The sequence below is a fragment of the Lissotriton helveticus genome, chromosome 7, assembly GCF_964261635.1.
Source record: "Lissotriton helveticus chromosome 7, aLisHel1.1, whole genome shotgun sequence".
Lineage (NCBI taxonomy): Eukaryota > Metazoa > Chordata > Amphibia > Caudata > Salamandridae > Lissotriton > Lissotriton helveticus.
The window spans coordinates 1,503,887,255-1,504,031,433 of record NC_136068.1 but is presented as its reverse complement, the minus strand read 5'-3'; the positions used below and the strand labels follow the sequence as shown (position 1 = coordinate 1,504,031,433).

The window sequence follows — 144,179 nt, the reverse complement described above, 5'->3', positions numbered from 1 at the left end:
GAAGTTCCTCGGCCTCCCATCCCACCCATGTCGACTGATGAGGATAGTGGTGAGGAGGAAGGTGTGGACCAGAGGCGCCAGCTCATAGATCGCTACTTCCCTTGAATGTGAGTAACTTCCTCTAGTGGCGGTTGACAAGGCCTCATGTATGTTTGCTGGTGTTGTGTGGATGTGGGGTTCATCAGCTGGGTGTTGTTTGTGATGGTTGCATATGTGTGTCTTCATGTCTTTGGACATAGAAGTCTCCATGATGTGTGTGCTCTCATCCCATGCTTTTGTGATGGTTGTCGTTTGTGTAATGTTGCTGTGCATTGTGTTGTGATGTGTGTGAATCTGTTTCCTGACGTGTGTTTGCTGTCTCTGATTTTCTCTAGGTCACTCCCGCAGCGCCATGATCATGTACGACAATGATCCCTGAACCTGTTTACGTCTGTTTCTGAAGGCAATCATGTGAATAAACATGGAGGCAAAACATCATTGTGTGAGTAAGTGCAATTTATTTACAGGTTGTGCTTCTGTGCTGGTGAATATTTACAAGTAAGTGGGGTGGAGGGAGTTGGAGTTGAAGGTAATGGCAGATGAAATGTCCGTGCTGACACCACATTGGGGGGTGTCAGGGTAGTCCAGCAGACCAGTGGGAATGATTGTCTGTGGGACAGGATACTTAGCTGGGTGAATGTCTGGCACAGGCAGTGACATTGTCATGGTCGTCCCCTCTTGGAGCGTGTGGATGGCGCTCCAACACTGCTCTCAGCCACTTCCTGCCTCGGCCGGCCCCTCCGTCTCTGAGGTGGAACAGAGTCAGCTGGGAGGGCAGGTTGTTGATGGGCCACATCCGTCGCCAGGGGCACAGGTGGTGGCGGCGGCGGTGGAGGCGGAGGTGACGGTGGCGGGGGAGGCGGAGGTGACGGTGGCGGTGGCGCTACGACACTTGGTGGAGGGGGGGGTTGTTCCGGCCAACCCATTCCCTCCACATCGTTGCCTGCTGGCCCATGATCTGCAACATCTGGCCAAGGATGCCACAGATTTCGCGCTGGACGTTGGTGTTGTCCACTGAGTCCTGGTGTGCACGATCTGCGTTTGCCTGGGACAGGTTGTATGACGCCTGGCACCTGGCAAGGGCTTGTAGGGACTGTGCCACTGGATGGGGTAGCTGTCCTTCCTCTGCACGGCGGTGTGTGGCTCGCCTGATTGGCTGATGTCCCGTTGCCTGTGTTTGTGGCCCACTCACCCTGCCTGTGTGTGAGGCCGATGGACCAGCGTCGTGCGCTGGGTTATGCTGGGTGGCACCGGCAGGAGTCGTGGTGCTGGTGGTAGTGGTGGTAGTGGTGGTACTGGTGGTACTGGTGGTACTGGTGGTACTGGTGGTGGTGGGGACTGTGCAGATCACAGAGACAAGTGTCGCTGGAGTCACACATGCGACGTTGGTCGGTCCCGGGAGTCCCTGTGAGCCAGATGGCCCTGGCTGAGTGCTTGGTCCCGCTACATCCTCCGCACCGGAGCTGCCTGTGTCCTCGTCACCAGAGAGTCCTGTAGGTGTGGGAGGCGAGGCTGGCGGCCGGGTACTGGTTTCCCCAGTCAGTTGACGATCACCTGAGGGACAAGATAGTGCTGGTCAGTAATGTGGACATTACATGGTTATATAGATTTGTAGACATTTCTGTTTCCTGTCGCACACACCCCACCCTCCACCACCACCACCCTCCCCATGGACATGGGGGCCTGTTGGGAGTTGTAGTTTGGGCCTCTCACACACCCCACACACCCTCCACCACCACCACCACCACCCTCCCCGTGGACATGGGGGCCTGTTGGGAGTTGTAGTTTGGGCCTCTCACACACCCCACACACCCTCCACCACCACCACCACCACCCTCCCCGTGGACATGGGGGCCTGTTGGGAGTTGTAGTTTGGGCCTCTCACACACCCCACACACCCTCCACCACCACCACCACCACCCTCCCCGTGAACATGGGGGCCTGTTGGGAGTTGTAGTTTGGGCCTCTCACACACCCCACACACCCTCCACCACCACCACCACCACCCTCCCCGTGGACATGGGGGCCTGTTGGGAGTTGTAGTTTGGGCCTCTCACACACCCCACACACCCTCCACCACCACCACCACCACCCTCCCCGTGGACATGGGGGCCTGTTGGGAGTTGTAGTTTGGGCCTCTCACACACCCCACACACCCTCCACCACCACCACCACCACCCTCCCCGTGGACATGGGGGCCTGTTGGGAGTTGTAGTTTGGGCCTCTCACACACCCCACACACCCTCCACCACCACCACCACCACCCTCCCCGTGGACATGGGGGCCTGTTGGGAGTTGTAGTTTGGGCCTCTCACACACCCCACACACCCTCCACCACCACCACCACCACCCTCCCCGTGGACATGGGGGCCTGTTGGGAGTTGTAGTTTGGGCCTCTCACACACCCCACACACCCTCCACCACCACCACCACCACCCTCCCCGTGGACATGGGGGCCTGTTGGGAGTTGTAGTTTGGGCCTCTCACACACCCCACACACCCTCCACCACCACCACCACCACCCTCCCCGTGGACATGGGGGCCTGTTGGGAGTTGTAGTTTGGGCCTCTCACACACCCCACACACCCTCCACCACCACCACCCTCCCCGTGAACATGGGGGCCTGTTGGGAGTTGTAGTTTGGGCCTCTCACACACCCCACACACCCTCCACCACCACCACCACCACCCTCCCCATGGACATGGGGGCCTGTTGGGAGTTGTAGTTTGGGCCTCTCACACACCCCACACACCCTCCACCACCACCACCACCACCCTCCCCGTGGACATGGGGGCCTGTTGGGAGTTGTAGTTTGGGCCTCTCACACACCCCACACACCCTCCACCACCACCACCACCCTCCCCGTGGACATGGGGGCCTGTTGGGAGTTGTAGTTTGGGCCTCTCACACACCCCACACACCCTCCACCACCACCACCACCACCCTCCTCGTGGACATGGGGGCCTGTTGGGAGTTGTAGTTTGGGCCTCTCACACACCCCACACACCCTCCACCACCACCACCACCACCCTTCCCGTGAACATGGGGGCCTGTTGGGAGTTGTAGTTTGGGCCTCTCACACACCCCACACACCCTCCACCACCACCACCACCACCCTCCCCGTGGACATGGGGGCCTGTTGGGAGTTGTAGTTTGGGCCTCTCACACACCCCACACACCCTCCACCACAACCACCACCACCCTCCCCGTGGACATGGGGGCCTGTTGGGAGTTGTAGTTTGGGCCTCTCACACACCCCACACACCCTCCACCACCACCACCACCACCCTCCCCGTGGACATGGGGGCCTGTTGGGAGTTGTAGTTTGGGCCTCTCACACACCCCACACACCCTCCACCACCACCACCACCACCCTCCCCGTGAACATGGGGGCCTGTTGGGAGTTGTAGTTTGGGCCTCTCACACACCCCACACACCCTCCACCACCACCACCACCACCCTCCCCATGGACATGGGGGCCTGTTGGGAGTTGTAGTTTGGGCCTCTCACACACCCCACACACCCTCCTCCACCACCACCACCACCCTCCCCGTGGACATGGGGGCCTGTTGGGAGTTGTAGTTTGGGCCTCTCACACACCCCACACACCCTCCACCACCACCACCACCACCCTCCCCATGGACATGGGGGCCTGTTGGGAGCCATGGACATGTTAGTGAGTTGGTGTCCAACGTGCATGGGTTGGGGCGTAGGAGATGTTTCTTCTCAGTTGTGTGAGCCTGACCATGTCGTGCTGATCGTGGTGCTTGGTTTGTACTCACCAGTCTCTTCTCCTTCGTCAAGTCCGTCTAGGCTCTCTGGGTGTAGTATCACCAGCACCTTCTCCTCCCAATCGGTGTAGGGTATGGGCTCCGGGGGTGTGCCACCGCCAGTATGATTGGCTCTAGCAAAGTTTTTAGCTCGGATGCCCTTGACCCTGGTCTTCAGGTCATGCCACCGCCTCTGAATGTCATGCTTCGTCCTCGGCACAGTCCCCGACGCATTCACCCGAGTGACGATCCTGTCCCACATGTGGTTCTTTTGCGCCACGGACGTCTGCTGGACTTGGGCCCCGAAGATGTGGGGCTCAACACGGATTATTTCATCTACCATTACCCTCAACTCTGTCTCTGTGAATTTGGTTTTTTTTTTGGGTGCCATGGTGTGTGGTGCTCAGTGTGTGAGTTGAGTGAGTTGGGGGGTGCAGGTGTGTGGTGTGTGATGTGTAGGATTTGTGTGGTGGGTGTTTGTGTGGTGGGTGTGGTAGGGTGGTGGGTGGGTGTCTTCTATGTGAGTTGCAGTATCTCGAATTGGGCCTCTTGCTGGCAGCAATGCTGTGATGCAAAGGATTGTGGTAGCGTGTGGGTGTCATTTTATAGTCGTGTCTCAATGGTTGTTGGCTGTCAGGTGGTAGTGGGCGTGTTGACTAGTGTGCATTATTGGATAATTGGGACGTGTCATGGTGGCTTGTGCTTGGTGTTGGTGGGGGGGGCGTTGACAATGTTCGTATGTTTGCTTTGGACTTGCGGTACACTTTCTAACATTTGTTTGACGCTAGGGATGTTGTTCGTGTTGGCCTTCCGCAGTGATGCTGTGGTTATCGTAGCATTCTTTCCGCCGCGGACGTGGATGGCTGTGAGTTCCGTGGTACGGACGGATTTATCCTAATTGCGGCCACGGAGTATTCACAGGTATGGCGGTACATGTGTCATTTTCCGCGGTCATTTCCGTCCGCGGCAGTGGTTGTTCATTGGACTCCGTCCGCCGCGGACGGAGTTGGATGTGTTCCGTCCACCGCGGATGGTGTTGGTTATGATCCGTCCGCCGCGGTCGGAGTTTCGTGACATGATTATCCTAATCCCAACCGCGGAATCTCCGCGGCGCAGCCGGGAGTAAAATTTCCCCCACCATGGCGGACAGTACCCATTTCCGTCCGCCATCCTAATCGACCCCAATGTTTGTTAAAATACCCCTCACAAACCAAAAGGGCCCTTTTGAGAGTGACCATCATATTTATCAAAGAACACTAATTGTGTTAAGTCGATGTAAAGTTGTAAATATTCTTAACCTCTGAAGGTTAAAATAGGTAGGTGCATCAGCCAGTGGTACCAGCACACACATTGTCATGTTAAGACGAATGTTGGAATGCGTTTTCATAACCAGTCACTCTGGGCCCGATGTAGGTAAATCCCATTTACCGATTTTGAAATACCGAATTTTACCGATTCGGTATTTCAAAATCGGTAAATGGGATGTAGGTCCCAACATCTGGATTCGTTACCGAATCCTTAACAATTCTTTAATTACCGATTCGGTAAATACCGAATCGGTAATGCCCATTCATTCCTATGGGCTTTGAAGCCCATAGGAATGATTAGGCATTACCGATTCGGTATTTACCGAATCGGTAATTAAAGAATTCACAAGGGTGCAGGGGGTGTCACTTTGACACCCTCTAGCACCCCCAAAACGGGCATGTGTGCAATGTGGCACACAGACATGCCCTAAGGGCACGTCTGTCTGTCACATGGCACATGTGTACATGCACAGATGTGCATGTACACAGGAATCGTTTTTTTACCATGGATTTGTATTCCATGGTAAAATACCGATTCTGTAAGCCATGTGCTGATGGAACATAGGCTACCTACATTGCATTTTCGGTAATTTTACCGAATCGTTATCATTACCGAATCGGTAAATATTACCGAATCGGTAATGATAAAGATTCGGTAAAATTACCGAAAATGTGCCCCTACATCTCGATAGCCCTTTACCGATCGGAAACGGCCGAAAATCGGTATTTTCGGCCGATTCCGATCGGTAAAGGGCTACCTACATCGGGCCCCTAGTCTTTACAATCATCCTGCACATGCTAAAAAGATCAGTACAATACGTTGAAAGCATGAACAAGGCCAAGTTCACAAAGAGGACTGTCTTCTTATAATTGTGTGCAAAATGCAGAAATAAATGGTGACGCACTGGGCAGCTCTATTATCAAAAGGGTAATGCATTCAGTCCAGCAGCCAGTGCTGTATACTAAAAGTATCCAAAGCAAGTCTTAGCCTCACTCTCGGGGGTGACACTCAGAGGGAACAAGCCCTCTCATAGGATTTTCAGGGGGAGCAGACTAAACACGCACTTCCTGACAACATCATCATCTACTAAGATGTAAAACACAATCTCTACTTAGTATTCACGATAACCAGTATTGACATGATCCGTGATATGTAAACATAATTGACATTCTAGCATACATATACCTACTCATAGTTTACAAAGCACTAAAGCCATGCCAGTTTACACATAAGGGGGCATATGTTCAAGGAAGTGGTGAAGTGATGCGTTGGCCGTCATGGCTTAACGCCTGACTCCGCCGTTTCAGAAACCCAAGGCTGCACTATATTTACAACAAAATGGTGCAGCCTTTCATTTTCCTCTGCGCTGGCGCTACACTTAGCAGTGTAGCACCAACGCAGGCACACTTGCACCATAGTTAAGGGTGTCTGCGTACAGGGGAAAGATTGTTTATGTACAGGAAGAACCCCCTTCCTATACATAAACAATCTTTAAATGCCATTTTGTCATTTCTATGTGTGCTGCTTAATGCATGTACAGGAGGGGGGACCTTCCTGTACATAAACAATCCAAGGAATTTTGCTTTTTCCATGTGTGCTGCACAAGGCAGCACACATGGAAAAAGCAACAACAAGGAGAAATAATGCATTCTCCTTGTTACGTCAATTTAAGATTAGGTTGTCCCTGGTCTTAATTGCTGCCTCCTATTATGCTGCCCTTGTAAATAGGGGCAGCATCAAAGTCAATGGGTGTTGCGGTAGAACGCCCATCACAACACCCACTGGGGGGCTTATTTACAAGGCAGCGTTAAGCCACATTACGTGGCTTGACGCTGCAATTCCCCTATCGCCACCACATCGTAAAAAGTGGCATTGTGGTGGCGATAGAGGCTTGTACATATGCACCAAATTGCTTTATGCAGAGCACCACGTCCATTACAGTTCACATATCCTGAAGTATGGAAGGCACTCTTGCCATTTCAAGTTCTGTCATAGCCTGCCTAGTTTACATTTCAATGTTATGTCTTCTGTGGTTTCACCACAGGGTGATTGACCATTTTGTAGCATAGACTGCTGCCTGAGAGAACCATCTTCACCAATGGCCCTGGGACATGCTTACACCACCATACATTCTGCCAGTGAAGCATTGTGCTCCAGTCCTGTGCTGAATATAGTTACAAAGCTAAAGTCTAAAACTGGAAATCTTGTTGTAGAATAGATATGCACAACTGCCTATGCCTTTGGTGGACTCAAGATGTTCCATACTACTTTCTAAGTTACAGTGTGATGGAATAGATTAGCCTTGTGGGTCAGGCATGGCAGGGCTGCTAGCTAAGAAGGAGCACTTGCTTGGGTTGGAAATCATGGCTAAATTGACAGTCCACCCACCCTTGAAAAGAAAGCGTTTATTTACTGATGAATGCTCAAGTACCATGTGTTACAAGCCCAGCTTAAAAAGGTTTATGAGTTAAATTTGTTTTCTCTCGCCTTTTTCATAAATATTTAGGATATGCGACAATGGCAACTTATTCACCATTATTTTGAGGTTAATGCATTGAAACATGCTGAATACAATTTTACTATTTCCCGGTGGCTGCTGAGGCTTTGAAGTGGAAGTTGTGAGGGGCGTGGCTTGGACGGCAATGTGGACGGTTGTCTGAGTCCACTCGCTCCGCACCCCTGAGGCGAACTAAGGCCAAAACGACCAGCCAAACAAGTTTGTTCTGATCACTAGAACAAGTTTCTTGCATGGGAAGTATATGCCCACAAGTTGATCGAGGAAACGCGAGAAAAGGATCGGCGATACCGGAGAGTTTTTGACCCTGAAGACCCCTGAAGACCCCGCAGCACGAACAGACAAAATGGCGGCCAGGGAGTAAGACAAGAACACAGCTGCGAGCGGCGACAAGAAGAGAGAGGAGAAGGAAGCCACCGTTGTGCGCACCCCCCAACGAGCCCCACAAACACAAAACCTGCTAGCACAAGCGTGAGTACAGCGTGAGCAACGAGAGGAGCAGAGAGGCGAGAGCCCGTCTCGTAGCAGGGGAGAAGCAGAGGTCGGCGCACGAGCGGAGAACTAACCGAGGGGCTTTAGGTGCGCTTTGCGAAGGAAAAAGAGCTAAACGAGCCGCTGGTTTCAGATCCACGGGCACAACAAGCGAAGTCTGGCGAAAGCGAAACCAGCGCCGCCTGGGGGCAGCCATTTCCGGAAATAAGGCGAAGTAAACAAAGAGCACCGGAAGTGGTGAACGCCCAAGGAAGCGCAGAAGAAAAGCTCCCTTCACCACCGCCTCTGTGCCCATATGCCTGGATGAACAGCAACCCCAAGCCAGGCGAGAGAAGGGGGCAAGACGGCGCAGAGGTAAGCGGGTAGCGAAACCAACCCGGGCAAGGGCGGTGCCATAACAAGGAACGAGAGGGGAGGCAGAGGTATTGCTGCACGAGCACGCCGAAAACGGGCGCAAGACCGCACCACCTGTGCACCCACTCGGCAACAAAAAGCCAGGGTCAAAGAAGAAGAAGGTCAGAGCGAGGGAGGGTGCCGCACAGGCAAGCCAAGTAAGCCAGACCGGAAAGCGAAGGAAGAGGAAGAACGGGCTAGTGGAAGCACGAAGGAAAGTGCCCAAAAAGCCAAGACAAGTGAACTTTCTCTGTAAAATTGCACAAGGCGCTGCTCGCCTGCCAGAAAACTTCCTGAACAGGCGCCCGCAGGCACACACCGTCCCGACATAATAGCAACGGACACTGAGAGCAAGCGGTCAAGCAGCCAAGAACCGCAGTAGCCCACAGAGCTGCATGTAGTACCAGACTCAGCAAGAGCAGCCGAAACCGGCCGCAGACGAGACAAAGCACACACTGGCAGGACCTAAGGCTAAGACAAGAACAAGGCAAATAAGAGAACCGAGCAGATATAGAGCCCACACAGGAGACCACCCACCCAGGGCACCCCCAACGATCAACCCTACCTACGCTCAGAAAGAAGGACGCCTGGGCAGCATCTTGTCAAGGAGAGGGATCGGAGCAATGGCCAATAATGATGGGAAAACAGCGGGGGACCCCAAAAAAGCAAAGAAAGAGACTCCGGACTCTCCTCTGAAGATAAAAAGCGAAACAGCAACCCTGGAGACAATCCTCAGGAAAATTAATGAAGGCAACGCAGTGGCGAAGGAAACTAAACTTAAGATAGACAATATGCAGCTCGAACTGGCGGCAATAAGAGCCGACCTGCACAGCACCAACATGAGAATGGAAGCAGCGGAAGGCCGCATCAGCTCCGTGGAAGACACCAATGCAGAGAACTCCAAAGTAATAGCGGAATGTCAAAAAGCAACAAAAGCCATACAAAAACAACTTGCGGAGCAGGATGACAGGGCAAGAAGAGGAAATGTGAGAATCCTAGGAATGCCAGAAGGGATGGAGGATAAGACAGGGTCGTGCGCAATTATGCTTGAAGACATGTTCCCCAAGTTAACAGGCATCAGTTTCGACAGGAGGTTCGAGGTGCAGAAAGCGTACAGAGTGCCGGCAGGAAAGCCAACAACAGGGAGGGGCCCCAGACCGATAATATGCACCCCACTGCGAACATCCCACACCGAGGCCATTTTCACATTTGCCAGAAAGAATCAAAACCTGTCATGGGAAGGCAGCAATATAGTCCTGACCCAAGACTATTCAAAACAAACGGTCGAAACAAGGAAAGGCTTCCTAGCTCTCAGAGATGCACTGCGGAAAAAAGACATCAGTTTCAGTTTCGCTGGCCCGGCCCGCTTCAGGATCACAGACAAAATGAAAACAATGACATTTGAAAGCCCAGAGGACCTGAGGCGCTACATGCGAAAGCCGCCGACGGAGGAGATGGATACCAAACCCCCAGGAGCAGCCAAAAGGAGTGCTTCACCGGATGGAGCAGCCCTGTTGGAGTGAGACTACCGGGGAAATAAAAAAAAAAAGACGGAACTACCTCAAGACATGTTTACACGCCCGCCAGAATCTACCTCAACAGCGCAAAACCAAAGGGAAACTTTACCATGGACAACACACAAACTCTACCTCAGGGAGGACGCGGAGCAAAAGGAACTTTGTCGTCGCACTCCCACTCAGCAAGTAAGGGGGGGGGGGGGTGGGGTGGGGGGAACACGGGGGCAGGGAGGGGCTGGGAGCACACACATGGGGTTACTTTTCTTTTCTATCCCTACTACTCTACTTTTCACTCTTCCACACCTTCAACGAGGAGCAACAAACACAGACACAAACGAAACAACACAAAAGCTAGCCAAGGACCAAGGAAAGGGAGACACCGAGCCTTGCAGTGTCCAAGACCACACAGAATGCCAAACACAAGACATCATAGATGACACACAATGCGCACACCAACCTCTCTACTGATCTCAAGATAGTATCCTTAAACGTCAAGGGTCTCAACAGCCCAGTGAAAAGAAGGAAAGTACTAGAGCACCTCAGGAAACTCAAAGGCGATATTTACGTACTGCAAGAGACCAGACTAGAACCGGAGGATATTCCTCGCCTCAAGACTAGCTGGATAGGTGACATATGGGGGTCAGCTGCACAGAACAAAAAGAACGGGGTGGTCACCTTCACAAGTAAGAAATCAAAACTAACGCTAGTAAACACGCAGGCAGACACAGAAGGGAGAATCTTAGTAACAAGCCTAGGCAGAGCAGGAGAAACGATACATGTGGCCAACATATACGGCCCCAACACCGACGACAGAGACTTCTGGGACAGGGTGGAAACGCAGTTACACACCCTCCCGCTAGGAGAACTCCTGGTGGTTGCGGGAGATATGAACCAGGTCCTGGACCCAGCCATTGACAAACACCCACACAGACAAGGCCATAAGTCAAACAAGGGGAACATCCTGAAAAACCTCTGCGCCAAACTCAACCTCAGGGACCCATGGCGTCGCCAAAACCCAGATGCTAGAGAGTACACTTTCTATTCGCACCCCCATAACTCCTACAGCAGGATAGACCACATCCTCATATCCGACACGCACACCCACCTCATAGACCACACCGAAATTGGCCCGAGGAGTATCTCAGATCACTCTCACATAAGCACCACCCTTTCAGGGAAACATAACGAGAGGCCGACCCGCAGATGGCGCTTTGACGACAGTCTGCTGGGCGAGACCTCAACCAGGGCAGAGATCGAGACAGCGATCAAAGAATATCTGAGGATTAATGACACCCCCGAGACAGATAGAGACCTGCTATGGGATGCTTTAAAGGCCACCATCAGAGGGACAGTAATGAGCATAAAAGGGAGGATAAACAAAGACAGGAACAAAAAAAATTGCTGAACTGGAAACAGAAATTAAGAACCTAGAAAGGGGACACATAACCGACCTGGAAGATAAGAACACTCTCACAACCCTAACCAAACGCAAGTACGAACTAAACAGAATCCTAAGCGAAAGGGCAGGCACCTGGATTAATAAATACAAAGGCATCAACCTATGTACAGCCAACAAAGCGGGGAAGAACCTGGCATCATACCTCAAAGGGAAACAGAAACAGCATTCAATAGGGGCCATCAAAGACAAGAACAACAAATCCCAGCCTGCAAACAAAGAGATCCTGGAAGTGTTCAAAAACTTCTACGAGGAACTCTATACAAAAGACGACACCCTTCAGAGAGACGGGGGGGGAAAACTCCTAGCAAGCCTGGCCACACCAACGCTATCAGATAAAGAGAGGGACACCCTAGAAATGAACATAACAGAGGATGAGACAGGGAAAGCCACAGCGAGCCTCAAGGACAACAAGGCACCAGGCCCTGACGGCTTCACGGCCGGCTTCTACAAACACTACCTAGACGTCCTAAGACCGACAATGAAAGAGGTCTACACAAAATGTGTCCAGCAAGGACGCATGACTCCGACTATGGCAGAAGCCAATATAATAGTGATACCGAAAGAGGGCAAAGACACAACTGAGGCAAAGAATTTCAGACCAATATCTCTTATCAACGTCGACTGCAAAATATATGCCAAAATTCTAGCCACCAGGCTGAACGCATACCTACCCAAGCTCATACACTGCTCACAAGTAGGGTACCTCAGGAACAGAATGTCCCACGATAATACAAGACTGCTATGTCATATAATAAATCACTCCTCAAAGAGCACCAACGCAGCGGTCATGATAGCCCTTGACGCTGAGAAGGCGTTCGACAGAGTATCCTGGCCCTTCCTGAACCAGTGCATGATGAAATTCGGGTTTCGCCCGCAATACAGGAAGATGGTGATGGCACTCTACAATGCCCCCAAAGCACGAATTGTGCTAAACGGAGGGACCTCACAAATACTACACCTAGAAAGGGGGACCAGGCAAGGATGCCCACTGTCACCAGGCCTGTTCCTCTTGGCGATAGAACCCCTCCTAAGCATGATCAGGAACAACTCAGACATAAAGGGCATACCAGTAGAGGGGGAAACTTTCAAGCTAGAGGCATATGCAGACGATGTGCTAATAATCACAGAAGACCCAGAGAGATCAATAAAAGCACTGATGGAGACGATAGAAAAGTACGCCCAGGTCTCAGGATATAAACTAAACAGGGACAAATCGGAGTGCAAACCTCTGAACGTCCACACCACCAAGATGGTACTAGGCCAGTCCGGCTTAACCTGGCAACATAAACCCATTAAATACCTGGGACTCCTCTTCGAAAGGGACCTCAGAGCAACACTAGAACATAATGAGCAAGCCGTACTACACAAAATAAAGGGGAGGGTAGAGAGCTGGTCTCCCAAGTACACCACGTGGTGGGGTAGAGTAGAGACGATTAAAATGATGCTCACACCAATGGTGAACTACATGCTGAATATGCTACCATTGATAAACACAGAGGACTTCCATAAGAAACTAGACAAAATGCTGAACAGCTTTCTGTGGAGGGGGAAAAAGCCCCGAATGAGCCTAAACAAACTCAGACTGACAAAAGACCAGGGAGGCCTAAACGTAACTAACTTCAGAAGATTCCAGACAGCATGCATAGCAAGACAGGGATTATACTGGCTCACACCTCGCACAGAGTACACCCCGGCGTGGTTAACACTAGAAAGGGAACTACTGAAAGGAATGAATCCCATCGCCTTACTTACGGCCACCCGCCACCCGGCAATAAAAGAAAATCCCATCCTAAGCAGCACGAGGAAAGCGCTCCTGGGCATAGATAAGATAATGAGCACAAGCATAAAAAAAACACGGCTCGAATCCATATGGCACAACCCCACAATAAAATATAGAGACAAGACCTTAAACATGCACACATGGTATAAACACGGCATTACGATGACTAGCGACCTACTCAAACAAGGCACAAATGCAACTTTCGACATACTCAAAGCCGAGCACAATCTAGAAAGCATAGAGCTATACAACTTCCTGAAGATTAAGGTAGCCATCAGTAAGGCAAACCTGAACGGACTAACACCCTCCATCATACAATACGCCATTAACCTCAACAAATTAGGACACCAAGTTGCACACCTCTACAAAGCCCTAGGACCAAAACACACGAAACTGAACGACAAGGTGAACACCTACTGGGGCACACTAGTGGGCAGAGCACTGAACGAGAAGGAAAGGGCGGAGCTATGGAGGTCCACATCCAGGGGGAAGATCACCTCAACTCTGAACCAGACAAAATTCTGGCTCATACATAAGGCATACTGGACCCCCGCCCGCTTGTCAGCCATAGGAGTCCGCGATAGTGACAGGTGCTGGAACTGTAACAAAGATAAGGGGGACCTGGCACACCTACTCTTCCATTGCTCCAAAGTCAGAATCTTCTGGGACACAATAGAAACACTGATAAACGAGATCACGGGAGTCAACCTACAACTTGACTTCCACAGCCTGGCACTAGGGTTCACATCCCCCTCAATAGCAACCAAAGAAGACAGAGACCTTACAGATCTTCTGCTGACAGCAGCAGTCAAAACGGTTCTGTATAATTGGAAAGACACATGGAAAGCCACACCTAAGACATGGCTCAACTGGGTTACCTTCCTAAAGGGGGCGGACACCATCACAGCGAAACATTCACCAAAAACACACAGACAGTCAAGCATGTGGGAGTCCCTAGACAGGTACCTCTCATCACACAAACCGCCATAGGCAGCAAGGCCAACCACCCATCAACAGCAGCCAGGGAAGCAGACCTCCAAACACACACACACCGGAGAAGCGAAACACTACCACTCCTCCTCACCTATCTCCTCTACTCTATCTCCTCCGCTTGGGGGGCGGGGCAGAGAAGAACAATCAACGCAACCCCGAGAAGGGGGACCGAGGGACAAACAGCGCTCGCACGATGAGAACTGGACTAACGTCATAAGACTGGAAGCAGGAAATGAACAATTGGACAAACACCCTCCCCCCCCCCCCACCCCCCCCCCCCCACGGGCGCGTCTCGTCTCTCCTCCTTTCTTTCCTTCCTTTTCTCTCTCCTTTCTCTCTTCCACCCATGTATTTGTTATGCTCCATGTAAATATATTTTTTTTTCTACAATAAAAAATTACAGAAATAAAAGAAGTGGAAGTTGTGACTGGTGCACCATTATGAAAGAGTTTCATCACTGGTAGTATTAACTAAAATTTTGAAACAACTGATATGTTTTGTCAACAGCATGTGGTCTCTGGCCTGTGGGACACCCATCCTTTGAGAACATCCACAGAGCACTTCTACCAAACATTGTTAAGTTTAGCCCATCTAGTCAAGTGAAATTATCGAAGCAAATTCATGACCACCTAAAATATAATAACTTAACCCCTGACTGGCAATCTGGCTACAGACCTTCAAAAGAAATAAGGCCAAGAGCCTCGGGTAGGCAGTTTACCCCATGCAAGTACTTTCCCTCTGTAGCCCGGACCCCTCTTGAATATCTGCTAACTGTGACCTGGGCCTCCATCAAATACTGTACTGGGATTCCAGATATGGTTCTGGACTGGAACAAGACCGTCGTTTCTAAAACGTCAATACGTACACGGCTTAGTCCAATCCAGAATCACACTAGCCTCATGTGTGTTCCCATCAGGCTCACACCGGCCACAGTACTGTTCAATGTGTATGTGGAGCTGCTAATGCAGTTAATTGAATTCCACTGTAATGCATGGTTTCAGACCGTGGATGTATTTGTTTTATAGTGCTCAAGTCCAATTGAATCTTGCAATTATCATTTTCCTAAATGGCTATTACTCCAGGCAAAATCTCTTAAAAGCAGACCTGGCTTGCAGTTGGGGGGTGGGGGGAGTGGGGAAGGAAGGGTGGGGGGTCGTGTGTCAGTAAAATGGGAGGACCTGGTATGATATGCCTGTGGTGGCAAGCATGTGGGCTGAAGATTTTTCAACAGAACCACAATCTACTGTCCTCAATTGGTGGGTTTGTCTCTAACCTGCACAGGAGTGGGCTCTCATTGTGGCTCAGTGTGCCCATGTGCTATAGGGTTTATGGCATTCTTGTATACTAGTTTCCCGTTAGGAGGCAGAACACCATCCGTTTGAGTTTCATTAAATTGAAATTGTTACTCCTGATATAGTGCCATTCGCTCGAAGTTTATTTACAAGTCCATGTTGCAGCAGGATAAATCATAACTTCACATAACCATAATCCTCCTGTAAGCTGGCTAAATACACATTTTATTAGGAAATCATATTCTCTCAAGACCTTGTGGTGTACTAACTCTGGTGAAGTACTGTCCTCTTCGTAGGGCTGCCCCGTGGGAAGTGTACCCACTGGAAGTGATCTCTTTTTTCTGAAAAGTTTGAGCTTCTTCATACAATCATGCATCTGCAAAGAAACAGTTGTGGGTTTCTCTATACCATAGGATGTAGCTTTCAGAATGTTTATACAGAACATAGACTTCAGAGGAGTTCTGCAAGGGTCATTTGGCGCCTGCAAGCTGCCCTGGATGGTTGGTGTGACCTATGGAGAAAGAAGCATCTTATAGTTTGTGATCTTTGATGGCATCTTGCTTTATGAACACTGGTGACGAGCTGTCTGGAAGGAGACAGTCATTGCCATCAACCTTTCCTTTTAACTGGACCCATGCGCTGTACGCATATGTGAAGATGTCAACTTCTTCATTGTGCCACAAAGGAATGTTGTGTAACCGTGGCAGACTCAATTGGTAAACATTTGTGTGGATGGTGTAGTCACCGGGATTTAGCATAATGGGGAATGGCATTCTTATTGCACGGAAGCCTCTGTTTGTTGTAACGACACCTGTGTGAGCACGTGTGAGCCTCTCGACAGTGGTGTATGCAAGCCAGGCGCGCAACACCCATTGAACTCACCGGGCTTCAGCCCCCCCCGTCGTGTGTGGCAGCCCGGGATGAGACAGATCCCGGGCACACACACAGCCGCACCCGAACGTTTCACAGGTCGTTTAAAGACCTGTGAATGTTAATTAGGCATTGTTATTGTTTCAGCCCTTGTAAGAGCCCCTGCAGCTCGACTCTGCGCTCCACTCTGCCTACTGATTAAAGTTCAGCCCCCCCCGAAATTTTTTCTTAGCCCCCCCGAAATGTGGCTCTAGTTGCGCCTCTGATGCAAGCTCATGTCTCCCTAGTCTGTTTCCCCTGTCAGCGCATCCTCGTTAGAGTACGTCCTTGGTATCTGGCACGCTGTGCATTCGTGACACCATGACGTCATCACACACCATCACACCTCCATTTTGGATTGGGTTGATGATACAACTACGGAGAAAGGCGCCGATCCACACAATTTGTGTAACATGTGCATAAGCCTATTCCTGGAGCAACTCACATGTTTGAGGTAATTTTGGTATTTTACATAAAACCACAGCAGGGTAGCTTCCTTTCCCAGCCTCTTTTCCTGGCAGTCAGCGCTGGGATGTCCCTTTGCCGGGACAGCCCTGTGCTTTACAAATCATATAACATAACATAATATTTGTGAGGCGTGGTGACTGTTACAAAAACTGTTAGAACACTAACTTGTATAGCTTAACTATGGCAGCAAGCTGTATGTCTCAACCACAATCTTTTCTTTCATAGCAGCGAGAATCATTTTCTGATTTTGATCTATTGGCAATTGGTAGTGAAAGACAGCTAGAAAACAAGGAGTTCGACTACATAATCTAGGTGTGAAAGGAATTAACATTTATGATAGTCTAGAAACCCTGGCCATTGGTGATGCAGAACGAGGACCAAGTGATAACTATGAGATGTCCGTCAAGAAGTTGGCAAAGCATTTTGATACTAGATTGAATGTGGTTTTGGGGCGACATAAGTTTTTTGAAAGGACTCAAGGCAACATTCTGAATGTTGGAGATAACAATGCGTGTTTGCGAATGCTTGCACGCACATGTAATTTTGGTACTGTAACTGACTCAATGAACAGAGACCAGTTGGTATGTTGTACCAACAGCAGGCATGTAAAAAAAACTGTTAGCAAAAATCCCTGATTTAAGAGAAGTTGTTGACACTGTGGAAAGTATGGAGACTACCAACAGCAAGATACGGGAGGAGTGAGGGTGGTTTACATGACTGTTCAGTTGCCGAGGTTGTAGAGAGGAGAAATGAAAATGAGTTTTGTCGTGGTGAATACTGAGGGGAGAACATCCTTAGCTACAAAAGATAAGGACTATAAGGGTTTTAAATTGAAATGTTATCGTTGTGGTAACCAGGGCTATTCATCAAATAGCCCAAACTGTTATGCTAAAAAATAAACTTGCAGGCAGTGTGGAAAACAGGCCTCTATGCACGTCTAAAATGGTGAGAAGTTTCATGGTCTATAAGCAGTGTTTGAGGGTGTGAGCAGGATGGTGTTCAATGTTAAACCTAGGGCATGTGTAGTTGATGATGGACCCATTAAAATTCCTGAATGTTATATCAGATTGGATGATAAACATATAAAGGTTCTGGTGGACTCAGGTTCCTCGAGTACAGTGGTTGGAGATATGAATTGGTAGGAAGAATTTGGCAATAGTGTAATTTCCCTGTTGCCACCGGTTGTATGGCATTACAACGCAGGCTTTTACCACGCGTGCCATTGCAACGCTGTTTTTACAACGCAAGTCGTTACAATGACTTGCGCTGTAAGCGCTGGATAGTGGAATAGTTTAATTTTCTATTCCAACTCCAGCCCACGTTACAGTAAGGAAGGTGTTGGAATAGAAAATTAAACTATTCCCTATCCAACAGCGCCCTCCAGTGCAAGTCGTTGTAACGACGTGCGTTGTAATAGCAGCGTTGTAATGGTAGCGCGTGGTAATACCCGCATTGTAAAGGATGTTCCCCGTTGCCACCAGATATCAATCCACTGCATTATGGTGGTACCAAGATTGATGTTTTGGGATACAATGTTATGAGGATAGAGTTACAAGGGAAAGAAATGTTTGGAAAGGTTTACGTTGTCAAGTGTGCTGACAACTTATTGGGCTGGTGACATAAACTTGACATGAGTATCATGTTGAACCCGAATACAACTCACCAGGTCAAATTAGTGAGTAATGATTTTAAACATCATGATATCTATTAGGAATTTCATATGGTTTTCAACAACACTTTAGGTACTTTGCAGAATTTTGAACCCGTGAATGCCACCCCGTGTGTTCAGAAAATTAGGAAGGTTCCCAGTCTAATGCTGGGGCCCCTGAAAAGTGAGCTTCATAAGCTGATGGAGACAGGAGTAATAGAGAAAAATGTAATCCTCAGAATGGTTGGAACAGCTAGTACTAGCACCCAAGGATAGGGTGAACAGATTCGGATGTGTGTGGATCTCAGGGATTTAAACAAACATATTTACATGGATCGCCAACCATTACCTAACATTTTTTAGACTTTTTCAGGACTTGGTGGGTCAAGGTTTTTCAGTGTTATGGACCTTTCATCCGCCTATCACGTTATGTTGCATGAAGAGTCCAGGCATCTGACATCCTTTGTCATGCCATTGTGAGCCTTTCGCTTTTTATGAATGCCGATTGGGTTAGCATCAGTGGCAGCCTGTTTACAGAGAATGAAGAAGTTGTTAAACAGAATCTCACAAGTCCTCTTCTTTCAGGATGACATACTTGTTTTTGAAAGTGACAGGTCTGATGTTAGGATGAAGAAGGAAAAATGCAAGTTTAGAGCTACCATATTCTCTTACCTGGGGTATACCATTTCAGAAGGCATTAGACCCAAGTTAGTGTTGGTTAACTCTTTTGTCAGAGCACCAGAGCCACAGGACAGGGACCAAGCCAGATTGTTCCATGGGATGGCGCAATACTATTCAAAATTAATTGCCAATTTTCAAGTGTGGTGCAACCTCTTTGATTGTTACTCAAAAAAAGTATTAGTTTTGATTGGACATGTCAATGTGTGTCAGCTTTCTCCTCTGTTAAGAAGAGGATCAGTAGCATGCCCCACCTTGGTCATTTTGATGTCTCTTTAGGAAAACAGTGTTAAGAACGGATGCAAGTCTTAATGGGCAGGGGACAGTCTAATTGCAAGTTGTGGATAGTGAAGAGAAAGTAGTTGTATTTGCCTCATATTCCCTCAAAGTCACTGAGGAACATTATTCTGTCATTGAGAGAGGGGCTTTGGCATGGGCCATCAAACATTTTACATTTTACTTCTCAGTTATGCCTTCTGAGGCTAAGACTGATTATAGGCCTCTTGTCCATTTTTTTCCACCAGAAAGTGCAATGAAATTACTCCAAAAATTAAAAGGTGGTTGGAAGGTTCAACTGAATTCAATTTTAAGTAGAATACGTACCCGTAGATTTTTCGTCAAGCCTGCGTATTGAAGGAGGTGATGAGGTTTCTGACATCAATTTGATTAGTTGGGTGCATAAGAAGCCCATTTCTGGAGATGAGTGAAAATTAGCGAGGGAGGAAGACGGTGAAAGGGAAATTCTTGGAGATTTTGTTGTGAGAGGGTGGCCAGGGTACAAGAAACTCCTTGATTCTTTGAAGGGATTTTTGAATGTGAGAGACGAGTTGTGTCTGATTGGTGAAGTACTCTTTAGAGAAATTAGTGATACAACCTGAAAGTTTGAGAGATAAAGTAGTTAATTTATCACGAGGGTCACCTAGGCAGAAACCTCACAAAATCTAGAGTTAGGGAGATGTACTGGTAGCCTGGATTAGACCGAGATGTGGGGTGTGTTGTCAACGATTATGTTCTGTGTGTTTAGAATGATAAAGGCAAAGTAGTATCAAAGGCACCACTGTCACCTGTAGAGATTCCTGAAACACTTTGGAAGAAATTGTGGTTGGAGTTTATTGGAGCTTTCCAGCATTTACCTGCCAGCGAGAGCTATGTAATGTTTTTAGTGGATTACACTTTGAAGTGGATAGTAACTAAATGCGTAGGGCCACTGGATAACAATGTGGTGATTTAATTTCTTAAGGAAGAGTTTTCATGGTAAGGTATACCCAATCATCTTTTTACAGACAATGGGGTCCAACTTACTCTCCAGGAAACACAGGAGTTTTTGAAAGGGCATGCCATTGTTCATTTAAAAACTTCTATTTGACCCAAGCCAATGGCTTTGCTGAATGCATGAACAGAAAGGTCAAATCTTGTGTCCAAAGTGCGTTTGAGACAAAGAACCCTTTGACAAATATGCTAAGAGACAGGTGGTGGGCACATCGTAATACTCTGAATTGCATAACTTCGGTGTCCTCTTTTATGTGTTTGAGGAGCAGAATTGCTTCTACTAAGATGAATCTGGCATAGATGGATGTGTTGGTACAGAGAGAAGATCCTGGGAGGGACACAAAACACCATTCTTAGGTAAGGAAAGGTCACCAGGATACATATAGATTAAGATATGAAAAACAACAGCATTACAAATCCACAATGATCTGTGGGTAATGAGGTGCTGATAACAAAACCAGGCCTTGTAAGGAAAGGCTGGTCTGCATTTATGGGAATTTTGTGATTCTAATGGATAAGAAGAATGTGGTAGTGTGGTAGTTTTAGACAATGGTGATGTGTTGAGTATACTCAGAGTCTTGAGGTGGCATAATGTTACCAAATCTAACAACGCTAAGGGCATTGCTCCTGCACAAAATGACCAAGGGTTTGAATTACCTTCTGGTGATAACCTGAGATAGACAAATTGCAGACCAGTATGGTGGAAAGAATATGTACCTTAAGGGGCGCATAGTTCTTCTTTGTGGTCCTGCCGTTTATTTATTTTGTTGCAATCAACTTAGTTGCTTGGTGTATAATATTTCCTAATCTATTTTATCGGTATTGTTTACTTGCATAGTTGTTATAGTTTAGTCCATCATTGTTTAGCGAAGGGGATATATTGTGAATTGTTCAACACTGTAGATTGTAGCTTTCAGAATATGCATATTTAATGTAGAACATTGGATTCAGAGGAGTTTTGCAGTGGTCAGTTGAAGCCTGCAAGCTGTCCTGGATGGTTGGTGTGAACTATGGAAAATAAAGGCGTCTCGCTTTACAACAGGAACCAATAAATGCACAAGAGTCCCCATCCATCATTCTGGATATCATAACTGAATACATTATCCTACTAGTAAGTCATTTATTTTTGCTTAATAATATGTTAACATGTAACACGTTTAATCATTGCATCTATGTGTAAGCACATTATTTTACACTTCTGTTTAGCGATTGATCTGATCGTGTTGTTATTGCAGTTAGGATGTGCCTTTAAAGTTCCCAAGTGCGCCTACGTGCCTCATTTGTTTTTTAAATAAATATGTTTTTGCTTGTCGCTCTTGTTTTTTTCAGGCACAAGTGTCATTGTGTTCTTGTTTAGAAATGTTATTCTTGTAAGCTTTCATTTTGAAGGTCCTAGCATAGCCATTAATTTCTTTGGACGATGATTCCTAGCGCCAGCACGAACGAAGAAGAGGAGGTGAATACTCCTTTGTGAGATATCGTGAAAGTCGCAACAATGGGAGAAGATGGCATTGTGTTATCCGTGAGGAGGTCGATCCCAATTGCAGAAGGAACACTAGTTTTGTTTAGTCTTGTTCAGTGGGAGTCTGTGAGATTAGATGCATCTTCATGGTTTAACTGTGTGAAGCTTGTTAGCTAGCTAGGTCGCTTGGCCCTGTTCAACTTTGCAGGTGGATCACCTTTCTCCTCTCCTGAGAACAATGATCCGTACGTTTCTGCTCATAGCGATACTTTCAAGAGCAAATACATTTCTTCTACATCTAATTGGATCTTGTATCTGGTTCTTCTTTCTATCCTGTGGATTGCAAAATCATAAAGATTTTTTAAAAGCAGGTGTGGCCAGCACAGGTAACAGCGGCGGGGCGGGCTTGAGAAGTGGACAGACAAGGGGATAGGGAAAGTAAAATGAAAAAATAAAAAAAGCTACTTACATTGCGCTCTTGCATCGCCGAGTCGGCGATGCGACGAGTGCAAGATAAGTGGTTTTTCAATTCTTTATGGTTTTGCAATCCACTCCTCTCAGTTGTTACTGTGGGGTAAAATCAGCTTCACTCTCAATACAATGTAATGAATTTGTGATTTCAGCCTCAGTTCGAGACAAAGATAGTAAAATTCCCAGTTTGCACCAAGTTAGCATGGTGCAAATACCATCCTTATCTTATCTGCTATCAATACCTTCCTGAAAAAGAAATCTTATTAGTCATCTTTCAAGGCCTCCAGCATGTGACCCGTCAGGAGCTACAAAACCTGCACCTGCTGCAGTCTAGGCACTCCATGAACATACTCACACACAAACTTACACGAAACGTTGGCCTTACAATTGGAATTATCACTGCTTTGAGGAGGCCTGATCTTCCCTGAGATCAGGGAAGCATGCCAACAAGATATTTCAGTAGACTATCATACCTACCAAACAGCACTGAGAAGCCTTGCAGGCCTCTGGTCTCAGACATGGGAAAGAGAAACCACAATCACTTTTGACATGAGAAGATCCCAGGAGATACATACAGAGAAGAGAATACTGCAGAAAAAAATCAACGTCCACCATTTTGTTTGTTGTTGAAATTTTTTTTTTTAATTTTTGACATTTTTTTGTGTTGTTTTTTGAAAGAATACATTATTTATTTCTCATTAAACCTTACTAAAACGCATAGGCTTTAATTCCTGCAGTGCACATCTTCGCCTCCAATACACTTATTCTAGGCTTTTATTTATTGCAAAATGTACAAAAATGCAAACAACGAGTATTTTTTTCTTCTTTTTAAGTTATCAAGGACTCTTAAATGCCACGGGAGAGCAGTCAAAAAGTAGGCAAATTGTTGAACTTTTTTTTTTTAAGCAGTGATAAGAAAAAGCATCTTTTTTTCATGACCTTGTGAGATTTTTACTCCCTACCTAATCTTTCTCTTTTTTAGACCTTTTTTCGTTAATGCCCCAACATTCTTGTTTTGTCTTGTTTATTTACATGCCTCATGGCACCAACTCCTTTGTTTCGTTGCATTCGAGTAGTTCAGTTCAACATTTATAATGAGAAAAGGTGTCCTATACTACACACAATTATTATGGGACAGCTTGGTATCTCAGTATAAGCTACCTTTTCAATTCAAATCTAGTTACTATTTCTGAGGCTGTTTTCTCCCAGGCAGTTTCTGCTTCTTTACTTTCATCATCCCTCTCTAGTTTCACAACAGTTTTGGCTTTAGCCAGCACATTGCCTCAATCCATGCACTTGAGTCCTGGCCATTCCATGAGTTGTCCCTGTTTATTTATAATGATGCAGCCAGCAAGGCCAACCAATAAGTGTCCAAAAGGCCCTTCAAGAATTTTCTGACCCATGCCCTGCAAAAACCTCTCACAGGCCAACATTTACCTGCACAGAGATCTTTAACACCCTATATATGGATATTGTAATTGCAAAAGGATATCCAATACCATATTTGTCCATAGGGGGATAGTGTTAGATGGCTGCATCAACCATTCAAGCATTAAAGTGGATTTATATGGCACGGCTAATCACCTAGGAGGGTACCCAGGCACTTGAGAGTCATGATGGTTCAGGTGTCTCAGAAGAACAGCCAGGTCTTGAGTGCTCTCCGGAAATCCAGTAGAGAGATGCCACACATTCAATAACAATGTCACTCCTGCTGTGTGTGTTAATCCATTCTCTTGGTTTGCGCAGTGCAGGATATGACCCTAGCACTGCTTTCTCAAGAATGAGATTCATTCGCGCATGCATGCCAAAACTGCTTCAATTTAGAAAGATTAGGCCCAAGGAAGCCATATCTATTAGGCTTTTTAGTTTTTAGACTTTCCATAACCTGGAAGGCTTTGTCACTACAATTTGGGACCTAATGTGAAATTTCACTTTTGGTTCAGTCTAGCTAACTTAGATTAACCATATTTTCCTTGCACCCGCCATACACAGATTCAACCCAATAAAACCAACCCTTCTTCTCCCCAAAAGTTTACTGAAAAAAAGATGCTTTTTGTTACTTTCACCTTCAAAGTCCATTTCATCACCTCCAACCGTTGTTCTATCAGACACACAATGACAGTTCGATATATAGCATACCCTGCAGTTTACCTTATTGCTCTGTGTAAAGGAAACATCTCTCTCACAAGGTTGTGAAAATAAATATATATATTTATATCTATTCATATATATTTTCCGCTCTTTTTTTAAATATATTTTGATTGTGCTAAAAATAACCACATTTTGGCAACTTTAGAAAACGTGCTTTTGTTGGGGAGGGGTTTACATGCGTCTGGGTACCCCAAGTCCGTCGGTACAGGTTGAGCATGAAGCTTCACATCTCTCTTCGCATAAGCCCACTTCAGTCTTCCGCTTGTAGTTCTGGTTCTCAGCAGCACAATGGGACCACGTATTCCAGAATAAACCAGTTTGACTTTACCACTACTTAACGCTGCTGTGGAACAACACTGCCCCCACCCCATAGTTCTGGATACAAAAGGAGATATAAAAGTGTCCGTGCTAAAAGTTGTACGTGACAGACTGGCCTCGATTATGAGTACTTCATTATTACACTGTCATCTATCGCATCTGAGGAATAACAATACCATTGGTGTGGTTATGTATCAGATAAAACAAATCATGGCAATTACAAGTTTTGCCCTCCAAAACGTGGCACAGCATATGGAATTTGGTGCTCACTACAACCAACATTTGCATATCTTGTTATTGACTAGGTTTTTTTTCACCTGGTATATTCCAAAAGGTTTCTGCTGCTGAAATGTATCGAATGAAAAATCTGCCTGTCGAATTTCCCCGATAAATTCATAGCTCGGTGCAAACCATGGCTTGTCTGGGTGTTGTGAATTTAACAAGGCACTCATTATGGAGACCACTGTGTTTCTGTTAAAAGAGTTCTCATAAACAGTGTGAGTGCGCATATGTACTTGTGTTTGAAACCTCAAGAGAGTGGATGATTGAGATCACTGTGTCCTAGATCCCTCCACAGCACTGTAAGCTTCCTAGCACCCAACAGTGAGTGTGGAGTACAGACTCTACGTTCATCTAATCACTGGACTCTCCCTAGAGGCTGCTATTAAAGGTGTTTAAACAAGGCCTACATTGAGGATAGTTTAAATGGAGTCGACTTACTGTGAAGCAAAGGTTACACCCGGACGCCATGTTACCAGTACTATGCTTTCATTTGACACCCTTAAGCATTCTGGGAGTTGTAGTCTTGGTTCATGTCAATTAAACCAACTGGGCCCAAGTGCCAGAATACAGTGGCTTGTACAAAGGAAACCTAAGGCTGGAAACATGGTGTTACCAGTGACAGAAGCCACTGGGTAACTTTGTACCTAGAAATAAACTGAATACTCATTTGTCTGACCTCCAATAAGGAAAGCTGGAGAGGGGAATGAATTCCTAGGAATCTGTGCTGGTTCAAAGTAGTGGAAAAGAGATCAGTTGTGCAATTTTCTCTCTGCTAGATAATGAAACCTTTTTATTACAAAATCTGAAAATGTGGTGCTCCGAAATTACTCCATGTCTGGTGTAGTAGTTAATCAATTTTTTCTCTTTACATTCTGGTACTTGTCGTTTGTTTGTCTCACTTTGTTAATGCAGTAATATTAGCAGGGGAATGCAGTTAAAAAGATGAACTACGTGTGCTTGACAACTGATAACTCAAAATCTCAGGGTTATTTGGGGGGAGTGAACCACAATTTATTATATAAACTACTAAAGCATGAGATATTCTCTAAGGGAAAACACACCTCTCAAGTTACTTTGGACCACTACCAAGGTCACCCAGAATAAGTAGCAGCAATTGGCACCCCATTTGCTCCTCAGGCAATACTTTTGGCTAACTATCCTTCCACCTGTTATGGGTGAAGAAGCTAGGTCGAACCAGAATGAAGTAAAGACAAGATACAAAATGTCGTGGTGGAAACCCAGGCAGATAAAGTGCAGTATTCTTTGGGTGATTGTAAGCAAAAGAGTCAGTGGAGATAAGCAGTCCCATGTGGGTGACCTTCAACCCTGAAGGTATAATGTACGTCCACGCCTGCTCATCTAAACACATCCTTGACCACTTTACTCTGAGGCTTTTTATTTTATGTGTCTGTACACAGACCTTTAAGAAAGCTGCCGGAATCTAGATTGAAGCCGCATCCTTCCCAAGATGATGCTTTTGCTTAACCTGAGCTGTGTAGGAGCCACTCTTATGAAAATACTTCTCTATCCCAGACTATCAAAAACATTGTTCCCAAAAAATAAGTAGACTTTTCTTCCATATATAAATATACAATTTTTATAAGGTTCCTAAAGGTATGGTTACCCTACTAGACTAGGATATGATAGTACGAGTGCAGCCAAGGCAGCCACATCAGCCCTCATACGTATACTAAGCACGGTGGGCCATCCCTATCCACTCTTTGCCATGCCATTTTTGTTGGGCCTCCTTTTCCCCGTGGAAAATGGTATAATAAAGTAACATGTTTTTTTTTTATTAGTGTCCCTACTAAACTGCATACTTTTTTCACCACAGTGCTGTTTCTGAAGTTCAGAAGAAGCCAGTGACACATGGGTGTTTTGCATACGCCCTTAGTGCCATATTGTTGCCACTAGCTAACAAGTGTATTACATGTTCATGGAGGATAAATAGGTCTTTGGCAGATAAGGGGATATCTGAAAGTGTGCTCCTGCTAGTGACTGTTTTCAGAGAACAACTTATAAATGTCTCTTGGGTCCTGTTGTTAAAAACACTGACAATGCTTGCCCCACATGTGGGCACACTGGTTCAACTGGGATATAGTATTACTTAAAGAGGGTAGTCTTTTTCTAATGAGCGACATTGCAAATAACCACTGGGGATACAGCTTTGCCTCTTGTTTTCACATTAGAATGCTTCAACACACAGTGGGCTTACAAGGGCCCAACAACACTGCAAAGTCTCTTTAGTAGAGGACTGAAACAAGAGGTACTCCTTTAAGAGCGCCGGGCGTGCCTGAACCGCACCTAAGGCTTGGAAACAAACATTTACTGGGGACCGATCCAGCAAGCTAAGTTCAGATGAGGACAGTCCAACCCTCCACCCACACCGTAGGTGAATGTATCCCATACACGCCAACTCCTCGTTGCCATGTCTGGGTTGCAAAGTAGAAGATCCTGTCCATCATTGGAGATCTCACTCACAGATACCTGCCACTGTCGCTCATCTCAAGGGACAGGCACATTATTGTTAGCATGCTTCATTAGGTCCCTTGAGACCAGCGACCTATGTTTTCCATTGGGACTAATTCCAATAGTGATCACTGTTAATTATGGTGCTTGCGCTCACTCTAACTTCATAGAACAGAGTCTAGTAGGGATGCCAAAATGAAATTGAAGACTTACTCTTTCTAATTGAGTACTTAACACACTGCATTTCAGTATCCCTTTGGGTTTTCAGGATTACAAATGGATGCACCAATCATGCCAGGTAATATCTTCAAATTTTAGATATTTACTTCTCGTATCTCTGTTAAGGAAACTAGATTGAATTTGGATTTTTGGTAACCTGTATGTGCTCACCACTTTTTCTTCCTTATCAGGGAATGCTACCCACTCAATGCTATTGAGTACAGGAGAGACATCTCTTCAGTGGGATGCCGATAACTTAAGGGGTGGGGTTCTGGCTGCTGCCCCAGCTAGGGACATTGGCAGGCTTGATGGTCCTGTTTTCTTTTTTATTGTTATATCTACGTAACTTTTAGGTGATGTTATTCATGGCCAATCATTGTGCCAGGGAAAGGTCTACCAAACCTGGACAACTCTTTTCCAGATCCCTTTGTGGGTGAAGTTGCCCCGTTCAGCACCCTTTCACACAAATTCACCATTTTGCTTTCATCATCTTTAAAGCCCTCATTGCTATGCCTTGCTTTCGAAGACTGGTTAAAATTGCCTTGCCATGAAAATACATGTCTGCATTAGTCTCTATCATATCCTTGGTCTGTAGGGTATGTATCTATTTTCGCCACATACTTTTCAATGCTTTGGGTACAGATAAAATTGGGCCTCATCTGATTTCTGCTACTATGTCCAACCCAATCCGATCAAGGATTAACACAAACAATGCTGTTTGGTGCCATCTTGTCTTAGCACTCACACTTGTCTCTGTAACGTAGATTTTCCTGAGCATCCATTGTGCCATAACCTCCTTCACAACCCACAATTTAATGCCACCCACACCACAGCCACTACGTATGAGCATGAACCAAAATTAGAGAACAGGATGGAATATTATTCCTGCTGCTTCCCTGTGGTTTGTTACAAATTTCTTGGCTGAGGTCTGTTAAATTGCCAGCACTTTTTTTCGCACATGCTACACAGCCTTTTCAAAGAGGAACCCAGTCCATGTCACTTGGGATTGTATTACACACCCTCTAAATAGTCCTGGGATTCTTCAGAACCTTAGTGTGAGAATGTGCAGCCTCGGTGCTTGGTTGATGAATACTGAGTGAGGCCTTATGTACTCCATGACTTGCTGTCTGCGTGGCAGAACCCAGCGTGAGTGTGAGGATGGGTGTGTGAACGTTCATGTACATTTCCAAAATATATTGACATGCCATAAGTGGCAAGTGCAGTAAAAAAAGCATCTCTCCCTCTGTCATTAAATTCGCACCAACTTAACAAATCTAGGACAGACCCCAGAGATTGTGGCTGTTATTTTCTCACTCGCGCACAGAATATAAAAAGCACTGCACAAATGCAAGAGACCAGGAGGGATAAAGCTAATCCTCCCTTGAGCACCTGTTATCCCTGAAGATTAAGGAATCATCTATCCGCTACGCTCCTTGGAGTCTGAAAGCACAGAGGTTCAGCTCTTGCTTCATTGACAGGAGCCTGCCAAAAACATAGGTATCATCTAAGTCAAATAGACATGTCCCATCTTTTAGAATGGGCTTGCCTACCATCTGATGGACTGGCATTTCCCAAGATCAAAAATAGAATTTGCCTCTCGGTAGATGGGCTGGAATCTTCAGGAAAACAAACATGAGATCTCATCAGTTGGCAGGAGGTTTGCACAGAGATGATTTGCTCACTCTCAGATTTCCTATGCAGTTAGAAAACTAGGCAATGAGAATATTGAGGGTGGGAGGAGGGTCATGTGCCCAAGACGCTATTGTACTCTGACTTACTTGACGTGCATGTTGGCAATCGTCAATTCTGTGCTTATTGACGAAAAAGTGCTTACCCTCCCTCCCCGTCCAAAATGTTGCCACCGCTGCGGCTTTAAGTCTGTTTAACTGGAATGCAACTCAGTGTCCACCAGCACACACACACCAAGCAACGCCTTCGGTCACAGTCCTCACAGAAGGCAGCGTGAAGCCCATGGCCAAATCCCTGATCTGCAGGAGTCCATCTGAGACTAAAATCCACCGTGCTCCTGTGCATTTCGACTGCCATTTTATGATTCCTGTGCCGATGCACTCCTGGGATTATGCACGCCTCGTCGCCATTCAACCGCATCCTTGGAGAAGAGGTGGGAGAAAGGGGAGATCTCTATTGTGTTTATTCGTGCACACCCACGTAGGGGGGGAGCCAGGAGGGAAGATACAAAAAAGAGAAAGGTCTTATCCTTGTTTTTCTTTGCTCGGTTCCACGCGTGTCCAAAGTTTACAAGGTTCCATGCTGGGATTCGTACTTGGAAAGGATGTTTCGATAGCGCGAGAGTTCCTGGCGAATGTTGGCCACTTCCTGCCTCAGCACGGCGTTCTCCTTCTCGAGGAAGGCGGCCCTCACCGTGATCTGGTTCTCCTTCAGGCGGCGGGCATCCCGGGAGCGCTTGGCGGCCTCATTGTTTTTGTACCGCCGGTTCCAGTATTTTTCATCCTGGCAAAAGAAAGAGATGTTAGAAAGTAAAGGGACATCTACTGATCATGAGGGCTATCATCTAGGTTCAATATTTAATCCCAAATTGAGCACTCATTTCAATCATGTTGGACTCAAATCTAGTTGAGGCAACTGGAAAAATCAGTCAACTAAGATGCTGAATGAGCGACCCTCAAGACACAAGCTGAAGAATATGATATATCTTCTGCAACATTTACTCATCACTTTGCTCATTCTCATTATTGTGTTTTTCATTCCTTCCCAAAATATTTGCCTCCTGCTCTGTTCCTTAATTGTTTTTCCTTCATACAGAAGTCATAACATTGGAGATCTGTGTGTTTGTAGGTTTTTATTGAATTCGTTTTTTTTTATCCCTTCTCCATATCTTACACAATCCTTTCTCTTCTGCTCAGTTGTTTATGTCCCCTTAATATGGCACTCTAACATTTGGGGAGTGTGTGCGTTTGCAACATTAGGCAAGTTTTCTTTTGTGGGCAAGATCATTTTAATAATTTAATTATATAATGCAATTAATATTAATCGTCTTTAACAGCCTCGCACTTATTTTAGTGGAGAAACACAAAAAAATGTTTTCACTGGCCAAATGAAGAAAACCTTTCAAATTTGTTCCACCTTACTCACTTGACAAGATTTTTTCAACAAACAAAAGACGTCCTAAAGACAATGTTATTTAGCTTTGGTAACAATCTTTCGGGTGGGTACTTCACCTACCTGCAGATTCCTAATTTTTAAATATCCCAGGCACTAGATTGAATCCTGAAACTTTTGTTATAGCTCTCCTCTGTCGGTAGGCGGCACTGTCCCCATCTCAGTACCAACAGAGATACAGATGTGACGTCAAAGTAGCCATATAATGCACCATTGTAATTTCATTGCCCATTTTTTCCTGAGCCCTTTTGGCAGAGTGTTCGATAGCATCAGATCAACAGTGGATGTGCAGTGCCATAAACTAACGCCGAACCTTATTAATAGCAGCGTCTTAAGACCATACTTCACAATGGCGAGGTGAGTGGGATCAGTGAGGAACATGCTTGTAGTTAATCCACCAGAAAGCTCATTCATATTTCTACCTGCAGTTTCCTCACCTCTTGAAAAGATGCCATAGAAGTCCCTATCCCAGGTGTTGGGTCAGACAGCATGGTCAAAATGCTGCAGCATGGAATGACCAAAATGGCCACTGGTTATCACTTTGGAGACCAAGCAATAGTATTTTGCAAAAGTGTGAAAGGAACCCCATGTCCCTATCCAACATATCTCTGCTCTGGAGACAAATGCTGAAATTGAAAGCCTTCACTCTAGTGAAATGAGTATAGATTCCCTCCGAAAGTTCTTCTTGGCATAACACACTTGAAACCACAGGACAATCCAACGTGGTAATGTATTTTTCTGGACCGACCAGCCCTTTTTGCTGTCTACATATCCAACAAACAGTTGGTCTTCATACCTAATCTGCTCCTTTCCATCAATGTAACTGGCAAGATGGGATAGAGGGACAATGTATAAAGAGTAATGGATTACCGGATATGGAAAGGGGTTACCACGTTGGGTAGGAAAGTCACTTTAATTCACAAGACCAGTTTGTCTGGCTAAAAGTAGGTGTACTGGCTCATGCACTTCACCAAAGTGATGGTTACAAGAAAGACTGTTTCAAAAAGTAAACAACCTCATTTAACAACTTTGTAGGAGTTCCAATCAGCCCCATCAAAAAGGGGCAAAACTAGGTTAAGATCCCATGAGGCATCGCAAAGGGTGTAGGGAGGATAGATGTTCTCAGCAGGTCCACATCTTCTTCTGTACACCATGATACAAGGCAATTTCACTTTCTTGGCAAGACAGATTTTGTGGAGGGGTGATGAGCTGACAGTATGATGTCAACGACCTCTGTTAGCAAATAAAAGGAGGTTAGGTGTCCCGCTCAATCTCCACGTATGAAGGTGGAGGCTCTGGAGGTGGGGGGTGCAGCACCTGCCTCTCCAACTGGGAATGGTGTCTGCTCAAAGATATAGACAGAGCAGTAAACACAAGGAGAGCCACAGGAGGTCTGTATACCACAACCTTATTGGCCAGTCTGGGGTGATCAGTACACCTTGGGCCTGGTTCTGGCAAAGCTTGAGGAATTAAGGGTATGGGGGAAATGCAACGAGAAGCGAAAAATCCCCATCAACTGAAGCACATTCGCCTCAGCGATCTACATGGTAACACCCAGGGCAGAGTAATATACTCATTGCCGTGAGTAGAAAAGAAGTTCACCAAAGTAGCACACTATAGGGCAAGATGTTTAAAACCACCTGCAGGTGGTGGTGCCACTTGTGGGTGGCAAGGTGATGCCAACTAAGGCTACAAACTCTGGTGGTTAGAGAGCCCTGTAAATGTTTGGCAACCAGCCAGATTTCATGCACCGGAGCTTAGGCACAGAGTCTCAGAGCTTCCCGACAGAGAAAGAGAGGCTGCACACCACCCTGCTTGTTGACATAACACATCATGATCAGGTTCTCAGTAAAGGTCTGGACAGATCATCTGTGAAAGGAGGGCAGGGAATCCTTAAGGCCAGATGAAGTGCCCGCAGCTTGAGAATTTTGATGTGAAACAAACTGCTCCTCTAATAGATCAGAGGCCTCTAATCTCCAGGTCCAACAGATGCACACCCCACCCAAGGTGGATATGTCTGTCACTACTCTGGCCACTGCTGGTGAAGGTCGCGGCACAAGGTTCTCCTCTACCCACCACCAGTTTAAGACTGTTGCAGCATGCATCAAGTGGGACAAGAGATTCTGATGGTAACACACCACTGGAGAGCCCTCATGTGGTAGCAGGTGTGTAACAGGTAGAATGCAGGAAGCTACCAGACCCAGAAGGTGAAAAATCGCCAAGACTGAAACTTGAGCCTTCTACAGGGACATTGGAATCATAATCCTCAATGTCCAGGATCTTCTAAGGATTAGAGAAGGTTCTTAAATGTATGTTTACTACTGCCCCTATGAACAGGAGATGCTGTAAGAGGTCTAGATTACACAGAGGCAGATTGATGGAATTCGGACAGCAGGCATGCTGTTGACTATAGATAGTAAAACACCAGCTGTGGCGCGATGGCCTTGAACGGCCAATCCTCGAGCTATAGGAAAATAGGCATCCTAAACTGCGCAGATGTGATGCAACCAACCCACGCACTGATAAGTCAGACCAGCCCTTCTGGCACTGTCAGACTGACCTTTAGGTCTGTCGAACCCTGCCTCGTGCTGCAGGATCTATAGGTGATCCTCTGACTGAAGGCAATAGGGGGTATGATCTGGGGAGGCATCTGCTGAATGAAAGGGCACTCCCCATTTCTATGATTTGCAGGAGCTTGAACTGCATAAAGGAAGACACCTTCCCTCCTATTGGTGCACATGCTGATGCAAGAGGAAGCTAAAGTGCCTTCCCAGATAGTGGAGGGAGGACAAAGAGGAGGGGTTCTGGGTCTGCCTGCATTTTCCTTTGCCGCTGCCCCTGTACTCCTGCAAAAGCTGATTCGGCTGCTGGGTGGACTGGATAATGCTGCTGGTGAAAGCCATAAAACTTGAGAGACTCCCAGTAATCTCAGACAGGTGACTGAAGCTCAAAGATTAAACAGTAGCTCTCCCTACCATAAATCTACCCAAGGCTGAGTTAGTTGTATTGCCGAACAGGTGCACCCATTTGAAAAACATCTGTTTGAGCATCACCTGTACATCACTAGAAAAACCAGTAGAGAGCAGTCATGCTTCTCTCCTCGGGCTACGGGAGAACCCATGGCCCTAGCCGCAGAGTCCAGTCTATCAAGGCCTGCCCTTATAATGTGATGAGGGATGGCCAGAGATGCCCTGGCCGTCCCTCAGCACTTCAGCAAAGTGGTGTTTTAAGTGGTCTGATGTTTGGCTCCACCATGTCCCACAAGGTGGGGATAAACCTGGTAGGCAGATATGTGGCTTTCAAGGACCTCAGGGCTAAAGTGGAGTAACGGCCAGAACTGCCGACTTTAGAAGTGGGACCCAGGTTCGAGTCTCGGTTCTGCATCCTGTGATTATGGGCAAATCACTTAATCTCCCCATCATTAATATAACAAAATGTAAAGTTCTGGTTGAGTTCACACTATGTAAAACTGCAAAAGTGTCAGCCAAGTACATCTTCTTCCTTACCTCTTCAAATGTTTCTAATTCTTAAAGAAGTTATTGGATAAGGTGCAGGGTTCTGTTTTGTGCAGGACGAGGGTTGCACCACCAAGCTTTTTGGTGAGGGATAGTTAAATAAAAAGTTGGGATACTCAGAGGCTGGCTAAATCACCTGGCAACCAACTGGTTCCCGACTGGGGCAGAGTTTGGCTTCTTCCAAGTTGCCCAAATATGGTAGAGTAGGGTCTCATTAAATGTGAGCAGATGTTCTGTTGCAGCCAAAGCTGGTTGTAGTACCGCCATAAGCATACTGGATCTGGCCTTCACTGTTAATAGTGGCAGTTGTCTGCCTGACCACAGCATGAAAAGAGCTGGCCCTACAGGGCACTCAATTTCCACTCGGGGGATGTGTCCAGCCCACTGGCATTCTGTAAAGAGAGGTAGTCAGAAGAAACAGGAGGTAGTACATTGGCTGCTTCACATCTATGCGGGACTATCTTATGCATTTGGAAGTCACGTAAGTCAGAACCAAAGATATCCTCTGTAGTTTGGTTGTAGCTTGCCTCTTTAGCTAGCCTTTGAGTCGCCCTCCTAGATCGCATTAGGATGCATTTCATTTTCGACAGCTGTTTCTGTGTAGGAACTGACACTGGAGGCGGTGCCGGAGTTGGCGTTGTCAAAACATGTGGTGCACAGGTATCAGCATCAAAGAAGGGGCCATTGGCAAGGGGCTTATCACCAGAATGGCTGCACCAGCATCAGAGGTGTGCCATGAATGAGTCTTGTGGGGTTGAATGGGCCCGAGGGTGAATCCACCGGCACTAATCAAAGCAGAACACAAAGTGGTCCCATGAGGCTTGGGGACACACCAGGGGAGACTGCTGCTTTCCTGAAAAATGCTATCATGGAATAGAGGAACTGTTCCAGGAGCCGGGAACCTCCGGCATACCTGCAATTGGTGAGACTGGCACATGGGTTGGTACTCACCCTTCGGTTGGAGGCGGAGCAAGTGGCAGGCCAGCAAAAGACACTCATACAAGTGCCAGAATTTGTGGCACACCTGCAGGATGCTCCTTGGATCAGATTGATATTGACAAGCTCTGACTCAGTGGACTCAGATCACGGAGATGGCATACCAAGCAACATAAAGAAAAGTTGGTGTCCCTAGTCCTGTGCTTCCTCTGTTTCTCCCTGGAAGACTCAACAAGTGGAGATGAATGCGATTTTAAGGCTGACCGCAACTGGCATTGGGCCTGCCACTTATGTGATTCAAGTAGAGTTTGGCCTCCTGCTCTTTAATGGCCTTGGTGTGCACGACTCAATAGATCGCATGTCTACGATTTATCCTTTGGGCAGATCTGCCGAGCGTCAGATATAGACTGTCCATTTCAGAAGCGGCAAGTATTGAACCCTGATTTCTTAGGAGGAGACAACCCTAAGCATTGCACAATTTACTGAAGAAAAATATTTTAAAATGTGAAAAATCATTGAGACCAGGTCTATATCTGTCTCAAAGAGCATGGAAAAAAGTAACATGTTTTGATGCACTGGGATGGCCTTATTTGGCTCTAGTGACATCACACCTATGCTGCTTCCGGTGCCGAGATGGAGTCAGCACCATCAACAAGAAGAGGAGAGCTATGACAAAAGTTTCTGGCTCCAGTCAGCCACTGCATTATTTCAAAAGATGAGGAATCTGCAGGTAGAATAATTTATTAAAATTAGCAGGTTTCTTTTCTAGTGCAATAAACAGGATTATTACATTTAGAAAATAAGCCTTTAAAAAAGAACAACAATTTAAAGTTATGTAGAAGTTTGAAAATGTTGCCAGTGTTAATTTAAAAAGAATATGATTTAAAATGTCAGCATGAAGTAAGATTGAAACACAAGCTAATTTTCATCACCATCATGAAAATAGTTGGATTTCATTCTGATTATTGTACAATTTCTCTACTGCAAATGTATGTAGTAATCAACTTCATGACAGTTTGTCTTCGACTTCGTGGGAGTTGAAAAGAAAGAATTTTCAAATGTCTGCATTTTTGTGTCTTCTGAACCCCTTCGACGCTGATGACGAGCTGGGCTCGTCATGAGGTAGCCTCCTGCTACGCTGATGACGAGCCCAGCTCGTCACGTAACATGCAAATGAGTAAATCTCAGCGTACGGGCGGAATTCCGCCCGCACGCATGCAGTTAAACACTGCTGTGCCCTGTCAGATGATACTTGTGGCACCTGGTGGGTGGGCTGTGGGCATCACCTAAAAAAGAGGTTTTAAGCCTTTTGACTTATGTGGACACCCACTGAGTCATTAGTGGAATCCTGGACCCCATGCTAAGTCATTATTGGAAGATGTAGACCCCCTGCCTAAGCAGTTTCTATGATCTGAACTTTATAACAATATACAAAAATAAAAAACACACACCAACAAATGCTCAAATAATGAAATATTTTGTTTAATTCACAATCAACTATGGACAAAGTTTTCACAATTTCAATGTTGCTATCTTATTATATAGTCAGCTGTCCGGCTGTCGGAGGAAGTACTCAGACTGAATGCAGACGAAGACCAGGCTTCAGCCCTTCTGCTGCTTGACCTAAGTGCTATCCCACAAAATCCTAATTCATAGGCTCCAGGAATGTGGAATAGTAGGTAAAGCGCTTAAATGGTTTAAATCCTTTCTCCAGGATCAAACCTTTCAAGTCACTCAAAAGCCATGTATGACAGAAATATTTGTCTCACCTCAAGGAGTTCCTCAAGACTTAATTCTAAGTCCTACATTGTTTAATATCTACATAAGACCACTAGCAGATATCATTAATCAGGTGGTGTCGTATGCTGATGACACCCAACTTAATGTGAGTCTATCGGAACCTAATGCCATCTCGGCAGAGCGCTTTAAATCTTGCCTGGCTGAAGTCGCCACTTTGATGACGAATAGCTGTTTAATATTGAAGGTGAATGAAACAGAACTCATGTTAGTAGGAAAGCCTCCTTCGATCTAGACTTCCGTCTGGTGGCCTGTATCCTTGGGCCAGCCGCCGGAACTCAAACACAGAGTGAAAAATGTAGGAGTTTGGTTTGACTCCAAACTCTACTTCGAAGATCATATTAGTAAGGTTGCGGGTAAGTGCTTTGCCACTCTCAAAACCCTAAGAAATTGTTTAGACCTAATACCTACCAAATCCCACAAAACCATTGTACGCGCTCTCAATACCCCCCAATTGGATTATGGTAATATTCTGTGTCTTGGAACCACAAAGGGTAGTATCAAGTCGCTGCAGCTAGTTCAAAATGCCACAGCGAGACTTGTGCTATATCTCTCCAAAAGATCCTCAGCATCAGCCACTCCCAATCAGTTACAGTGGCTCCCGGTGTCCCTAAGAATTAAATTTAAAGCCTTTTGCTTTTGCTGCTGCATACTTCACAAGCAAGGCCCTGGTTACCTGCATTCGATGATACAAGCTAACATCCCAGGACGTGATCTTAGATCATTTGTGCCTAAGCTTGCGGGAACTCCGATGACAATTAAAGCCAGACTGAGAGCTCAATCTTTCTCCTTTCTGCTTGCGAAAATGTGGAAGTCTCTTCCTTATACTCTGAGAGCTTTTCCTTCTGAGAAACAGTTCAGAAGAGAACTGAAAACATGGCTGTTCCGCAACCCATTCTAACCCCCTCAGGCCGCTCGATTCCTATGTTTCTCTTCTTCTGGATCTAGGTCTTAGCACGGGGACACACCCTCTGTGGTGTAACCAGGCGCTCTACAAATCGTATTATTATTTCTGTATATACTTTAATCATTTTAGTATTCTAATCTGAATAATATTTAATTTTATACAATTCGGGGACCCACTGAGTAGGCCTCAAGGACCACCATGGGTCCTTGGACCACACGTTAAGAAACACTGACCTAAGGAACGTAGAAAGAACTGAAGCCATAAAGGAAGAAATCAAACTGAATAAGAGCGGTATTAGACAGTTTTTGGAGCTCAAAGAAAATGACTGTACTCTACAAATTACTACTTGGCCTACAACTGCCACTTCACAGGAGCAGTGCCACAGTAACTACCATGCCCCTCTGTGATTTGCATGAGTACAAACAACAACACATTGCTTGCAGTAATATCTCATCCAATTGCCTGGTGCAGGCTTCAGTCGCAATCTGTACGCTAACTGCAGAGCCTGATATTGCATGGATCTCTCCAGCAAGTAAGATAGATACTCATTGTTGTATCATTGCTCTCCTGAGAGGTCCTTTACTATTTTCACTTTTGCTTTTATGTGCTCGCAAGTGTATGCAGATAACCCTTTTGTATGGCAAAACGACACATCGTTGTATGTTTTAGATATTTACAGAGCAAGAGAGCGCTGTTTATTACTGTGTTACAAGACTGTGTACATGAAAGGGAACGTCACACATTTTGGATTAAACAGGTACATTTTACATGTTTGTAGTTTCTAGCCAAATGGAGATGTTGCCAGAATCTCAAAATTTTCATTTAAATACGAGTCCGGTATTTAAACCCAGATGCTCCGTTTCCAAGTCAGCAAAAAAGCAGCTAGACTCCATCTCCCCTCAATACTTTAATCACATGCCTGGCATAATGGATGTGAACGTTTTCAAACGGCACAGTTGACCTTCCTTTTGCTTCCTGAAACTTGAAAGCAGAGGAGTAGTACACAATGGCGCCTGCTTCTAATTCTCCCTTGCTATCTCTTTACAAACCGCAAACTTGGGTTGGCCAAATAGTCCACAGGGATGTTACACTGCCAGGTCTGATGTTCAGCCTTAATGTAAATGTGTAAATGTAAATGTAAATGTAAATGTAAATGTGTTTCGATTTATATAGCGCACTAATCACCCAGGGGTCTCAAGGCGCTTGCTTAGGGAACCCGTCCTGGTATTCCCCTGTGAGATACCCCGGCAGGGTATTCACAAGGTGAAAGCCAGGCATCCCGCCGCGAGGGGCCGTAGTGGAGATTAAGCAAGCTATTGCCCAGAGTCGCAGAGTGTGACCCCGTGAGTCGAGTAGGCACCGGAGCGAGAATTGTCGAGTCCGTGGAATTTTTGAGCCCGAGACCCGCCGAGGCTATCTATGCACGCAAAAAAAACGGTTTCATGAAAAATATACTAACAGTACAAGCGGAGATTAGCATCTCCGTACTTTTAGAAGTGTACTTTTAGAAGTTTTTTCTATTCCCAAAATATTCCCAGAAATGGAGCACCATGTATAAATGCACACATTTTTTCTCTACGATAAACATTTTTCACAGTGCAGAAAGCCATTTTCCTAAATCACCATCTGGTTAGGGTGTAATTTGTTCCCCTTGGTATCCTGGAAGAGGTTTCTTGGGGTGTACTTGACTAGAGTAAATCTTTGACTATTTCCAGGTTGAAAACATATGTTTGTGGCATTCCCAAGCTTCCAAGGCAAGCCATGCCGTGGCACATCCACTTTTCAACGCTTGAGTGGGATATAAGGTATTTGGACAAAATATCAGAAACACAAATGTGTCAAAAAACATCGAGAATATTGTGTAAGTCATTTTCTATGGGGTAAGTAAAGTTTTACTCTATATAATTCCACATATATTTACCTTGACGATATATATATATATATCTTCAAGGTATGTAGATCTGGAGTTAAGAATAGTACATTTATACTTATCTATTTGCACTTACCTACTCAATATTTTTGACACGATATTCCGTCCAGATGACATTTCTTTTCTGTTAATATGTCACTGATCCGGATATACTACAGTGAATATTTCCACACTCATGTAGTTGAAATCTGCACTAGTAAATACATCTCTACATCGGCCAGGAATCCCTTTGTGGATTCTTAGCAGGCAAAAGAGTAGTTTTGGTTGTAAACTTACATTCACGGCCGAAATTATCTTTGTGAACAGATCCTATGTGATTAATTTGTAGAGGAATTTCAATGCCCTCTGCGGGGAAGGTGGAAATAATGGTGGGAAGATGTGATACCAAATGCCACAGCACTTTCCAGTCTCAGAAAGAGCCTTTTGGACAAAAACCATAGGATTGGGGAAATGAAAATGGTCCTTTGTTTGTCTGCCTGCCTTTATAATTGAAGTGTATCAAAGCTACAGCTCCTAGAATAGATGATAGAATAGCTTTGTCTGCTTAGAGAAAAGCTAGGAGTAAAAAACTGGTGGGCTAGAGGCATGGAACTTCCATCATTCCAGGATCTCCCTCCCATCATGCCTTTGCCTGGCTACAATAGGTCCCTCACCTTCTGCTCATCAGGCACCTGGATCTTCCTGGCTTTCTTCATGATGGGCTGAGGTTTTAGATCTTCTTCTGAAAACCTATGCTTCCTGGGGTCAAAGGTATCGTGCCCCGGCACGCTTGAAAGAGCCAAGTCTGTTGGGTCGGGGTCAAAGTTCATCATCACTTCCACGTCATCCGTGTCCCCACAGGGACTAGGGCTTCCTCTAGATGCAGGTGTCACTTGATCTTGAAGGAAACAAAGAAAACATTTATTTAGTAAAAATTAGATCATACACAGTTAAGTACTTTTATGTAAGCACACAGGTTACAGTGCACATATGTGGTGTGGTCATAACAAAACAAGCTTACATATGTACACTATTTGAAGCCCAATGTTTCATAACTTTGTTGTGGTGAAAAAGCAATAGGACTTCTGTGCTGGGCATGCCACAAATCTATTAAAAAACTGAACGATGGCCAAGGTCTGAAAAAATATGTTCTCGTTGATCCAGTGAGGTGTCCACGGACAGGGATTGTCCCAGCCAACGATGGACTGGAGGATACACAAACAGTGCGATGCTTATGGAGGACATATATTTTTCCCAAGAATAAAATATTTTGTTCTTCAATACTTGTCTACCTTTTGTTGGGTTTTGAAAAAAACCTTCTATTTATATTTTTCATATTTGTTTACATATTTAAGCTTTGACGTTACCAAGTCAGAGTTTTTCCAGCTCCTAAAATAGGAAATACCGCAGGGGATGACAGAAAGCATGTCAAGTGATTCATTAGACTACAAAAGGTGCAGTGCAAAAGGTTGTATTTTCTTTAACTTTCTACCAATATTTTTTAAAGCCACTTTTTCTCCATGCAGTTCTACGAAGACCAATGTGCACTGTGATGCAATTCTTTTGGAACAGACACAGCACTGTGGCAACTGTATCACTGTAACTCTCCTGTATCGTTAGATCAGATAAAGTACAGAACTTATGTCAATAACTATATAGCAGCCTTTGCCACGCCCAAGATATTTCCCAGTGGGTTTTAGGTTTAGGCCTGACTGCGAACAAATACCAGCTTGGAAGAGATTTGTCCTGGCCAACCAAGAGCTATATGTGTTTCTATAATGATTAGATACTTATTATACCCGTCACTACAACACTTAACGACAGCCTTTACAGAAGGGTGAGGGCAGAAAAACTCAGGTATGATTTAAAGGGATCATCCAGTTAATGACATCACAAGAGAACTCAACACCGCAACTGATATCATCAAACGAACATTCTGGAATACCTATCATTTGCAATTGTTTGAGATACAGAAGTGTGCAAAGAGAACTGTCTTTTTTGCTGCACTATACATCGTGTTACAGCAAACAAATGATGGACGGAATGCTGACATTCAAACAGTCTCCCTCAGTCAAAAGATCTTGGTTAAATCCATGGTTCTTTTGCCCACTACGCCACCCCAGTCTGGACCCAGACATATGCAAATCAGTCTTGACCCTGTGCCTCATGGGAACAGTCCAGACCGAACTGCCAGGCCAGGTCCTCCCTGGACAGGAAATAAGCATCCTGGGACCGGTTTAAGGGTATGTCACCCTTCTTCAGCCAGGCTAGCTTGAATCTAGTGGCACAGTGAGCAAGGGACCCATGTCTGGGCATACCCATCCCACTTAGGGCGAAAAGCGTTACAACAAACAAATGATGGACGGAATGCTAACAATGCAAACATTCTACCCCAGTCAAAAGACTATAGCAACATACATCGAGCACAATCACTTTCACTTTCTGAATTTCTGTGTAACGTTACTACATTTATTAAGACAATTAAGCACTGCATCAGCCCTCCCTGCTGGACCAATCTATTCCTCACTTCACAGAGAAGGGCAAATGCCATCAAACACTTCTTCAGCAAAAATATGCAAACGATCCGACAGCACATCGACAACACCAAACCTGCTTCATCTCTTATGCCCAGCCCTTCCCAAAAAATCCCTCAATGGTGATCCTTCAAAGCTCTATCTGTTGTAGAGCTCATGATCGACTCTTCTCCCTCAAGGCCTCTTCCTATGAAGATGATGTTCTACCCCCACCATTCTTTAAAGTTCTCTTTTGGAATACTCTGTCATCCCTACTTATCATTGTCAATGCCTCATTTTCAAGGATCTTCCCAAAAGCTCCCATGAGAGGCCAGACCCTCTCTCTCCTAAAGATACATAAACCAGAAGCATTTCACCAATCACCTACCATTCATTGGCAAGATCATTAAAAAAGGCAGTCTATGTTCATTTCCAAAATCACATTAATACTAGCCATCACGTGCACGGCTAGCAGCCTGGCTTCAGATCACTCTGCAGCACACAGACTGCCAACTTACACATGCATACTGCTAACTTACACATTATAGATGATTACCTCCTGATTACCTCCTGCAAGGGGCAGCACGTTTCATCCATGATCTATAAAAATATGATCACATCACCCCACTGAGATTGAAACACATTGGCTCCCTTGCTGGTTCCTACGATCTTCAAAAGCAACTGTATCATTTACAAAGCAATCACACCAACCCCTCCACCCCCAACTTATCTTGCAGAAAGGATCACCATCGCTAATGGTTCTCAGCACACTCGCAGCCAGGACACTATCAGACTGCAGACTAAGAAGTGTAAATAAGTAAAACAAGGCAGTAGGCCTTTTCCATCTATACATCCAGGATCTGGAACAACATCCCTGTATCCATCAAGAATGGCCCAACGCTGTTCCAAATTAGAAAAGAGTTGAAGACACAGCTCTTTCAAAACACTACAGCACAAAGAAGTAACATTTCACATCCAGCTAACTCTCCTACCACTCGTTGACTTTATGCTTGTCTTTGACCCTGTACAGGACACTGCTGCCTTTTGGCTAGGTTTATGCTACTGGAATACCACATAGCTACATACAAACCAAGGTTACTTAAAGTGTGTTCTTTTCTGTAAATTAATAAAGAGTGTATTTTTGTTTCAAACAGAGATTCTCTTTATTTTTATGTAATGATTTATACATACATTATAACATTTCTGATATGTTCACTGGCTTAAAATAAACATATTTGTTTTCGTTTCCACTCAAACAAAACAATTTTACACTATTTGGGGCAAGTGATTTAGCTACAACTCCTCTGCTAGAAACTTTTAGAAGATGGACTCTTCGCTTACCGCAGAAAATACTAATTTGCACTGATCTAGGCAATCTGAGTTCAAGGTACGCCTATTCAATAACCAACAACCAAAGGACACTGCCCACTGTGGTGACCTCCCCCACAGAGCCTGGTACGCAAAGGTCTAGGAATACCATGCGTCACTGCTGGTGCCCATGGTCACCCTTTGTGGTAGGAGTTAAGACACTCATTGCTGCAGGTTCTGCTGCCTTCTAGCAAAGCCCATGAGACCCTCCCATTTATTAAAGCAAAGGGAGCTCAAAATAAATCCTACCACTGGTAGGGCAAAAACTGGCTAGGATCTTCAGTACCAAGGAGAGAGTGTACACTTGCTACAAACTGGCCTACCCTTTGGGATCATTGTGCGACTGACTTAACTTTATACTGACCTCCACTAAATGGCATTGTTCAACATGAATGCAACTGTAACAGTGGGCTCTAATTTGGTCAATAAGTCCCATGCGGTTCCTTGTGTTTATTTAATTGTGAGAGAGTGGTACAATAACTATAGTTAGGTCTTTTTAATGTCTTTACTTGTATCAGTCGCTGATGATAGAGTAGAACAATAACTATCAGTAATTAGTATGTAAATATCTTAAATAATCTGTCCACCTCATTCATTACCACATGTTATCATCGTCAGTGAGAACTTTCAAGGCTACGGTGCATCTAATAATCGCTCCACTTATCTGTATTTGGATTAGCCGTACCTTTTAGGTACATACATGCACTGATGGCCCAGCTGCATTACAATGTTAATAATGTAAAGAGGTTCCTGAATAAAATTTAATTTTGGAACCACTATGATTTCCTTATACTTTTTCTACAGTATATAGTTGGCCAAAACACATCTGCTTAGTTGTCAATTTTAAAAATAGTCTGTACCTCTGAAGCTTTAGGAATCTCATACAGGAGTCTCCTGCAATTTCATTGGCCGCTATGGATCGCAGACAGACATGATGCAAGCTGAATGGTGGCCCACATGGCTGCGACTGCCACGTGCCCCTCATTTCATGATTCTGATGAACCAATATGTTTTTCAGTGCAGGAGGCTTGTGTATCAAGGAGATGTACCTGCTTTGGATGTAGCTCACCAACAGAAACTAGACTTTGCAGGGCAATAGAAGTGGTACTCAGTTTATGGGTGATTACTGTACCAATGACCATGACAAGACACTACTAATGGTCGTGCCAGCCGATATACAGTCTTGGGGTACAGGCTTCTTTAACTGAACTATGGCACATGGAGATTGCCTAATGGGTATCTGTGTAGTCTATGATGGCTGGGCCCTTAATTTCCCCAGAGCATAGGATGCTTGTGTAAGGTTTTGTTGTATATAAGTGGTATGGGGTGTACTACAGTCTTTGGGGTGCCCCAGTATGTAAGAAGCTCCAAAGGTTGTAGGGTGCTTCCTAGTTTGAGAATTAGAAAGATGTCTACCGGTTTCCGCTCTTTGTATGTTCCTCTGTGCTGCACTTTCTATGCTTTACTCTGGATTGCAACGACTAAAAGACAAGTGAATGCTTCAAGGTTTGATTCACATCACATGCAATGGAACATAAAGGTTAATTTGTGTTTACTTTCCCCATATCAAGCCAATTGATGCAGGTCAGCTTGCAGCCTGAGCGATGAGACAACTGAACTAAACTGTGGTCAAGAACATGACCACTGCATCATAGCTATGTAAACGAATATGGGCTGAGTGCCCATTCCTGGCATCCTGTTTCCTATTCTGCCATAAAACAAGAGCCCAGCAACAGCCCCATATATGCTGTTATGTTCTACTATACACCACGGTGGTCATCATGAAATGCCTGCCATCCCCAAAGAAAAAATAGCGACAGTGCGACTTGTGGTAACTAGTTATCATGCAGGTGTAAAACATCAACTGGAAGATGCACTTTACAATGTCCAATTCCATCCAAATGTGTGAGGCCAACTTGAAAGCGGCATGGTGAACTAAGCTCGACTCTTTCCAATTAAAGGAAGGCCCTGTAAGCCAGGTCAGTTTATTGTTTTACTTAAAGAAGCTTCTGCATCTGCACAGCTACAGGTTGGGAAAAGAGACAGAACGCTGGCTAAACAGACATACTCCTAGGAAAATACTTGCTGCTGCTCTGACTTGAAAGGAGGAGGTAGACTTCATAGTCTGCTGAAACTTGACTTAATTCCCGTGTGGTGTTCCTTTGTTTGCAACCTGGCTGGTGGTGCCCCAAATCACTTACTCTTGTTTAGGCCCTGGTTGCAGTAAACACACTATTGCCCTATTGCTGCATATCCGCATTAACTCTGTCATGCTGGTGCTGCCGCAATCCTGATCTGCGCTTCTGCAACCACAGCTGTTACAAAACCCACATCTGCACCCAGTACTCAAGTACCCTGTTGCGCTGTGCCTCTCACATCCACTGAATGAGTAGAGGGGGTCTCAGAATTCTGCAGCGGTTGCTGCAGCAGCAAAAGCCACTTTGCTTCTGCTCCCCATACTCACTCCTTTTTTAGGCTGCACTGAACTGTAGCTGTCCGCCACATTTGCATGCAACGGAATAAAAAGAGGCTGTCGAGCGAAAGCCTTCTCTCAAACCACTCACTGAGTTTAGGCCACTCCCTTCCACAGCCCAGCTTCGCCATGTCCATTCCATTCCACACCTACCTTACAAAAAGAAACCTTTTTTTATAAGCTCCTCCTCTGACTTTGAACTTGACCTGAGTATAATGCTACTTGAATACAAATAAATAATACTGTCTGCAAACTATAACTAGTGTATGTTGTACATATGCCAGCTGAATTCGTTGTTCTCCCACACAAAGGTAAACCCTTAGTTGTCAGTCGACACTGCCCTGAGGTCAAAGCCACGCATACAGAGTTACTTGACAATTCTAACTGCATCCAGTGACCCCCAGATGAACACGGTCCAACTTCAAATGAGGTCCATACTTCCTACTTCAGAAGAACCTCCCCCCCCTAGGGTTCACTAACTGGGCCCAGGTGATGAACGTCCTTACGGTTGTAATACTTTAATGTCCCGTTTTATGGTGCACCTGAGTATTTGCTTCACAAAGATACAAAACACTACGGCAACATTCCTTCTGTATCTGTGGCCACGAGACGTCATCAGCCCAGCTCTACTCATTCTACAGTGGTTTCGAGCTGCAAGAATAGTCTCACTCAAGGCGCTCTGCATAGCAGAGGAGTGACTTAAATCAAATGGGACCCTTCATCCTCCTGAAGAAAATTTGCATAAGTCTCTCCCAGCTGTTGTCTCCACTCTGAATCCCAACATATAAAAAAAACCACAAAAAGAATACTCATAGGAACAAACTGGACTCTTCGTTTATACATAGATAAGCCTCATATACTTTCTCACTGACTTAGCCTGGCTTACCACACACTCTCACCAGTGGAACACATCTTTGAACATCACACACTTTGCGTATGTCCACATATATCTCATTTCCACTCCTGAATAACTGGGTGGTACCAATAGCTGTGAAATGTTATCTATTCATACGTCCAGGCAGAATTGAAGATGTCTTGTGGTTCCATGGAGAGCGAATGTGAAGACACTATGAAATGGCTGGTTTGTATGTTGCTCCCAGAATCAACCTATTGTACTATTTATTCGTATTTTTTACTTTGCTGGGCATTTTTAAGCATATATACTTTACAATCTCCTGTAAATGCTTTCTAGGACATGGGAACATAGGGAATGCACTTGGTAAAACTTGGTTTTTGGAAATGTGGTGTCAAGTGAGACATTTCAATACGATTACAGAGATTGCATCAAATATTGTACATTCAGGTCCAGGTCTCTCGGTGATCATGGCGCAGACATTTGCATCACAGATTGGGTTTTAGAATCCCTTCCAGTTAACTAAGGTGTTGCTTGAAGACTAATTTAAAGGTGCTCATGGAGGGGAGATTCTAAAACTTTGGTGGGGACAGGAAAAGTGATCTGACCAGCATTTGTAAAAAGGGACAGGAGAGTTCACAGGAGATGACAAGGATGAGTGACTAGTGATCAAACGGGACCATCAGGAGGTAAGTGGGAGGTGAAGCAAAGGACAGACTTTCAGGAACCGCACAAGAACCTTTACAGGGACATGTGACAAATTCTGAGCAGCATGCTGGAGAACTTTAGGGGGTAGGGGTCCAACTGTGCTGTTGGCAAGGGGCTGGACAGAACGAATGGCAGGATAGATGATCTGGATGCTGCAGGCAGATCAGCTTGATAACAGCTAGCTACTGTGGGGATGTTTATGCAAATGTTGATGACTGTGGAGGGTCTTAAATCGCTGACAAAACAATGAAATCCCAGGATGTGGGCAAACACATTTGCAAGGAAAAGAGAAGGAGAAGACATATTTTGGGTACAATCTCAGAGGGCACAATCATTTTTGTAGGTTTTACCTGCACATCACTTGCGCTGTGCTTGTGGTATGTACTGTATTTAATATAGTATTAAAAGGGGCTTACATCCTGCTATTGCTTTTCATAGGTTCTTGTGCTTGCCACTTACCTTCTCACAGTTTCTTATTCTGTAGCATACTATTTCCTGTTGTTCCTCTGTGTGTTTCTCTTATTAGTCTCCCCAGGCCCAAATATTGCGTTCATCTGCTTTGTGGGACTTTTTCTTTAAGCTTTTGCCTGCACAGCACTTGCGCTGTGCTTTTTAAACAAAGATGCCATCTGGCCACGATAATCAGCGTACTAGCATTTTGTCAAACTTTTTTTATGTTTATGTTTATGCTTGTATACAGCGTTGTAGAATTGAGGACAATCTGATCTGAGAATCGGGCTCTTCCTCCTTGGGTGCCTTTTACACAGTTCCGCACGCCAACAGCCAATACTTGCACTAGCTCCCTTGAGTGCCTCAACCACAGCTTCACACAGAGCTTGCACTGTGCTTGATGAACAAAGACGCAACTCTGGTGACCATGATAATCAGCATACTACAGTAGCTGTGTGCATGGGAGCATGAGATTCACCTCTTCCTCAATTATGTTATAAGCTCATATGCAGAGTTGCAGCGTTCATGCGTAAGAGACAATTTGGGCAAATTAAATATGGTCTTATTTCCTTCTATGTATTGTATTGTAATTGCATTTATATAGCTCTTACTACCCTTGACGAGGCGTTGAAGAGCATTTTCGGTGAGTAGCACGCTAATCCAGAACCCATAAAGGATTAGTGGTGAATTAGTATAGTGAAATCTGAAAATTATTTGAGCGGTTGATATGTTAGTCTGTTATGTGGATTGTGAAGGATAGTGGAGGGATAGAAGAGGGAAAGGTTTTGCATGTATATAGTGCTTGCTACCCCTGATGATGTGTTGACGCCCATTTTCAGCGAATAGAACACTACTCCGGAACCCATAAAGGATTAGTTGGGAATTAGAATAGTGAAATGTGGAGTAATTTGAGCAGTGGATATATTAGTCTGTTATTTGGATTGAGGAGGATAGTAGAGGGATAGAAGAGGGAAAAGGTTTGTGTGTATATAGCGCTTGCTTCTCCTATGTATTTACAGATATACTACAATATAGTATATTCCACCATGGGGAATATTTTATTGTATTAAAAGGAGGACATAATCACCCATACTTCTGTGAGGATTTTCTGTTATTGCTCATAACTAATCCTCGCTTGACTGCTGACTTGTTTCACTCGCATCGCACTTGTAATATGCCGTTCCGTATTTTATCCCAGCTTGACTGCTGACTTGTTTCACTCGCATCGCACTTATAATAAGCAGTTCTGTATTTTAAAAGTAAAAAGCCACTTTCATTCACGCGCCTTGTAGATCACTGTACACGCTCCATGAGTTCCCCCATTCCCGAAATGCCCCCCTGCCCGGAGTAGGGATAAGGGATGTATGGTGCGTCAACTGGAATGCATTCAGTACTGCTGCTTTAAAATGTGTTTGCCACTGAAAGGTATCTGTGTGTGCCTATTTGTGTGTGCCGATGTTAGTATAAATGTAATTATTATTTCTGTGTGTGTGTCCGTGTGTTCCGTGTGTTCTTGTTTTTGATTAAGTGCATTGATTTCTGTGTGTCTGATTTGTGCAGGTGTTTGTATAAGTGTACTTATTTCTGTGTGTGTGTTCTGTGTGTTCGGTGTTTGCCGGTTTTGTATAAGTGTACCTATTTGTGTGTGTGTTCTGTATGTGCCAGTGGTGGTATAAATGGTCCATTGTGTTTGCACTTGTTTATGTTGGTTTTTGAAAACATGTGAGTGTTTGTAAGAATGTGCATACATGTGTTTGTATTGATATTTGAAAAAGTGTGTTTGCTTGTGTGTCTGTGTGGATGTATGACGTTACAACGCATTGAGAGATAAACAAGGACCCCCTGGGTATCACAAATACACAGATTCCTAGGGCAGGGTAAAAACCAATGTGAATACAAAATCCTAGGACATCCACAGAATAAGTGACCATACACGCTGGGACCAATGGAGAAAAAGAATTGTCGGGAGATAATGTGTATATTAAAAAATATATATTTAATTAAACATAAAGTAAAAATCATATAGAGACTAGAGTGATAAGTCAAACTATACGATACAATAAAACATTAACATATTAAAATCTTAACCACAATACATCAAATACATTCATTAAAAAGCAAATACATCATAATAAAGGCGTAAATCCTGGCTAGTTTAGACAATTATATACAAGAGGAGGTGTTTACTGAAACAACAATTGCATTTATTACAAATTTATTCAATAGACTCGACGCGCGTTTCGGCAGTAGAAGAACTGCCTTCTTCAGGAGTCGTTGATTAAACTCTGTAAAGAATATTATAGGAAACAATGTTATACATAACAGTACATATGTCTTTTTACAATTTTATTACATTTTATCTACTAACATACCTAATAACTCATCACAAAATGAAGACTTCTTAACAATTCTATATCTCACCTAGAGGTCCAGACATATTGATTGGTCACTTAAAGTCATATAATAGACTGATATACGTACAACAATAGTGCAATACTCAGCTCAACATAAAGAACCGTGATATAAGTACAGTTAGTTGTCACAAGCAACATTCCTAGATGATTTCCTGATTAGGGACTCATATATTCGACTGTTCATACATGATGTATTGTGATCTCACTCCTGGATACATACATATTAAATCACTTACATGGCACAAGAATCGATGATAACTTCCTTGGTAATTTAGAAGGGAATGCCAAAAAAACACGAATACAGGGACACTTGTTAGAGTTGATACCTGATTTTAAACAGAAATTGTGATGAGACAAACTGTATGGTGGAAAGGGACAGAGAACACCTTGAACACAATGGGTCAGTTCAAAAACGATAGTTTAGTACAACAGTGTAGTCTCTGATGGGATGTTGTTGGGATTAAAAAGATATAGATAGTTGATCACTGTGTTTATGGTAACATGTATCTAACAGGAGACAAATTAATAGGGTTTTTTTTTAACCATTACAGGCAATAATATAGGACCCGTTGTTAATTGGGTAGCATCTTTGGTGAGTAAATAAATGGATTTCCATCAAAAGAGAGAGTTACCTATTGTTATCACTGCCAGGATATGGTGGCTCACTGTTGCAAGGAAATTCACTTCATGATAATGTTCAGTAGATGGTAAGTGGTAATCACTATAGATAAGTATATAGACAAAAGATATATAAAACCATGATAGATCGTTTCTATGTTTATAAGTTATGCAATGATAACTTTTATAGCGAAACTATTCATGCTTAAAGTGCTCAAAAAGTAGTAAGCTAGAGGGGAAAGAGAATTACCTCTATGTTTGTAGTTGTTTATATTCCAATCGTGGTTGTCGTAATGAATTTAAAAATGCCCGGGGCATAGGGAAGGCTGAAAAATATAAATAGAGCGGTAGCAAGCGTTAGTTGTTACCTAAGAAAACGTTGGGTTAGTGGATAAGAAACACGAACTTGTAATGGAAACCATCCTGTGGTTCGAGACGCTAAGTGTCGAGGAGATGGATGAACAATTACCTTTAAAAAAGTATCTAGTTGCCGGCAGCAAGATGGTGCTGTTCCGCTTAGAAAAACGAGTCGGGATATTTGTTGTTTACAACGCGGCTTAATTCCACGAGTTGTAGGGTTTCTGCAGATAAACATCAAACAGGCTGGGATTAAGTAGAGAGCCACATCTAGAAAATTGTGTGGTTCCAGATATTTAGGGCGGACATGATTCTCACCTTGGTAAGAGAGAAGTATCGCATCGCACTTATAATAAGCAGTTCTGTATTTTAAAAGTAAAAAGCCACTTTCATTCACACGCCTTGTAGATCACTGTACACGCTCCATGAGTTCCCCCATTCCCGAAATGCCCCCCTGCCCGGAGTAGGGATAAGGGATGTATGGTGCGTCAACTGGAATGCATTCAGTACTGCTGCTTTAAAATGTGTTTGCCACTGAAAGGTATCTGTGTGTGCCTATTTGTGTGTGCCGATGTTAGTATAAATGTAATTATTATTTCTGTGTGTGTGTCCGTGTGTTCCGTGTGTTCTTGTTTTTGATTAAGTGCATTGATTTCTGTGTGTGCAGGTGTTTGTATAAGTGTACTTATTTCTGTGTGTGTGTTCTGTGTGTTCGGTGTTTGCCGGTTTTGTATAAGTGTACCTATTTGTGTGTGTGTTCTGTATGTGCCAGTGGTGGTATAAATGGTCCATTGTGTTTGCACTTGTTTATGTTGGTTTTTGAAAACATGTGAGTGTTTGTAAGAATGTGCATACATGTGTTTGTATTGATATTTGAAAAAGTGTGTTTGCTTGTGTGTCTGTGTGGATGTATGACGTTACAACGCATACTTTTACCACGCCTACCATTACCACGCATTTTTTACAACGCAGGATCCATTACAACGCATACCATTACCACGCATGTATTTACAACGCATATACCTTTACAACGCATACAATTACAACGTAAGTATTGGTAAGTATATAATATTTTAATATTTAATTTAATTAAAATTAATTTAATGTAATTTTAATTTAATTATATTTAATTTTTACACTGTACCCTTTTACCCAAAAACCCAAAACTGACCCTGAACCCTAAAAATACCCCTTTACCCAAAAATCCAAAACGGACCCTGAACCCTAAAAATACCCCTTTTACCCAAAAACCAAAAACTGACCCTGAACCCTAAAAATACCCCTTTACCCAAAAACCCAAAACTGACCCTGAACCCTAAAAATACCCCTTTACCCAAAAACCCAACACTGACCCTGAACCCTAAAAATACCCCTTTACCCAAAAACCCAAAACTGACCCTGAACCCTAAAAATACCCCTTTACCCAAAAACCCAAAACTGACCCTGAACCCTAAAAATACCCCTTTACCCAAAAACCCAAAACTGACCCTGAACCCTAAAAATACCCCTTTACCCAAAAACTAAAAACTGACCCTGAACCCTAAAAATACCCCTTTACCCAAAAACTGAAAACTGACCCTGAACCCTAAAAATACCCCTTTACCCAAAAACTGAAAACTGACCCTAAACCCTAAAAATACCCCTTTACCCAAAAACTGAAAACTGACCCTGAACCCTAAAAATACCCCTTTACCCAAAAACCCAAAACTGACCCTGAACCCTAAAAATACCCCTTTACCAAAAAACCCAAATAATATTTTTAATAAAAATATACTTACCAATACTTACGTTGTAATGGTATGCGTTGTAAAAGTACCTGCGTTGTAAATACATGCGTGGTAATGGTATGCGTTGTAATGGATCCTGCGTTGTAAAAAATGCGTGGTAATGGTAGGTCGTGGTAAAAGTTGCGTTGTAAAGGTTGTATACCGTCTGTGTGCATGTGACAATGTGTCTGTGCCAGTGATTCTTGTGTGATTGTGTGTGAGCCTTTATCAAGAATACCTTCCCTTTCTACTAAGCGATACCAATTTACAAAATCTTTTCATTGTTTAACATACTCTACCCATCCCCTTCCGCTTGCTTGTTTGCCTTTCCTAATGCACACTCCTTACGAGTGCATCTGCAGGCCGTCTCTCTCCTCCCTGTCAGGTGCATGCTTTTTTTTCTTTTTCCTCCGCCCTTTACCTAATCTCCCCGCTTTAAAGTACCACCAGTAACAGTACAATATATTGCCTTTCTCAATAAACATGTCATAATACTTTAACGGAGTTTCAGTAACTTATATTGCACAACTCCTCGCCAAGCAACAACTTACAACAAGAAACAGCTCATTAATAATTATATAGGCAAAACCTATTACATTTACCAGTGTTTGGTTCGGTCTTGGCAGGGTTGAGCATTACGCACATGCATGCTAACTAGTAAATACGTGTTGTAACATATTCACTTCTACAATCTACTTTGGAGAGTGAGAGCGCGAGAGAGACTCCCTGAGAAGAGACGCCTTTTGGAACCCCAGGGCGGTCCCAGAATCCCAAGCGAGCAGGGAGGCCGGGGCCTGTCTGTAAACGTCCGGGCTGCTGATGCTCGGCAGCGGCACGACGTCAGCGCACGTGAGGGCGTCTGCGCTGGCAGAGGTAGGCCCCACGTGCCCAGGCGTGGACACAAACACGGGCCAGGGTATATTTACACACAAGCGGGTGCCTCCCTGCTTCCTCCACGCGGCCGGGCCGGCCCACGAACACCCCCTCCGCCTCTTCACACGGGTGGCACGTGTGCCCGCCCCACATACCGGACGCGCCTAGTCAGCCAGCACACATAACACGAGTGCGCAACACTCACTCACATGGACGCACGATCGCGCACACGAGGAGCTTCTGAAGTAACACTTATCAAGATTCTTAGTACTCGCCAGGCAGTAAAAGACAAGAGGAGGGCGTGATTATGATCTTCCATGATACGTAACGGGCAGTATCACCTTTAAGATGACAGCATACGAAAAATATTAGTCATATGTATTTCGATTTCCAATAGCACAGATGACGCTGGCCGTGCAAACCTAGCCACTCACTTCTCTGTTACGTGTACCGTCTTCAAGGAACTATAATGCCTCTATCTCCGGCTTTCTAGCTCTCATTCTCGTTTTTTATCACCATCTTTCTATCTCAATGCGTCCCTACCAGCCTTTCACCCTTTTTACTCTTTCACATTCCTTATTTTACTCTTTACCCCGACCCTCTCTGTCTCCTCTCTTCCTATATACACCTTTCTTTGTCTCACACACCCTCAAGCTCACAATAGTCTATTCCTCTTCTCTAGGACTCTCGCTGTTTATCTCTCTTCCGGTCCCCTTTCGTTCTCTTTCTTTTTCTGCCCTCTCTCTCCTCCTACTGCCACACTGTCACACTCTTCCCATTTTTTACGTTTCTATTTCCAGTTCGTGAGCTGAATGATAATACTGGATGAACTGAAAGGCAGCTGCAGCAGTTACTAGTAGCTGAGAAGTGTGCAGCCATTCCACCCAACTCCTTTGTATTTATGGGGTTTAGTGAGCTCTAAAAGGACTAAGTACACCATGAAATACAAACTCCTGGGACATAAGGGTCCTAGGCCACTAAGTCTGCTACATTAGATGGAAGATTCCTTCTGTTTCAGGAACAATTTCATTCTTTGTGTCTCCCTTTCACTATTTCTTCCTCTGGTGCTATTTCCTCCCCACTTAGACTCACTTCAGGACCTACGAGGTTCAAATGCAAACACCGACTTAGTAAAACAGGCTTTTCTCATGTAGCGTCTTTGTGTTGCCATAAATAGGTGAGTATTGTTCTCGGCAGGAAGAAGACTATGCCAACCTCTTGGAACAGATCTTCAATGCTTCTTTGTTTTCTGATATCTTTCTCCTGGGTGTTTGCAGAACTTCAGTCATGCTTTAAAGATCTCATTTTGAGTCACTATTGAAAACAACAGGGTAGAATGCTTGTAAATGTTTGGTCTACTGGGAGTCATTGTTGGTGCATTCCAGGCTATCATTTTTCGCCCACTGTGCCCTTTTGGAAAACAGATATGTGCAAATCTGCCTTGGTGCTGCCCAAATAAAAATAGTCCAGTCTGACCTGCAAGGCCAGATATCCTCTGAATGGGAACTCATACTTGTGCTCCTATTCAGATGAGCGGGACTGTTCCTATTGAGGCAGGGTCAAGGATGAATTGCATATAGACGCCGAAGTGGCCAAGTCAATGAAATCAAAGGACAAAAATGCACCCCTAACTGAGAGCCTATGAATGAGTCTTAGTACAGCAACTACCTTGATGTTTTCTTCAGTGCAACGCATTAAGTGCAACACGCATGCCTAGAAATAGATTTTGTTCACAATATGCCAGAGGACTCGAGCAATGCATCACTGATGAGACCTTACTAAGCTGAAACAAGCCTGGGGTATCTTGTGTTCCTAACTACAGGAGACCTGCTCCAGCAGGCTGGACTATTCATAATGGACAAGGACAAAAACTGGTCTCCATAAAGCTGGTCTTTGTCTGAAGTGGTACAGTGGGCATAAGTGGGTGAACTGAAATAAAAAATTGTGCATGCGGCAAAGTGAGCATTATCCCACCAGGCTGCCCGAATGAGCGGGCTGGGTGGTAATTTCTGCTAGAGCTCTTGAATCTTCAACAATATTAGACAAAGCAACAACATATAAAAGATATCACAGCTAATCCACTGTGAAAATCCCAGAATCAGATGAATTTCCACTTGTACCAGTACCGATTAATACAAACAATTCTATATCAGTCAGTCACTGCCAATGAAATGTAAAGGCAAACAAATCAATAGTGTCTTATGGATTTTTAGGAGCCCCGGGCAAGACGTAGTTTGTCCAGCCTCCCCCCTCCCCCCACACCTTGTTTGTAACAATTTTTAGGCCAAATAATATTAAAAGCATGTTACGCTTCCATAAATGGAAGCACGTAAAAACAACCAAAAGCTCATGCTGCCTATTATACACTAGTAAAATAGTACAAAAAAACAAGAATTGATAAAAACCATTTCTTTCTTGTATTGTTTTTTGTCATGCTGTAACAGGTTTTATGTCAAATTCAGTGCCTAGCCAACTACTTTCGCCCATTTTAGGAAAGACATCGTAAATACGGCTGGGTGGATTGTTCGGTCCGGTAGGTATAATATTTAAATAAGCCATAAGCACATGGTTCTTGAAATTGTAGCGTTGATAGCAAAATGTGTGCCATCACAAATAAATCTCAATTCCCAATTGGTGTTTCTCGCTGAAGCAGTGAAAATCAAAGCACCACTAGATGTTTTTCATTATTCCTCTGCCTTATCTCTCCTCTCCTATTTCTATGTTTACACTCCGCTGGTGAGACTGAGAACTCGGCCTCTGCTGAAGAAGGAAAACAGGAAGAGGGAGGTAAAGAGAATGAAACAGTGGGGCAGGTGAAGTAGGGGAATAAGGGGATAGTGACAAAATTATAGAGAGAGATATGTAAGGTAGGGACATACATAAGGTAAAGAGAGGACGGTAAGATGGAGGAAAAATATGAATTAGAGGCAGAGTAGACAAGGTGCAGTGGATATAAAGGTAGAGAGAGGATGCGATAAAGAGAGAGAAGTGTTGTGTAGAGGGAGAGGTAGAGACAGAGGTGAAGTGCAGAGATGTATAAGAGAGATAGGGCAAAAGAGAGAGGATTTAAAGAGGAAGATCTGAAAGAGAAGGCAGTAATGATAGAGAAAAAGAGATAAAGACAAAGCCGCAGCAAAAAAAAGTGCAGAGGTAAAATGAGTGAGACAGTAGATGGGAGGTGAGATTGCAGACGAATGATAAACTGAGAGGGGGGAGATGGAGAGAGTTGTGTGGTAGAGACAAAAATCAAACAGAGAGATAAGATGATGCGAGCTAAGGAAGAGAGGCAGCCAAGGGAGAGGAAGATGGAGGTACGATGTACTCCTGCATTGTTATCCCTCCTCTTTCTACTCTTTCTCTATCTTCTCCCTCTGCACAGTGATCCACCATACCCTCTGAGCTCCTATTTGCATGTTGAGTGCGTTCCTTCTTGCATCCGGTGTTCCTGGATACTGCTGTGCGCCTGCCCAGTGTGTCGCCAATGTAGGTTTGCACTTCACAGCCTGTCATTGGGGGAACCATATACTGATGGTGTCTATGCTCTACCTGTTCTGCACGAGTGCCAATAAAACCTAACCCCCTACACTCCTCATTGCACCTTTCCCTCAAGTCTTGTACCATGCACTACCCCTTGTACTCCAGGCTCACCCTGTACCCCGTGCTCCCTCCACACCATGCACACTCTTCTCCACTTTTCAAAACAGAAATGCCAACCTGATTGGCATTGCCAGAGCCTTTTGTAAGATTCTTGCAAAAGATATGCCAACAATACAGATTTTATAGGACTGACGGATTTACTGAACTAAAACTCACTTGAGCTATCGGGAGAGATAATGCACCTCCTTTCTTGCATATTGATGCAGCTTTGGAAACAACTGCAGTGAATGTGCCCAAGCAAGGGATAATGAAGGAAAGTTGATGGAAGAACTAGTGCTTAAAGGGATATGTATGTGAACAGAGCCCGCCTTCAGTCAGGACCTATGCTCAACATCTCAACCTTAAAATCGCCACTGCATAAGGCTCTCAGAGTTGCCCAGTGTGCTCTAGTTGCTGGTCCTCAGCTTTGGTATGACCATGAGCTGAACTCAGAACCCTACACCCAGTGCCCAATCATGCATGGCATTCTGCTGTGCTCATGAGGCATTGGGAGCATAGCCTGGCCTTTAGCTGGGTTCTGCATGTGTTATCCATACCCAATTGCTCACTAGTGGTGGATTTTTGGCGTTGCACCATGGTCTGTTGGGCTGAAGCCTTGAGATCTCCATCTCTGCCCCAAGCCCTACTGGACATGACTTTCAGAAGTGATGTCCCACCGCATAACTTGAAAAACGTTGCTCCGCTATGCGTGCTGGATCTGATCTTTGACAAGACCCTTTGTCATTACCCCATTCGAGGAGCGCACTGGTCTTGTCTTTTGCTACACCCAGCAATCAGATCTTGTGCTCAGCTACATGTGCCAAGCTTCACTTATGTCACTGTTAATGTCAATGGTCATATGATAAGTGACGTCACCAGTGATGTCATTAATGATGTCCTTTATGGTACATTTGTGACACTACAATAATATTCTTTTGCCCTTGGCCAAAGGAAGAACCCACTCTGTAGCACCTTAAGCATAGCAGGTTTAGGGTGGTGGCAGGAGGCCTCATAACCTGCAGTACTTAGTGTTTGCTCTGCTCAGTAAAATTTGGATGCAACATGGGGCATACAACCATGTACTAAGAGCAGCTCACATACCCCAAGCACTCACAGTGAACGACCTTTGGCCGTGTGCAGTGGCATTTGGATGCAGAGTGGGCAGGAAGCCACATAAGGTGCTAAACGCTGTACCCTCAGTAACTTCATAGCCTTTGGCTGCAGACTGCGGGCTTTGGACCCAGCCCCAGTCTCCTATTTATGCACAGATGGTTTTTTTTCTTCTTTTTAGGTCAAGCCTAGCGGAAGCGCACAAGCGCTGCTCTGCGAGGCAAGTGTAATCCCTCTGTGGGATTTTTGGCACCCCCTGCTTTCCATTTATTTGGCGTTGTACAATGCTGTCTTTTCATTGGTGCATTCATTGAGTTTGTCCCTCCTTTGTGTGCTTGGTTCCCTCCCAAGGCGAGTGGCTCTCTCATATGTACTCTTTCTTTCCTGCCCCTCAATGCAGGTTGCCGCGCACTATTTCTGTTTTTCCTCTCTGCTTGGCTCGTGTTCGGTTGGGAGGAGACGAGCTTGTGGAGGATTGGCCTTCGGAATGCTTGTGTGTTTACACTTTCAATAAAAATGCGCTTACTACCCCGACGAGACGTTGAAGCTCTTTAATCGGATACCGTGCAGAGAAATGGAAACAACAAATGAATATGGGAAAGTGTGCACCAAGTGTGCATTCGGGGTTGTTGAGTTCACTCGGACCTAGCCTACGACCACTGAGTGCTAATCTACAGTGGTATGCTGGAAGTACATGATGCCTAAACCTGCCCTCCTCCCCTTTCTCCATAGTTACTAACACTACGCAATTCCTGGTGCAGCTGGGGAATCTGCAACCCCACCACGTCTGCAGTCAATCACACAAGGAAAGGTCTTTTAATTTTTCAAGATGTGTGCGAGTAGAGCTGAACCCGTCAATGACAACACATTCATATTTGGTTGACAAATAATATTTGCGCTGTTGCTACATATCTATTTTTCATCAAGGTACTGAATGCTCAGGAGTGGGGGTGCGTGTCTAGGTAGAGGTAAGCGGGGAAAGCCGTGGAGTGCATAATGCTGCAGGTTTAGAAAAGAAATAAAATATTTTAGGAGGCTGCGGCGTCGGTCTACTAAGCTATCTAAATACAAATATTACAGAGAGGGAGCCTAGATAGCGTAAGACGTAAATCTTTCTTCTGGGCCGAAAAACAATATGTGACCTGCACATATATTATGTATTTAATGAACCACAATATTCTGCTATTTAGGCACAAGAAACAGAAACGTATTACTGGATAACGGGCATATTAGTTAATCCCTGTGGTTGAAAAAAAGAAGCAATTTTTAAAGAAAACCGACAACCTTAATTTACCACTCTGTCTCCTATATTTTCCATTTTCTTTTCTTTTAAAAAAAATTTATTTTGACAGAGGGAAAAGGGTTTCTAGAACGCTTGCCCAGAGCCCCTGAAGAAAAATTTGTGGCCTGCTAATGAAAAGTGAACAGAAATTAAGGGCATTTAATATGAAACCAGGATATTTGTTAACTCGTGTCTGCTTTTACATCGGGCAAAAGGAGCCATTTAAACCCCCCTCAGCCAGAGCCACGGGCACCTATGTGGACAAGTGCTAAGGGCCTTGATCTGAAGGCGGCCTGTGACCACTTTGGGAGTGGCTGGAAGGTCTATAAGTCCATGTTAAATCCCCTCTTGAATTTGACTTGAACTGTCAAAGGCCTCAAAACCTAAGACCAACGAATCTAAAGGTATGTTTCTGCAACTTCTCCTTATACGTCTGTGTGGAGTTAAATGTACTGAAAGTGGGAGGGCAACATAGCCTTCTAACTCGAAATGCCGTCTTGAGAGGTAGTTTTTATTACTGTACATTTTAAGTATTTTAAGAGATTTTGTAGGCTAAAAGGGAAAAACAGAGAAAGAAAAAGGGCCAGCAAAAGCAAAGCAATTACATCTCTTCATCTATCACTCACACACCCGTCGCATGTAGCACACGTCAGCAGCTGAAAGGCTTTTTAGCGCTTACATAACAAACAGAAGCTGTTAGGCATCTCATGTTACCGACCTCTGAAGGATGAAAGGCCAAGGGGGCCGTGCTAGGATTTAGACTGAGACCTCTGCACCAGGAACATTATAGCACAGCTCAGGAGGTTACATTAACCTCCTGAGCTATCCTGAATCAATGGAAAGATCCCCTGGCAAAGAGGTATTAGTTTAAACAAAACATTATACATAAGACAAACACCAGGGGTGTGGCAATGCAACCTGTAGCCTGAGACACAGACTAGTCAGGAGAACAGGCATCAATGTGCCTCTGCTCCAGAACAGTTGGAGCTCACAGCTGGGGCAATCCAGTACTTTCCTTGGGTCTGGAGGAGAAAGGGGAACTAAAGCCAGAATTGGTCAGGTAATATATGGTATGAAATACCGCTGGCAGTACATTACAAGGGTATTTTAAGTAAACAAGGAGATCCATGACCATATAGTGCAATGAGCCCACAGGCCAAGGTGTGACAGTCAGAAGGGAATGATGATCTCAATCCCAGGGCCATCTTGGGGTTCCCTGGTTGTTCCTGGAGTGGAAGAGTGCTTAGAAGCACAAGGAGCTGCAACAGCATGTTGGTAAAAGTGCAGCTCATCCGCTGTTCTATTCTCCTGTAAAGGTTCCCTTCTTCTTGTGTGGGAATGCTTCAATCTTCTCTCTCACGTTTTCCCTTTTCTGTCCCTTATCCCTCCTGCCACTTTTTTTTTTATCTTCCTCTCACTCTTTTTGCCTGCGTCCACCAACTCTATTTTCAATAACCTTCTCCGTTATTTTCTCATTTTTTTCTTTTGAGCGCTCAGTTTCTCTTTATTGTATTTACCATTCCTCACTATTGCCTTGTTGCCATGATGCAGGGAGGGAGGAGGGAATATAAGGGAGGTTGTTCGTAAAACAAGACAGAGCATGTTGAGGCTTAACTTTACTGGGGTACTATATACATTTCCTAGATCGGATCCTACCCTCCACCGAGATTGTAGCTATGGAAGGGTGTAACGTGAGTTTAGGGAAACATGGGAAATGTATTTGATTTTGTAAGTTGCGTGGAATAAAACCCAATAAACTTTGTTTTGAAAAAAAAAAAAAACTATTGCCTTGTTGCCATTTAATTCTTTGTTTCAGTCTGTCTTTCCTGCTCTGCCATTCCATTTCTTTTTCACGATTTTTGTTGCAGCTTTTTCATAATTTTTTTCTGCTCCACTCGCCTTTGTTCCTCACCTTTTTCATTTGTTTGTTTTCCTTTTAAAGGCGATTCATTCCTGCTCCCTAAAAATTGTTCCTCTCATCTTCTTATACACTCTTTCTATTTGAAGAAGCCCATTGCAAGTTCACACAAGTAATTCCGACAGCTGCAAAGGCTTCTGCCGCAAATGTTTACAAATCTGTCATTTTCTGGCACAATGCTCTGGAGGACAGGGCTGTCAATGTTGGTTCAGTGTAAAAAATAGGAAATCGATTCCTGCCAATGATTTTGAAAATTAATTCCCATTTAGTTACCCTCTGTCACGGTGGAAGATTAAACGAGATGCCGATGAGTGACACAATTCGGCCTGGACATGCCAAAGAAAAAGTGGCCTACATTCGCAATTCGCAACCTTTCTCAATATGCTGCTTGGTTAGGATAATGGAGCTAATTAATGTAAATGTAAATGTAAATGTAGGCGTATTTATAAATCGCACTGATACTCAGGAGTGTCCTGGCGCTGTACTCATACCGCTAGGGAACCCGTCCTGGCTTTTCCCCGTGAAATGACCACTCCTGGGCATCCCCGGGGTGCAACCAGGCATCCCCAGCGCTGTAGGGGGCCGTTGTGGAGACTAAGCAAGCTATTGCCCAGAGTTGCAGCGTGGGACTCGTGCTCAGAGTAGGCACCGAGGCAAGAAATCAGGTCCGAGGAATTATGAGCCCAAGAACCGCCGAGATCACCGAGATCAGCCGAGGCGGGATTTGAACTCTGGTCCCAGGCCAGGCCTCTACACCAGGGACTGCCGCTCTAAGCAGTGAGCCACACTTCTCCATTAATGGCAAACATATGCGGTAATAAAAGCATTTTAAAGCTTTCTTTTCTAGCTTTCTTTTCTACCTTCCTTTCTCCCTTCCCCCCCTCACTCATAATTGATTTAATATTCATAGTCATTCTATATCATCTTTATTGCTCTATTTGACTGATTTATATGACTTGTTATAATTATCTTGTATGTTCTTAAAACAAAATAAACATTTCTTAAACTGAAAAAAAGCTTATAGGTCCAGTGCATCACTGCAACACCACCTCAGCAACAATTCAGCACTACCTCAGCATCAGCGCAGCATCACTTCAGCACCACTTCTACATCACCACTGCTGCACAACCTATGCATCACTCAGTAGCACCTGAGCATCACCAAAACATTACCTCAGCATCACCTCAGCATCACTCAGCACCACCTCAGCACCAACACTGCACCATTTGAGCACCAGCACAGCACCACCTCCACATCAGCTCTGCGCCAGGGCAACACTACCCCACTACCAGCGCTGTTTATGTCTGACCGTTTCTGGTTTTAGTGCCCTTTTCTCCATGTGATAGTTATGCAACAAAACGCTCATCGACAGACAAGGACAGAAGAAATAAAGAACCACTGCCATTAACTAGTGTTGGGCTACTTCTTATCAAACAGATGTGGCTAGTCCTCTGAGAATATGTCAGTACATTTTGAGGGTTAGATTCGTCGTGGGTCCAAGTGATGTTAGAGCACTAGTGTGTGTGAGAGTGCCTGAACATGTATGAATGGCTGGCTTTTAAAGTTTAGGTCTGAGTTTGTGTTGGCACTCTCATTTTCTTTTTTCATGTGTTTGCAGTTATTTTGTATTCATCCTTTTTACATGTTCTCTATGAAAACATGTGTTTTTGAAATGATGAATTAGGCGACCTGTGTTGCTAGGGCTGATACAAGGGAGAAACTAATAATAATAATAAGATGTAATGTAGAAGTTTGTTGATGAAATAAAACACATTTTTACTGCAATATGTATAAGTGTTTGTTTTGCTCTACTTTGGTGCTTGTACCATCTCGTATTATGCATTTAGTATTTGCGTTCCTCTCCAAGTGAGACGTGCGAACAGGCATCCACGCTCTTAAGCTCCAGCATCAGACTAGGGGTCCTGCCCTGCCTGTTCCATGGCCTGTTAGAAACTACGAAGGCAAAAGCTTCTTAGATGCCACACTACGCCTATCTAACGTCCGAAGATACTGCACTAGATCACCCTACAGGCTCCTCCTACTTGCCTGCAACTTACTCAAGGTCAGCTGTACTATCTACACATCCATCAAGCTGGCACCTCTTCCTACGTAGCTGATAAAAGCACTACCTCCATTGGCTCTCGGCACGCATATCACAAGGACACTGCCAGACTGGAGACAAAATAATCAGAAATAAAACAGACCTCCTCCTCCTCCTGTGCATCTACGGTCTGGAACAACATCCCTGCTTTCATCAGGACCACTGCATTTCTCCTTCTAGTAAAGAGCATGATGACACTTCTTTACAAAGAACACCACACCTCATCACGTGCTGCCTTCAGCCTGTACAGCGCCCTGCTGCATATATCTATATCAGTAAAACATTCATACATGCTTACATTGTAAGGGCCTTGTCAGAATCGGGACCTCTCCGCCCTCGCTGCCTTTTCTTGATCAACGTCCTGCCACATTCAAAGCACTGGTTCATAACAAAAAGCAGAACCCTGGCTTAATACGAGAACTCACATAATCAGAGCCATGGCATAATAAGAGAACTCACATAATCAGAGCCATGGCATAATAAGAGAACTCACATAATAAGAAGTATGGCATAATAAGAGAACTCACATAATCTGAGCCCTGGCATAATAAGAGAACTCACATAATCAGAGCCCTGCCATAATAAGAGAACTCACATAATAAAAACCATGGCATAATAAGAGAACTCACATAATAAGAAGTATGGCATAATAAGAGAACTCACATAATCAGAGGCCTGACATAATAAGAGAACTCACATAATCAGAGCCCTGCCATATTAAGAGAACTCACATAATAAAAACCATGGCATAATAAGAGAACTCACATAATAAGAGCCCTGGCATAATAAGAGAACTCACATAATCAGAGCCCTGGCATAATAAAAGAACTCACATAATCAGAGCCCTGAGTTAATAAGAGAACTCATATAATCAGAGCCCTGGCATAATAAGAGAACTCGCATAATCCGAACCCTGACCTAATAGGGTCTCACTATAGAGAGTAGCTAATAAATAAAAAGAACCCCTTCAAAGCAAGAGCCCCCCCCCACCCCATAATCACAACTATACAATAATCAGAGACTTGTCCTAACCGGACCCATGACATACTCTGAGCCATGCCATAATCAGGGCTCTGCCATAATCAGTGTCACTGCGTAATTATAGCCCTGGCACACTGGCATCTTACCATTACCGTAACAATTAATCCTCCAGGCTCTGCCATAATGAGAGGGCCACCATAATCTGTGCTTTGCCATTATCACAAACCTGACACCATTAGAGCATTGCCATAATAAGTGCCATGTGATAATTAGTGCCTACACCTGCTCAGAGGCATGCCGGAATCTGTTACCTTGCATAATGAGAGCTCTGTCATAATCAAAGCTCTGTCATAACCACTGGCATGCCATATTCAAGCCAGAATCTGAGTCATGCCCTTCTAAAAGCTCAACTACACTCACATGTTGCCATTGCCAGAGCTCTGCTACCATCAGGGCACTGCTGCAATCACTGCCTTGCCATTCTCAAAGTCCTGCCATTACTATTCAACAGGTTCCTGCTGTAACTAAATCAATGCACACACGATCTTCTGCAATCAAAGCCCCTGGCGGTCAGAAGGGTTCTTGTCAACATTTTCAAGACATTCCTGTAAACACTTGTGGTTTGATTTAGATTTCAAGGTGGGGGTGAAGCCATTCCAGGATTCTGGGCCTGTGGAACTGGCTGCCTCTGTGTTTCATCTGCTTGAACAGAACTGCTCGATTAAGTTAGCAGCTGTTCAGCAGAGACTTCTTCTGAGTGTAGTGTGGAACTAATTTCTGCAGGTATTTTTTCATTAGTCTTTGTGGATGGTGCAGAGAACCCTGAATTAAATTTTGCATTTGACTAGGTGCCAGTTGACGTTGTTAGAATTGTTTAAGCTGTTATCAACCACAAAATGTATTTCAGTGTCACCTGCTTGCATCTGGAAATTCAACTTGATGCTGCCTAAAAGGTTTTGCATGAGGATATACATACATTTTGAAAAAGAGGCTGGTTAGAGATAATCCTCTTGGACGCCACAGAACTATCCTTCAAGATAATGCCTGATGAATTTCAGTTCAACGAATTTGAGTTTTTGTTGAGTCCTTTAATACCTTGCTTAGGTCTGTAAGATTTGGAAGGATTAAAAACATAGAGGGCAACTGATAAAATGAGCTCGATATAATTGAGCAGGAATGGAGCATTGGTCGAGTGACGTTGCATGGTTTGAACTTGATTCATCTAATGAGTATCTACATGGAGAGAAAGGTGAGAGGTATTTAAAGACAGACAAAGGTCTAGTATAAGGTTTATGATAAATTGTACATTTTAGAAGTAGGAATAGACATTGTAGTTGAGGGTCTGTCCGTTGCCATTCTGTGTGATTTGACTTGATAGACTGAGATGGAGAAATTTTCAGAAATTGTATCCTCATTCATAGTAAGGGAACATTTTTTTCATCACTGCCTGGATTTCAGAAATCCTTGTTAATGTGGAAAATTCCTTTTTTGTAGTTGGGGAATGGGTGTAATTCTCTAACTGAAGTTTGCTTTTAACCATTGTGTATGACAGTTCTGTAATATTTGTGTGGCCTTTATAATTACTTTACACTGTTTCGTGTATTTAGAGAGTAAATTTGTCTCCTGTATGCATTTTGATGTTTAGCTTAACAAAAAGAGTCAGTTGTACAAAGCAGAGGCGAATGTTTGGGCGGTACGGGGGTTGCAGTGGATTGCGTTTGTCAGGTGCAAAGCCTTGTTTCGCGGGATGCCTGAACAAATCATACCGGTAGTTGTAAAATGCCAGCTCCAGTCCGCATGCATACAGAATACTGAGATGGTAGTTGGTTTGAACACTTATATTATAAGAGTCAACTAGAAGGGCTAGTGATTTAGCATATAGCTGATGAACATAGAGTGACTGTTCCTTAGTGCAAGAACAGAGAAGCATTTCTGTCAACTCATTTGCATGTGGTTGACAAAAGCGCTTCCTTCTAGCTTGCGAACGTAGGGTTGTAGTGTGACAGGGCAGAGTCTGTGAGTCTGCCTAGGTTTTTCACTGACGGGGATGGGGAAGGGCAAAGAGCCATGTTGGATCACCAGAGCAGTGAATGATGTTGCAACAGAGGAGGGTTTTCTGCCTTAAATGCATTTAGTTAAATGTGATTTTTCCCATTTAAGGATTAATCTTAAGTAGGTTTGAGGTATAAGTGGGGACACTACAATTAAAGATAATTTGTGTCATGAGTACAGCTGTAACACATTATGCCAAATGAACATATCAGTGAGGTTAGTAATTGTGCAGACATTAAAAGGGACTTAGGCTCCAACTCATAGGTCACTGGATAGGTGTTTGGGAAGTTATCTACCCGGAGTAAGGTTTGAGAGCTGCCAGAGAAGAAAGATGGCGACCAGTGAAGGATGTTAACCCTTTCCGTGCTGATGACGGAACCGCTCTGTCATCAGCCACGGTGCCGCTGTGCTGATGACGGAGCGGTTCCGTCATGGCCCGTCCGACGCGCCTGCGCGGCGCTGATTTCACGCCTGCGCGGCGTGTTCTATTAAGCGGGCGAGGCCATGACGGAACCGCTCCGTCATGAGCACAGCTCAACCGCGGCTGGTGACGGAGCGGTTCCGCACCAGCATGGGCCCGCCGTGCGGCCCCCCGACCCCTTAGCGTTGCGGCGGAATAGCCGCCGCAGCGATGAGGTTAATATAAATTCTCCTAATGTACAGACTGAAATAATAGGAGGGTGCTGTTATTTACTATTTCCAAGACTGTAGAACAACAGGTCTAAAAGGAAAAGTATTGCACATTATTGCAGTCACTTATGAGTCACATTTCGTCTCAAACCCATATTGGGACAAAATGTATTACGCATGATCGGAAGCCCAGCTGGACTGGGCAAGGCAATGTCTGTGCTTCCATCTGTTCTGTGAATTGATTGTAGATTTTCCTATCAAGGAGTATGACTGCATATGGCAAGTTCAAAATGGGTAGTGGTTTGATCTAATTGGTTTTAACTGTTTTGGAAGTGCGATGGCCCAGAGAGAGGTGTTGAATTTGGTTCAGAAGCACTTTGATATAAATTGTAGAGAGAGGCAATGACCAAGTGTGGCAGATGGGTTTAAATCTGCTTTTGGTTAAATTTCTTTTGCATTATGTATATAGTTTAGGTATTGTGTTCTCATCTGTGATCTGTGGCTCTATGTTGGTGTATGTGAGAGAATTGGTGGCAACATTCACGGCGACTTTGTTACATAGTTCATGGACAGGGAATTTAGCAAATCAGTGCTGTGGACTGCAGAAGTTATTGACTGAGCAAAATTTTTTTTTTGTTTAGTGCGTGGATGTAATTTTGATGGTAAAACGTGAGGTAAGCCTTGTCCACTGCTGTTCTGTAATGTCTGTGTTTTCTTTAAGTTTTACTTTGACCTATATAAATGATTTTAAGAGTTACTGTCACTCAAGATTGCGGATTAACCTATAGTTTCATAAGTGAAAGATTTGGATTGTATGTGATCCTGGGAGAAGATAAGATTCTGTGGGGCAGGAGCATGAAAGGCTTTGCCACAATTTCAGGAGTTCTCAGGAGAGTTAGCATTGAATACAGTGGGGCTAGACCTGCTGAAATGGTTGGATAGGATTCTGGTCTCTATAAAGTTCTTACTTTGTCTAATACTCACCTACATTACCTCCAGTTCCAGGTTCCAGGTGTTCGAAGGTGACACAGAGATACACCTCCAGCTACAAAATGGACCTGGGTCCAAAACCAACATGACCAACTGCCTTGAACATGTCTTCCACTTGATGAAAGAGAACTAAAAGTGCCAGAACAGAGCAAAAATGTAGTTGTTTTCTTATTTGGGGAGATTTTGTGATTCATTTCGTTCCCTTGGTCTCAAGCCCTCTGAATAACTCCTATGCCAGCCCACACCCCTACTGCTGAGAATACACAACATCAATGAACCACTATATAAATAACGCTACTTCAGAGTTGCCCACTACTGAGAACAGAACATCATCAAATGTGGTAAGACTTAGGGGCCTTTTAGGATTGCGGTGAATCCGCATCCTCCGGGCCGTCCATCACTACCCCCTTTTGTACCGCTTTTGGCCGCCATAAGTGTGGCAGGGTATGCTCAGACGTGAGTCCCTTGCTCACTTTGCCACTGGATTCAAGCAAGCCGGGCTGAAGACGGCTGGAATGCCAGAAACTGGTCCTCGGAAGCTTGTTTCCGGTCGAGGGAAGGCATGGCTTGGCAGTTCGGGCTGGACTGTTCCCATGAGGCACAGGGTCAGACTGATTTGCATATAGGCATGTCTGAACTGGGGTGGCAGAGTGGGCTAAAGAACGGTGATGGATCAAACCCAGATCTTTTGACTGGGTGTGAGTGTTTGATTGGTTCTGATGCTCCGTCCATCACTACCCCCTTTTGTACCGCTTTTGGCCGCCATAAGTGTGGCAGGGTATGCTCAGACGTGAGTCCCTTGCTCACTTTGCCACTGGATTCAAGCAAGCCGGGCTGAAGACGGCTGGAATGTCAGAAACCGGTCCTCGGAAGCTTGTTTCCGGTCCAGGGAAGGCATGGCTTGGCAGTTCGGGCTGGACTGTTCCCATGAGGCACAGGGTCAGACTGATTTGCATATAGCCATGTCTGAACTGGGGTGGCAGAGTGGGCTAAAGAACGGTGATGGATCAAACCCAGATCTTTTGACTGGGTGTGAGTGTTTGATTGGTTCTGATGCTCCGTCCATCACTACCCCCTTATATAGCTATACACTTAGGCATTAAATAAAAACTTGTGTTGGGTTGAGAGAGAGGGGTAGATTTAGGGTTTTAATCTGTTTTTTGTTATGGGGTAGGGTTGTCCTTAGTTTTAGGGTTAGGCTTAGTGTTGTTTTGGTTAGGATAAGGTTTAAACTTAGGGTTAGATCTAGGGCTAGGATATAGTTATGGTTTAATATTTATGCTTGGGTTTAACGTTAGTGGTATGCACAGTAGTGTTAATTTGAATATATGACGTTACTACTCATGCGCATGCCTTTACAACGCGGTCAGTACAACGACTGCGTTCTTACCATGCGTACCATTACAACGCAAGTCATTACAACGACTTGCTGCAGGGGGCTCTGGAGTTTGTAATAGTATAATTTACTATTCAAACTCCAGTCTGTGGAACAGTAGGGAAAGTGTTGGTTTTAAAATCCAACACCTAAAGCCCCCTATAGCAAGTCGTTGTAACGACTAGCGTTGTAAGGGTGTGCATGGTAACAACGCGGCCGTTATACTGACTGCATTGTAATGACACTGCGTTGTACCAACAGCATTGTAAACGCTGTTTCCCCGTTCATTTTGATGTCATGCATTCTATGGAGTGATATCTCAATGTAGATACAATCTGTGTAGTGGCAAGAGTGTTGCTTTTGATGCAATGCATTGTAAGCAGTGATATCTCTATGTAGCTATAATCTGTGTAATGGCATACAGCCCTAAATCAGTACAAAGCATAAAATACTGGGGTCATGTTCTTGATGCTGGGGTGCTGCTGGTCCCCAGGTTACTGAGGTGGTTAAAATAGAGCATGTCTCGCTCTCTGAGCTACAGATACTTTTATCACTCTTCCAGACCAATCGGCTTAGTCACTTTCACTGAAACTGTCCAATGTTCATAGCAGAGAGCCTTTAAACTCTGAAATATCTTCAAAATGTTCAACAAAAATAGTAATGCATGTTTTGTTACCTTTTATTGCATGGTAACAGAAGTCCAGTTTTTATTTTACTGTTTCCAAGACCTTTTCAAAGTAAGAATGTTTTGCAGTATTGCTAGAAAATATCATGCCCACTAGTCTAAATAAATTAACCTTTACGTAGTTTTAGCACAACCCCAACTTAATTCGTAACGTATTTTGTATTATACACAGTGGTACTTAGGTTTTTAATGCTGTATGGTTTTTAAAGCAAAAAATCTGTTTGACAAATTAAAGGGATATGTGCAGGATCACACATTTTGGTCAAGCGGAGAAGCTAGGATTTCAAATACGTTTCCTGGTTACACATTGTGCAAAACAGCCCAGGACGAATAGCTCCTTTTGACGCCAAAGAACAATGCTTCGTGTTAATTTGTTTCAAGACCTAAATGGTAACACTATGTTGGAGAGATACAAGTATCAGATGCTAAGGAAGGAAAAAGAAAGTACATGGTATGCTTGGCTCGGTTTTATTTTGCCTCTCCAGCTCGCAAGGGGGCCGAGCTACATAGAGCAGGACTTCAGCCCGGGCTAGCCATACAGGGCGGTGCTTGGCTTGCGACCTGAGAAGGCGGAAAAGTTGTTAAAAAAATTCTGGCTTGCTTTTTGAACGTTACTTAACTCTTCTATATTCCCTTGTGTATTTACAAAAAATAATTCTTCTAAAATTTGCAAACCTACCGCCACGTCGTAGTAAGCCTCCTTGACTGCTTCACCCAGATACTACTGGGGAATTCAGTGTACACATGGCGTACCTTGCTTCCTAAACACAGGTAAAACACTGCCTCAGTCCCACAGACACCAGGGGAATACTCTTGCGTGTGCTGACCAACTGCACGCACAACCCATTAACCAGATGATTTTAATGCGCATAAATATTTCACACACGTAACATGTAAACTAGGCGTCTGCATCTGGTGGTAGACTTCACACATGTATCGCGTATTCAGATTATATCTAATTCTTTGCACGTGACACACGTGTACCCTCGGGTGCTCCAATAATAGGTCTAAGTGCACTCGTAATAAACACGTTAGTTGCGTGGCCACATATACTTTGAAGTCTCTGTTGAGGTCGGGATGTATTACGCATAACAAATGAATACCACATAAATACAAGAAGGGCTCGCGGCTAGAGCTGGGCAGCTCCGCCAGGTGCAGGCACAGCAGCAGCCTCGTGCATCCTCACAGGGCGGTCCCGGGTGAACCCCGCCCCGCCTTTCCGGGCACGTTTATGCCCCGCGGCGACGGCACGCGCACATGCCTTCCGTTGGCTCCCACCTGAACGCTGAGGAGCAAGGTGGTCGCCGCGGTGAGCCGTGCACGTGGAGCAGGCGTGTGAGGCAGTCCCGGAGGAAGGAGGAGCCGTCGCCGTACAAAAACAGCACCCAGCCAAGCGAAGCTAATTGATGAGAAATCCCTTAACTCCTATGCTGGTGTGGAGGAAGGTGGGTGGCGCACGGGTTGCCACTGGATTGGACTGGGCATGACGCCAGTGCCCACGCATAAAGAAACCCCGTCATCCATAAACAAAACATAGGGAAGGGCAGACGTTTGAAAGAAGTTGGCGAGCAGGGTTGTCCACTAGTAATACTGCTCCTTGTGTTGAGCGCTGGTTAAAAAGATTTTCTAAGAGGGCCTGATTCACAATGTAAACTTACACTCCTGTGTAAGTTTACGATTTTTTTTCGTATTGACAAAGGTATGCTAAGAGTGGTAACTTTACGGCTGAGGAGTCTCCACGCTTGTGGTGGAGACTATTAGTAGGGCAGAGAAGAGTGGCATGGAGTGGCACAGAGTAGAGTGCCGTAGAGTGTCGTGAATAAGCATACAGTTGAGTGAAGCTTCGTGGAGTGTCGTAGAATGGAGTATTGTGGAGTAGAGTGTTGTGGTGTAGACTGGAGTGGTGTAGACTGGAGTGGTATAGAGTGGAGAGATGTAGAGTGGAGGGACATAGAGTGTAGTGGAGTGTAGTAAAGTGTTGTGGAACAGAGTGGAGTAGTGTCATAGAGAGAAGTGGACGAGGGGCGAGGAGACCATGTTGGTTCTCCTCGACCTATCCGCAGCATTTGATACCATCTCACATGACATTCTTTTGACTCGCTTACAGGAGGTAGGTGTAGGCGGAACTCCTCTGGTTTGGATGAAATCTTTTTTGTCTAATAGATTTCAACAGGTCTCCCTCGGACCCTTTGTTTCCTCTAAAAAACCTTTGAGATGGGGGGTTCCTCAGGGATCTGCTCTCAGTCCCCTCTTATTTAATGTATACCTGAGGCCTTTGGCGAAATTAGCTGAAACATGGGGCGTCAGAGTGATCTCTTACGCTGATGACACTCAGCTTGTGTTTTCTTTCAGGGATCGCTCTGACAGCTCCATGGCAGACTTCCGCCACTGTCTGGTGAACGTCGCCTCATGGATGTCCATCAACAGTTTTAAAATGAATACTGATAAGACGGAGGTGCTATTTTTTAATCAAAAATCTCCTTTACCCTCCAATATCTGGTGGCCATCTCAACTCAATCCCCCCCCTGTGCCGGTGCAAGCTGCTCGTAACCTGGGCTTTTATTTTGACACAGCACTGTCGTGCAAAACCCAGATTAATAAGGTGTCATCAGCTTGTTTCGGAAAACTCCGAATGATAAAAAAAATCACTCCTTTTTTACCTCTTGATTCCCGTAGAGCAGTAGTACACGCTCTAATCACATCTCATCTGGACTATTCTAACAGTCTATATGTTGGCGCCCCTGCATATCTCATTAATCAACTGCAATTAGTGCAGAATTCTGCGGCCAGGCTGGTTTGCAACATCCCTTATCGTCACTTGATCTCACCCCATCTGGCCAAACTCCATTGGCTACCTGTAAGATACCGCATCCAGTTCAAGGCCTTGGTCCTTGCTTTCAGAGCCCTCAATGGCCGGGGCCCGGCTTACTTAAAGCTCCGAATCAGGCGATCCCTAGCTATAAGGGATCTCCGATCTAACCATCTCGGGCTTATGTTCTGCCCACGTTTTCGTCTATCTCGCGTTGGTGGCAGAGCATTTGCGGTTGCCACTTCCAGATTGTGGAAATAGAACTCAGATTCCTTTCATCCGAGACTACTTTTCGCAGGAAACTCAAAACCTGGTTCTTTTCCCAGATCTAGCTTGTTGGAACCTCCAATTGGACCCTTTTGGACCTCACACACTGTCAGCGCCGGGACACCCCCGTTGGGGGTAGCTGTTCGCGCTCTACAAGTGACTAAATAAATAAATAAATAAGTGGCATAAGAGTGAGGTAGAGTGTCATAAATTGGAGTGTGGTGGTGTAGAGTGGCTTACTGTCAGAATGGAGTAGAATGTCGTGGAAAGGTATAAAGTATCTCGGGGTGGCGTAGAGCAGAGTGTTGTAACATAGAGGGGAATAGCGTGTCACAGAGTGTTATGAAATAGTGCGTGGTAGCACACTGCCATTACAGACAACACATTTTCAAATGAAATGACAATTAGATTTCCACAGACATACAGGTTTACTGACACAACTATGCAGCGCACATACAACAATGTGTGGAAATGGCATCACCTAGAATATTGATTTGTTTTGATCATGTTAAAGTATTTGTTTCCACCACACTGGAGAATTACAAAAAAAATCTTTATTAGGGCTTTCCTAATTCTGATATATTCTGAAATATTTGTACAGTTCATTTACAGACATTTAAATGTTGTTGTGTGCTAGAAAATAATATCATACCTTCCTACAGCACACCCCCAGTACCCAACATGATTACAACATAAATCCTCTCACTTTGAAGTCAACAAAAGAAAAGTTAACACCACACTCCCTCAGAAGACAGAGCCCAACATTTGGCATCTGTATTTGAATACACAGCAAATGTGACTCACAACATTTAAAGGCCTTTTTAAAGAAAAGCGAGCACTAATGGTAGAATACAATAAACAGGCTTTGCTTCATGGGAGGTATAAAGACACACTGGACATCTAGAAACAAATAAAGCAAGCAACTCTGAATTACAAAATACAAAGCCAATGGTAAGCAATGGGCAGAATGCATTCCCACAGAAGCTTCCTGAATGTCCCCACGAAGTCTTTGCAAGCCAGACAGTTGCACTGTCTGGTAGGCTTTGACTTAATGAATTAGACATATTTGTTAATTGCTCCTACTGCAGAAATTGTCTGGGTTGCTTGAAGATGCAAGTTCCTGTCCCAATCAATCAATCATTGACAACTTTGTAAGTTCGCATTTTATGTTCAAGCAGTAATAGTCATACGTGTGATTTGCAGATTTAATTATATTTATCAGATCAAATTGCATATATCACTAACGGTCTTTAAAAGTTGTATATTTGTTATATTATGTAATTTGCGTAATTATATTTTTCAAGATATATTTTAGATGCAGGTTGGGTTTGTAGGGGTAAAGGGTAGGAAGTTAATTGAGTATAATTAATTAATAACCATTAATTGATTTATTAATAATTATCTAAATTGTGTAATTATATTTTTCAAGTTATATTTTAGGTGCAGGTTGTCGGGTTTGTAGTGGTACAGAATAGGAAGTTAATTAAGTATTCATTAAAAATAATGTAGTTAGTCTTAATTATTTAATTGATAATTCTGTAAATTGTGTAATAATATTTTTCAAGTTATATTTTAGTTGTGGGTTGTTGTGTTTGTAGGGAAATAGGATTGAAAGTTAAATAACAAATTACTAATTCATGATTATTTTTATTGAAATATTTAATTAATTTATAATTATGTTAATTATTTAATAATGTAATTTAGTCATTTTTTATTGTGTTTGTGGGGAAAAAGGGTGGGAAGTTGTTTAAGAAATATTACATTAAAATGAGTTATTCATTTATTAATAATTGTTCTATTTATTACTTAATATGTTAATTGTCTAATCATTTTTTTCAATTAGATTTTAATTGGTGTCTGTTATGTTTGTGGGAAGATAGCGTAGCATGTTAATTAAATTAATAATATTTGTTATAATTAATTATTAAAAAGTGTAATCATGATGTAATATGTTAGATTTTTTGTTACATTTATATATACAATTTTTACATTAAGAATTTTTATATTTTTGGTTAAATAATAGAGTTGTTAAAATATGTTATTTGTTTAAAGTGAACTACTTTCTCTCTACTGTTGCACAGAGTGAAGTGGGAATAGTACATTTCCCCCCTCTGGAGTCCTACGCTGTCCCTACTATCGCACAGCCTTGAGTGTGAATAGTGAATTTTACCCCTCCGGAGTCCAACGTTTTCCCCACTGTTGCACAGACTAGAGTGGGAATAGTACATTTTAGCACTCCAGAGTCCAATGCTTTCCCTATTGTTGCACAGACTAGAGTGGGAATAGTACATTTTACCCCTCCGGAGTCCAATGCTTTCCCTATTGTTGCACAGACTGTGACCCTGAATACTAATTTTTACCCCTCAGTATCCAACGCTTTCCCTACTGTTGCACAGACTGGAGTAGGAATAGTAAATTTGACTCCTCTGGAGTCCATTGCTTTCCCTACTGTTGTACAGACTGGAGTGGAATAGTGAATTTTACCACTTCAGTGTCCATCGCTTTCCCTAACATGGCACAGACTGGAGTGAGAATAGTACATTTTATTCCTCCTGGGTACAACGCTTTCCCTACTGTTGTATACAACTCAGTAGAAATAGTATATATATTTTTCACAGATATTAATACTTTTTTGGTCTTGCCTACGCAACGCGCATGCGCTGCTTAGGCAAAAAGACCTTTTCCCATTGCCATGGCTTTTCAGCCAAAAACGTGCACGCGTTCCATTGCCATCAATCGCAACGCGTGCACGTGAGGCGATCTACTTGCGCCGCATATGGCTCCCGCAAGTGCACGCCCCCCTCCTCCCTCCTGCTGCCGCACCTCCTCCTGCTGCCGCGAGTGCAGGCGCCCCTCAAACCCCCTGCTGCCGCGCCTCCTCCTGCTGCGGTGAGTGCAGGCCCCCCTCCTCCCCCGTGCTGCAGCGCCTCCTCCTGCTGCCGTGTCAGCTTGTTTATTTTGCACCCCGTCAACAGTGCTCACCTAATTAAATCTGATAACTCGGGATGAAGAAAAACAATTTGCTATGCTCTATTGGAAATTCCCTTACTGAGTTTAGATGTCTTTTGTGTAGTAAGCAAGGGGGTGCATGTTAACCTAGATTTGACAGACACTGCATAAAACGTCTGATTTCCATTTGGGAACACGTGATTGTAGTTGTCTGGGAGTCTGCATGTGGCACGCACAGGTATGCTAGCGAGAAACCGTGGGCTGCATTATGAGCACGCGATGTGAGCTCGACGGGCCGGGTTGTGGGGGCAGAAGGGGTGGACTCGGAGGGAACGCGTGGAAAGTGTTGGTGTCAGAGTTGTGAGCCACTGTGCCTTCTATTCCCAATCTCACGGGACTTGGAGTAATAATGTTTTTTGTTTGTGTGCTGAGTTCACTTCTGATGCAAATCATCATTGGCCCTATACATTAACATAACCAGCGCAGACGGATAGGAAGTCCGTGCGCTGCATTCACCTAATACGACCGACATGCCACATACTGACAAGCAGCCATAAACCTACATGTGTCACTCAGTGTATTTGTGCCTCGCTTAAAAAAACACATACCGCCCAACATTCAGCGTGTGACACAGTTCTATACATCATAAAATACAATACTGTGAGAAAACACATCATGCAGTTTGGGATTCAAAAATGGCGAATCAAGGCTCATTGGAATGTGGTTGTGACATCCAGCTCTTCCTGTGACGGAAGAAGCATAGAATCAAGAGCTATGTACCCTATGATAAAATCAAATTAATTACGCCATTAATACACATCCTTACCGCTTGCAAAGTGCCCCTTTTGTTGCAGAGACATCAATATTATCAGGGCCGAAAGGAAATATGTTCTGTATTTACATATTAACATATAATACTGCAGTTTGTATATCTGAATATTCAACCACGCATAGCGGTATTCGGCAGATTCTAGAATTTCCATCTTTCTGTGGACAAACATGAATTTCTGAGGCCGGCATTGGTATTTTCGAGAATTTAGCAGGTTGTGTGTTCTTTGATGGAACGACGTCTGAGAGTGCAGTAGGATGTGTTTAGCATTGCAGATGGCTGTGTGTTGGAAAAGAACAGAGCAGCAGCATGTCAGCGTAGCGACACCAAGGGAGGGCTTACTGCACTCTATGTCTCCAACTTGGTTCCACCCTGTGCCTCCATGTAGTTTTTGCACTGTGCCTCCACACTGGGTCCATACTGTGCCTCCATGTCGGTTCCAGGCTGTGTCCCTTTGTTGGTTTCATTCTTTGCCTACATGTTGGCTCATCGCCGCTACTCCTTGCCTGGGTTCTGTGGAAGCCTGCCTGGCATTAAGTGTTACTGAATTAATTTCTGTCGAACCAGAAGCCCCCGCGAGCCTGGCGCTGGACTTGGCCATAAACCAGAGGAAGCCTTGTACAGAGACCAGCAGGTGGCCATGTACACAGCAGCATCTCTCTGCAAACAACGAGCACTGCTTGGAAATGGGCCTCTCTGCCGAGTAAGCAGAGCCAGCTGCCAGGGGGCAACAACAAATATCGTCTTGATTGATTGATTTATAATATCGTCTTAAGGTTTTGAGCAACGATGCACGGAAAAGATGGTAGGCACACGAGTTAAAAGAAAAACCTATTCAGTAGCAGCAAGGCTATGTATGATGGGGACTGAGAAGAAAACAGCTCTCCATGGTGGAAACAACAACCGTGCAAAAAATGACAGGGTTAATTAAAATACAACTATTTCTAAATGGTGCATGCAACGTGCCGAAATCGAAGGTGCCGGTTTCTCCGTTGTACTTGCAGGGGCAGCGTCAGACTCGCTGCCAGCTACTGTCGCTGTAGGCAGACCATGCAGTACGTGCCTCAGTTTTTGTGTCTCTCTTAATTTCTGAAACTGGATTCTACAGATATATATTGGCGACCCAATTAGCTTGTGCCGTAGGCGACTGCCTAGTACTCTCATACAGATGGACCACACCCGTGTAAACCTTCATATGGGTGATTGCATCACAAAGGCAGAAACAAGCCCGGTCTTTCATATCGCGTAAAATAGAATTATGTTTTTGAAAGCAGATGCTTGCATCATCAGTCTGAGGGATTAGGAGACAGAAGATAACCTCTCCCGATACCTTACCTGGCAGTCCACATTTAACTTCCTAGATGTAGGTCAATCAATAAGTACTTTGCAAACTGAAGCGGACATCCTATGCAACTCAAATGTGCCGCAGCAGGTGGGTCTAAGTTGCGGGGCTCCATTATTCGAAGTTTGAGCTGGATTGAGTGAGGCGGCAAAGAGCCCTGAAAACACTACACTTTAAAAAACATAACCGGTATATGGCTAAAAAGGCAATTCATAGTTGAGCCTTGACACACTATTGACACAATGGGCTCTTGCCTGAGCATAGCAGCACAATTTAGAACATGTGGAGGTCACACCGCAACTGTTGAGAGTAAGGTATGTTGCCCACTTAAAATTGAAAATCTGTTTCATTGGTCTGATCTCTTTATATACTCTGCAGTTCATGGTAGAATTATGAGACATGAATAAAGTGTTCGGTCTCTTTCACTGCGGATCCTTGGAGTAATTATACTTTGGGGATTACAAGTGAAAGACGCTGGCAGTATAACAGATCCCATCTTTTAGGATCTGGCCTTTCCGACTGGTTTAAAGCTCTCAGACTATTAGTTTCTCTAAAATTCATGTATGAAATAAATACATAAGTGCTCTGCTCAGCTGGGTCCATCCATTGGTCAGTTAAATTGTCATTCACGTGTTTGCTTCCACCCAGCACAGCATACAGCATGGGGCAACCCACTTAACCCTTTCGCTCCATTCACTCTGGGTGACTGCTTAAAGTCTGAACACATTGTTCACATCTGCCTACAAATAGTTCCATTCTCCTCCGTGATAAAGCTGGTTTAAAGTTTATTTTTTCCTAATATTTACTTAAAATACCAGTTATTGTTTGCCTGCACTTCAGGCTCTCAGTTACATTGCATTTTGTCTGTCTCTTTTTCTAACTAGCTTCTGTGAAGTGCCATTTTAGCTGCCTGCAGTTTAAGTGCTGAGTTAATTGTGGTCTCCTTAACAAATGATAAAATGCCTGTGAGAAGTGAAAGCATTGGCATTTGTAAAACATCACTAATAAAACAACCACGAGTGGCTGTTTTTACACTGCACATTTTTATTGCAAGCATATGGGGCAGTGTTTGTCATTTGTTTTTAGTTTGTGACATGTGCTTCCAATAAAACTAAGAATTTCACCTTCTTGCCAAGGCTAGCACCATTGGTTTTGCAAATGCTTGCTTGATCTTGTTACTAGCTCCTGTTGGTAAGAACTCCAGCAAGAAAGAGCCTCGAAGGGCTACATGAATCGAGGGATTTGTTATTTGTAGACACGCAATGAAGTCAGTACTGGCCAACCTGTGGCATGTTTATGCAGACTCGAGGTGGTGCTTTTCCTATAGTCCCCACTTTGTTTCAGGAACTCCGAGTTTGTTGCTTCGGCCTGCATGGGGGGGGGCTCTCATGGGGTGCTGTGGACGGTAATCCCCACCCCAGGTGACCCATAAATGTACATCATTCAAGGCGATTAGTAAATGGCGATGTTGATGAGCTGGTGTCTGAAGGGTGTGATCCTAACCTTGGCTTCCCCACTTGACCACGATTGCATGAACCTGTGACAGGAACGTCTCATCCTGTACCTCTGGCTCTCTACCTGGCTAGCACCAGCAGCAGACTGAACCTCAACATCAAGAGTGATTAACTAAAAGTGTATCTGTTTGGACCAGCAATGCCTACAAGTGTCTCCCTCGCCTTATATTGTACTAGTCTCACCATTCACCACCTGGTGTAGTGAGACCACGAGAGCTGTCTCGTCTGCTACAATAATAACTTTTATAAAGTGCTGCTCCTGTGTCTAGGCGCTGTTCATAGGGTGAGGCGCATGCTAGGTGGAGGCCACCGATCATGAAAGGCTTCTGCTGTGTCTTAAGAGGTTGGTGAGATGGTGCTTGCTTGCGTTGCCGCAGTCCACAGGTGACCGGCCATTTCGACGTTGTATAGTGGGAGTTGTAGGCTGTGTGTGCTGTGCAGTGCATCCTGCTTTTTCCTTCCACACTGGCTGTTTTTTAGTGGAATGGGTGCTGAAGGCCTTGTAGCTACCTGCTGGTATCCCTTCTATCCACCTGGCCCACCCCCTCCCATGCATACTGTTTGCACTACTTGCCTGTGCCACTGAATTCCTTGCACTGCCCCTACCTTCCCTCCACTGCCAGGGCATCGAGCTCTGGTGTCCATTGCAGGGCAGAAAGGCAAATACCTCTTCTTTCCACTACATCTTCACTGGATGGGGCTTGGAATAAACCAGATCCTTCTCTGCACCCCTCTTCTTAGTCAGTCATCTATTAAACTTTACTCCTCCCAGAGCAGGGTATGCTATCCTCCCCTGCTGGGGGGGCTCCTGTTGGTCCAGGGTGGACCTTACAAAGCAGGTTAACAAATTGCTGTATTTAGTGCATGCCTTTGGGTTCCTCACCTCTGTCCTGGGTAGACCTTGCCATGGATGGTGTATCCTGTCCTTGCAGTTGGGTGGACAGAGTAGAGAATTTACTGTCTGTTGCCTGTCCCTGTAGAGGGTGCATGACCGTCACGCCTGTGTGGACCCAGTACAGCTTTACTGGCTGCCTGTAATTAGTGCATGCCATGGGCTACTGGTTTGTGAGTTGTTTTATTATTATTATTTTCTTTACTCCTGGGTGGAGTAAACCTGAGCAATGAAATTCTGACATCTCCTTGACACTTATAATTGGTGATCATAACTAACTCACTCTCAATAACTCACTCACTGACTCTCACTCACTCTCTCACTCTCACTAACTAAATCTCACTCCCCAAGTATGATCTGGGCTAAGACTCTCCTTAAGTGATTGCACTCTCCTGGGATACAGGGTCTCTGATGTCAGCAGTCACAAGTCCTGCACACCTGGCAAAAACTCAGTTCACCGGTGAACCTCTCTGGCATATGGGGTCACCATTGTGGTGTAGCTTGGTGCTTTCTGCACAACGCTCAGTGCAACACACCCCTCTCCTAGCATATGAGGGTTAAAGAGCTGATAATGCACATGGGCAGTGGCCAAATTGGTGCACAGCCTCACCCCTCAGTTAGGGAATCCTCATGCAGGGGGCCATACTGTACCTTGCTCACTGCAACGCTCTCCTCTCCCTCACAGGGCACACTGATCTTGGCAAGCAGGATGGCTATGGTTCTCCAGCCTCTAGGGAAAGTGATCTTGGTGTCCTGGGTGATGTCCCCTGAACCAGCAGGTCATATCCCAAGTCCTGCTTACAGGCAGACATCTCACAAAGCCTGTCTGGCTGCTTGGCAGATGAGAAACTTTTGGGGACTTGACCTTCCCTTCTTAGAGCACTTTTCCAGACACCAAATGTAATTTAAGGTCTCAGTTTTTAATGTTTTATGTGGGGTTCTCCTCCTTTTGAAGTGACACTTCTCGTTTTTATCTTCTTTCATGAAAGAGGTCTGTCACAGCAGGAACAACTCTGAAACGGATTGTCCCGAACATAATTAATGGAAGTGACCAGAGTTCACACCTGGATGTCAGCCACAGTGATATGTGCATCAAAGGGTTAATAATCCCAGACCCAGCTCTACCATTTATGATTCTCTTATCAGCCCCTTCTCCCTTCCTGAGATGCGTCCAGGCCCCTTCCTTGTGATCTGTCACTGAATCGAACAGCAGTATTTTGAAATGTAAAGGAAGACTCATGCTTTCCTCTCCAATGTGTCCCGACCCACTTGTCAGCATTGCTTCAATCCTCTCCTCCTCATGTTTTCACCAGGCAGGCCTGGGCTTCCCAAAAAAGAACCAGGGGGATCCTCCTACAATGAACCATTGCAGGTACATTCACAGCACACTTTTTCAGCACTAATACCTCTATGCATTGTACCTATACATGTACACATACAATCAATCAGTACACAGACTCAATTTGCACACGGTGGGCGACACTGAAGCTTTTCTATTTTTAACTAGGGTGTGCTCTCGCTAAACACGCGCACTGCCAGCATGCGCCACACAACTCTTCACCCTTCATGTATTGCACTTCACATAAGCACACATACACCAATCACAAGCAGTCCCTGTGAACGCACTGCACAGCACAGCACAGCATCTCTCATGTAATATATTCCTCTCAAGCATACATACATCCCGCACATATACTAACCACACATGTACCGTACAGTACATGCATCATTCTTGTACTATACCTTTCCCAGGCAAACATACACCAAGCACAGTCACTACTCATGCGCTATGCAGCCCTCCACATCTACCTGATGTCTAGGGTAAGGGTGAATTAAGAACACAGCAAAAGATCTTTTGAAAAGGTGAGTGAGCCTGTAGGCCTCACTTCAGCGACACAGAGTAAAAAGGTTCTGTTCATTACTATTGATCACTACACAGTATGCTGGCTCCACCCACTTGTGCTGCTTAACTCCAGGTGAAGGCAGTAGCCTTCCACCACTATGATGGTAGTGCCTTAGATGCCCCTCCCAGTTCAACAAGACCGCAATCCGTGAGGCAAGCCGATGTCATGGTGCACACACATGATCAGTGTTCGCCTATGACGAAAAGATCAGTGTATGGGATCCAGACAAAAATACAGTTGGGCACTAAGAGTAGAAGTACAAATATTTTACCATGCAGAGGACTTTTCCATCCCAACACCTTACATCCTGGTTGTGTTTAAATACCTATGAAAAAATGGAGTGGAATATATCATAAATGCAGAGCACACGTAAAGTTAATTGTTGTAACACATGTAATGTGTGAGTATCAAGGTATCACAGTCTTTGTAAAGAAAAGGCAGGAGTAAGGAAACAAGATCAACAAAGAAAAGTTGATTTTTTAGGTTTTATGTCACATTTTTTGTCCTTCCACTTATTCTTTTAGGGTTTCCACTCACCTGGAGGTGTTTTTTCTTGCCACATTAATAGTCGTTTAGTCTAAAGGTTTCTTTATTTACTGTACTGTACGCTGTACCCATTTCCTTTTTTGTATCACCCCCAGCCCTGAAAAGTCACAGGTAACTACCAGTCTGACGAAACACATGTCGGCTGTTTTTTCTTTGGATCTCCTCTTGAAGGAGGACCATAATCGTACATAAAATCTAAAAAATCAACTTTTCTTTGTAGATCTTGTTTCCTTACTCCTGCTTTTCCATTAAAAAGACTGTGATACTTTGATACTCACACATTACATGTGTTACAACAATTAACCTTACGTGTGCTCTGAACTCAGTGTTCACATTTTGCAGGGTGAGTCATGACCTACTCTTTCTCAGGGGTTTTGGGTCTCCCCTGACCAAGTAGCACCGTTCTAATTTTGGTACTTATTCTAGTCTCACCGCTACCTGATGTGCGCCAAAATGTTCTGAATACTAAAACCCTACGCAGGATTCTTAGTACATCCTAAATGCAGATGCATGGAATTTATTTAGTTTCTTTCTCTTTATACATTTTTATCCCTTGAGGCCAGGGATATGGCGAGTTTAGCATGGAGTACATGCAATGTAATATGCAGAAAAGCAGTATTGCTTGTTTTGTGTTCGTCTATGCCTCTCTTTACGGCTTGGTTATATTACGTTCCACACCAGAATGAAAGCAGAAGAGGTTGTGCACTTGTTACAAGGTATGTTTTCAGCACATAACAGCAGTTCCCTCTTCCACACTGCACGTTCGCCAGGCCTATTTTTATCCACAAAGATGCAGCGTCTTGAATGTTCTGCTGCACTGTAGGATTTTTTTTATAGAGAGAGAATGGAAAGCAAACCTAAATAGGCAGAGGCAAACTGTATTACACAATGCGGTGAAACTAATCCTTCGAAGCGCTTCAAGGAGGAACAGACTGGTCGCATTGCACATATAACTGATTATGATGATTTTGCTTCTTTTTTTTTAGCAATGCTTCCTATTTCTATAGAATGGTAGAGTAAAGAAGAGGGAGGTCATATGTTCTGCGCCGGATCACGCAGTTTAAGTCAGGGAGCTGGGTTTAGAACCCTAGTCCCAATGTCAGCAACGTAGTTCCCATTAGACCAGGTCTTGCAACGTGTCTGTTTATCCAAGCAGCTTGTGGCGCTCTAATGAAACAATTGCTGCTCTCGGCTGCATTTTCTGAGTCTGCACAGTGTACTCTCTAAAGTCTCTAGGAAGTTGACTGATGGATGCGTAAGAATTTCTGAAAACTCAACCCAGAAATCGAATGATCAACTCCGAGTAAAGCCAAACATCAGGCCCCCCCAGAAAAGGGCATATGTCAAACCGCAAATGGTACCATCACTGAGGTATCTGATGTCTCTGAAAATAGGGCAGATTCTCTAAACGTACTGATGCCACCTCCGGACACTTAAAAAATCTTGCTGCATCTTCCATAATACTAGCCAGATCTTATGTCAAGTGGACTCTGCCAATGCACTATATGAGATCCTTGTACACGTCATAAAAACTGCAAGAAGTCTTAAGGGATGCATTCATGCAAATCCATGTTTACATCTCTGTTCTTAAAGTGGCACACAGAGGTTAGAAGAATTACAAACACCAAATGTTAAGGTTTCATATTGTTAATTTGAAATGTGCCTACTGGTGGGACATTTTTCATACTATAATGCATGGGGTTTTCTAGTCGGAAAAGAGCTTTCAGAGGCCCTGTTGTGTGAAGACAACCTGAAATTGAAGACACGTTTTAAAACCTAGCTAACATCCACACAAGAAGCAGGGGACACCTATTTGTAACAGTCAGGCCCTCTTTTTGAGGGGCCAGTAAATGGCTCTGTAATTCTGGGGCAAAGAAATAACCAGGATTTTAATGGGGCGCTACTTGTGAGGGCTTATACATGTATAACATGTGTGTGCACATGTATGCTTCAGTTCTATAAATCAGTTTTTATCTTTTTCACAAACTACTTAACTTTGGGGAGAAAAAAAGACCTTGTAAATAAAACGGCATTACTCTGCTTCCATGCAAAACAAAATAATTGTTTCCGAATAATATTTTGGAAACGAAACCCTGAAAATGCAGCTTTCATTCTCGAGAAACCTATGCACTTTCCAGAATAGCGGGATCCATTTTGTGGTAATGTCTATAACATCTAAGTGACAGAATGTACACACTGACTTGCCTTTAATCAAATATGGTGCCTAAGTTGCTTTTCCTTGCTGCACAATGTATACAATACCATTGTGCTGTATTATTATTTGCCTTAGTGCAACACAATTCTGGAGAACCTGATTATAGTATTAAAACTGTCAAACATGCAGCATGTCATGTGGGATACTACTGGGAAAGACGCCTGGCTGTGCCCCAGTACTACCAGCCTTACAGAGACAGTGGCCTGAGAAGAAATTCCCTGATTTCTCTATTGCCTACTGTGCATGATACAGGTCAAGCAATCACTTCAGTATAGATACAGCCCCTATCTATAGGCATTCAAACATTTGACATAAGGACATGTTACCATGTATGTCAAGTGGTTTTTTAGGGGCGGGGGGTGCTTTGGAGGCGGCTACTGCCGCAATGGCTGAATTACACAGAAGGAATCATTCACTGTGAAATGGGTTCACTGAAAGGAGCCTGAAGTAGGCCACCGTGCTTGCTGATGGTAAGCAGCTCGCCCCTCCCTCAGCCCCAGCTGCAGGCTAGAACAGACTGCCACAAGTCCCACAACAACACAATGCTGTGCTATTCAGTGAAGAGGCAGCATATCGAAGGCCACATGCCCCATATGAAGAGTACCCTACAACAGTGAACTACAAATGTAATGCCCCTTGATGCTCTGCGTTTAGGGGCGTAGCTTCAGGGGGGAGGGTGTTACTAAACGTATTTTCAGATGAATAGTTGGGTACTGGCGCTTTCAGTCGGGTATGGTGAGGTGTCTGTCGAATGTCACCTTTGATATTTGCATACTCACATTGACAAAACACACACACACTCTCTCATCTCTGTTTTGAAAACCCTAAAAAATATTTTACAAAATTTTGCGTTTTTCCTATTTAGTAGTCCTATTAATCCGTATTCAATAACAATCCCATTCTCTCAATGTATACACTAAAGGGCCCTATCTCAGCGTTTTCATGTCAATATGTACCATAGTGCAGCAAAAAAACAGGATAAAATGATCTGCAAACTAACTAGCATAACTAACCGCAGACACAGCCCACATTGCAAACTATTCCATCAAACACTCTGATGGGGAAGCGTGCCACCCATCGGCAAATGCACTTTGGCAATTCATCAGGAGAAGCGCCAATTAAAAGCATCTACCATACACTACAAAGTTGGAAAATGTCTGGGTCGTATTACCCCTCCTGTCTGTCCAATCTTTTTTAGACAACAGCACTCTCCACACTAAAATTTGTATTATGTTTATGAGAGAAGAATCACACCTAGACATTCACTTCATCACTAAGCTTGTTAGTTAGGTCTTTCAAGTAATTCCTGAGACCGTCACTCTGACTAGGTCACTCAGTCTAGTCAGTCACGTGATGAGTCTGTCACATCGTATTTCACTCTGCCACTCGTTATGTCGCTAAATCAGTTACTTGGTCTGTCAGTCATTTTGTCAGTTACTCAGGCTGTCACAGAATCAATCAAGCACTCAGTTGCTCACTCAGTCAGTCAGTCACGCGGTCAGTCAGTCATTTGCCGAGGCACACACTTCCTCAGCGCAAACAGTACTAAGCTGCCTTCGCCATCTGTTTCTGACTCCCGTTCCTAGGCAGGCAAAAAAAAAAAAAAAAAAAGGAGAGACTGGAAGTGCAGCCTGCATTGCATCATGTGAGAAATGTCTGAGCCGCTGCACGTGCCCAGTGCAGCACTCCCAGCCCCGGCTCACGTGCGCAGACAGGGGAGCTCAGGAGGGAGGGGGAGGAGAGGAGCTGAGCCAGAGAGAGCTGGGAATCCGCTTCCTTCACACACACGCACGCGAGAGGGCCTGGGCAGGCGCACAGCCACGAATGACAGGCTGTCTGCATCTTCATTTAATAAAGGGATTGGCGTTATGTACGGCTTTCATTGGAAGCTTCTATCATTCACACCAGATTTTAAATCCGGTAATTTACTGCTATGACAGAACAATAGTTGATCACAAAACTCATTACCCTCTGTTGCTACACCATAGAGTCCTTCCAGGGCAGACTGGCAGGGGTAGTCTCTGAGAGCCTGGCAGCGCAGGGTTGCTTGTTTGCTTTGAATGAAAGCTGAAAGCATAGCTACAGAAAGGGGAAGGAAGGCAGGGAAGGTGGTGGGCAGGTTAAGGGTGGCAGGGAAAGTATTTGTTTCATATTTGGGACAGGAAGAAGAGGCATTATTATGCTTTGCTCCTTATTACTCATTTGGCTCAGCCTAGAAATTATAAGCAAGAGCAGATGATTTTGGGGGCCATACATAACATTAATATATGAATGGGTAACTGAGTTATAGGGATGTTGTTCACCTTGGGGTTCTCAGTAACATCATAGCCAACACAGTCCTCGCTCTCTCAGTCTATTCAATGTCACTCAGACCCCTCTGTGAAAAACATTCCCATAACTCACAGTTGTATATAATTCGGTAAATCTTCATTATTAATCAAAGGTCAAACAACACATGTGGCAGTGGGAACTTTCCATATAGAAAAGTGTGATTATTTTGATCTTCTATCTCCTCACATCACCAGGGGGGCGGAAAGATAACCAAGATAACCATACTGGTTGGCAGAGGGACACGGGGGAAACTGGAACGTGCAAGAACGGAGAGAAGAGGATGAAACAAACTATAGAATGGACTGGCAAGAGCCAAACTAATTAAAGCCAATTTATACAATGCTTGACAACCCCCCCCCACCCTCCCCCCCGGCGCTCTTTCTTCTCTCTTTTTCCCCATGTGTTTCACCCAGTACCATGTAAATATGCTCTTTGTTTTCAATAAAAAAAATTACTGAAATAAAAAAAAAAAAAAAAAAAAAAGAAAAGTGTGATTAGATCTGTGTCTATTGTTATACCTGTTCTAATTTCTTCTTCTCTGCATCTATCTTCCTGCCCTCCTTTTCTTTCTCTGTCGTTTCTTCCTGGTTTCCTCCTTCTGTTTGTTGTTCCATTCCCTCCAACATACCTAATTATTTCCTTTAGTCCTTCCTTCCTCCTTTCTTGCTTAAACTTGCTTAATCTGCCACCTCCCACTTTTCCCCTTCATCCAGTCCCTCATCCCTTTTTTTGGTGTAATGCCTAGGAGACCAAACCAAACCTGTAGGTCTTTTAGAAGAAACATCACTCAGGACCTTGCATGTTACTGACATTTCCGTGCCAAACCTATTTCTCCATTTCTCTCTGCTTCTCTTCCATACTTAGTCACTCCCTTCTGCTCCATCTTCATTCCTTCCCTTTTATCTAGCTCCCTTCCTCACTTTCCCCCAATCTTCCCTTCCTTTCATTCCCTTCGCCTTCCAGCCACCCCCACCACACCTAGAAAGCACCACACTGACCAAAACATCCATCTAGTTTTTCAGCAGAGAAATTATTAAGTGCTGCAACATGACTGACCCGAGGCTGTTACAAGCAGCCTGTCTGGCACGTGACTGACTCAACCCCAGCCTTCAAGGGAAACCAACCCATGCAAACTGTGTTCCAGATAAGCATGTGAGCAGGATTATTTCACTCCTTATTTGTAAAGTTAGATAGTAAATATAATTCCAAGAGGATAATAAAAACAAATAGTTTCCTTAGCAGGATCAAAAATTAGTCGATTAGTTTGTGGCTATGGTGTGCTCATAAAAACGTGGCTACCATTGGTGCAGCAGGTGCAGTGAAACCAAGGCCTATGGAACCCTGGTAATTGCTATATTTTACTATCACAACGGCAGTCAAAGGGGCCATTTTCCTTGCTTGCACCACGGCCCATGGCATCCTTACCATGCAGCGGGTTGCAGGTTATACACAGTGCTCAGCACTAGGCGTATTCATCCTTTAAATTGTTATAGAGCGTTCAACAAGCATACTACAGACATACGTGTAGTAGACGGAACTAGCCAACAGAGACCCGTTAGTAGTATTAAACTCTCAAGTTAGCTTGTGAGTTATCAGCAGCGGAGGAGCGTCGCTCCCCCCTTCCAGCAACATAAAAAAGTAAAACGATAATAAACTCAGGTTTATTATCGTTTTAATTTGTTTCCCAGTGTCTTGGGGGCAGGGCCAGGGGGATAAAAGGCACCACAGGCAGTGGTATGCACTGTTATCAGTGTGCATGAATGTTTGGCCTGCCATTCTGTACCCACCAGCTCACTGTTCACCACTCATGAACACCCTGATTCATTATAATAGTCCTGAATTGTCCCTTAGGAGTTTTCAGGCCTGATCAGTGTTCCCTTTGCCCTCTAGCCAGCTTCACATTCTACAAACACCTGTACCTTCATAAACATGAACACTAGGGGCCGGTGAGCCTACCAGTGCACAGCAGCCAGGCACTGCCACCCCACACATGATGCTGCCATGGGTCCTCTAAACACAGATGGGCCACAATGGTGACCCAGGCCAGGCTGAAACTCTTCCACCCCTCACTCTTCCTTCCTGCTGTTACAGATACCTATGAACTTCGTTGCACTAGGCTCCTCACTATTAGATTCTATTGGTGTGCGACAGGGAGCATGCTGGTGCAGTACAGCCAGGAACAGCCGGCTCTGCATTGGACGCAACAAATGCTCGCCCAACTGCAGCTAAGCCACAGTAATATACCCGCAGCCAAATACCACTAGAGTGAGCTAGACCAAGGTGTACCCTTTCTCCCACCTCATGTAGCCACCAACTAAAGACAGTTCTTGACTACTTATAATCCAGAGGACCCTGAGGATGAGCAGGCTGGTGCAGTGCAGTCAGACTATCTACCCCAAACCTGCAGTTGCCTCCACTTACCCATGTATAGCAGGGCTGCAGGTATTTTCTGATGGCACACCAGGGTATTTAGACTGCGTGCCAGCCAACCTACGCCACTGTCTGGACACCGCCCCAGGACACTAAAGACCACTCTGACTGAAGAACAAGTGCTGCCACCTAGAGGAAATATACAAGGGGGCTGTAGATAGATCCACCAATTGTATGCATAATCACTAATTGCCACTGCATCATACAGTGCATCCCAAAGTCAAACAAGATCTATTGGAAGCTACGGTACATGAGTGCTGTTCTCGCTCCTTCTCCGAGATCACAGTTTTCTCTCCAACAAAGAGCTGCTTTTGAAGCTGGAGTTAAAGAGAATGTTGATTGGATTTAGTGAGGTTTCTTGTCTCGGGTCAGGCAAGTAAGTTGTCTCAAGCTGTCTGCTCCTGGCAGAAAAAGCGTACAGGTAAATTCTTGGCCAAGAATAAAGTCATTCGCAGCCAGGGCCAGCCTTCCTAAGCCCATCCCTGGGCACCCGAACTCAAATGAACTAAGGACAGCAGCCAACTGCACCTCTGCCAGAATCCTCTCTGATAAGGCGGTGCTTCAGGCTCAAATTATGCAGACAAGAAACCAAGTTAAACTGAGAACCGGATCAAGCAAGATTTGTAAGGTATATGAGAAGAGCAACTGAATTCAGATGAGGTACAGAGATTTCCTTTCAATGTGGTTTGACGGATATAATGATGTGGAAAAGCTTTAAAATTCTAGCAACTCTTGGCTCTGGTCATTGTCCTATAGGAAACCAAGTTCAAAAGAGTTGTGACCCATCGCTGTTCCTTACAAAGTTGGTTATAATGTATTGATATTTCCCTTCTAGGTGCCCTCATCACAGTCTTCCGTCAAGCCCACAGCGTACACATTTCACAGGTAGGAGAAATCCTGGTCCCAGGTTTGATTTCAGATGTGGTTGCGTAGCTACGTGAAGATGCGGTCTGGGAGATGAAAGTGTCATTTTGGTTAAAATGAAACTGTGTCTAGGTGCTTGGTCACGGATGCGAGTAAAAGGGGTACCCCTGAAACAGGTTCCTAAATCAGGGAGAATTACATAAGGGTAAATATACACATTTAGGAACAGAATGAATAAGGTGGACCTAAAAAGTGTGAACTAACGAATATGATAAGCACAAAACATCAATTGCAACTTGAGATGGTCGATATATGAAAAAATCTTTTTAATTCACTTTTTTATATAAATATATTTCAAAGACAATAAATATACAATAATTCAGAAAAATGCATCATGAGGATATTGTTGCTAAAACAAATCAATGGATATCAGGTCAGAGGAAAAACTGGTCAAGACAGAATATATGATTATTAGACCACAATTATAGATGGCATGGCTAGAGAATGTGTTGCTTGGTCACAACATAGGCGATATGATCTAGTGTTTATAATGAGATGCCCTTTAATAGCTACCTTGAGATATGCAGGGCCGGACCGGGAGCCAAAAGCAGAAGTGGCAAATTTTATCAGACCAGCCCAAATAGCGAGTACATAGTGAGTGCAAAAAGCGGACCCGACCACTACACAGGGGGGTTTGGGAGGTTCTCTCCCGAGAAAATTTTGAGAAAAATTGTGCATTCTACCACACAATTGTTAATATGTATTCAATTGTATTGGCTTTTAAAGCATAGCAAATGATGACCTTACTTTGCAAAAGGGTACGACAATCTATGTTGGGGCTCTTCAATGATTCCTTCTCTATCACCCTCCAACAGTACCTCTCATCTGTGCATAGCCTCTCTCTCACATGTATTTCATCTGTCTTATAGCACCTCTCATACCAGTGTAGGGTGTCTGAGCACTTTAAATCACACACTCATACAATCAATCATATGAGTGTGAATCAGTGTATAGAAGGTTTTACATAAGGCAAAGAGGTCTACAAGGTGTCGGATTCACGTCATCCATATTGGTAGGCATTTTTCAAGAGTGCTTGGTCTGGAGATGTACAAACTCAGGATTCAGGACATTTAACACAGTGGTTGGGGCTGTCTTTAATAAGAAGAATTTATTTCTACCCAAACAAACCCCTTTTAGCAATATCAGGATAACGAAAGGCTACGAAAAAACATAACTTTTTAAACTGTACAATGCAGTTTGCTTGCAGCTCTTTGAGGCAGTTCATACCTTACTATGCTAGATTACGATTGTAACTTATGAACTGCACAGTAACAAAGAAATCTCAGTGACAAAAGCTGCAACTTCCTGAGCTTTGGACATAAAATACTGTTCTTTGATATGCATGGTACACGTTCTTTGCAGCTGGCATATTGACTCCCTGCGCTATCATAGATGAGTCAAAACTATCACTAGATTAACTCTCATCTCTATCAGAAGGCACAATCGCCATAGCTATCTTGAAACTTTTATTGCTGCCCGAAAACTTCTGGATATACATTAAATTTGCAGAGCTCTTAAAACTGGTACATTACTACAAAGTCAGCACCCAGAGGAGCGAGCTCCAGGGGGCCCTCTCACCACAATACCCTGGCCTAAGAACTCCTGACTGAGTCCAGAGGGGGGCCCTTCCATTTAGTTTGCAAGGTGGCCCCCTCAAGTTTCATTACGCTAGTGTGGAGATATGGTATAGTGCTAAAATAGATGACAGTAAGGTTAGAAAAAGTTGGTTCTTAACCTGATTTTTCCACTGCAGCCAAAATGTTTGATCCTAGGCAAATCACTTTATATCACTGTATTTTGGTTTCCTTAGCTGCATAAATTGAGTGTTTACAAATTATTCAAAAACAGCGTAAAATGTTTTTTTTTCAGTGTTATAACCTCGGTACACAAATCTTGGGTGATGATATTTGGAAAACAAAAACAATGCAGACATAAATACAAGAATACTAGTTGAGGGTGAGAAATAAATTGAGGACTGGGTATAAATGACATAACAGAAGGTTTAAGTATTGTGGGAAATAGGGAGAAAGGTACAAGAGTTACCCTGCAACTACAAATAAAATACTGAAAGTAGTGTGTTAAAAATAATATAACATTAAAAAACTACAGATACAGCTTGTCGAACTCAGGAGAAGGACACGGAATGCCTCAAGATATTTTTTAGGGTTGAGCCTGCTAGAGCATGCGCTACCATATTCGTCTTGCTTGCGAGACACTGTTGTTAACAAACAGGACTTAGAGCTCGCCCGTACCTCACCATTTGTTTGCTTACGTAGCACTCTTCTTTAAAGTCTTGTAATTCATCAAGGGAGGCCTAACTTCATTTTCATTCCTCTCTGTGGAGCAGGGACCATGCACTGATCGGTTCAACTTAATCAGTGTCCATCCGCTGCTCCTGATGTGATTTAGGTACTACTTTGTTCTTTTGAACTTTTAGTGCCCTGCAAACAGAAGGCATGTGACTGGCAAAAACATGCCCAGCAAGACAAACACAATTGCAAAGATTTCTTTTCTATAGTTAACTTTCTTTTATTTTGCCAAGTCATTTTTTCTCACAGATGAGGATTATTTTATTGCAAAGTGATATTGTTTCTTTCTTATGAATAATTTCAGAAATGATTCTTTAACACATAATCCAATCAACCCCACTCTAATCAATGCCAGTACACCCCACCTCACCCCACACCCATCCAAACTACTCGCCCCAATCCAATCTACTCCAACCCACCACACTCAAGTCCTCCCAATCCACCCCACTCCCAATCTGCTCCGCTCCAATTCACCCCTCTCAAATCCACTCCAATCTGCCCCACACCAATTCAAAATAATCTGCTCCACTCCAATTCAAAACAATCTGCCCCACTCCAATCCGCTCCACTAAATCCAAAACAATCAGCCCACTCCAATCTTTCCCACTCCAATCCAAAACAATCTGCCCACTCCAATCTGCCCCACTCCAATCCATCCCACTCTAATACATTCTGCCCCTCTCCAATCCAAAACAATCCGCCCCACTCTTTTCTGGTCCTCCTCACTCCAATCCAACCCACCCCCACAGCAATCCAATCTACTCCACTCCAATCCACCCCACTCCATGCCAATGCAATCCACCCCATTTCACCACACTTCAATCCACCTCACTCCAATCCAATTTAATCCACCCAACCCAACCCCAGTCTAATCCACCCCGCTACACTCTAATCCATCCCATCCAGTCTACCCCACTCCACTGCAGTCCAATCCACTCTGCTTAACTCTAATTCACCCCACTCCACCCCAATCCAATCCATTCCACTCCAGTCCAATCCAATACAGCCCCTCCATTACAGTCAAAACCACCCCCTCCACTCCAAGGGGGCTTTGAGGACTAATGCGCCCACTGCAGTGGGTCTGTGTTCGACCTCATTGTCACAGGTTCACATCCCGGCGGGTCCACTCAGTCTTTCATCCTTCTGAGGTAGGTAAAATTAGTACCATTGAGTTGGGTAACAATATTCATCAGTTATTCAGCGCCAAGATGCCCTTCCGGGTGAACATGTGCTATACAAATACACGTTATGTTCTGTTTCATAAATTCACCCCACTCCAAACCACCCTACTCTAATCCAATCACTCCACCCCACCCCAAACCAATCTAATTTGCCCCAATCCACCTCACCTGAATCCAATCCTCCCCACCCCACTCAATCCAACCCACTCTACCCCAATCCAATCCCCCTCAATCCACTCCAACCCACTCCACCCTATTCCATCCCACTCCACTCCACTCTATGCCACTCCGCTCTTCGACCTTGCACTGTGTGACAGACTCTGCCTATGAACCACTGAACTCCACTTCTGCTACTCCACTCTACGACAACAAACCTAGTCAACGACATTCTACTCCCACCACTCCATTCTAGGACTCCCCACACCACTAACTTTTAGCCATGCTGAACAGCAGCCACAGTGGTGTACAACATGGCTAAAACACAGTGGCAAAGCCGATAGCTCTAGTATAGGAGAGACCTATTGGCTTTGACAGGGCTTGTCTCATGTTGCAGAGCACCTGCCCTTAAGTCCGCCATTAGGTACGCTGCCTTCATATTGTTACATTTTAGAAGCCAGGAGCATTCATGACAAGGAGAAGGGAGCCTAGCGTGGAGCGCCTGGGGCGCGCTTTATTTGTGGCTCCGGTGGGTGACAGCAGGGCCGGCGCTAGGCATGGGCAGCGTGGGCGGCTGCACAGGGCCTCGCACTCAGCCCACCAGCATGGGGCCACGCACTGGTGATGTGTCCTGTTGTTTCCCTGCCGATCTATTTCAAAAAAAGGTGTCGCCTTGCAATTAAGGTCCATTGGAGGGGGCCCCCTCCCCGGGCCTCTCAGGGATGGTGTCTGTCTGGAGGCATAGGGGAGGGAGACGCTCCCTCGATTGCAAGGAGACCATTCAAAGACACTGTGGGGGGTACATTGTCCAGCATTTTGGCGCCCCCACAGTTTTAACTTTTAGACCACAATCAATTCTCACACCTATCGGACAGAAGGTGTGAGAAATGCTTGTGGAGTAAAAGTGAAAACTGTGGGGGCGTAAAAATGCTGGACAATGGGCCCCCCACAGTGTCTCTGAATGGTCTCCTGGCAAAGGGCCACTTATCCAAATTAGAGGGGGCCTCGCACGTTCCCTTTTAGCCCAGGGCCTGGCAAATCCTAGGACCGGCCCTGGGTGACAGTGTCGGAAGAGCGCAATGCCCCGCTTGTGGAGAATGGGAGAAGTTCGGTGATGGTACAGGGCTTTAAACTGACCCTTTTCTACAACGTTCTCGTGACCTAAATAGCCACACTGTGGAAAGGAATCTGGAGAATTATTACTGGGCTGAGAAATGTTTTACTTGGAAATGGTGTTTCAGAAGTAAATACCTCGGGTTAATGAGAAACAACTTTAACATTAACTCTTAAGGAGATCCAGGCATGTGGCTCCTTATCGCATGTGCACCACGAGTGCACTACTGACAGTGCGTGCTCTCACCACTCCACTTGGGGGCGTGCTGCGTGCGTGTCAATTCTTGGTGCACGAGTGTGGCTGGCGTTTTGCTTTTCATATGGCGGGCCCCGTGGCTAGCAGATTAATCAGTGCACGACTGTCTCTGTGCACAATTACCACGTTGTGCCATTTAGAACTGCCTGCAAGCCGACTGTGGAGTGAGACGGTGCGGGCAGCCGGTGACAGTGCTGTCTGGGGTCGGAGTGGTGGAACAGAGCATTTCCTCTGAGCGTCTATTGGAAATGAAAATAAAAACCCCTGTGCTTACTCGGGCAGCAGGTAGTTCACTAGCACACGTCAGTGTAGAATTAGTGGTGGATTTACTCCTGTAGGGCCACCTCCCTACTCCAATATAAAATCGAGTGCTGCGTAGAGCGTTTTGTGCGGAATGATGTTGGGTGCCATAATTGGGGCTGAGCAGGTAGACAGTCCAGCTGCAGACGGGACATATATGCCGCGAAATAACGCACCCACGTCACGAGAGAAGGGGCATTTGGATATCATCCAAGAACCAGCGTTGGGTGCAGGTGGAAGGCAGGAAGCACCGAGTGAGTGACGGATAAGATGCGCAAAGAGACAAGACCTCAAACTCTTTTCTCAGCTGCACGTGTAAGGGTGACGGTATGTGATGCGAAAAGATTTTGCTCCATATTCCTGGCGCACGGCCTGAGAAGGATTGTGCCCGAGCATGTGAGTGAGAACTGCCCTTGAAGAACGGGAAATATCAGTTGGGCAATCTTCTGGTGCCGCGGTGCCAGGCAAGGCTGGTCGTCGGCATACTGCGCTCTTATACTAATCCGGAGAGCCGGATCACAGCGAGGAGGCGGAGTCACCGAGCCGTGACCTCCGACGGGAGCAGAAAATCAAAGTCCACCTCATCCACGTGAGCTTTCACTTGGGGTTGTAAATGTACAGTAGTATGCTACTCATTCACCGAAAATGATTGGAGCCTCCTAGTTGGTATGAGGCACCATACAAATAATTGTGATAAAGTCCAATAGAGGGAGCATCACTGCCAATTACATTCTTGAACAGCTCCTCAAATTTCCAAAGAAATTGTCATTTTCGTGGCAATCTGGAAAGTACTAAATGCATGGAGATTCGGAGCGATTTTGAAGAGAGACCACACTTAAATATTAAGAAAAGTATTAGCACTAATAACGATTTAAATCTTTATGGGAAGAACACAGGTAGGAACGATTCACAAAGAGTCAACTGAAATAGAAATTTGCTCAGCTAGGATTGCTCCCAAGTTTATAGAAAAAAATTGAAGAAAATGTCTAATTTCCCACAGATTTGAGAAGAATCCTAGGAATGCTCATGGAAATCTACCCCATTCATATATTTCCTTGAGCACTCGTTTGCATAATAATTTCATATTTATCCGAAAAAAATTTAGTTAGTTGGGGAAAATATTTTTCACTGTGCAGGAATCACTTGCTTCCCTTAAAATTCACCCCTTTCAGTTTCCACTCTAGAAACACACTTCCACCTGCCTTTGGCAGGAATATACATGCATGAGTTTCCAGAGTGAGAAACTACAGGCAAGGGTTACTACAGGCAAGGGTTACGTGTATACCCAGATAGGTGTTCACATGTATTTTCAAGTATGCATACCCAGAAAATCCCACAAACCCCCCCTAATATTAAGTTTGCAGTAAAATTCCGTCAACCGTGATTCTATCAACTCAGGATTGTGAATTTATGACTGCAAATATGCATTCTGAATCAAGCCCAGTGGGCTGTGCTGTTTAAAACAGGGGCTGATTATGGTTGGTATCTAAAGACCTACGCAGGCAAATAAATCGGTGTTATTCAGTCTGGTACTATGTATGACAACATGTATGACTACAGACGGGCATATTAAGTCCATTCCTAAACACCTTCCTTAGCTTCGTTTCACCATATGAATCAACTTTAATTATATGAACACTGTAGGAAAGCTCCCAAAATCTTGGAATCTGACTTCCACACTTGTAAAAAAATATGGAATTTAAGTCCCACACTCATACAGGGATCTCACCTGTAGTGCTACATGAGCCACGAATACTAGGATGCCCTTTGCATCAGACTCTCAATTGTTATCCATCCTACTACTTTCAGAACTCTCCTTACAGTCCACTTTTACTGATGGGATTCCAATTGCTGTTCTATAAGCAACACTGAGCAGGTTGAACATTACACACTCAACACTAGCATACACCACCAAGCTATTATTTCACATGGGTGTCTCAACATATCTATCTGGGTGAACCGTGATGCACATGTTCCAACCTGAATGCACCACAAAGACATTCAGAGACTTGTCTGCGTACATAAAACTCATGTGCTCGTGCTTGGACATGCGGAGGTTGCTGGTGCTTTTTGGTTGGTGCAACATCTATCTTTAATTTCAACATGTACAAAGTGAGACAAAGAGATACCCAGCAGAAGAGAAGAGTCACCATGGGAGACCAGAGGACATCGATACATGCATGCACGGGTGTGCACAAATACACACATCAATTTTGCAATAAATAGCTTACACGCGGATGACAGAAACTAATCACTATTTCAATACCCTTTGCAATAAAACTCCAGAAGGGCTAGGTCCATGCCAGATTGTCATGATAAGCCCTATGTAAATATGTTCCATTTGGATACATTGTATGGAAATCTTTCTGATATAGAAAACGTGTGCTGGTTTCAGAGTTGCTGGAACTGAGCTGTAGACTCCATTCCCCTGGCAGAGAAGCACCAGCCCTCTTTAGATACCATTGCCTTGCCTGCTGGAGATCTCTAAGCTTATACTTTAGCTTGTGTTTTTTGGCCTGCTCAGCATTTTCTGTCTTTTTTTTTTTAACAAACTATCAAAGCAGGAAATACAAAAAATCAATTGCCCTGACGAGCCTGACATCGGGCCATTAACTCATTTTGCAGTTCAGAACAGCCATTGGAGGCACGACAGTCCTGAACAGATAAATCTAGTGAAATCTACTCACTCTAAACCAGGAAGCCAATCACAACTACCACCTGGTGGCCCAGTTGCGAACGGACCGCCATGTCAAGGGTTTGCACTGTCAAAGCCAGTTCAGCCTCTGCGGGCGCAAACTTCCTGGTTCTCCCACCACTAAAATAGGGCAGTGAAGTGGGGAGTGTAGTGGAGTGGGTGAACCACCAATTTATGGTGGTTCATCCACTCCATCAAGCCCTAAATAACCACCTTCGTCTCCAGTTCTGTGAGTGAATTTTCACTATAAAATATATGTATGTATGTTGACTTAAGTAAAACAAATCTAGCTACAAAGCAATGGATTGCTGTAGAGAGGGTGGGAAATACAAGAACATAGAGCAGGATAAAGGAAGATGTACAGCACAGCCACGTAGGAGGAGGGAAATGAGTAGCGGATGACTCTCTTTGAAAACCAATTTCTCAGCTAATGTCTCAGCTAATAATATGACACATGCTTCCACTGATCCTGTTGTACAAGAACATCCCATGTAACCAAACTATTCTTTGCAAACAACTACTTTACACAATGCTAATATTACACAATGAAAACACATAAGATTTTCACTATGTCCCATAGGGAGATCTATTGTTTATCTAGTGAAAGGATGAGGCAGTACCTGATTTCCCGTTACAGTGTTCGTACTCGTTTGCCATCATGTCTTGCACTGGGGAGGAGCAGGTGGAAATGGAAGAGGCACATGATGCTGGCCGGCTGAGATCTACCACTGACTGGTTTGATGGAGGTGGTGTCAGGTTGGCTGACGAATATGTTTGGTGTGGCGGACTGGGTGGAAGGCCATTCTCAAGGAGGAACTCATCCAGGTCGACATACTCTATTTCATTGTATGGGAGGGTACGCTCCCAGAGAAGCGAACCTAAGAACGCACAGTGAGATGAACGTGAGCCTGGGATGTCCTCTTCCAGCTTCCGCTCCTTGTCTTTCATTATACCTGCATGTTGGGAGACACAAACACAATGGGATGAGAGAAATGAATATGGAAGAATGTAGGTTGTCTAAAAGTAGGTTCATGAAGAGGGCAGAGATCACATGGTGATGGTGGTCGATTGGCCGAGAAAGGGATAAAGGCTAAAGAGGAATGGCCAAAAGTGGAGACAAGGGCAAAGAGAGCAGAAGAGCATACAGGATACAACCCACAGAAAAGGGGGTAAAGTATAAAGAAACAGCACATAATGCCAGTAAAAGATAAAGAGTAGCTGAATAAGTAAAGGAAGGAGAGAAAGCAGAAAGGCTGTTACAGGGATATGGTTGGGGCTGAGAAATTGTTAGATCATCAAAGAAGGACAGGACAGGGCAAAGTTTGGGACAAAATGTGAATGTAAATAGCAGAAATAAATAGATTTTTAAGAACTAGTCCAACAGGGAAAAAACAAGCAGAAATATGAAAAGCAGAGATTTTTAGTGATGTGCTGTAGAAGATACAATTGGGATAGGAGGAGGGAAGAACTAATGACTTTTACAGGAAGTTGATAATGCAAAGGCTATAAAAAGAGCCCTGATGTGGTATGGAGAACCTTTAATGGTGGGCAGAATGGGGCAAGGTAGGGGAACTTACAAAAAAACATTGGCTTGGGTGATTCGGCAAAGAAGTTTTCATCAGAATGGGAGCAAAACAATATGATAATTTAAGGTAGAATGTGAGGAGAAATCGGTGAATCTAATGAGGAAAAGATCTACTCATTAAGGTTATAGCAGCAGAGAAGGATATCATGAGACAACGCTGGAGAAGAAGGAAAGGGAAGAGAAACTCTTCAGAGCAGCAAAGCAGCACTAATGGAGACAGCATTTGCATACATTAGACTGTTGTAACATGGAGCCTCTTCTCAAGGAACATCAAGACCAACACTTCATTTGCAAGTACGACTCTGCAGAAACTGGACCACATGTGAAATATAAAAAAAATAATCTCATTTGATGCCCTCTTCCTTGTGTTGAATATTTGAGGCCAACCTAGATACACAGCCCGACATAATAATGATCTAACTCTGCCAACTCCTTGAATCATGGAAGATTATTAAGAAGAGTCACCTCCGGATCATTATTACATAGCGTAAGAAAACCACGCAGTGGGTACTTCACCCTGACTGCACCCATGGTTTCGTAAATACTATGTCTGCCCTGCCTCAACTTCCTCATTCTGTAAGAACAACTGTTGGCAAGAAACCACCAACAGCAAAATAAAGCACCTCCCAGTCAGCCGGCTCAACAGGACCTTTTGGAAGACTTTCTCAAGTCTGGAATGCTAAGATAAAGGACGTCTCTAGCAAGTTGGCTATATCAACGGGACGTGAATCATTGCGATCTCATGAAAGCAATTTTCTTTAAAAAAAGCTTCTGTAATTATCGAAACCTTGAGGTTTGGGATAATTAAGGAGCAGGTTCCATGGCAAGATCTATATATTTATCCCTATTTTTTGGGTGAAAATTTAAAACAGACATACAAAGCGGAAAGCAAGTGAAACTACATTTGATTTAAGAATGAGTGGGAGGAGGGGTCTTCACAGCTGCTTATGGAGCCAGTTATGAAAGTAGAAGCTGAGAAGCTGGCAAGGGAGACATTCCAGCAGATACATTGATATTAGACAGAGTCCAGGCAGGTAACATGATACTCTCTGCATGTGCTACACCGCTATGCTTAGTGAAGATGGGGAAATGCTTGAGTTATGGGACATTATGAATGAATGATCTCTGAATGCACTAGGCTACAGGGTTTAAGCTTAAGGTAAGAGAGCCAAGGTGAAAGGTACCCGGTGGACAATTTACCTGACTCCTCCTGATATACAGGGAAGGTGCAAGGTTGGACGTGGCAACACATGCTTTAATGGGCCAGAGGCAAGATTATGGATACAGGTTTAGTTCAGTGCAAGTGGGTGAGGCCTGTGGATGGGAGCAGATTTGGACACGAGTGAGGAAAATGTATTACATTGTGTTACCACATGGTAAAAAAATATCCTGCACAAAGTCTTGATATTTTGGGGTTCAATTTGGTGTTTTCATGATCACAGTGAAAGTTTCTTTGATTAGGTACATTAAATTGAATATCTTTTCCCCAATTCTATTTACTCGCCATAACACTGACATTGTTTAGCATTAACGAACTCAAAATGTATTACTTTCAATATCACAATGGTGAGTCACCAACTGGGGGAGACGTGTCTGAGCTCATTGAGCATTTTTAGCAGATCATATGAAGTGAAACTACTATTAGTCTCTGAAATTATTCTGCGATTTCACGGGAAGATAGCGATAGTAAAGCTAAAATGTTACAACACTCTGTAATTTCATCTTTAGTGGAGGAGCATACTGGTGGACTGTAAAGCTCTGGGGTATTGTGGAACCTTGTGTAATTTCACCCAGGGCTTAATTTCTTTGTTTTATAAAATATCACGTCCTTTCTTTTTTTAGAGTTACATTTTTCTTGCCCCGCACTTGGGGGGGAGAGGGGTTCTAGAAGTGCTAAGACTTTGGTTTTTGAACGGGAGTTGAGCAGGTCAAGGGTCTGCTAAGTAGTAATTGGTGGGTATAGGCGTGGAGGCAGGGTTTGAGAAGGTTAAGTGTGCAGGCAGTAGGCGTTAGGGCCCCCTTCGGGTGAGTGCACATTGGCCACCGGAAGCTAGGTAGTTGGGGGTTTTTTATTTGTCAGACTGAATCTGTGGTTCTCAAGCTTTTGCCTTCAATGGACCCTCTCTCAGTCATAACTGGAACACGAGGACCTCCACTGAATCATCATTGGATTTTAGGGACCCCATCTGAGCCATTACTGGAAGCATTTTCAAAAAATTTAACCGCAAAACAATAGGAAAAAAATACAGAAATAAGCATTCATCAAACCAATACACAAATTATGAAATATTTATTTTAATTTACAAAAAAAGATAGAACATTTTTTAATGTGAACATTAGAGTTTTCCTGAATTCAATGGAGGCCGCTCATCGTCCATACTATATTTTGTTTGATTTCAAACTCCATTACATCAACAAAACTTTTAAAAATGTTCAATTTTACATTTTTGCTTTTACTTATATACGTTTTATTAATCTGTAGTAATATTCAATTTCCTAAGCTGTTATGAACGCACTCCCAGAGTAGGATTTGTAGACGCTCAAGGGTCCCTGAACAACAGGTTAAGACCCACTGGCCTAGATAGAAGCTAGGTTTGCTATAGTCAAAGTTTTAGGTACAGAACGACTAACAAAAATGTCCTGGAAGCACTGCAAGCGCTAATGGATACACAGTGGACTGATTTACTTAAACCATCTTTGATCAGGCCTGGGTGCAGAGGCCTTTGCGGCTAATGAGGTGAACTGCAGGTGGGTGGCGGCTGCGAATCTGGAGTGCTGCTGCGCCACCCAGATCTAAATTAAGAAAACCTAGCTGTGGGATATTGGATACAGGATTGACTGATTTAGTCGATTAGTGGTGTCCAGGGAGGGCACTGTACTGCACCCTGTCAGACCAGAGCTGGTATACCGAGTCGGTCCACAAAGCTTCCTCAACAAAAAGAAGGTCAGGGAGAGAACGTGGGTGAATCAGACCTTCTTGTGATCTTTGCAGTACGGCTAGTTTGGTGCCAGGAGGCTGAGATTCACATTGGGGCTGTGAGTATGGGTGCTCTAAAGAAGCATCACTTTTTGGAGGTTTTTTTTCTGTTGGTTGTATCAGTAGCCCTCTGGGCGCACAACCTCCAGAATAGGTAGGTGTCTTTCCATGTGGGCTACATGGCTGTGGTTAACATTGTAAATAAACATATATAGAGAGATTTTAAGGTACTATAGGTGTTACGAGTTTTTGTTTCGGGTTGTTTGACAAATGTTAATTTTTGGTTATGACATGTACAATGACATTGTGGATGCTCTGTCTCATTCGCAGTGGAGGAGAACTCTGGAACATTGATGTGTAGTAGAAAAAGAAAGATGAGGCTAACTGAAGGATCGCTGGCTCCATCAACACTGAGTTCATATTTACAACCATGGCAGGTATTTATCCAGTAAGGAGCTCAGAGGCGGGAAGGGGTAGGATGTGGTGTGGTAGACCACATAGTGGATGTGACTAATTTCATTATGTGCTTGATCGAAAAAGGTATGTTAACAGTTTCTATTGCAGGCACATTGCATTCTATGGGAAGGTTTTCTGGGGTTATAAGCAGTCTATAGAGGAAATGGGCAAGAGGATACTGGAAGGCAAAACACAAGGGCCCATTTATTTGACACTGTTACATAAGTTAGTACAGGTTGTGGATACAGTGTGCAAGGAGGAGAATGAAGTACTCTTTTCAGTGGTAATGGTATGACTGTGCTTCGGAGGGTTCCGAAATGCCTGTGTCCAATGCAATGGTGGCAGAAGTTTGAGAGGGGGAGTTGGGTGTAGCGAAGAGGTAATATTTAAACTCTCAGATGGGTGCATTTGTTGGCTTGTCAGGTTCTAACGGTGTTGAAGAAGGCATTATGGTTGCTGAGGGTTATGCCTAAAGAATTTGGTACTTGTAGGATAGGGGTGACTACAGAGGCTGACTGGAGGGGTAGGGAGGACGAAAGGATCATAAAATTGAGGAGGTGGAGGTCAGACTGTTTTAAAATGTACATACATCCCAAATTGATAATGTTGGAGGATTGTGGGGTATGTGGTAATTGTTTCTTTTTGTGGGAAATTATTTTCAGGTTATGTGGATGTTCCGAGAGAACTTAATTTACGTTTGGATCTCTGGACATTCTTTTGAAAAACTGACAGTATATCAGGCAACCTAGCGGTGATACGGCCACCAGTTTGATTTCATTGACTTGAAAGTCCCAGTAATTTTTGTTTGGGAAGTGGGGCATGCGTTGGGGGAGGCATATTAATTGACTACACTGACAAATGGCAAAAATGTTGGAGTTCAGATGTGTTTTGAAAACATCTGGTAGAAAACGATAAAAAGCCTGGGCTTTTAAAGCAGATGAAACATTATTTGAGAGAAGTGGTGCAATGCTGGTCTAGTACGTCCATAGAACGGACTGAGTTAAGGCCTAGGTCCTAGGAGACAGTGGCGGGAAGCAGAAAAGCCTGAAGCCATAGACAAGGCGCATAGGAGGTGAAAGAGGGAAATGGGGCACTTTTGCAGAGAGCAGAGGTTTGAGCGTGTGGTGCATACAGAAATACGATATGAGATGCCTCAACTGTCCAGGGAGGATGGGGTACATTTGTCTGAAGTTGGTGTGCAGCTATTTATTTAGCAGGTTAGAGACACCCTGACATGGTTGTTGGGGAAAATAGTTTTGTAGCATTCCGAAGAAAATGAGAAGAAGGGGATTTTTTATAGTTGGCAAGTTGTTAGACATTTGGTAAGGACAGAAACAAGGTGGGTTAGCTATGGTATGGTTGGATCAGCTCAGGGAAAGGAGAGTTATTGAGTTCAGAGCTGTTTACCGGGTTATAGGTTAAGTGGCCTATAACTGGCTCATTCCGAAAGAGGAAAAAGTTTGCCTTGAGGCTATAGTTCAGTTAGTTCGAGAAGTTTGTTTTTATGAGGGGGGACACAAGGACGGTCAGGAAAAAGATGTTAGTGAGTATTTTTCACGCATAGGATCTGTACTGTTTTTCAAGGGAAATATATAATGTGATTATCTGTCTAATTAAAGCAGCCTTTTTCACACACTTTATGGTGTCAGTAGTTATTGAACTACACCATCTCGCCTGATCAATTTTTCTCATAGATCCTCACTCCCATTCACGTTTTTATGGTGTAGCCTGTAATTCGAGTTTACAGGATGTCACCCTGATTTTGAACCAGGGCTGACACCTTGCAAATGTGTCGTCTGGACAGGAATCAGTATTGTACAAACAGAGGACTGTTCACAAAAATGCTCTGTTGCATAAGAAGAATCACAGTTGGGTAATAGGTGGAAAAATTAGTGCAGTCTGAACTCAAAGCTCCTCTACTTTATTCAGCTTATGTGCCTATATGTTGTAGGAGCAGCAAATGACAACTTCGTTGTCCTGACTTGTCTAGGGCTGAAGTGGAAAGGCAAATGTCTGTTTGACCTGGCATGTGGTGGGTTAATTGACAATATATCTTTTCTACCTTATGCTTGTCATGGTCCTCAGCATCTGACCCTCCCCTCTTCAATGTTCAGGGCGGTTTATCCAAAAGTCCCACTTAGGCAGTGTCATATAAATGACTTTAAGGATTCAACAATGATAGTAGGATGACCAGTTAACTTTTATACCATATGCATCCGACAGTGAACCTTTTCAGGGAATGATATCAGTGAAAACTCTGCAGTTTGAAAAATTGAATAAATTTCTCTGTGGGCACTTATTTATCGACAATGAGTGCAAGTTGTTGATATTAGGCAAAAAGGGTGTTTCTGATTCAGATTTTTCCTCACAATAAGTTATCGGCAGACAGGCTTAAAATCTTTGGGATTCTTTCCTTAAGGACTATTAGATGGGTTTTTAAAGGCCACGTCCTATTAAAGGGCAGTAAAGTGAATGTTGCCAGCTAAGATATTGTCTAATATCCATGTCATGCTGATCCACTTCTGTTACAGATAAATCTGGGGGAGAGACAAAGCTCACTTTTGCATTTGCAATCTTTGTGGCTTCTCCGCTAAGGCAGAGGACCGTCGCCCCACTGCTCGTTGAGCAGTGCAAAAGAAAAAGAAAATTATTATAAGAAGAAGTTATCATTATTTTATTTTTCTTTGAGGAACTCTAGCCAGGTTGGGCGGGGTTGGGCTTGTCACCCTCAGAGGGAACAGACGTGGCTTGCACTCCCTCTCCAAGTGCACATGAGGTGCACTTAGACCGGCCAAACAGTCATGTGCACTTGGCATGTTCTCCACTGGGCTGTGTTATATAAACTAGTGGAAAACATGCCCAGCATCCCAGGTACTGCTTGAGCGGCCAAACAGGCAGCTCAAACCAATCAAGACGCTGCCTCTGCAGCGTCGTGATTGGCTGGGGGAGTCCGGGAGCCTGGGTGCTTCCGGTGGCAGAGAGCGAGAGAACCGAGGAGAGACGTGAGGCGATGAAGAAGGTACTTTTTTTTTCTTGCCTCCTCCACTCCCCACCACCCCCATACAGAGGCAGCCGCCACTGCTTAATATGCATCATACTGATGAAAAATCCAAGTTTGGCAGACAATTTCATTCATGAATTGCGGTCATTGGTAGGTAAGCTCATTGTTGCATCTATGGATGCCTATAAGGAGCCCTAACATGCACCTGCTTGTAGACCTATCCAGCTGTTCTATGGCCAGCCGAGCACTTCACAGCAGCAAAACACTAATGGAAAATACTAATAAACCATCACCTTTCCTCTCTTAAGTAATACTTATTTCTATCTATCTTACACACCATTGCACCAAGGTACCACTAAGGCCAAGATTCTAATCTTTCTCTATGTAGTGCATTGAAGAGATAACCTTAAATTCGACATTGCCAATGAAGGTCAGATAAAATTACTCTGCTTCCAAGATTTCAACAATCGACAATGTACACTATACTCTGTAACGTGAACAGGGCATGGTCACCAACATTACATACAGAGTTTATGGTAACGGAATACGTAAAATTTGAAGCATTAGATGAAACAAAGAAAGCTTCATATGTATGTATCCATGTGCTCCCTTTCACAGTTTCATGTCTCTTTTAGACAGTCATAGCAATGATTCAAGATGTCACCACAAATTCTCCAAGATGTACTTATTAATAACAGGCAGTCTGCTATTGCTTTCAGCTGTTTATAAACTCTGGACAGTGATGTAGGGAGCATTAGAACATTGGAATGTTGGGAGCTGCATTGAAAACAATGGAGTGCTCCGGGCCTATAATGGCTGGTATAAGCCTGGAGCTCCAACATTCCAATGTTTCTTTGTTCACAGCTCTGGCTCTAATATAGCCTAATAGCCTGCCGTAGAGGGCTATACCGGCTATTAAAGGTCCTCTCCAGCGTTAAAGGCCCGAGCCGAAGGCGAGGGCCTTTAACAAGGGAGAGGGACTTTAATAGCCAGTATAGCCCAGCTACGAAGGGCTATAAGGCTATTAGAACATTCTACCACTAGAGGGCAGAATGTTCTAACAAAAAAAAACAAAGCCTTATGGGAGCGTGGGGGGATTGGAATCCCATCAGGCTCCCTGAAGCCTTTGTTCACAGCCACAGCTGTGAACAAAGAAACATTGCAATGTTGGATTTCCGGGCTTATACCAGCCATTATAATCCCAGAGTGCTCCTTTGTTTTCAATGGAGCTCCCAACATTCCAATGTTCTAATAGCCGGTATAGCCCTCTACGGCGGGATAAAAGGCTATATTATGAGACCGACAGACGTAGAGTGAAATGGGTAATAGAAATTAAAATTATAGTGTTCTATGGTCAAAGGTTTCTAATAGCTTAGTCATCTAGAAATTGATCTTAACTTAAGACCTTCCAGCCGAAAGTGTTGTGAAAGTTGTGAATGAGGAATCGCACATTGTGCACTTGCAATTTACAATTGGCTCAACAGCTTGTTCCAGAGGCTTTGTGGCATAGGCTGTGGGGCTGCTGCAGAGAGGCAGAACTCTACCAAGAAGTTTTCCCACAATTAAAGCTGAGCAAAAAAAACACAATTGGTAGTTTTACGTAACCCTGTATCAAGTCCAATAACTTAAAAGGTGCACAAAATGGTCATCTTTGGTCATAGACCAAAAGCATGGGCTGAAGGTCTGACAATCTCTATTTATCAGTGAATGATGGGTTCTTAGACATAATGACTATTGCCCGCCATAAAGGAAATGTTGCCATCTGCTGCACGTCTTATTGTTTGTGTGAGAGAGGGGGAAAGAGAGTGTGTGTTTGTTTTTGGTAAGTGTATGCTGCTACCACCTGTCTCAATATTTTTTTCATTGTGTTAGAGAGGTTTGCATCCATGCTGTACTTTTGTTGTGTGTTATTGTAGCTTCTTGAACTCCCTTTTCCTATACAAAAAGCAAAACGGGAAGCATTAACAAGGGAGAGTGGAAGGTCCAAGGTGGTGCGTACAAGGAGCGAGTATAAGGAGCAGAGTGAATGCAGGGTGCTTGGCAAAACTCCAAGGTGCAATGGGTAGCTTGAGACACAAAGGAAGAAAACAGGTTGTAACAAACGGATAACTGGGTGCAGGGCTCAAGTGGGAGTAGAATTTGCAGGGAGTGTGCAGCATGGAAGGGTGGAGAGCATCCCTTAAACCCATTGATCATGCATAGCATAATCAGTAGCCGTTCATCCTTTCACCACACCTGCACAATGAACAGGTACCATATGAGCATCGATCTTGGAATCTTCCCTCGCATATACAGAACAGGTATGGCACAAAGAGCAGCACAGCAGGCGTCACACAAGAACTTACACTAACCCACACTCGCATTCACACACACGTATCATCAGAGTAAGCTTCTTTCGCACTTAATCAGGCTTTGGGGGAACGCCGGCCAAAAGGAAGGTCTGTCCCCCTGGGGCATTGGAGGTAGGACGGGCGCAGTCTACATGACTGTGCTCTTTGGGCTACATCTGGTAAAAGATGTAGCCTCAGGGAAACATAGTCCTCCATGAGAGAGTAGGGTCAATTTATACTGCCCTTTAGCGATTGTGAGATCTAGTTTCTAGCATTGTTACCCCCTTTGTTGGAACTTTCCTCCTCATCGAGGCAATGGAGGATGAGCGAGGAGAGCTCTCTGGGGCCATGTGTTTGGATCTACTGAGTGACAGCGATGCAGCCCCGCTATCGCGCAGGCGCCGAGGCGGGCGTCTAGCTTGGTGACGGCAGCCATTCTGGCATGCTCGCCACCTCAGGGCCCATTAGCGGCCCAGGTGAGTTTAAGAGGCCGCACACGAGCTTGCAGGCCTCGTTGGCTCAGGAGGGTGAGGCAGGGCAAGAGCTGGTATCAAAGGAGGCAGTGTCCCGAGGCAAAGGGCAGAGTGCCCAACCAGACCGGTGATTGTAGGAGAACGGAAGGAGTCCTTGGGGCAAAATGTATAGGTAGGAGAAAAGCTGCAGGTTGGAGGGGGGTGCCAGGTCATCTCGGGTGCATTCATTTAGTTTATGGGCAGACGCAGGACAGGGATGGGGATTTTTTTCCACCCGGTGGTGGGCATGAGTTTGTAGGCCAGAGGGGGCGAAGTGGGGACAGGCTGGCTCCTTTGAAATTAGGAATAATGATAGTTGGGTGGAGGGGTCGGGCCTCGGTTCTTGGGTCGGGGAACAAGCTGTGTACCATCTCTGCATCGAAGAAGGAGGTGGGGGAGGAGCGTGGTAGTCTTCAGGGGCCCTGCAAGGGGGTGTTGCCAAGCAAGGGAGCCAGAGCAGAAGGGCTTTGGCGATAGTGGCAGCAATGCTTGAGGGGAGTGATGGCGAGGGGTCGGAGGTGGAGTGCGGGTTCCCCCGAAACCTAGCAAGGTGTATGTTAGACGGGATAGAAGGGGACAAAAAGGTCTACAGAGTAGTGAAGTTTTGGGGGGAAAGGGGAAAACTAGGGCAGACAGCAGTTTTTTCAGGGCACTGCATGCCGGGCCTACTTTCTTCTTTCCAGGTCCACAGAAAGCGGCAGGTTACAAACTCGGGAGAGCATGGTGCGTCTTGTACATCCTGGGGGAAAGAGACGACGTGGCCAAGAACAGGCAGCCAGACGTCATTGTGGGACCTGGTGACATATGGCACACAAAGGTTCAGGGAGGCCTCGCCATGGCATGCACAGGAGAGGAAGGGAGCAGCGTCAGTGGAACGCCTGAGTGGGTTTGGTATGGCCCCACAAGGACTGATGAGTCCAAAAGACCCTTTCAAATCTGATGATAGCTCTGAATTTGGGCGCCAAGAGACATAAGGTGTGGCTGCAATGGCAAGTGGGCTGGCTGGTCACGCATGGCAAAAAGAAGTCTTAGATTATGGAGACAAAAGTCTCAAAGCGGAAGAGATTGTGGAGACAAGCGGACAGAACATCCTGCTGCTGCCAATGGGGCGGGTTGGGGGAGGGGGGGTTCAACTAACCCCACGTCTAGTGCTGTTTTTCAGGTTCCCTTCCGGGATCAGGGACACCCAAAGCACAATCTCAAGGCATGACAGATGCTTCCACTGGCAAGGCAGCAGGCTTCGGTGAAACCACTGTACTTACGACCAGGTAAGAACGCCAGTGAGGTACAGGGTCCATTGATGGTCTCAATGGTGGTGGATGCGGGGTGTGAGTGGCACCAAAAAGCAAGACTGAGTAAGGGTAAGTATGTTAGGGACACAGGATTGGTACAGAGTAAGCGAAAAGGGATGGGGTAGACGCACGGCTGAAGTCGTCTACAGCTCCGTAGATGACCATAGAGATGGTAAAGTCTAAGGAAGAGTCCACAAAGGTAGGGGAAATGACAAATGAGGGACAAAAGAAAAGCAGAGGACGCAGTAGGGAAAGAGAGTAAGGAGCTCAAGCTAGATAAGCTCCCATATATGGGGATTACGAAGTCACTAGGGTCACACTTAATGTTGTAACCCAAGGAGAGCATTTGGAAGGGCGAATATGTTGAAAGGTTCAAACTCCTACATAGAGAACTGACGCCAAAGGAAGCCTCAAAATAGGATGAGTATGAGCTAGCTAAGTGCTTGATGGTATCAATGACCATTAAACACTGGACAGAGGCGTTCCTCCTATACATACGCAAAACACAAATATCATTTCGTGGTAACGCCTGAGCGTAGTATGACAAGGAGTTCCAGGCACGCATAGCATGGGACCTGGAAGCCCAATGGGGGGAGATGAGCACAGACCTATGACAGCAGACAATGGGATCAGCTAAATTTGGAAATACCATTTACACAGCCAGTGGTTTGCGAATTGTTTACCGCCCCTTTCAGTCCCGTCACACCAAGGAGGGTTGGGTAATTCCATTAAGAGCCAGGGAGGACCCCAAGGGGCATGTTGAGATTTCAATTAGGACATGTGCACAGGGGAGTATTGTAGATTTCGGCACAAATGCTCTAAGTGTTCAGGGGAGACCCCCCCCCCCTTGTCATTTGTATATTTGGATGGTTCACTGTGACGGTGTGGGCTAAAATTGGTGACATTGAGCATATACTCTTCTGAAGAAGTCTTGTACTGGCAAAACACGTCGGAGCACATTCAAGCAGAGGATTACCTTGTCTTGTTTATATTGGCTCATACTGTAACTTTGTTTAAGCATTTGTTTTTGGTTGCCTCTCGAATATGTATAAACAATTCTTATGTTTGACTAAATGGTGGCTGTTCGTTAGAGGTGGGCAACTGCTTTGCTTTTTAAACACAGTGACTGCATTAGGTAGTGCAGCACTGAGTTCCGTGGCTGCCAAAATCTGTTCGGCATTTATTTACTGTGTGATTTTGATTGACTTTTTTTACAGCTATATATATTGTATGTCATTGTTACTTTAGATTTTCTGTGCCTGTTTATTGTTGGTCAATAACATTTATTTTTTTTATAAACAATGTTGTAACATACGCATAACTGATGTGGAAAACTTTGCCTAATGCTTCATTTCAAGATTTGTGGCCTAAATAAGTACCAGGATAATATTAGTGGGATACCCTCAGGTTCTTGTAGACCTGCCTGCCGTGGGAGAGAGAGAGTTTCAGCCAGACAGAGAATGTGACAGGAAAAGAGAGAGTGAATAGGTAAACAGGGAAAAGAGAGGTAGTTAGAAACACATGTATGGATAGATAGAGACACACAGGACATACCCTGACAAAGAGACTGAGGCAGATTAAGAGATCGATCGGAACAGCAAAAATAAAACGATATAAAACGTAGAATCGCATCCACAAGGAGAAGTTCTGGGTGGAAACCGACAAACTTGCAAATGAAAATAGGGCGTAACCAGGAATTGTAAAAAGTATTGTGGGTCACAGTATGCCACAGAGAGTTAATATGTTGTCGGCTGTGACACCTTAGTTCTGTCCTGGCTTCTGCAAAATTGTATGAATCTTGTCAAATTGAAATATTTCCCTATGGTTCAGTTCCATTAGCTGAAACGATTGAGTACAGGTAGCAAACGGGCTATAAAACCTCACTAAAAAAACCTGTATGTAGGAACATCGTCTTTCTTCTCTAAATACACCGAGCAAAAATGATTTATGGTACACGCCTGAGAGGAAAATGGCTGACAGCACATGGCTCATAAAGGTGTGATGGAGCAATCCTGACAGGGCGTGACTCAACATCCGCCCTATCACGTTTTGCCACACCCAGAGCAGGTGTTTTGTGTTTGTTTCTTTTCCAGGATGAGTACAGTCAACAGAATTCCTTTTACATAATAATTAATATTACTTAAGAAAAACGGAAGTGCCTTCAGAGACGTCTATAAATAACAGGCACGTGTGTTTATTTTTCAAAGAGGCACGTGCAGGAAAATACAAAGGTGGAATTATAGGATTTGAGGAAGATGGGTAGAATGGTACACACTGAATCTCTACACGACGGATATGCAACTTCTGAATATCAATAGATATCTTGTGCACGCTTGTGAGACGATCTAAAATCCGTCAACAATTTGAGCACTATGTAAAATAATGTCCATCTCAAGTTCAATTCATTACATAAGTGCACCAGATTCTAGTGAAAATTTCAAAACGAACTCTAGTTAAAACTTCAGCCAGACTGGCGCATCAGAATGTTGGGAAGCAGAGAAAAAATATATTAACATGCCACACCAATGCCTGGGCTGTGTTGGTGGGACTGGGCCATGCTCAGTCAAATCTCAGCCGAGCAGGGAGCTCCTAGGATAGGAAAGTATTGAAGAGAAGGATTGGTGACCCTGGCTGAACAAACTAGGTGTTGTGGGTTTACGTGAAAGACTGGCCCTTAGGTTCTTGTGCCCCGATGAAGCCCTTGATTGACTTTTGTATTTACTACTGGTGTAGAGTATGGACCTGAAGAACATATTCATTATGTTTAAGTGGACTATAAATGTGATTGTCAGTAAAAGGTTGTGTGGAGCACATTATGAGCCTACAGTCACTGATATGGCTACTGTGTTTTGAGTGAACACTCTGTATTCTATCAAAGCTTTGCAGCTTTGATAGAATACAGAGTGGTAGTGGGCTAGTTTGACATTTCCATCAGCACTGGGATAGGTATAGGACGTGGAAGGTGCTGAAACAGGTAATTCTGCAGAGAAGTGTGGTACTTTAAAAAAGTACATGACTTTTGGAAATGTAATGCTGTTTGCAAAATGATGTAATGCTGTTTAGCGATTGCCTTGTAGTCTATGGATGTGGTTGTGTCCCTAAGATGTCCTTGGGGATATGGCCTACTAAAATGTCAGCTGTGGATTTAGTCTAGTGGCTTAGATGTCAGGTGTGGTCTAGTGAGCTAAGATCAATAAAGACAGAAACTAAAAAATGAGAGCTCTATTAACCGCTTCCTCGTTTGACCAAACTGTGGGGCCCGGGACAAATTGTTTTAACTTCTTATTTCTCATTTATCTTAACTTCTGTCAAAAAACGGCCCACCAGAGTATTAACCTTTGTAAAAAAAATAGTTAAAAAGTGAACATTTAAAATAACCTGTTATTTATAAGTCCTTCAAGCATGGATTTGCCTTTGTGAATGAATCAATCATCCAGTCACAGGCATTAGCCTAACTGTGCACAAAGCATTTATAGAGGCTAGGAGAATTTGCAATTTTCCCATTATTGGGGCATGAAGGGGGCACATCATGTTATCACTTGCTAACATATTGAAAAACAAGAAAAACACGTTTGTTGCTTTAGAAAACGACAACAAAAATATCTAACTCATTATGAACCGTATTTTCTTTTTTGCCCTCTAAAGATAATGTGTGCAACAGGAAATCAACTGAAGTATATTCAGGTGAATAGCCTTTAATGTCACAGAAAATGTATTCCAAGCCTTTTTTTGCATGAAGTATATATAGGTCAGGCCTTCTTATGTCATATCAGTGTCTGGCACAAATGAACGATATTATATTTGATCTGTATGTGGTTAATGCCACTACAACTCCCAATTTCCAAGTCAACCAGTTAGCTTTCTGGAGCTAGATTTTACCTCAATGGCAAAATCACCTTGATTATTTCTATATTGCGCTACTATTAGGGGAAGGAAATGCCTAATGCACCTATCATTGGGGATGATAGTAGAGTGTCCCTGCAAACATTAAATGTGGCTTACTAATTTCTTGTAGTGACCAATTTTGAGTTACACAAAACATTCTACTACAATTCCTAAGTGATTGGGGAGAAACCCTGACTTTTGGGATGCAAAGAACAATTTGGGTCCCAGGCTTATGTGAGAAATCTGTGACCACTGAAAAGCTCCAGAATGGTTTGATTTGTGGGGACAATAAGAGTGCTGTTGCATTCTCTGTAAAGAAGAGACTGTAATAAAGTAGGTTGCAGATAGGTATCATGAGTTTAGTAGTATTACTGTTAGGAAAACCCAGGTGAGAGCGAGAGGTGATCTCTTGATCTCTAAGATGGAGGTCTCTATAGGCTACATTCATTCGCCCACTGCTCTGCTACTTTCCTTGACTTTCCCATGATCTACCAGAACCTGGTGTTATTTGGTAGTGGCCTCAGTTCCTCAGCATGACCATCCAAGTAAAGGCTGAAACCAAAAGAATCTCTTCGAACTGAGATAACAACTTGCATAGGCCTGGATCTCAGTACAGATGCACTGTGTGCCATAATAAATTGCTGACTCAGTCACTGCATGCCATCTATGCTAGTCAACCTGATTACCAACTGAACATATTTCTTTAAGTAAGAAGCGGTGGCCACAAAACTCATAACTGCTCCTAAAACATGGGACCCTTTTGCCAATGGCACTTGCTCCAAGTAAAAGTCAGGATTCGATTTGAAATATTCTATGGATCTAAGACTCCTTCTTTTTGGCTAGTGCATCTAATCTACTCACTACCACCAGTGCAAAAGCCCTCCAACATCCTCTGTAGGGCCTTCAGTAATGCAAACATCCTCAGGCTCGCCACTCCTACACCTGAGACATGTTGGTAGAGTAAAGAGATGCTTCTCCATCCGAGCCCTAAAAATGTGGAACACCACACCTCCGCCTCATTAAAATCCATAAGGTGCCTCACCTTTTTCAGAAAGACCATGAAAACACTCCTTACCTCCCACCTCAAGAAGTAAACACTCTACTGGACTGGATAGACAACAGTCTCTTGGAGGAGGCTGGCAGCGCTTGTTTACAAGTCACATAAATGCAATCAATACAAAAAAGGAATAATGATGCAAGTGCTAATCGTACCATGAGAGAATTTCCAGAGTCCTTGATTATTAAAAAAGCATCACTTCAAGAGAAAAAGGTGCCTCAAAACGGACCGTTTACCTTTCGCTTATAGCCGGCCCCAATGAGAGGTCGTTTTCACAAAGGAATTAAATGCTGCAGAAGTAAGAAGTATTCCATATCGAAGGAAAATCTCCCCCAATACATCTGCACTTGTTTAATTTCCATTTCACCAATCTAAAGATCATGATCAAAGATCAGACCACACTCTTGCCCTATTTGATCACGAATTTCACACCCTCCTCTACATAAAGAACAAACTCTCCCACACTGATCGACCCTCTCCATCACGGTAGCCGCTCGCTCGTATTACTCAGCCCCTTACTCATCCTCCTAATCCGCTCTCCAGTTTTATCTGTCAAACATCTTTCGCATCCATCCTCACTGCCCCACACTCCTGATGAGTCCTCTGTGATGGAGACTCTCCTCAAATCTCCATCTTAAAGGTCTTTTCTACTAGACCCTAAGCCACAGGCACTTCTAAAGCCCTGTTTCAAGCCCTACTCATGTTCAGACCCTTCTCACTCAGGATATACTAAGACTTGTAATCTGATCAAATAAGATACACCTGTATGACAACCTTAAATCTCACCAATCCTGACGAGCACCCAGGTTACACACCTAAACCTGGCTTAGAGAACTGAATTACCCTTACCTATATTTCAAACTTCTACAGTGATTACCCTCAATGCTCTGCCCTGTACAAAACATCCCTCATGGCTAAAATTGAAGTCCTCGATCCTAATAATCATTTCTTTGTCTGATTCTCTGGACGCATCAACAGCTCTATGACGGTCCAACATGGATATGTCAATAATAATCCATCGATATTTGTAAAGCGTGAACATATCACCCCTTAAAAGTTTCAAGGCACTGGGGGCGGGGAGATTAAGTGAGCTATTCCCCAGAGTCACATGCTGCTGGGCTGAGCTGCTGCTAGCAATCGAACTGTGAGCCCCGCGCTCCGGAGTCAGCTGCTCTGGCGGCTGCACCACACCCACCTACTGTTTCCTCCACTTCGACTCTTCCAAAACTCACTCAAGTCCATCCCGCGCAGCAACAGAAAACCTCACCAAATTTGATTTACTCATTCGTTTTCAGAAAATTACATTAAAGATCGGGTCCTTTCTTGCAATACATCTGGTACTCATACCTCAAGCATTTTGTAGGTATATAAGCCATTAAGAGAGAACGATATTCTCAGCCCTCTTACAATAGAATCAAGACAAAACCCTGAAACCTGATTTAATCCCTGTGTAATGCAACTTCCATTTCCACAAATAAGCACTTATTTCGGAAAAGTGTTCCACTTATTTGCAAAACAGCACCCATACTTTGTCTAGAATTTGCAGACTTGATTAGCTTGGAAAATGCAACTCACTTTTTGTGAAGGAAATGTGGCTAACCAAAAACATGCAGCCAGTAACTGATCTCCTATTATGAGCAGGCTGTGCAATAGCATATCTGTGAGGGGGAGAAGAAATCATGTAATGTTGTGGCCTTGATACATTAGATCAGCCATCCAACGCATATATCTAATTATTGAAACGTCCCCAACATTCCAATGCCTATATACTGGAATATGATCGGCTAAATCCATACCTATTTTCCACCTCATCAATTATGCCCCATGTTGACAACGCATTATTTATTGAACAGCTGATGAAACCTTTAAAGATGGGGCCAATTCTGCTGCAAATAACATCTTCGTAGGCGATTTCAATATGCAAAGGATTTTAGTCTAAATATGGGACACCAGAATGATCTGAAAGTTCTCAATTCACCCACTTACTGAAAAACAACTATCCAGAACAGCACCCATGCATTTGAAAGTTTCAACTCTAGACCACATAATCGCAAACGCCGGTTCCATCAAGAGTGAAAATCCAATTTCAGAGAACTGGTCTGATCACTTTTTGTTTCCCTTTACCCTTCTCTGCACCAAGTCCTATGTTATAAGTCAAGCTAAGAAACCAAAAGTATGGCTCAATAACTTTAACAACATCAACAGGGCATCAACTGGAAAATTAGATCCCAGTTAAATTTTAGAATCACAGATTGGAACATGACACAACCATGACAATAGACTTTGTAATTCTATCATGACTGCAACGTCAGGTGAACTGTCCCCATTTGAGTTAAAAATGCAGAATAAAAAACAAGAGTTACCAATAGTTGTCAAGAGAATTACATTAAAAAAAATTAACTACTAGGCACGACGAGAGAGAAAATATGGCGATAAAACCTATTTTCTCCAAACTTTGCAAATCTAAGATCCAGGCTTAAAGTCTGCAAAAAACACATAATTGAGATCTAGAATTCCTTCATCAAATTTAAAATCAGTGTGATGAAAAATCGATCGTATTTTCGAGCTTGTCAAAAGGTGTATCAACCCTAAAAATATCATAACACTAAGACTCTAAGCAAAACCCAGAGAAACTCTTAATTTTCTTCCAAGACAAAATGAGAAAGCTAGAACAAGACCGCTCCTCTGACTATTTTGACATGCCCTTTCATACCTTAAAATACAAACATAGTGAGACGGTCATCATTCCAGGAGCTATCACAAGCAGATATGAAAAAGAGCTTTCCAGATCTGAAACTATCCCTCACTTTCAGGTCATGTCCTGGACAAACTGCTGAAAGACATCAGCCCGTTCCGTATTCCATTCCTAACGACTGCAGTCATCCTAACTGAAACAAGGCACAGTTCCTGTTGTACTAAAAACTGGCTAAATCCCCCATTAGTCAAAAAATAGTGCGCAGACCTGAATAACTTCCAGTAGATTTCCAACCTTCCTTGCCTTGAAAAAATTCTGGAGAGCTGGGCCTCGAAATAATTAACAGGTTTCATCGAAGAATTTAACCTCCTTGATGATATTCAATCACATTTCTGATATGTCTTCTGTGCAGAATCTGTTCTGGTACACCTAGTGAACGATGTGCTTCAGACCCCAGAGAAAGGAGAACCATGTCTACTTATCCTTTTCCACTTGCCAGAGACAGCTGCTCAGTCTTGACATAATTTGAATCCTATCTGACTAATTTGTCTCATCAAATAAAGCTGGCAAAATCCCTTTTAAACCCTTCCCCCTCCAACAAGGAATCCCCCAGGTAAATCCTGTCCCAACGCTCTTTTATATAAATGTATTTCTCAAATCTAAATGAATGATATGTAACTTTACCTGAAATTCTCCTCTTCTGGGGACATTGTTGACTTGACAAACACTCTAAAAGTCCTCCAGTCCTGGAGGCCTCCTCATCAACTGAAAACTAACACTCTGAAGAGTGAGTTTCTCCTTATCTTGCCATCAAAGTGCTCAACGCCCAAAAACCTCATTATGGAAGCCAGCATTGATGTCCGTTCCAAAAGTGCACATAACCAAATTGAAGCCCTACTAGGAAAGAAACCCCATATCCCAGCCTACAGATTTAAATATGTGGTCCAAGCCCAAGTGCTCTCTAGACTGGACTTTGGGAGTTCCTATTAGTAAAAACTCTGAATAATCATTATCGTGTACTTTTAAAAGGAGCCCTTGATGGTGATACTAACCTTGTAGCCAACAAAGGAGGATCAGACAGCATTATTACTATACGATTCTCACTCAACTGGCTTCCTCAACAGATGAGAAGTATGTGAAAACTGGCATTTATAGCCCATAGACAATATGCTTAAACTCTCTCCGTTATCTTGCCAGGAAAGCGGTCATATTTGGTGCCCCAAGATCTCTGCAAACTGAAGACTCTCTCTTTGTGGTAAAAACGACTTATGGTCAGTCGACCAAAAGTCTGGAACTCCATGCCTCCAAAGAACCCATCAAATATTACCTTCTAGAGAAAACTCAATCCTACTTTTCCAGTGCAACTTCCAAAGGGGAACATCTGCAGGCTGATACTCTCCCAACTTGAGCACCATAAAGTCCAACTACAGATTTTCATAAAAGAGTTTTTGCTACTACCCTATTGTAAGCAAATCACTTTATTTGGAAGTTAATAAAAAAAATCTCAAAATGTACAAATATCAGATAAAAACTGAAGCTTTAAAAAAATAGTTAATGAAATGCGTACAAATGCAATACAATAAGAAATATAAAACAGGAATAAGGAGGATTAAAATGTCACAATGGGTCACAGAAGATGGACTGGAAATGCTTCTACCCTCGAAGGATATAGTGAATATCTCGGGCACAACAGAGGTTCTAACCACCAAGATAGCAGCTAATGTGAAGAGGTGTCAATCAGAAGCCTTTATAGATAACGCTACCCTAGAGTGTCATTTCAAGAGATGCAATCTAGCCAAACAAGTAGACACCCGTGAAGATGCTTAAACCTCCTGAAAACCACAATCAAGGGATTTTATCTGATGAACCCTTCTTCAGAGCAATGTTTGTTCCCTGTCTTTTTAGCTATGACATCAAAATTAATGAACTGTTATCATGCTGATGGTTGAAAGCGCTCTGCAACCCATGGTTTGCGCTATATAAAGCTACAAGATAGATAAATAGACTAGTGGCTTCAACTCTGATGCCTCTTCCTTACATAGGAAAGGGCAAGGGCAAGGGCACATACTGAGGCTTTGGGGTGTGTCACTGGTCGGTTTCAACAGTGCCAAACCTTAAAAGCCTGAGCTATTCCTACTGCGGTACCTGTCTATTGTAAATCTTGTTTATGCCCCCCCCCCCGCCGCCTCCCCTACTCCCAATTGGAGCCAGAGGACCTGAACCTGAGCTGTGGATAAGGGAAGGTTAAAAAGTACTGATGTTCTTCTACTCTGTGAACAGATATTTACCGTAGTCCGAGTGTAGGTTACTTCCCATTAGTGCACAGAGGCATAAAGACCATACCTACGTGAAGACAATCATGTAAAAATCAAAAGGCCTGGAGACAGTGATATAGAACCTGAGCTTATGTTAAGGAGAAAGGGGAGACAAGCTAGTAGTCACTTTGAGCAAAGTGCACCACTGCGCGTGGTTTACAATGCAGATACAGAGAAAAGCCTGTACTATTAATTAGAGGACAGCGAAGGCCAAAAGAGTATCTTACAATATGGTTAAACAAGTAAGAATCAGACTAATTGTGGCATTTATACAAAAAACACAAGATAGAGTCACTATCCCATAGGAAGGTAGCGCTGTAAATGGGTATACGGATACTTTCAATAAACAGTAAGTGAGCTAAGAAGAAACAGTGTAATCTGGCTGGCTTACGTTTATGTCAAACATGGTCACCTACAGTGATGTTTCAAGGTATGGGCAAAGTTGGCTATTGCCCACATCACCCACCTTTCAAGGGGATCTCTGGAATGTGATATTTTTTATTTTCTAACTCACCTCTGTCCATTTCTCTTTCTCAAAGCCTCATCTCTTCTCTCTCCTCTTACTCTGTCTCTCTCTACCCAGTGTAATCGTAAGAATGATTTTTTGGGCCCCAGGCAGGACATATTTCAGCTACTTTCGTAATGCCCCATTTCATGATGTTTAATGTATAATTCGATATTGTGTGGCATGATACAGGCTAGCAGAATATGGGTAATAAAAGTCTAAGTTGTTCATAACAGAGGACCCAAAAATACGACTTGACTGGCCCCCAAAATCCTTAAAATGGCACTGATCACCTAAACCGCCTAAGGTTCTTTAAAATAAACAGCAAAGAGGTTCAGTTGGATGGACAACGGTTTTCTATAGAGAATCCCTGGGAAGCCCGCGCCTCTTTGCTACACCACATTCCTTTTGCTATATGTTCAGAGGTTTGGGCTGACGTCAACTTGAAGATGATAGATCACATTCAAAGTAAACTACATAAAATGTAGTTTGCTGATGAGCTGCAGGTACCTGCCAGCTTCTGGACTCTCAGAAGAAAACCTTAGTACATTTTAGCTGATGTCCCTTTATTCCAAGGGATGCAGACACACAGTGAGCTCAGTTACGGGGAGAGGCTTTTCAGTGGTGCAAACCCTTAAGAGGGCCAATAACTGGCTTCAACATTGCACTTGAATTAGGGCTGGCTGGCAGGACTTTCGTTAACCGAGTGACTAATAAACATGGACAAACCCAATGTATCTGAACAACACTACTTGATAGACTGTGCCATTGTGACCCTGAAGTTTCAGCTCCCTGATTGGTCTTTTTTTTTCTGATCCCCTAGCCCTTGGTGGGTTTGTTGGTTACATATTTTTTTGTTTTTGCAGTTTTATATATAGCACATACTGGACCCTAAGGAAATGGAGTGCTTTACATGAGCACCAGTTACCTTACACAAGGACACAATCTTTTTTTTTTGGTAGGCATGGGTAGATTAAGTGATTTGTCCAGAATCACAGTCTGTTGAGCTAGCGCTGACGCTGGAACCTGGTTCCTCAGCTCCAAAGTCAGCAGCTCTTGCCGTTAGGCCTCATCCTCTCCCGCAATGAACAATTGCTTCCACAGCTTGGTTGACTGCTCACGGTCAATAGTCTGGATACAGCTGAAAAAAGGCTAATGTATTCTAAATAACTCTAGGACATTGCTGTGAGCACATGGTCCTCGCTCTCAAAGCTGTAGCAAAGTTATTTATTGAAGATACAGTTCTCCATGCGTGCCACTTCCGGCCAGCGGTAACTGCCAATGCCTTGAACTTACAAGAAGCCCCATGACAAAAGAGCGAATGGCTAACTAACGTTCACCACTGAGGTGTAAATGCATGTTTGGAATGAAAGGTACACAGCTGAAGATTAAAGGAACCAAGATCACAACAGACATCTCATGTGTCAGCCGAGAGGGCGTATCCAGAAAACTTTCAACATAAAATCAAGTTAGCGATCACGTAATACCACTTAGTTTGACGCTAGGTATCAGGAGAAGTGAGTAGATTTACTGCCACTCCAGGGCCATTGATGAGTTGGTAGGGCAGAATTGGGGTAGAGTCAGTTACATGTTTAGCTAGTGCATCATACGTGTTTTGTGGCTTTTTTCAAATCATGTCAGCCTGTCAGAGGCTCCAACCTCTCACGCTATCTACTAATTTTCCCTAAAGTCAAGTTTACCTCTGGCTTACCTCTGCTTATACGCAAGGCAAGCACGAGGCAAAAATAAAGATTTCACGTGTGTTTGTGCATCGAACACACTAATTCTTTGCCAAGATGTCGGCCTGGGGCTTCAGTGGGAGGAGGAATGTTATGGTTTGTGTAAATCCTGTGTTTGTCACCCTGAGGCGGAAACCAGAAAAAAACATGTCTTTTAATCCAGGAGGTGTGTTGTTGTAAACCAAAGGAACTGCACCGTGTGGCTCAGCCGCGTGAGCGAGCGCGCCTTTTTTTTTTTAATTACTATGGTTTCTTAGGAGTGCCGCACCTTTCCGGTGTGCAGGGTGGATCATTGACGGAAGTGATCCATGTGTTTGAAGCAGCACTTAAGTGTACAGGACCTCGTGGGAAAATGTGATGATTTCCGATAGGCCAGGCTGGGCCTTTCAACAGTAGGATTGGAAAAAGTCATACGCATATAATGCTGCCTCCTATCCGGTGACTTAATTTGTAAATAGAAATTCCGGCCCATCTGTGCAAGGCAAGTGACTAACTTTTCCCCAGCCCCCTGGCTTTACGGAGGGTGTGCCCCTCCGCCCGTGCAATGTTGGCACTAAGAGGTCAGCCACAGAATCCCACCGGCTGGGCGAACTTCATAAACATTGTAGTCCTTATACCGAACCACCTAACACAAGGAGAATTAGTAATAAAAAAAAAGCCCCATACACTACTTGGTGTAACCTGGACCAGCAGTTGCAACATGCTGGTGACAACTCCAGTGGCAGCTGGCAGCGGTGGGATGGGTGTCATGGCTGCCGCTTTGGGGTTGCCAAAGTAGTGAACCAAGGCCGTGGGTGTAATGTAGAGTCTATATAAAATGCAGGCGGTAAATAAACAACAACAAAAAACACGTTTCTACCTTATCAGCACTGCAGAAATCAGGTTCAAGGGGTAGGTTGGAGATGTATTTTAGGAAAGGAACGATATCTGGTTCAGAAAACAAATATTGGCCTACAGGCGGAACAGTCGAATACTACTTCTTCGTAAGGGTGCGTCAAAGAGCTGACAGCCGTGAAAACACTACAGTCCTAGCAGTGCACGCCACAGGCGGACTTTCACTTTCAAACGACCTTATAGTTTTGCAACTTGGGGAGGGTGAAGGATGACTACATGTGGATGTCTGAATCTGCGCCCAGGCTACCCAGAGAGGACGAGGCCGCGGCGGGCAGTCAGCCCCCTGAGCTGCCTCTTGCAGCAGCAGGTGCCTGTCACTGCCGGAGAGGGCGGCGCTCTGCCCACCCTCCGGCAGAGCAGCAGGGCTCCTCACCATGGCAACCTGCAGTGAAGCAGCCAGTAAGAACAGGCCTTACATACTGAGCACTGACCGCGCGGCACTCTTCCCAGGATCATCAAGTAACAGTAGACCTGATAGACAGGAGACCATCACCAGGTGATAGGCGGGAGACCCACTTTATGTGACAAAAGATGGGACAGAAGGTCTCCCAATAAGAGACAGTAGTTATGAAAGTCCCACAAAGAGCCGACCCTCTGCAGGTGACAGTAGATGTGACAGACATAAAAAAAGGTACACTACCAGACGTGACAGACATTCAGGCGGAGGACCCAGGCCCACTCTTATGTGATAAGTAGACAGGAGACAACCGTCAGGTGGCGGTGAATGTGACAGTTACGGAAACAGAAGACGCCACCAGGTGACAGCAGGTGTGAGATCGAGATACAGGTAGCAACTCCCACCAGGAGATAGAAGTTGTGATGTGTATATATACATCAGGAGACCCCGCCGGGGGACAGCGGGTACAGTATACAAGCCAGGAAGTCCCACCAGGTGTTAGCAGGTGTGACATGTATACCAGACAGGAGACCCCCAGTAGGCGATAGATAGAGGATATGACATATACAAAAAAGAAGCCCTTCAAAAGATGAGAGCAGGCTTGACAGACCGAACGGGCGTGACAGACCGACCGACATGGACATTATAGAGAGGCAGACGAAAACGTTATTTGACAGAGACAGAATGGCGCACACTGAATTAATGGACAGATACATACACATTGGTGCATGTGCAGAGAAACAGGGAAACCGGGAGACAGATTAAAAGATGAAGGCAGACACGTTGACAAAGACAGACAATTAAATGCAGAAGTAGGGTTGTCAGAGGCAGGGCAGACATTGCAGCGTGTCTTGATGAAGCTGGCAGAAGGGATCGCACTGTCGTCAAACACTGAAAACGAAAGAGGCCGGGATAAGCTGGTCCGAGGGCAGGGATTGAACCCACAGCTGCAGAAGGACCGATGGAGTGGGCAGAGGGTGCCCTTCAACGGGCACAGGCATGCCACGGTGCCAGCAGAGGCACCAGCTGCTACACATATACTCCTCTGAGCTGGGCACTACGTATCGTGGCACAGCCACGTGTGAGTCCCGTGCTTTGACACCTCCATGCACACCTGCTAGTAGCACAGAGAACCCCTCCCCCCCTGTACCCACTTAAATATACCTTTCCGAAATCACAGGCATACTTCAGATGCAAAAGGGAGCCGCCGCGTGCACAGAGGTAGGCCCCGCACAGAAGCAGGCCGTGTACAGATATTCGGACGGGGAAAGGTGCAGAAAGGCTGTCACTGAAGAAATGGGGAGGCAGGCACAGCGAAGACACAGGGATGCACCCGATGTGTGCAGAGGCAGGAGGGGTGCAGAGGGATAGTGCAAAGAGAGGAGGCAGAGTACATCAAGCCATGCACGCAGTGTGCATACGGAGGAAGACAAAGTGCACAAACACAGGCAAGGATACATAAAAGCAGGCCTACCCATGGTAGAGAGACGGGGAATCCCAGAGAAGAACGCAGCAGCTCGACAGGGGCAGGCAGTAGGTAAGCAGGCAGACATGAAAGTAAGAAGGTAGGTAGCTAGTCAACTAATGTCTGTTTGAGAGGAGGCGCCTGCAGACAGGATGATTAGACATTGCACAGTTGCATCAGTACCCCAGCAAGAGTGACACTTCTAAGGGGGGGATTAGGTGGGGCGCTTGTTAACGGGACACAGACTGGCTTAGATTGCAGTACAGAAAACAGACAGGCCTTCTGCAAGAGAGAGGGTGCGGCTGCAAGTAGACGGGGAGGTTGGGAAGGAGAGCTCCAAGAAACACTCCAAAAATAGAGAGAAGCACTCAAAAATCTATACAACACTTCAACGCTTTATCAAAATAAAATGCATTAAAATGTCCACACATTGATTGACACTGATAGGGCTGACACATTGACCGAGACAAGTTGAAACGTAAATTGAAGAATAAAACCAAAACATTTTACTGTAGACTGTGGTTGGAATTTCTAGGGCGGGTCCCACAAGACCTGGAATGTTCCCATAGTATCACCAGCAGTTGGAAATTGGATGCATTTTATCTTGATAAAGTGACTAAGGCCTGTATAGGAGTTTGAGTGTTTCTCTGTATGGGTGCACTGTTTGCAGTTTGCGTTGGCAGGCGAGCCTCGGGGGTTAAGCACCATATTAATGAGCTCTGGACCTCTGTGATGAAACAGTGCCACTGCTGCCAAATGTGTTGATTATTATCCTTCCTAAAAAAAAAGCCAGGAAGAGTTATGCAGAGAGAGGCGGGCCGTATTAAGGAGGCGAAAAAACTGGAGGCATTCCGTCTGCAGACAAACTTCACCGTCCCAGGGGTCAGTGCGCGGCAGAGACGGGGGTACGTGGAGAGGGCGAGAGAGAGAGGAGCAGACAGGGATGGGGAGGGATGGAGGGTACCTGGCTTAGACAGACACTGACGCGCCTAATGAGAGAGAGAGAGAGAAAGACAGGGAAAAGCAGACAGGGATGGAACGTACGACAGACATACAGCATGAGATATAGAGGCACTGACAGGGGGAGAGAAGAAGAATTAGACAGCCAGTCTGAGTATAGAGGCACTGACGGACTGAGTGAGAGAGAATAAAGGTACTAGCAGCAGACAATCTGTTATGGCTATGCTGTCTGTGCTACGTGACAGGCAGACTGGTAGAGGGGGTGACGTAGAAAAGAGGGGACAGTGTGTGTGTTCAGACGGGCAGAGATGGGATGGGAGGTGTATCCACAGAGACGGTCCCAGACAGGTTTGAGTTGCCCAAGTGCGGTTTAAGATGAACATAACACCACTCTAGACAGACATATAACGTACACACCTGCAGGGGCATAGACCGAGGCACCGGCCTTTGCTGAGATAAGACCACAGAGGAGGAGGAGGAAGAGAGAAGAGCAGGAAAGGGACAAGACAGCACTTACGAGACATGCACAATATCTACATGCATTTAAAAATAGACAATATGTTCCCACTGTGTCAGCTTGCCACTACGAATGCCCCTTTGGCGCTGAATGAATTTTGCCCAAAACACAATTCTGGGCATTTATGAGGACAAGACCGCCAGGCGAGCTGTGTTTTGGAGGTTCACTGGTAACTCACTGATACTCAATTCATCCACCCCCACTTCCGCGGGCCCCTACGGATTTGAACAAGCAGGCCAAGGGTTGCACTTTGATCGTTGCAGCGCAGCAGGTGCACCAACCAACCCAGAGGCATGACTGGCGTTCGAGCCTCAGCCCTGCAGACTCCATGTCGGCAGAAAGTGATTCATCTGATACATTGGCTACCCGGGACCCAGACCCTGCACGCATATCTGCGCAGTAGTGACATTAACCCGCCAACTATCTTATTGGAATCAAATCTGTCTTCAGAGTTTACAGTAAGGCCGCCGCCCACACACCCTGCATAGATGCACAGATCTTATTAGCGTGAATACGCACACAATGTAACATATATCCCTGATTACCATATCATTTTAACAAAGCAAACTATATGACGACATGCCATATAGCTTGGTATTCTACCACAATATGGAACCGAACAGTGGTACTTAACATACTTAAGCACACCATACAACACCACACTATATCATTCCATAGTCAACGCCATACTATACAATCCCAACACGGTCACCATTCGGTAGCACAGCATACCACGGCACAACTGCATACAATATAGTATGCCATATTTTGCTATATGATATCACACTACGCTCACAACATATATTACCATACTATCGCGTCACTGTACTATGCATGAAGTGCCATACAATAAATGTCAAATAAATGTAAGTACATTGTACATGTTATGCCATACTGTGCCAAAGCATACCATGCCACGCTATGCCATACTAAACGCAGAGTGCCCACTTGATCCCCGATACTCACATGTACTGTGATCCTTGCTACGCCGCTCCTGCCCCTTGACGGGCCCCTGCAGCAGGCTTTTAAGGTTCACCATTCCAGCACCGGGCACCGCTGCCAGCGGAGGACTGGCATGCAGCGGGCCCTGCACCCTTTCGCTGGCGCCCAGCTGGACGCCTGGCCTGGCCATGTCGTCGTGTCTGTCGCTCCCTTCGGGGTCCCTCGGCCGCTCCTGAAGGGATGCCAGGGCACCAGTGGGTGCCAGTCGCAGAGCAGGCACCGACCAGTTCCAAACAGGGTAAAACGCAGGACCCAAAGGCAGTCTTGGAACTTTGTAATAATATATTCCGAAAGGCGTAGCGAGTTCTCAGTACGAGTCGAATTTCCTCTAGACGCGGTGATCTCCTTGCCCGGGATACCCAAGTTGGCACATTTCCTTCAGTCTTCCCTGTAAAAATGTTTTGCTTTTTCTGTAGGGCTTTTCCCCTCCCTCTTTAGCACTGGAAAAGGGCGGAGTCTTCCTCATTCCCCTCCTCCTCATCCAGCCACATCCATGAAGTGAGACCAAGTGGGCCCCCGGCAACCAATCAGAGGCTTCGGATCGCCTTATTTATTTTTTTATTTTTTTTATTCTGAAGGCTGTGTGTGTGTTTTCCAAGTTTCCCAGGGAAAGTCATGTGGCAGTGACATAGGGGTGGAGGAGGCAGGTGGGCCCTGACCTAGATTTGACCAATGGGCGCTCGTGCAGGAGGGGCCTGACCCACATTGAGCCAATGGGAAGGCTCCGAGGGAGTGGGGGGCGGGGGTTAAGTACACATGGACAGGCATGTGTCACCTGGCAGGGTTCTGATTAAGAGGCAGAGATTTTGTGTGTCTGTGTGCGCGCGCGCGCGCGCATTCTTAAAGGGACCGTGACTCAGCGTGTCAGCCCTGTCATTAGACGCATCAACGTGTACTGATTCACAAAAGTCACATTCGGAGACACGTTTTTGGGCAGGGATCTCTGCTCAGAAGAGAATACGTGCATTTTATATACGTAGTAAAACACCCTGCTGGATTCAGCTCTCTGTGCAACTTTTCGGTCGATCACATTGCATTGCCTGCACCCGACTCAGACGTGTGTGTGCAATCTGTTAGCATGGGAAGGGTGGTCGGGGGTTCAGTCGCAGGATTAGCTTGGTAGGTTGAAGTACCTGCAGCAGATCTTTCTCTGCCACACTTTGGCTTCAAGTGCAGTAACGTTATTTGGCATTGCTACGGCACAGAATGAATCGTGTTAGTACTAGTAGGGCATTTCTGCGCTTTTAGTAGTGGGCAATGATGTACTAAACACTTCTGCTAGCGGTTTCTTTGTGCAAATTGGGGGCGGGGGAGTGGGCATAAAGCGCTATCTGATGAATCTAAGTTCGCAATGGAGGCTAGTCAACGAATCAATCATTTTAAATATGCGGAACCACTTTAAGCTCCTCAAGAAAAACTAGAGAGTGGTTAAACATTAAGCTCCACAAGAAGGTTTATTAAAGGGCAAAATGTTACATATGGCAAAATCATCGTTAGCGTCAATCAATAATCAATATATGAATGTATTAGTCAATATGAAGTTCAAATCAAAGTCATATTAATAAGAGGACGAACTATCATAACATTGTCTAAAAAAACAAAAGCTAACTAATAATCAGTTCTCCCACATAATTAGTTCTCCCACAGAGTGCCCTACTTTGCTAAACCTGTGTCAAAAATGGGCAAAACATATCTGAACTATAATCAACTCTGCACTAGTTTAAATTACACAATTCAAACATTTGCTACATCTACACATAGTTCCGTTAAAACGATCCAATCCGGTTGGAGTAAAATGATACAATATTGCGCTCATTAATTTCTCAGACTCATGCACAATACAGCTTCACTAAGCGTTCTTCAAACACACACTTATCTGCAGCAAAACATAATACGCTGGACCAGCCTGTACTCTGCAGGTGTACTGTTGCAATCAATAATAACATTCTACGGCTATCACACAAAAGAAAATGTTTCACGTTGGAAGGAAAGCAAAGGAACCTCATGTTAATTAATCTGGACTTCAGTTTTGTCTAGAAATACAATGGACACGTGTCATGAAGCAAGATGGTGACCAAACGTTAGATATTTTAAAATGCAGGCCTACATTAGCTATGGTCAATCTGCAAATGAATAATACACAGTAAATACATTTGCGTGCTTATATGTTTATGCTGGGTAAATTAAAAACATTTCATATGAACAAAAAATGATTCGCTTATGAAGTTTCTAGTGTATCAATGGGGTGAAGGAGAGGACCACTGTTAGGTGAATGTGTTAAACTTAGTTGGCTCTCGGTTTGAAGCTGGAAGCCAGAGGGCTGTAATTGAACTGGGAGCATTTATTGTTTCCCCCTCTGTAAATACTGGTGTCATGCACATCACTGGTTTTAAGCTTAGTAAGACAGCTGGGGGTAATGTGATAGTGCAAATATATCTGTGTAACCAGGTCATCTACTTCTTCCTAGATACTCGGTTTAATGAGTCCACCGTATACATCTGTGTATAATTTGTAAGTATGACACATACATTGATTGACTATTTCTGAGTGAAGGGAAAGTTCCAGCAAAATAACTCTATAAGTTGAGTGTCTGCAGCACTGACCTTTGTTTAAAAGCAGTCAAAGGTTTAATTCCTTGTAAATAGCTCAGTGTGTTGAGCTCTGGCTGCAGAAATAAGAGGTGAAACTTGCAAGTAATAGGTCCCAAAATTAGTAATATGTATCAGTGTTTGAAGGCCAATCATCAGATATTTTGTCACTATAGAATGTGAAATGTTGCAGGGTTAATTTGTAAATAATAAGTTCCAGGGCCCAAAGTATTGTTCAGGGGGCCTCTAACATTTTGCACTACAACTGCATCAGCCATCCCTGCCGAACGTCAGTGTAAGCACACCTTAACAGGCATTACACTTCTACAAATGTGACAGTGAGGACTACTCCAGGCCACACAAAGTTGTGTGAAAGGCCCACACATGCCAGCATTATTTTTTTAAATACATATTTAATTGTTATACTGGTGTGCTGTTCTTTAAAATAGACTGTGCCACCATGTGGTGAACTGTCAAAAATAAGTGCTAGTGTTAAGAATGAACTGCCAGTGCCATGACGAGCACCAGCAAACACAAGCACACATTAAGCTCTGTTGCACTACCAATAGGACAACCTGGTTATTTCCTTTGCAAGGCAGATTTATGGATATCTGAAGGTCATGGGTGCGAATCATAGTACAAAAGCATAATAGATTAATATACACGTTTTAGCATCCAATGTATAACCTGTGCTTCACTGTGCTTAATCCTGTGTAGACACCTCAGTGAGATGAGGATCTGTCTGCTTTACACATCTAAATGTAAACTTCAGGCCACATGTCCACATCTCAGTAAAACAGATCTACACATGTATGAACATGCTCTAGAGATCTAACTAAATAAACCACCAGGTCACAGCTTCCAATTGCAGTTAGATGCTTCAGTGCGTTCATGGAACCTGTGTGTAACCTGCAGTTCACAGGATTCAAAGAACATGTATTAGCTGAGGTTGCTACAGTGCCTATAGTTTAGGTATGTGTTGCTCGAGAATAAAATCCTTTAAAAAACAGAAGATTAGCAAAAAAGGAACAGTTTGTTAACGAGACAGTTTGGCTGGGAGAACAGACATGACAGGTAATTAAAGTTTCCGGCATACTATATATTGTGAGGAATGTTTGTTGCTGCCTTCTGAGTCATAAATTAGTGGTCTAATGGTTACTACAGGTGGATCTCGACCTTGTATGGACATAATGGATCCAGTGGATAACGTGTCCTGATGTCTGGCATGCGGAGCACGTGATCACTATGTGTGCTAGGTCCTGATTGGCTATGTGTTACTAACTCATTTGGCATCTGACTTGTTATGGTGTTTTTTGGAACGTGCATAACTCCTTTGGCCATGTGTGCTTTATTGGGGAAATCTCAACTGACCATTGTAATGTCGCTGCGCCTATCTGTGCAATTGACCCAGAGTTTCCTGCTCGAGTGTTTGCCTGTCAGCTAGGCATCCTCATTATTATTATTATTAAATGTGATTTGTAACCGCGCAACTTAGCCCAGTGGGCGTCAAGGCGCCTAACTCAATATCTAGCTGAGATCACCAGGTGACAGGAGCTTACTGATAGGCCTTAATGAAACACCAGGTTTTAAGGGCTTTCCTAAAGAGATCCAATGAGGGCTGTGATTTGATCTCCAGAGGAAGTGTGTTCCATAATTGGGGTGCCAAGATGGAAAAAGCCCTACTCCCCCATCTGGCCTTCCTAGAGCGAGGGACTACCAATTGGTTCAGCTCTAGAGAGCGTAGACATCTGCTCGGGACATACCGGGTGAGCAAAGACCCAAGAGCATCGGTGTGGCCAGCCATGAGGGCCCTGTAAGTAATGCAGAGGAGTTTAAAAGACACTCTGGAGGTAATAGGGAGCCAATGAAGGCTCTTCCTTGCCATGGTAGTGGATGACATCCATGACAGGGCCAACACAAATCGCGCCGCGGCATTCTGCACAACCTGTAAACGCTGCAGAAGCCCCTTGTTGGCCCCGGCATAAAGTGAGTTGCAATAATCGAGCCTTGAGCCAACAAGAGCAATCACGATCTGCTTGCGTGCCTGGGGGGAAAGATAATGAAGGATTCTTTTAAGGGTCCTAATGACACCCCAACAGGTGGCCACAGTCCTGTTAACCTGAAGCTCCATAGAGAGCGAGGTGTCGAAGATGACGCCAAGATTCCTAGCAGATTTAGTGGGAGTGGGGCAGGCGCCTAAAAATTAGGGCCACCACTCACCCGACCACACGTCCTGGTCCTTGCCAAAGACCAGGACCTCTGTTTTGTCGCCGTGCACCTGGGACTTATCAGTCGTTAATCGTGGGCCTAGGTTTCAGGGCCTGCTTTACTAAATATTTGTGAATCGAGGCTGATGTGGAGTTCAGAACAAGTGATTCTATTTATAAAGAAGAGATTACATTTTTATTGATGAACACATCGATTTCCATATTAACATTCCCCCCAATAGTTCATTCTTCAACTACACTATCTAACTCTTGCATTTGTGCAGTTACTTTATTTGGAACCCAGTGTTGCCTATGCTCACTTTTGACTACAATTACCTTCCTAATTACATGCATTTTTACCAGTTTGAGGACTGTGTTTTTACAGCAAGTAATCCACAATTGTATAATCCCGCATACCAACAGCAACATAATAATAACTGGCAACAGTGATTTACATAAACCAGATATCCATTGTGGGAGCCAAGAGGTCCAATTCGACAACCACTCCTGCTCAGGGGCACCTCCCTCTTCATGCATGTTTCTTTTCAGACTGTGCAGTGCTTGGATGGCAAGCGTCAGTGTTCCATTGTCTATGTCATTTCCTACAATGATCATGCAGCAGGCGGCTCTGATCTTGGCACAGACAGCTCCCTCTATTGTGGTCATTAAGTCCAGTACATAAATGTGCTGCATTACCATGAGGTGGAGTGCTTGCATTTCTATCTTTAGAGAATTGAGGCCCAGCTCAGTGCTGTTCATCATATTGAGCATCTTACATCCAGTAATTTATGGCCAGCTTGCATTAGCTTTAGTCTGAAGTGTGAAGCCCTATACCCCCTGCTGTGCTTCCGTAAACAGTCCAAACTCCCTCTGGAACATCTTTGAATTGACCCCACCTTACACAAGCACGCCCAACGCCTCCCCCACAGAAGCTGAAACAAAATCATCGAAGACCAGCTCACCTCTGCCCTCGTCAGCACCCCACCACTGACCAAGACAGAATCCTCACTAAAGTACACAACACCAAAGGACTCTTCTCCATCATCAAGAAATTCACCAAACCCTGGAGCAAAACAACAGACGTCCCACCCTCCCAAGACCTCTGCAACCGACTCAGCTTTTTCTTTCACCACAAGATCAAGGTGATCTATGAAAACTTTGACAACCAAGACCACCTCACCGCTCCAGCACCCCCCTCATGTGACACCACCCAACAAACCCTGCTCAAATGCATCCCAGTCACGACTGAAAACACCTCGAAGACCATGGAAAGCATCCACTCTGGAGCACCCTCAGACCCCTGCCCACACCACATATTCCACAGAGTCACCTTGGCCACCGTACCCGAACTACGTCAGACGATCAACTGCTCCTTCGAGACTGCCACCTTCTCTACAACTGGAAAGACGCTGGAGTCAATTCCCTCCTGGAGAAACCCTCCCCAGACCCAACAGACCTCAAGAACTTTTGGCCAATCTCCCTGCTTCTCTTTGCAGCCAAGGTCATCAAAAAGGCCGTCAACACCCAGCTAACAAACTTCATCGAAGCTAACAATGTCCTGGACATCTCCCAATCCTGATTCCAAAGCAACCACAGCATTTAGGCCGCCCTACTCGCTGCCACCGATGACATCTGTTCCCTCCTCGACCAGGTCGAAACTACAGGACTCATCCTCCTGGGTTCCTCTGCTGCATTTGACACTGCCTCCCACCGCACCCTAGCCATCAGACTCCATGACAATGTCAACCGGAGAAAGGCCCTCGACTGGATCCACTCCTTCCTCACTGGCAGAACTCAGCGGATAAGACTCCCTCCCTATCTCTCGGAACCGACAGAGACCAACTTTGGAGTGCCCCAGGGCTCCTCCCTTAGCCCCACTCTCTTCAACATCTACATGTCCCCCTCGCTACCATTGTCAGGAACCACTGGCTCAACTTCATCTCCTAGACAAACAACACCCAGCAGATCCTCTCCCTCATCAACAAACCCAACATCAGAAGATACAACGTCCAAGAAGGGATGAAAGCCGTCACCACCTGGATGAAGAACAGCTGCCTGAAACTCAACACAGAAAAGTGTGGCCCTCAGAAATTCCCCAACCCTGACCATGTAAGAAACCGCGGCATCACACTAGACTCAACGCTTACAATGAACTGCTAGATTTACACCATCTCCTGGACCTGGTTCAACACCCTCCACATACTTCAAAAGACTTTCAGATGGGTCCCAATCGAAACCAGAAAAACTGTCACACATGCACTCATCAGCAGCAGACTGGACTATGGCAATGCTCTCTACACCGGAATCAACAAGAAACGTCTTCGTAAACTCCAGACTGTCCGGAACGCAGCAGCCAGACTGATCCTCGACATCCCTCGTCGCAGCCACATCACCCAACATCTCTGCGATCACCACTGGCTTCCATCTGAAAGAAGATTAACCTTCAAACTCCTCATGCATGCATAAAAGGCCCTTTAAAACACTAGACCGCATACCTGAACAGCCGCCTCTCCTTCCACGCACCCAAAAGACACTCCCCCGATCACCCCAGCTCTCTCTGGCCACCATCCCGTGTATCCGCAAGACTAGAACGAAGGAAAATTCTTCTCCTACCTCACAGCCAAAGCCTGGAACACCCTCCCTTCCACATCTGGCAATATCCCACACTGAATATGAAAAATAGTAGGCGTGGTGCACAGCTTAAAGTTAATATAAGAAACTTGTTGATTTATTATAATTTTTAGATGCTTTGAATTTTGTTTGGGTTAAGGGTGCTCCTGCAGGTGGCGTAACCGTCCAATTACGCTATGACTAATGTAAAGGAAAGTGGATGCATAGATCATGCAAACATCCCTGCGGTGGGCACTCCGTTTGGGTGAAATATTCCTCACCCCACAGTGCAAGTCTGTGGTTTGTAGTGTGAAGCCCGTCCTCCTCTGTCCTTGGCAGACATTATAGACCCGCGAGTGGGCGCGCGCGGCTGGTCTGGGCATGCCCGGCGCACTTAGGGCGAGAAAGCAAAAGACACTCAAATGATGGAAGGAATATGGAACAAATCAAACGCACCCCGAGTGGGACGGGTCTGCCCGACCACGGGTCCCGTGCTCTCCATACCACTGGATTCAAGCTAGTCTAGCTGATGGGGGGGGTGACCTAGTCTGGGACACCCCCGCGCCGCACGGCCGCCAGCTGCTGCGTGTGCCTCCCCCGCCTGACTGCCTCGCTGCCCGGCTGCCGCCGCGGACCACGCCCCCTGCCTGTGAGCAGCGTGGACCGTGCTCGCCTGTCCTGCAGGCTCCTGGGCGCCGCTTCTTGCCCTGTGCCCCTGGTTTGCTCATCGTTGTAATTGTTGTAATTGTTTTTATAAGTTTTGTAATTCTGCTTCTGTTTCCTGATTGTAGTTCCCGTCGTCTTTCCCTCCCCGCTTCCCGCCACCACCGCTAACCCCGCCCCTTTTCCTTCTGTACCCTCCCCGCTCCCGCCTCCCAGCTGCTCCGCCCCCCCTCGCACTTCGCCATATATGGCGACCGTGCGAACGCGCAGCGGTCACGCCGATTGTGCGCCGAAGGCGCGCCAAAGGTAAGCCCGTCTGCGCCTGTCCGCGCCTGGACCGCGCCCAGTGCCAGGACCCCTGGCCCCCACCGACGGAAGCCGACCCGACGAACCTACAACGCCGCCGATCTCATCGCACTCAACACCGGCGGCATCCCGGGATGTCACCGAGCCACCCCGAAGCACACCCACGGACCCTTCAGCTGCCACGCCTGCAAGTTCACCTGCATCCGGACCTACCCTGCACCAGCACCCGCCAAGCCGAACACCAGCAACAACCACCTCAAGTGCATCCTGATCAACACCCGCTCCGTCCACAGACACGCCATCGAACTCTGGAACCTCCTCGACACCACAGCCCCTGACATCGCCTTCCTCACGGAGACCTGGATGAACGCCTCCTCAGCGCCCGACATCGCCATCGCCATCCCAGAGGGCTACAAGATCACCCGGAGGGACCGCACCGCCAACCAGATGGGAGGAGGCATCGCCATCATCCACAGGGACACCATCCGCATCACGACCAACACCGACGACACCCTAACCACCGCCGAACACCTGCACTTCCAGATCCACACCGACCCGAAGACCACCCTCAGAGGCACCCTGATCTACTGACCCCCGGGACCACGCACACGATTCAGCGAGGACATCGCCGACTTCATCAGCCCGCATGCCCTCCCCTCCGCCGACTACATCCTCCTGGGGGACCTCAACTTCCACCTGGAGAACAACAGCGACCGTAACACCATCACCCTGCTCGACAACCTCGCCAACCTCGGACTCAAGCAGCTGGTGACCACCCCCACCCACCTCGCCGGACACACACTCGACGCCGTCTTCTCATCCAGCAAAGACATCGCCTTCAGCCACGCAACAGGACTCCACTGGACGGACCACAGCTGCGTCCACTTCACCTTCAAAAGAACGACGATCCACCACCACCAGCAACAGGTTGCCCGAAGAAGCTGGAACAAGATCACAACCGACCAGCTCACCGCCTCCCTGAGCCAGCACCCTCCTGCCGGCTCAGCGAACCCCAGCCAGGCCGCCGACAACCTCACGAAGTGGATCAACAACTGCGCGGACGAACTCGCCCCTCTGAGGACCCCGCCCAGCAGACCCGGCAGCAGAAAAGCCCCATGGTTCACCGACGAACTCAAGAGCTCCAAGAAGAACTGCCGAGCCCTCGAGAAAGTATGGAGAAGGGAACCAACAATGGACAACATGACCACCCTCAAGCTCGCCACCCGGAAACACCACCAACTGATCCGCGCCACCAAGAAAAATGCATACAAGGACCGGCTGGACAACAACGCACACAACTGCAAGGAACTCTTCAACATCGTGAAAGAGCTCTCCAACCCCAACGCCGGAAACAACGACATCACCCCATCGCAAGACCTCTGCAACTCCCTCGCCTCCTACTTCCACAACAAGATCGCGGACATACACAACAGCTTCAGCATCCAACCGACGCACGCCACAACCGCAGCAACGCCACCCACCACCACCCTCCGCGCCTGGACTCCGATCAGCACCGAAGACACCGTCCGCACTATGAACTCCGTCCACTCCGGATCTCCGACCGACCCCTGCCCTCACCACATCTTCAACAAGGCCGACGTTGTCATCGCACCCCACCTGCGGGACATCATCAACACCTCCTTCGACACCGCCACCTTCCCTGAGAGCTGGAAGCACGCCGAACTCAGCGCTCTACTCAAGAAACCCACAGCGGACCCCACCGAACTCAAGAATTACCGTCCCATCTCGCTCCTCCCGTTCCCGGCCAAAGTCATCGAAAAGACCGTCAACAAACAGCTGGCCGCCTTCCTCGAGACGAATGGATCCCTCGACCCCTCACAGTCTGGCTTCCGAGCCAACCACAGCACCGAGACCGCCCTCATCGCCGCCACCGACGACATCCGAACCCTGATGGACAACGGAGAAACAGCGGCCCTCATCCTCCTGGACCTCTCCGCGGCATTCGACACTGTCTGCCACCGCACCCTAGTGCAGCGCCTCGGCAACATCGGAATCCAGGAGAAGGCACTGGAATGGATCACCTCCTTCCTCGACGGAAGAACACAGAGAGTCCGCCTACCACCGTACAAGTCAGAGGCCACCGAAGTCATCTGCGGCGTCCCTCAAGGATCCTCATTGAGTCCCACCCTCTTCAACGTCTACAAGAGCCCCCTCGCGGCCATCGCACGCCAACACAACCTCAACATAATCTCCTACGCCGACGACACCCAGCTGATCCTCTCCCTGACCAATGACCCCGCCGCCGCCAGAGCCAACCTGCACGAAAGGATGAGAGATGTAGCCGAGTGGATGACGACCAGCCGCCTGAAACTGAACTCAGACAAGACGGAGGTCCTCATCCTGGGCTCCTCGCCCTCCGCCTGGGACGACTCCTGGTGGCCCCCCGCCCTGGGCACCGCACCCAAACCGACAGACCACGCACGCAACCTGGGCTTCATCCTGGACTCCTCCCTCTCCATGACCAGACAAGTCAACGCCGTCTCCTTGTCATGCTTCAACATCCTGCGCATGCTACGGAAGATCTTCTGGTGGATCCCCACCGAGACCAGGAAGACGGTCACCCAGGCCCTCGTCACCAGCCGACTGGACTACGGCAACGCCCTCTACGCCGGAACCACCGCCAAGCTCCAGAAGAGACTCCAGCGGATCCAGAACGCCTCAGCCAGACTCATCCTCGACATCCCACGAAACAGCCACATCTCCGGACATCTGAGAGACCTGCACTGGCTCCCCGTCAACAAAAGAATCACCTTCCGTCTCCTCACCCACGCACACAAAGCCCTACACGACCAAGGCCCGAGCTACCTCAACAACCGAATCAACTTCTACGCTCCCAAGCGCCACCTCAGATCAACCAGCCACGCCCTCGCCGCCGTCCCCCGCATCCGAAGAGCGACAACAGGAGGAAGGTCCTTCTCCTACCTGGCCGCCAAGACCTGGAACTCCCTCCCGACCGACCTGCGCCTGACCCAAGACCACCTCTCCTTCAGGAAGAAGCTCAAGACCTGGCTGTTCGAGCAGTAACGGCACCCCCCCCTCCTAGCGCCTTGAGACCCTACGGGTGAGTAGTGCGCTCTATAAATGTCTTGATTGATTGATTGATTGATTATGGTTCGTGTGAACACAGACTCCACTGATTTCACAACTATGTTTATTTAAAGTTCATCATAATTCTGATTGAATATAGTAATCTATTGTTGTTTTCACAATGCAAATCTTTTCCATTTCACAAAATTCTTTTACACCAATGACTTATTTTCCAGTAACGCTCCGATGCATTTCGGGCTCTCATAGCCCTTTCTCAAGGAGCCTGTAATGTTAAACAATGATATCAATCACCTACATAGCCTCTGGTCATTATCACAAATGTACAACAAATGTTTCAACATCAATAGCATGACGAAATTGTATTCGTGATCGTGCATGGTGAGTGTTCAGAAGCAGGTGCCCGGAAAAAATGTGCCCAAAAGGAGTGAAAGGGAAATGGTGATGGGGTGTGTTAACGAAACAAACGGGTGATGTGGTGGGTTCAAGCGAGGTAAACGAAAATGGCTTACATCGTCTTTAAATCGATGGGTTCACTGGTGCTGTAAAAAATAAACAGCAGAGATCAATAGTCGACACTTACGGTTGGACCATCAAGCACATACATGCCACCAAGTAGCCACAAGAGTATTGACACGTTTGAGACGTTAGTCAAACAAGACTTAGAAAAAATCAACTATAAAAAGCCCCAAAGAAGGAACCTCACACAAAAAGATCTAGACACCTTAAAAAAGATCGCAGGAAATAAGTCCATTAAATGCATTAAAGCGGACAAAGGGGGTGCCCTCGTGATCATTAACACCAGTATGTACCAATCGAAAATCCTAGAACACATACAGGATCCAAACTTATATATGCTACTTGATACCAATCCTACCAACCAATTCAAAGCGACCTTGATTGATCTAATCACACAAGCATACTAACAAGGGACAATCAACGACCGTACAAGGAAATTCCTAGTGGTAGAACATCCAAGGAGTCCAACCATAACAATGTTACCGAAGATTCACAAAAACCTGTGGGATCCACCCTTTCGACCAATTGTTTCCACAAGGGGTTCTCTTCATGAACCCATAGGGAAATATTTAGACCGCTACTTGCAACCATCAGTAAAACAGCTCAGGAGTTATGTTAAGGATACCACAGAATTTTTACTGAAATTATCGGAAATCACGATCAATGCAGATGACAACCTGATTTTATGTACAGCGGATGTCAGAAGCCTTTACACCTCTATTCCCCACGATGGGGGGATTGAAGCAGTTGAAAGAACCCTACTACAAAGTGAGATCTCGAGCTCTATGCAAACTTTCCTTCTTGAACTAATGATATATACACTATACCACAGTTACTTCACTTATGAAAAACAATGGTACCAACAGCTATCAGGAATGTCAATGGGCAACTGCGCCGCACCGACATATGCTAATCTCTACATGGCTGAATTCGAAACAAGGAACATTTATGACAATCCAAATTGGATGGAAAACCTATACATGTACGTGCGATACATAGATGATCTTTTTTTTATGTGGAAAGGAGCCAAGGAAGATCTAGAAATTGCGTTAGTGGAACTAAACACAAAAGACAATCGCATCCAACTTACATGGAACTCAAGTACCAACATGATAAGTTTTCTAGATGTACTGGTCAAAAGAACCGAGAAAGGAATAGAAACTGATTTGTTCAGAAAAGAAACGGATAGGAACAATTTATTGTACTATTCAAGCTTTCACCAGAATTCGTTAAAACAACACTTGCCCTACAGCCAAATGTTGCGTGTTAAACGGATTGTCTCAGACCAAGATCTATGCGACAAACGTATAGAAGAGATGCAGACAAGATTCATGGAAAGGGGGTATCCCCAACCCATCATCGATGATGCTTCCAAAAAAGTTGCAAACATTACACGAGACAAAGCGTTAACTCAAACCACCAAAACAGAAAACACCAGAATGGTGCTTGTTTCGAAATATTCCACCCTTAGTGGTAGATACAAAAAAATCATCCTCAACCACTGGTGGATCCTAGCAAACAAACCGGATTTTAAAAATCTGTTTGAACTTCCACCTATTTTTGCATACACCAGGGCAAGTAACTTCAGAGAAATTCTATTCAAAGACAGTGCTCCACAGACCGTGTACAAAGGAACTAAACCATGTCTTAGTTGCAATAACTGTAACAACATTATTAAAGGCAACAAAATCAACCATCCAATGATATCAAAGTTAGAGGTAACGCAACATGTTACTCCTCCAACTTAATTTACTTGCTGAAATGTCCATGCGGGAAGATATATATTGGTAAGACCGAGAGGAAAATAAAAACCCGCTTAAATGAACATAAGTCCAATATCCGGACCAAACAAGAGAGATCCAGCATTGCCATGCACTTTTTAGAACACAAACATACAGTGGCACAATTGAAGTTCATGGTGCTTGAAACCATTGAAAAGAAAGAAGGCAGAGACAACAACAAAATCCTGCTACAGAAAGAAACAGCGTGGATTTATCGCATGCAATCCATGAAACCATTGGGGTTAAATGATCGGATTGAACTTAGTTGCTTTCTTTAAGTACCTATGATGGTACAGATGGACACTTCGCTCAGTTGTCAACGACTGTTCTGACTAAAGATATATTTGTTGTATCTATTTTTGGATGAATAACTAATGCCCATTTACTTCATTATTTTTTTCTTTTTTATTAGCAATCACTCAACCCTCTGTTTCCCATCTCTCTGGTTCCAGCTTTTTCATACCCAACACAATTTTCCTACACACAACACAGTTTTTATACACCTAACACTGTGATTCAGGCGTGTGCATCCACACTCCTGTCGCATTTGACCACCTCAATCCGAACCCTGTTCCGAGATGGCCGACCCTTCTTTCGGACATACGGAAGTCCTCTTTTCATTTCCACTTCCCC

General features: G+C 44.8%; 1 protein-coding gene across 1 annotated transcript; it reads right to left on the bottom strand.

Moving 5' to 3' along the window:
* Positions 1-26,998: 26,998 nt before the first annotated feature.
* On the bottom strand, positions 26,999-130,239 carry DBP (D-box binding PAR bZIP transcription factor). The gene is made up of 4 exons (XM_078654937.1): positions 129,771-130,239; positions 100,843-101,175; positions 40,782-41,005; positions 26,999-30,374 (listed from the first exon to the last, which is right to left on the bottom strand). Exons 1-4 carry the CDS (start codon positions 129,934-129,936, stop codon positions 30,159-30,161), a joined length of 939 nt encoding a protein of 312 aa, XP_078511063.1. The 5' UTR covers positions 129,937-130,239; the 3' UTR covers positions 26,999-30,158.
* Positions 130,240-144,179: the final 13,940 nt, after the last annotated feature.

Excerpts from the sequence above, each read along its gene's own strand:
- DBP (XM_078654937.1), bottom strand. The coding sequence starts at position 129,936 with ATGGCCAGGCCAGGCGTCCAGCTGGGCGCCAGCGAAAGGGTGCAGGGC. Across the intron at positions 41,006-100,842 it reads ACACTGTAACGGGAAATCAG|ATCAAGTGACACCTGCATCT; the intron begins GTACTGCCTCAT and ends GTTTCCTTCAAG. Across the intron at positions 30,375-40,781 it reads AGGTGCCTGATGAGCAGAAG|GATGAAAAATACTGGAACCG; the intron begins GTGAGGGACCTA and ends TTCTTTTGCCAG.